At 43.2% G+C, this 140,980-nt stretch overlaps 2 protein-coding genes and 1 pseudogene across 2 annotated transcripts; 1 reads left to right on the forward strand and 2 right to left on the reverse strand.

Moving 5' to 3' along the window:
- Positions 1 to 15,215: 15,215 nt before the first annotated feature.
- On the reverse strand, positions 15,216 to 111,891 carry LOC147085076 (immunoglobulin superfamily member 1-like). The gene is made up of 7 exons (XM_085979423.1): positions 111,585 to 111,891; positions 108,640 to 108,936; positions 27,177 to 27,467; positions 24,500 to 24,513; positions 21,758 to 22,048; positions 17,320 to 17,428; positions 15,216 to 15,292 (listed from the first exon to the last, which is right to left on the reverse strand). Exons 1-7 carry the CDS (start codon positions 111,889 to 111,891, stop codon positions 15,216 to 15,218), a joined length of 1,386 nt encoding a protein of 461 aa, XP_085835549.1.
- A 2,769-nt stretch (positions 111,892 to 114,660) lies between these two features.
- Positions 114,661 to 115,204, forward strand: LOC147085077 (histone H3-like; annotated as a pseudogene).
- A 2,181-nt stretch (positions 115,205 to 117,385) lies between these two features.
- LOC147085078 (histone H2B-like) lies at positions 117,386 to 117,760 on the reverse strand. The gene has a single exon (XM_085979300.1). The coding sequence runs from the start codon at positions 117,758 to 117,760 to the stop codon at positions 117,386 to 117,388; it is 375 nt and encodes a 124-aa protein (XP_085835426.1).
- Positions 117,761 to 140,980: the final 23,220 nt, after the last annotated feature.

Genomic DNA, 140,980 nt, shown 5'->3' on the forward strand with positions numbered 1-140,980 from the left:
GAAAAGCTCAGAGGGATTAATTTCTATTCCAGTTTATGTTAATAGTATGTTGATGTTATCTGAATATATTTGCATACATATGTGCACATATTATTACATTTAATTGCCAAACACACAACAATCCTGTTTAATTTTCAGTACAACAATAAGATTACTCACTACATTATTCAAAGTGCAGATTTGTTTTAATATTAGCTTCACCGACTGTAGCCTACCTGCATCCAGTGCAGTATTTAGCAGGAAGCAATGTTTAATACCCATAGATTGTGAACAAATCACTTCACGCATATTTCATCTCTGATAATAATAGCCTGTATTATTCCAAAGACATGCAGCAAACAATTTGGTTAATCAGAAGTGTATTGTGTACTTTTCAGAGACATATTACAAATTAATGTATATATATAATAAAACAGCACAGAATGTGGTCATCGCGCCGGTGCAGTCTCTTTGAAAGAACTATTCAGTTGACCCACTCCCCTGTTCTTTCACCAGAGCCCTGTAAATGTTTCATTTTCAACTATAAAATCACTTACCTTAAATTAACTGTGAAATCTGTTTCTATTTTCCTTTCAAGCAATGAATTCCAGGTAATAATAAATAGGGTATTAAAAAAATATCTGCAACTCCCCTCTTTTTTTGCCAATTACCATAAATGTGTATCCTCTGGTCAACGATCTCTAGCCAGTGGGAACCGCTTGTCCTGATTCAACCTATCAAAACCCTTTATAATTATGATCACTTTAGGTTCTTCTCAGATAGACGATGCAGATTGTGGTATCTCTCTCTCATAAACTCTCTCTCACTATATATATATAGAGACAGAAAGAGATAGAGAGCGAGGCATTTAGACAAGCTTACATATATACAGGACAAGCATAAAATTAAACCGAAAAATGAATACATTGCTGAACATGTAATGATTGATATCCACAATACATATAAAGGCACCTTCTCTGAGTCACAGTTTTCCTTCACTAATTGATTAGAAGGGAGCTGTATTATTAATGTATCGCTTCTTGCGGCACTGATCTATCTGCAAAGAAGACAGCGAAAAAATTGAAAAAAACGACTTTTATTTATAAAAGACAGTCAAGCATGGCTTTATGTGCTCAAGACCCTCGAGTGAGACTGTGAAGCCAATACCTTCTGACTCAGAGGCGAGTGTGCTAGCAACTGAGCCACAGTTCACAGGGAAGTGAGTCAAGAAGTTACACTTCCCTCTCTACACTGCTCTGCACAAAACAGCGTGTATTAAAGGCAGCTTCCTCAACTGATGGTGTTGCTGTGAATTTGCGGCAGCAGCTTTCAGCAGAGATATCAGTTTTCACAGGAAACAGGTTAAATTGAGCAATGCCTGAATCAAGTTGGCTCGAACTGCAGGCAGTTGGTGATTCAGCCCAGGGAAGACTTTGACTAATTATTCTGTTTCTATAACTGCCGGCGCCAGGATTACTCAGTTAATTATCTTGTTTCATGCTTTATTCTCAGACCTGTACCCAAGATATACATATTGATAATTTATTCTCCGATGCGTTTCATCTTAGTCATTTGTCCTCAAATTTGCACCAACTTCCCAAACGGGTGGATTTTCCAAATGCTATTTTGGGTTGGCTGAGTGAGGAATAATGACCAGGACACCAGTGCAGCTGCCCTGCTCTTCATTGAGTCATGGTGTGGGATAACTTACATCCACCTGAAGGAGGAGGAAGGGGCCTCAGTTTAACATCTCATACTAAAGAGGGCACCTCCGACAGTGCAGCGCTCCCTCTGGCGATTTTACCATCTGCCCTAAATGTGCACCCACTGGTTGCTGATCTCTGGACAGTGAAACGGATTTTCCTATTTGCATTATCAAAATAATTTCTAATTATGAACAACTCTATTAAAACCCCTTGCCCTTCCCCGCTGCATAGAGAACATCACCCTGCTTCTCTACTATGTCCACATCATCGAAGTTCCTCATCTGTTTCCAATCTGTTAAATTTTCTCTGCACCCATTCCAAGTCTTTTACATCCTTTGTAAAATCTGATGGCCAGAACTGGACACAATGTTCCATCTGAGCCCCAAAAATGATGTGTAATGATTTAGCATCACCTCATAATTATTCATCACTACTTTATGGCTCTATTTATAAATCCCATGATACGGTATACTTTTTATCAGCCTTTACAATGGCCTGCCAACTTCAAAGATGTGTGTACGTGAACCTCCAGGTCTATCTGCTCCTGCACACCCTTTAAAATTACACCAAGCTATTTATATTGTCTCACCTCATTCTTCCTTCCAACAGGCATCACTTCCCTGCATTACATTTCAGCAGCCAGGTCTCTGCACATTTGAAATGATGCCCTTTAACCCCAAGTCCAGGTCGTTAATATATAGGAACAAGAGCAGAGGTCTCAATAAGCGACCCATGGGGAACCCCCTACATACTTCTCTCCAGTCTGAAAAACAAGCCTTCAGCACCACTCACTTCTTTCTGACCCTGAGTTGATTTTATATCCACGCTGCCACTGACTTTTAATTAATATAATTGAGAAAAGGAAAATAAGCAGCAATAAGTGGGCAATTACCATTCAATAGTTTTTAATTGAAAGTCGAGGAATAAAAGGAGGGACCTGGCTACATTAGCAACACCAGCAGCAACTACAAGCAGGTTGTATTGACGTGTTTAACGGGTAAGAATTTACATGTTTTAAGCGGAGGCAAATACAGGGCTATGGCGAAATGGCAGGATATTGGAATTTCATCAGGGTTGCTGCAGCAAACAGCCAGCAGAGAGAGTGACAGAGAGAGAGAGAGAGAGAGAGACAGAGAGAGAGACAGAGAGAGAGAGACAGAGAGAGAGACAGAGAGAGAGAGACAGAGAGAGAGACAGAGAGAGAGAGAGAAAGAGAGACAGTGAGACACAGTGAGAGAGAGGGAGGGATAGAGAGAGAGAGAGAAAGACAGAGAGAAAGGCAGCGAGACAAAGAGAGAGAGAGAGAGAGAGAGAGAGAGAGAGAGAAAGAGAGACAGTGAGACACAGTGAGAGAGAGGGCGGGATAGAGAGAGAGAGAAAGACAGAGAGAAAGGCAGCGAGACAGAGAGAGAGAAAGACAGCGAGACAGAGAGAGAGAGAGACAGACAGAGAGAGAAAGTGAGAGTGAGAAAGAGAGAGAGGGGGAGAGAGAGAAACATAGAAACATAGAAGATAGGAGCATGAGGAGGCCATTCGGCCCCTCGAGCCTACTCCGCCATTCAGTGAGATCATGGCTGATCATCCAATGTTTTGGAATGTCTTTCCCAGTGTACGGAATTAAACCAGCAGCTTCTATCTTCGTAGTTACTGAAATAAAGTCAAAAAAATCAAATAATATCCCATCCAAATCAGTTCCAACAAGTGGCCTCATTAGGAGATTGTCCAGTTGCTGCACCATCCGACCATACAACGAGATGGAGAAGGTTGGTGTACTGCTGAGGGTACTGACCGATCAAACTGGATGTCATGTTCTCATCACTGCTCTTGTTTTGTCAGCATCTGCAAAAGTAATCATCAAAACATGCTGGATTGTTGAAAAAATCCAACTGGTTTACTACTGTCTTTGGGGGAAGCAACTCTTCCCACCCACCCCAATCAAGGCTAGTCCCACAAAATAAACACGGAATCCCCATCGATAGATCACAAGAGCCTATCAGTAATGAGGCAATAATCCGATTATAGGAATGTAATTAATCACAGCCCAATTGACCAGCAAAACACGCAAATCCCATCGCTAATTCAGCTATCATATGTGAGCGGGTGTCCGCAGGGATTCAAAGTGGCAAAGAGTACAAAAGCAAGGCACCATAGAGGACTGGGTGCTAGAGGACTGCACAGTGATACCCTGGTCCGTTGGATGTGGGCTCGCTGGGCTCCATGTGAAGCATGCTGCATCCACTGTTTAAGGTCAATATTGTCCTGTGTTGTAGCGTCAATTGATTGTCACCTCATGTTCAGGTACGCGTGACGCTGCCACACCCACCATCTTCGACGCACGTTATTAAACCAGGTTTGTTGATCTGGCTGGAGGGCGTTGGAGATGTGAGAGATATGGTGGGACATGAGGCAACAGCTTGTGCTGGAATACCTCATGGTTTCCCCATTCTGAGCTGCTGGCTCTGTTCTTAACCTGTCCCATTCAAAAAGGTGACAGTGTCTCACGACAAGCTGGTGGGTGACCTCAGTGCAAAAACGGGAATTAACCTTCACGAAAAATGTGAGGTTGTAATTGTAATGTATATACCTTTAAGGGGGGAACAACATTTTACAGCTCATGTATACTGTAGTACCGGCAGTGCCCACACCTGTATATAGCACTGAGTAGTAATCTGTACAGGCAGTTCCACTGTGAGCCACGTTGATTAAACACCTGTTGTACCGTTTCTCCTGCAGTCTGTGTCTTATTATACACGGACTGTGATCACAACAGAGGATCGCCGAACCATTTGGGTCACTCTCAAGATAGCAGAAGTCCAGGTAAAGATGGAATTGGACACAGGATCAGCCCTAATAGTCATAAACCGATGGGACCACGAGTGGCTATTCTCACACATACTCTTGAGAGATACAAAAATTATTTTGAAGATGTACACGGGGCAAAAATTCTACCCCAAAGGAAAAATAAGGGTGACCGTTATATATAACGGTAAGGAAACACCAAAACTAGACCTGTATGTATTGCAAGATGGAGGACCACCATTACTGGGACGTGAATGGATCCAGAAAATACAACTGGATTGGCATTCCATACAGGCACTGACTGTGGCTGACAAAAAGGATGATGACGTCACACCTGGGCGACTGTCAAAGATCCTAACTGATGCGAAAGAAGTGTTCCAGCAAGGACTCGGAACACTAAAAGGCATGACAGAGACGATTTAAATTGAAGAAAACGCAAGCCCAAAATTTTTTAAGGCAGACCGGTACCTTATGCAATCCGCCCAGCCGTCGAAGCAGAGCTGGAGAGTCTGGAACGTTCAGGTGTACTGTCCAAGGTAGACTGGAGTGAGTGGGCTAAACCCATCGTCCCTGAGTTCAAAAAGTCGTTGAGCAGCACGCCTGGGGAACCAAGGAAAGTTCGCATCTGTGGGGACTTTAAGGTAACAGTGAACCCGGTACTTCACACCGTACAATATACACTTCCACAGATTGAAGATATTTTTGCCTCGCTATCAGGAGGGAAACGCTTCACTAGGATTGATCTGGCCCAGGCGTATCTGCAAATGGAGGTAGAAGAAGCATCAAAAAAATACCTCACAATCAACACTCATAAAGGTCTCTACCAATACAACCGGCTGGTATTCGGGGTAGCATCAGCTCTGGCTCTTTGGCAGAGGGCAATGGAAGAAGTCTTGCAAGGGATCCCAGGGACCCAGTGATATTTGACGACATCCTGGTCACGGGCGAAAATGACAGTGATCACCTTGCCAACCTGGAGCAGTTGCTCACTAGATTGCAGGAATATGGGCTCCGAGCTAACCGCCCCAAATGCGAGTTTTTTAGAAAACATATTTCGTATTGTGGCCACGTTAACGATAAAGAGGGGTTACATAATCCCCAGAGAAGATTAAGGCAGTAGTCAAGGCTCCAGCACTGGAAAATGTGTCACAACTGAGGTCGTTCCTCGGGCTGGTAAACTACTACTATAAGTTCTTGCCAAATTTGTCTACAATACTACACCCACTGAACACCCTACTGCAAACTGGGGTGCCATGGAAGTGGAGTGACGAATGTAGATGAGCTTTCCAGAAGAGCAAAACACTAATCACATCGAAAGAGGTATTGGCCCATTACAACCCGGCATTGCCAATTCGGTTGGCATGTGGTGCGTCACCCTACGGCATTGGAGCGGTGCAATCGCACAAATTCTCAGATGGCTCAAAGAGGCCAATAGCCTTTGCGTCATGATCACTAACCTCAGCCGAGTGTAACTACACCCAGATTGACGGGGAGGCCCTCAGCCTAGTGTGGGGAGTGAAAAAGTTCAATCACTATCTGCACGGGCAGAAATTCACCTTGCTGACTGATCACCAGCCTCTTGTCTCCATTTTAATCCGAAGAAGGGCGTTCTGGTTATAACTGCGCAACGACTACAAAGATGGTCACTTTTTCTAGGGGCGCAACACTATGAGCTTGAATATAAGGGCACGAAACAGCATTGAAATGCTGATGGGCTATCACCCCTGCCACTGCCTACTGTGGAGGAAGCACCAGCAGTGGATTCTGTCGAAATATTCCATTCGACTATAGTTGAATACCTACCGGTAACTAACACTTGTATCAAAAATGAAACCTGAAATGACCCGACACTGTCTCGGGTATATGATTTGACGGTGAAGGGATGGCCAGCACATGGCGACTCACTGTTGCCAGCATTCTCGACAAGGAGAGAACTGCTGTCAGTGTGCCGGGGGACCTTGATGTGTGGATCCCGAGTGGTAATTCCACCCAAGTTAAGGGATAGAGTGCTCAATGAGCTTCATGAGGGTCATCTGGGAGGGGTAAAAATGAAAAGCCTAGCCAGGGCTTATGTGTGGTGGCCGGGAATCGATAAACAAATCGAGGACCTGGCCAAGAGCTACTCAGAATGCCAGAAAGTACAAAATGCACCACCGCAGGCCCCTCTACACCCATGGGAGTGGCCCTCATCACCATGGCAACGGGTGCATATTGATTTTGCTTGTCCATTCATGGACTCAATGCTTTTAATAGCTGTGGATGCGCACTCAAAATGACCTGAGGTCATCAAAATGTCCTCCACCACCACGGAGAAAACTATTGCAGTCCTAGGGACCATTTTTGCCAGGAATGGCTTGCTAGAACAGATTTGCTCCGACAACGGACCACAATTTGCGTCCGAAGATTTCCGGAGGATCTTGAAAAGGAATGGGGTAAGGCATTACACATCCGCCCCGTATCATCCAGCCACAAATGGATTGGCTGAGAGGTTCGTACAAACCTTTAAGAAGGCAATAAAGGCTATGTACAATGACAACATTCCGCTGCAGCACAAGGTGGACAATTTCCTGTTCGCCTACCGGAATGCGACACATGCAGTCACCAACCAGGCCCCAGCCATGATGTTCTTTAACCGAAGGTTAAATCTCGCCTGGATTTGCTCAGACCAAACGTATAAAGAGATGTTGAGAGTAAGCAATTCCAGCACATCCATGAGAAGCCAACAAGGAGCTTCAATGTAAGGCAACCAGTCTTGGCCCGCGACTACAGAACAGAAAAATGGCAGCCAGGAACGATATGCACATGGCATGGCCCACTAATGTACACAGTGGACGTTGGGGAGAGCATCATGAGACGCCATGCAGACCAGATCCTAGAGTCACAGGAGCAAGTGAACCCCATGCCTCGCCCATATGTACCTGGTGATGAACCCGACGTACTGGTCGCATCTACCCCAGAAACAGTAGCATCAGAAGCTGATGAACCAACTGACGACAGGGGGCCAGAATCGCCTCCGAACCAAGAGCAAGACACTCGGGAAAGGCGCTATCCAGAAAGGATCAGGAGGCCTCCCCAAAGACTGAATATATAAATAGACTATTTTCAGCTAATGTTGCATGTTAAAAGTGTTAATTGTAATTAGTTTGATATTTAATTGTTAAATGAGTGATATGGTTCTGTTAATCTAAAAGGGGAGGAATTGTAATGTATATACCTTTAAGGGGGGAACTGCTTTTTACAGATCGTGTATACTGTTGTGCTGGCAGTGACCACACCTGTATATAGCACTGCGTAGTAATCTGTACAGGCAGTTCCACTGTGAGCCACGTTGAGTAAACACATGTTGTACCGTTTCTCCTGCAGTCTGTCTCTTATTATACATGGACACAACAGTTATCTGTGACAAAACAAACATGGACTGGTGCATCTGTGTCAGGATATTGTAGAGGACGAGGTCAAGTCACCTATTTCCTCGTGTTGCTTATCTCACTGACATCTATGTACTTCAGGACTCTGTCAGCTTGGTCGGTGACGGATGTATGAGCCACACATGCTAATGGACAATCAAGTCACCCCACCAGAGGACATTCTTTGTCCTTGCTCAACTCAGAGCTGGCATTCAACTTTGAGGAATATTGATCCAGCAGCTGATGGAAGGCGGTAGGTGGTAATCAACATGTTGTTTCATTTCTTATGTTTGACCTGATATCTTGAGACTTCATGGGGCTGTGGTCAATGTTGAGGACTCCTACGGGAACTCCCCACAACTGTATTTCACTGTGCTCCCATCTCTGGGGCTTCTGTCCTGTCGGGGGAAAGGACATAACCAAGGATGTTGAGGGAGGAATCTCGGACGTTGGCAAAAGGTGTGATTCTGTAAGAATCATTATATCAGACTGATACCTGACTATAGTTTGAGACAGCTCTCGCATCTTTGGCATCAGGTAGTGAGGAGGCCTTTGCAGGGTCAGTCTGGGCTGGGTATGCCCTTTGTAGTGTCTTGCTTTGATGCCTGTCGCAGTGGAGGGATGCGTCATGTACAGTTATTTGTTTTCCTTTCCAGCGATTTGGTACAACGGCGATGTTTGCTGCGCGGCTTCAGATTGAAGGTCAGAATCAACTATATCGATGGAGTTGCATGTAGGCCATACCGGGAATGGACAGCTAACTTCCCTTCTTAATGGACATTGGGCAAATGGTTACCCAAGTGTCTGGATAAGGGAACATACTTTGAAAGGAATTAAAATCTAAGAACTAACCTCAGTGAAAAGTTACCTAAACTTACATAGATTTAATAGCACAGAAATAGACCATTTGCTCCAAATGGTCTCTGGAAGTGCTTATGATCCACACAAAGCTGCTCCCACCCTACTTCATCTAAATCTATCAGCATATCCTACAAATCCTTTCTCTCTCATGTACTTCTCTAGCCTCCCCTTAAATGCATCCATGCTATTCGCTTCAACTACTCTATGTGGCAGTAAGTTGAAAGTCTGCAGGAAAATATCCACGTGATCTCGAAAAACAACGTGGTTCAAGAACGAACAGGTGACAAGATACATCTTGTGCTTGTCCATCACTGTAACTGTTAGCACTGCGAGCTAGACTCTGTCCATGAGCTCATTCGCTCTTTCTCATAAAGGATGACATGAATCTTGTCATTCATGTGAAAATGACTGATGTAATAATACTGGGTGGCCTGCTGGTGGCGCTGTCCAGGGAGAGTATAAATAATCGGGCATGTGCCCAGCTTGTGCAGGACATTCTTTAACAGGAACTAGTGAAAGACCCAACTAGATCTCCATGTTGAAAAACAGTTGATTAAAGCTCTGTTTAATACACAGACCAAGTGCCTAGTAGTTTTCTGACGTCAAAGGACATGTGTTCAACTTCAGCAACCATGAGTTCATCATTTAGTTCTACAAGAAGAACAGCAAGGAATTATATAGTCCCTTTCACTTTGTTAAACGTCCTAAGGTGCTTCACAGGAGCGTTATCAAACAAAAATTGACATCGAGCCACATGAGGTGATATTAGGACAGATGATCAAAATCTTGGTCAAATAGATATGTTATAAAGAGAATCTTCAAGGGGGTAAGTGTGGTAGAGAGGCGGAGAGGTTTAGGCAGGGAATTGCAGAGCATAGGGCCCAGTCAGCTGAAGGGACAGCCACCAATGGTGGAGCGATTAAAATCAGGGATGCTCCAGAGGCCAGAATTAGAGGAGCGCAAATATCTCGGGGGGTTGTGGGGCTGAAGCAGATTACAAAGATTGATATAGGCGAGGCAATTGAGGGATTCAAAAACAAGGATGAGAATTTTTAAATCGAGGTGTTGCTTAAGCGGGAGCCAATGAAAATCAGCAAGCACAGAGGTGAATGGGACTTGGTGTGAGTTAGGACACTGGCAGCCGAATGACATCAACTTTACAGAGGGTCGAACGTGGCAGGCTGGCCAGCAATTGTGTTGGAATAATCACGTCTAGAGGTAACAGAGTTTATTGCTTGTTCCTGTTATTCAGTGAGTAACAACCCCATAAATATTAACATTAAAATTCGGTGTTTGTGATGAACGTTAGAATCCGGAAGCTGTTTCTGTTATAGAGTCATAGAGTCATAGAGTTATACAGCACAGAGAGAGGCCCTTCGGCCCATCGTGTCCACGCTGGCCATCAAGCCCTGTCTATTCTAATCCCATTTTCCAGCACTTGGCCCGTAGCCTTGTATGCTATGGCATTTCAAGTGATCATCTAAATGCTTCTTGAATGTTGTGAGGGTTCCTGCCTCTACCACTGTTTCAGGCAGTGAGTTCCACATTCCAACCACCCTCTGGGTGAAAAAGTTTTTCCTCAAATCCCCGCTAAACTTCCTGCCCCTTACCTTGAAACTATGCCCCCTGGTTATTGACCACTCTACTAAGGGGAAAAGTTCATTTTTATCTACACTATCTATAACCCTCATAATTTTGTACACCTCAATCAGGTCCCCCCTCAGCCTTATCTGCTCTAAGGAAAACAACCCCAGCCTGTCCAGTCTCTCTTCATAGCTGAAGCACTCCAGCCCAGGTAACATCCTGGTGGATCTCCTCTGCACCATGTCCAATGCAATCACATCCTTCCTAAAGTGTGGCGACCAGAACTGCACACAGTATTCAAGCTGTAGCCTAACCAGAGTTCCGTACAACTTCAACATAACCTCCCTGCTCTTACATTCTATGCCTCGGGTAATGAAGGCAGGTATCCCATATCCTTTTTTAACCGCCGTATCTACCTGCCCTGCTGCCTTCAGGGATCTATGTACATGCACACCAAGGTCCCTCTGATCCTCTCTCCTTCCTAGGGTCCTACCATTCATCGTGTATTCCCTGGCCTTGTTAATCCTCGCAAAATGCATCACCTCACACTTTTCAGGGTTATATTCCATTGCCACTGTTCTGCCCATGTAACCAACTTGTCTATGTCATCCTGTAGCCTGAGGCTTCCCTCCTCGCTATTTATCACTCCACCAATTTTCATGTCATCTGTGAAGTTACTGATCATACCTCCTACATTCATATATTAATCATTAATGTACACTACAAACAACAAAGGAATAAGCACCGATCCCTGTGGTACATCACTGGACAGAAACTTCCAGTCACAAAAACAACCTTCGTCAATCACCCTCTGCCTCCTGCCACTAAGCCAATTTTCGATCCAATGTGCCAAATTGCCCTGGATCCCATGGGCTCTTATCTACTTGACCAGGCTCCCACGTGGGAGTTTGTCAAAAGCTTTACTGAAGTCCATGTAGACTACATCAACTGCACTGCCCTCATCCACACACCTACTCACCCCCTCGAAAGTTTCAATCAAATTGGTTAGATATGATTTCCCCCTGACAATGCTATGCTTGCTATTCCTGATTAATCCTTGCCTCTCCAATTGGAGACTAATTCAGTCCCTCAAAATTGTTTCCAATAATTTCCCTACCACTGATGTTAGGCTCACTGGCCTCTAATTCCATGGTTTAGCCCTACTACACTTCTTGAATAATGGTACTACATTAGCTGATCTCGAGTCCTCTGGCACCTCCCCTATGGCCAGAGAGGTACTGAACATTTGTGTCAGAGCCCCTGCAATCTCCTGCCTTGCCTCACACAGCAGCCTGGGATACATCTCGTCTGGGGCTGGGGATTTACCCACTTTTAAGCCCACTAAAGCCGCTAGCACCTCCTCCAACTCAATACGAATTTGTTCAAGTATATCACAATCCCCCTGCCTGATTTATATGCCTAAATCGTCCATCTTCATAATGAACAGAGGTGCAAAATATTCATTTAAAACCTCACCTACATCTTCTGACTCTACACACAGGCTGCCACTTTAGTCCCAAATGGGCCCTACTCTTTCCCTGGTTTAACTCTTGAACTTAATATACTTATAAAACACCTTGGAATTTTCCTTTATTTTGCCCACCAGTGTGCTTTCATGCCATCTCTTCGCTCTCCTAATTTCTTTTCAATAACCCCCCTGCACTTTCTATACTCCTCGAGGGCTTCCACTGTTTTTAGTCCTTTGTATCTGCCAAAAGCCTCCCTCTCTTTCCCAATCCATAAGTTATGCACATCTTAACTTAGAAACAATAAACCTGATACAGAATTCACTCGAAATCAAAGGTAAATTTTTGTGAAATTTTGATACATGGCATACAGCTGAGATTATATATATATGAATTCACGTTCAAATTTCCATCCATAGAAACAATTCGCAATGAATTCAATTTATTTAGCAACTGTCACGGGCCGAGGGAACGACTGATTACTGCCAATTAAAATGATTATGAAATGTGGTCACTGTAGTACCGTGGGGAAACGTGGTTGCCAATTTCCTCACAGCAAGGTCCTACAAACAGCAATGAGATAAATGAGTAGATGATCAGTTTGAGGGCTGTGTGTCAACAGATCAATGTCACCAGAACAGCCGGGGAGAAATGCCCTGCTCTTCTTTAACTAGTGCAGTGAGATCTGTTACCCCCTTGTGAGAAAGTGAACAGAACTTTGGTTCACCTCTCATCAGGAAGACAGCATCTCACAAAGGGCATCCCTCAAGTGCCAGGCTACATTATGTGCACAAGTGTGAGCCAGAGTTCTAGCAATGAGCCCAGGCTGACACCTCAGTGCAACGTTGAGGTTATCGTGGATCAGAATAATAAGCTCAGGCCAGTATCAATACAATCGTGCAAACTATTGAGTTCAACCGCTTGAAGACATATTAGTTAAACTCTGATTACAAAGTGCATAACAACATGAATTGTTCCTGGGATGAGCCAGGAATGAGAAACTGAAAGGCAGATGCAAGAAATGAAAGCAGTCAATTTAAACTTAATCCTGCAGATTTTCAGCGGTTCTCAGATTGTTGTTCACTACAAGAGAGTAGTTACGGTAGAGTTTCTCAGAAAACGCATCAATGAATTGGCAGAGATGAGGCATGTCGTAAGCACCAGTCCACCCTGATAGTCCAAGTACACTCCAATCTTCCTTGGCTTCACATTTAGCTTGAGGCTGAAGAATGTGCCCCTAATTCATTTGTATTCCTCATCCACAACAATCAGTCTGAAAGAAAGACTTGCATTTATATAGTGCCTTGCACGACCACCCGACGTCTCAATGCACTTTAAAGCCAATGAAGTACTTTGGACTATAGTCACTGTTATAAAGTTTGAAACGTGGTAGCCAATTAGCACCCAACAAGATCCCACAAACAGCAATGTGATAATGACCAGATTATTTGTTTTTTTATGATGTGAATTGAAGGATAATCATTGGCCAGGACACTGGGAAAAACTGCCCAGCTCTTCTTCGAAGTGAGAACTTGAACCCGCAACCTTCTGACTCAGAGGCGAGTGGGCTACCAACTGAGCCACACCCAACACTGTGGTGTCTGCGCCGACTGCACTGTTCCAACCTCATACACCATCCGTTCAAAGGACTTTAAGGCCATTCCCGCATTCCTGTGTGCAGTTTTTCCCAACATCACCAACAGATTTTACATTCTTGCCGTGGATCCCTCAGAATTCAGAATAAAAAGACATCAATGCCCCATCTTCGGGTGTCAGGATGTTCCTTCCGTTACTTTGCTAGTCTGACTTTGATCAGGTTCTTTGATAGTAAGAAATAACGATTCATTGTGATAAGATCCGAAGCCAAAGAGGTTGGAGCTGGGCAGATGCTGTGTCATTTGTTTCCATATTATTAACTGTACAGTTCCTGTGAATATCAGCCGTGACTCATTGCCTTCCACTAATGATCCTTTCCCATCAATTTTATTAATCTTCCCCTTCAAATATGCACTTCCGTTCAACGTTTCAGCCTATCTTGTTCCATTTGTATCAGAGATATTGCCAATTCCTGTTCAGTAGACGTTCATTCTCTTGATTCTCTTGAAGGTTTGCTTCCATTATTTCTATTAACTGCCCATCACATTTCTTGCACTATAGCAAAATACTGCAGATGCTGGAAATCCGAAATAACAACAGAAAATGCTGGAGAGAAAATAGAATCAACGTTTCGGGTCAAAACCCTTTTTCATGACTAAAGAAGCACAGGAAATGAAACAGATTAAGAGGCCAGGCTGGGAGAGAACAAAAGAGAAGTGAACAGACATTAAGAGGTATTGAAAACGAGACGAGATGGTGATAGGACTAGTGGAGACAAAAGACAGCTCTAGATTAGGTGTGAAATGCGCTGGCAGAATGGGAGACAGCTGCCATGTGGGAGAGAGAAAAATAACGAAAGGGTGGGGGGGGAAGGGCCAAAACAAAGGTGTGGATAAAAAATATAGGTAAAAATGTAATAGGGGCCGAGGTTATGATCTGAAATTGTTGAACTCGATATTGTGTCCAGAAGGCTGTAAAGAGTCTAATCAGGAGACGAGGTGCTGTTCCTCGAGTTTATGGTGAGCTTCCATGGAACAATGCAAAAGGCCGAGGACAGTGAGGTCCGAGTGGGACTGGGGCAGTGAATTAAAATGACAGGCGGCCGGAAGCTCGGGGTCACCCTTACGGACTGAACGGAGGTGTTCCGCAAAGCTGTCACCCAATCTGCGTTTGGTCTTCCCAATATAGAGGAGATCACATCGTGAGCAGCGAGTACAGTATACTAGATTGCAAGAAGTACAAGTAAATCGCTGTTTCACCTGGAAGGGGTGTTTGGGGCCCTAGACACATTTCTAGGACTCTTTCGTTAACATTTGCTCTACTTTCATTGAGAATATGACGTATTTAGACATATCCAGATGTAATTTGGGCCTGCAGTCTGCTGGACTGTTCCCTTACCTGTAAGAGTTTATGTGTCTGTTCCTGTCCTACTTCTGTTTCTTGAGCAATTGATTCCTCCTGTGTGGGAGCATCCGAGGAAGGTTTTATGTGATCCTCGCAGATCTCAATAGCCAATTAATCAGGAGGAATCACTGGGTCCTCTGGCTCAGCTCATCTCTCCCACCAAGGCGCTTCACACAGATCAATTTCTACTTCACAGAAATTGTCCTGTTCTTCCTGATTCTCCTACATGTTCTGCTAAAATAAGTGTAAAGTGTTCAGTGAGGATTTGTCGCTGTAGCCTATATATTAGAGAGGGAATAACATCAAAACAGACATAGCTGTACTTTAAAAGAAATATAGCAGCAAATTATCTGCGATGCGGGCAAGCAATCTCTTCTGCAAAGGTTTAAAAAAAACACCCTTGAAACAGAAATTCAATCCAGGGACATAATGACCATGTTCTGTCTGTTGTGGCGGTCTGGAGACAACGTTTTTTCCAATGTTTCTTTTCCTGTATAAAAAACAAACATATAATGACATTGGATTGACTTAGTAGAATTGAGGATGATTGATGCAAGTTGCATCACTAACAGTGGAACTCCTGTAACATTGCTGAGTGGGACATCTGGGGTCAGGGACACTGCCAGAACACACTCTATCAGGTTCCTGCCCACCTGTCCCTCTGGAGAAGTATAATAACAACATTTACGGGTAACACCACATTGGTTATTGTAATTAAAACATAGGAGGCCCACAACATATGCAGGAAGATATTAATAAACCTGAAGATTGGGCGTGTAATTGGCAAATAACGTTCTATATATGTACATAGAAGTGTAAGGTGGCAAGTTTAGGTAGAACGCATCAGGAGGCTACATACTCCATTGAAAATAAGTGCCTAAATGGGGCAGAGGAGCAGTGGAATCTGGGGGCACTCATATACAAATCACTAAAAGTAGCGAAGCAGGTAAATAAGCCCATAAAAACCAAATAGACCATTTTGGTTAATTTCTACAAGGATAGAATTGAAAATCAGGGAAGATCTTGAGTATTGTGTGCAGTTCTGGTCGCCTTATCTGAGGAAGGATGTTCTTGCCTTGGAGGGAATGCAGCGAAGATTCACCAGGCTGATACCTGGGATGGCGGGAATGACGTATGAGGAGAGATTGGGTCGATTGGGCTTGTACTCTCTGGAGTTTAGAAGAATGAGAAGGGATCTCATTGAAACTTACAAAATTCTAACAGGACTAGACAGACTAGATGCAGGAAGGTTGTTCCCGATGGCCGGGGAGTCCAGAACCAAGGTTCACAGTCTAAGGATAAGGGGTAAGCCATTTAGGATGGAGATGAGGAGGAATTTCTTCACCCAGAGAGTGGTGAACCTGCAGGATTCTCTACCACAGAAGTCATTTGAGGGCAATTCATTAAATATATTCAAGAAGGATTTGGATATATTTCTTAAGGCTAAAGGGATCTAGGGATATGGGGAGAAAGCAGGGACAGGGTACTGAATTTGAATGATCAGCCATGATCTCATTGAATGGCGGAGAAGGCTCGAGGGGCCGAATGGCCTACTCCTGCTCCTACCTTCTATGTTTCTATGTTAACATTGTATTGCACCATGGTTAGAGTACACTTGGAATACTGTGAACAGTTCCGGTCTCCATATTATAAAATGCATATAGATGTATGGAGAAGCTGCAAAAAATATTTACTAGAATCATACCAGAATTGAGAGGTTATACCTAGCAGGAATTATTGAGCATGCAGTGTCTCTTTTATCTGGATAAGAAAAGACTGAGGGTTGAGAAGTTTTGCTAATATTGTGTTGAACCTGGTTAGACCACACTTAGAATACTGTGAACAGTTCTGGTCTCCATATTATAAAAAGGATATAGAGGCACGGAGCAGGTAAAAATGAATTAATAGAATTATATCAGAACAGGAGTGTTTTAACTATCAGGAATGATTGAGCGGGCAGCAGTCTTTTTTCGAGAAGGGAGAACACTAGGGTTTGACCTGATAGAGGACTTTGACATTATGAAATGGGTTGATAGGTTAGCTGTAGAGAAAATGTTTGCACTTATGGATGAGACCAGAACTATGGGCATAGATATAAGATAGTCACTGATAAATCCAAAAAGCAATTCAGGAGAAACTTCTTAATCAAGAGAGTGGTTAAAATGTGGAACTCGCAAGCGCAAGTAGTTATTGAGACCAGCAGCATAATTGAATTTACAGAGACCATAGATAAATGCATTGAGGGAGTAAGGCATGGAAGGATATGCTGATGGGGTTGATGAAGAAGGGTGGGATGAGGTTCGTGCGGAGCATAAACACCGGCATGGACCTGTTGGGCGGACTGACCTGATTCAGTGCTGTAAATACTATGAAATACTACGTGACTGGATATGTGGTGTTATCTGGTAGGCTCTGTATTAGGTATAACGATGTAAGAAAGCCCTTTTCAGGTAATTCTACAGAATAACAAAACATATTAGAGAAATCTAACATTTGCAATTCTATTTAATGCCTTACCTTTGCGTGGGTTAACATTCACGAAATGCTCAACAATGAATATCACCATCACGATGACCACGAAGGCACTGAGGCAGAGTCGGACTAAGGGCACCGTGTGATATTGTTCAAAGGAAGAAGCAACGAGCATTGATAGTTCATTGTGTGCAAGTCTTAAATTAGTAATTAACGCTTCCAAATTCAACTGAAATTGAAAGTGAAGCCTCGCTTTAATATTTACACAAAGACATTGTTCACACCTGCTGGCAGTTCCTCTACTGCAACAAGAGAAATACAGTAATGACTATTCTGCCATAGCAGCGCGTTCCTATGCAGAGCTAGACAGGTAGCTAACAACTTGATACCTTCCCATAAAAATCACAAGGCTTGACTTTTCTTGTAAACTTTACTGAAAGATTCTTATTGTGAAGCTGAAATACAATACAGAAGTGGAAGAACACATTAGTATACAAGCACATAACTGATATGCATACACAAATTTAGGTACGCCTGAGCAACACAGTACATTTGGCATGTAACTCACCAAACACGTGGAAACACAGCTTACTGTGAATATGCATTTAGCAAACTGGAAGGCACTCTCTTTAAATTAGCCCTGTACATAGTGCATCAAAATACAGCTTCAAGTTAACCAGCTAGACAGAGAGCGAGCACTTCACGGCTAGCTGTGTAAGTTTGCTTACAAAGAAAAGTTACAAACTGAACATTTTCTGCAAAATATACTGTACACTAATCATCTATAAAATTCTCAAGTACTTACAGACAAATAGTGTCCAAGGCTGGAGCGTGACAACAATATAACTTCCCAGACCATGTGTGGCTGCAGGTCTGTGATATACAGTAGTTTACTTTACGGCACTTTACTGTGCTTTACTGCACTTTACTGCGCTTTACTGAGCTTTACTGCAGTTGCTAGGTACCAAATATCCACTAGGTGGTGGCACACAATGGAAATCGACCCAAATTACTCAAACCCCTGAATTAACTGGAAAACTAACATGAATTCCTAAAGAAAGGCAGCACAATGACATTATATTCAGGGTAATAATTGTAGGATTTTAACAGATTTTCCTTCAAAATGCTTAACGTGTTCCTTTAGAAATCATTTGCCAGAGTTCATGAATGGAGGGAATGCTTTTGCGACGTTCTTAAACATAGTGATTGAAGCAACTGCTGCTATTATTTGTCTGCAGTGAATCTTGTTGAATTTTACAGCTTGGTCAATGTTAATTCGGTTCGATTCAGTTCTCACGTATACATACCCGTGTTGTAACATTGCACAGGTATGTCACAGTGAGAGTACTGGGGGGCAAAGGAAGGAATTAACACGGTTAACTCGTTTTGCACTGCAGTCGAAGTCAGTTAATCCATGAATTAGATTCCCCATGGCATTGTCGGTATTGTCCACTCCTGTCAGTGGGAATGCGAGGTGTGTGAGGCCAATGGCAGATATTATTAAGTGATATGGGTGAATATATAATGCATCAGATTATCCTGATAAACTGATACATTTTGAAATGCGCTGTTCTATTTCGAAAGTCTGTTGTGCACTCAACGAATTTTTATTACTTAAGTAGAAGACATCATGTCTTATCATTTTTGGTCATGAATAACTATACTTGAGGACCGGCACTCGTTGAATTGCAAACATTTAAAGGGAGGTTGAAAAAGAGCTATCTAGCCTAATCCCACTTCCCAGCTCTTGGTCCCTAGCACTGTAGGTTACGGCACTTCAAGTGCATATCCAAGTAATTTTTAAATGTGATGAGGGTTCCTGCCTCTACCAGCCATTCAGGCAATGAGTTCCAGACCCACACTACCCTCTCGGTGAAAGAAGTTCTCCTCAACTCTCCTCTAATCCTTCTACCAATTAGTTTAATTCCATGTCCCCTGGTTATTGAACACTGACGTGGATTTTTAGAAATCACAATTAGTGGAAGCATAGCTTCATGGGTAAGAATAAGTAGTCAAGGCATTTCTGCTGAGCAACAACAGCCAGAAATAAAGAGGCTTTACATATGGCTCAGAAGTGAAGCATTGGCACCCTTCAGGAATTAAGGGATTAACAATGCAGCTTGCACACGAGACAACAGCGGAGACAGTTCAGACATGCTGACCGCAAGGTCTTGATGCTTTTGCAAGATTAGATAAAACAGGTACAGAAGTGCCAACCACAAGAAATGGAACCTAGAGTTAAGTAAAACCACACGGGGCACAGTCAAACAGAAATGCAGACATGTGGTTTTACTAATGGTCACGAAATAAAACATCAGGTTATCATGTCACAATAAATATAGGTGAAAGGTTATGTGACGCGAGATAGGGAATCAGCCAATTAGCAAATGTGCACGCAGGCTTTAGAGCCTGCCACGGTTTTTGTATGCTTAAATACCGGAGACCAAAGACAATCGGAGAGTCAGCCAGGAACGAGCTGCAGGGACTCTAAGCTGTACTCCCTGATCAGCCTATAGGTAACTCCGTGGACTGTTTGTATTGTACTGTTGAATAATTTTGTGTTTTCTGGGTTTACAATAAACTGCTTGGCTATTTTACCATTTACAGACTAGTGTGTGGATTTAATTAATTTTATTTCACCACAACAAACACTCTGCTAAGGGTATAGGTCCTTCCTATCCACTCTAGCTAGGCTCCTCAAAACGTTATACAGCTCAATTAAGTCGCCCCTGAGTCTCCTCTGTTCCAAAGGAAACAACACCAGCCTATCCAATCGTGCTGATCACTTTGACGAAAAGACCTATTGTCTCCTTCCTAAACTCGCTGTCAGGTTTAGTACCGTTATGATCATGTGACATGCCTTGTGACGTTATACAGCTTTAAAGGCGCTATATATTGGACAGGTGCTACAGATAGACCTCTTACTTTTTCTGGTGATGCCTTCGATTTTGGCAGCAAGGATGAAACCAATGGAAGGCGTCCTTGTTTGGGGATGAATGGGAACATTCATTGGCATCTGAAAATCAAACTTCTACAGGAAGTACTGAAAACCTTGGCAGCAGCAGCAACTAGGGGAGTCCGTATACAGTACCTGAGATGCCTTGGTCACTGAATGTGATGTGAGAAGTTTCATTTGGGACTGGGCAGACTAAACATTAAAAAGGGAACTTTGAGAGATGTGGCAACTGGGGTGAGTTTGCTGCGATACGGAAACGATAATGTTTGGAATCTCTTGGCAATGGCCTCGGATATTAGTTAGATGCACTGATTATGATTAGTCACAATTCATTTGTTGTTTTGTGACGAAGTTCAGTTTGATCATGCATTGTCATGGAGTCCAGATAAAGTATCATCACACACAGATCCGCACACAAGAATGTGTGGGTACCAGTAGACGAGGCTCTGAGTCCAGGTACAATACTTAGATCAAATGCACAGAGGTTACAAGTAAAGAGGTCATTCAGCACAATTTGTCACTGACTGTGTTGCCCCGTCACGTGAGCAAATAGTTAAGAATCACATTTGCACATCCCTGTTCGCAAATCCATTCATCAACTTTTCATTCATCCACCGATATAATGTAACCTTGACTGATTACTTCCTCAACCATTATCCTTGATAGTGAATTCCATATCTTCGCATCTCTCAGTTTAAAGAGGTTCTTCTTGCTGTCTTTTATTTAAAATTATACTTCTGACCCCTTCATTATTAATCATAACTATTGGGACACATGTGCATCGATTGGCCTTCATCCATGCTTTCATAATTGTATAACACTGCATCAAATCACCCCGTAATGTTCATTAGTAAATGAAGTCTCAATATTTCAAGGATTTTTTGTTGTTCATATTTGTATTTCATCATACCAGGCAATATCCTAGTGAATCTGCATTGTAGCATCTCTGAAGTATGAATGTAATTCAATTTCTGATCAATTCACTTAGAAAGAGTCCAGGAAACTGTTTGGCTGTAAAAGTTTAGGATCAGCATTCGAAGTAAATGGAGGAGTGCCTAAGTATACCTCTTTATTTTGCACATATTATTGATCTTGGGCACAGCTCGCTTGCTGCAGACAAATGGAAGATCTTCAGTTCACCCTATTAAGCCGCATTGAAGGTACACAGCCAGAAAGTCCCTGGTATGTGGGCTGTCTTCAGATAGAGATGGACAAACACAAAGTGGGTTGAAGATGAAATTGGGAGTTACCTGGAAATTCTACGCAAGTAAATAAAGAGAGTTAACTAACCCATCCAGCATTTATTTCGTGACCATTATTTGAGGATAACAGGTTTAGATTCTGCGGGCTATAAAGCAGATTAAGATTAAGACAATATATCAAAAACAGATCCCCAGTTAACTATAGCATGTAAATAAGTACATCTCAGTTCCATTTTAAAGAGATTTGGTCACCTATGTTAAATATATATGATCGAACGAGACAGACATTGAGATACAATGGTTTCGAAATGTGTTGATACCTACCTTTCACCGTAATCAGGACATCTTTACTGAATGGCGAATTCCTCGAACGTCCTGCAACCTCTGTTTGATATCGACAACTGTAATTTCCCACACAACCTTTGCTTCGGGTATTTATGTAGAAGGTCACAGTCCGCTCATCGCCACTCACATTATGAGACTCTACAGGATTTCCTTTGTGATCTTTGAACAAGAGAAACATACCCCCTCTGGAGCGAATGTCACCTTTGCAGGAAATGGCAAGATCATCCCCGTTTGGAGCTGCACCGGAATCTGGGTCCATGTAGAAAGTCGGCTCGGGGAGTTCACCTGTATCAAAAATACTGCATGAAACTGTGTGTCAAATGTCTACTCAATAACATATGAGGACTACTTTGTAAACGTGGAACAAAATCTGTCGCCTTGCTTCCAATTCATACATCGCTTTTTGTTATTAATTACAAGTAAAGGACAGGTGGAAAAGAGGATGAACCAGAATGTGCTGATTATTTATTTTATGCAACATATTTTGTTCAGTCTTTTTTTGTTGTTGCTTGCAATAATGAAAATTGGGTAGCCGCTTATTGCACATCCCTCTTCAATCTGCACAACCTGACCTTCCTTTGGCTCAAGTCCTTAATTGGGCCTCCCATTCCCATATATTCCGATATAGAAACATAGAAACATAGAAGATAGGAGCAGGAGTAGGCCATTCGGCCCTTCGAGCCTGCTCCGCCATTCAATGAGATCATGGCTGATCATCCAAATTCAGTACCCTGTCCCTGCCTTCTCCCCATATCCCTTGATCCCTTTAGCCTCAGGAAATATATCCAACTCTTTCTTGAATACATTTAATGAACTGGCCTCCACCGCCCTCTGTGGCAGAGAATTCCACAAGTTCACCACTCTCTGGGTGAAGAAATTCCTCCTCATTTCAGTCCTAAATGGCTTACCCCTTATCCTTAGACTAAATGGCTTACTCCTTATCCTTAGGCTATGACTCCTGGTTCTGGACTCACCGGCCATCAGAAACATCCTTTCTCTACCTAGTCTGTCCAGACCTGACAGAATTTTATAGGTTTCGATGAGATCCCTCTCAATCTTCTAAACTCCAGCGAGTATATGCCCAATTGACACAATCTCTCCTCGTACATCATTCCTGCCATCCTAGGTATCAGCCTGGTGAAGCTTCGCTGCCCTCCCTCCATGGCAGGAGCATCCTTTCATTTATCTGATTCTGTTGGCTTGTGGAATTTGGTTAAGTCGGCTTCTGAAAGTTTTTCATGCTTAGCTCATTCAGTACAAATCAAAGAAATGTGGTTGGTATCATTGGAGGGCGAACGAGAGAGAGAGAGAGAGTGAGAGAGAGACAGATTTCACTTAGCAACAGCCAGTGTTCAAGATTGAAGTATGGTCTTGAAATATATTCTTGCCATAATGTAAACATCCCAGCAGACATCATTGCAAATTAGACAATGAGATTTTGATATACGAGAATTGTAAACTTGTGTGAATAAAAAGCATCTGAAGGACAGTGCATTGTCTAGAAACCACTGAATGTTGATGAATGAGAAATGTGTAGGTATGAATTGGGTGAAGGACTGTGCATTGACCGGAACTACAGAATGTTGATGTAAGCGAAATATCAACTTGTGTGGGTATGAATCGGCTGAAGCAAAATGCATTGACTGGAGGCTACCAAATAAGGCCAGGCCACTTCTAGTTTGCTAAAATTGAAAAGTGCATAAGAAAAGGAAGCATTGGTGTTAAATTTTGGGAAAATGAGAGAAACCTATTTGAGTGCATGCCTATACTTGGAACTGCCGACAAAACTCTGCCTGTGTTATACTGGGAGGAATGTAAACTCCGTGCTTAGATTGTTTTTTATGTTAAAGTATAAAACATAAAGTGATATAATATCATAACATTGAAATACTTACTACTCGACTGAAATAACAGAAGACTGTTTAAAAACAACAGATTCCTGTAACGTTTTGATATTTCAGGCTCTCTATTATTTTCCCTGGTACACACAGTGCAAACACTCTCTGTAATCAGGGCATTGATATTAGCCATCCAAAAGCCTATAGGTCTCCACCTTTTCCTAATCGATACTGCCTAATAACAAAAAGCATTAAATTGCATTGAAATCAAATCAAATCAACTTTTATTGTCATTGTTAGTGCACAAGTGCAGTACAACGAAATGTAGGCTTGCGGCTCCCGAGAGTGTACATTTAGTTTAAGACATTAAACATTCAACATACATTTGTCTTGTGATACATTAACATAAGCATAACCATAATAAAGTGCATTGGCAGATGTGCAGCCTTTAGAGTTTAATTGTGGAGTTCAGTAGGATGACAGCCCTGGGAAAGAAGCTGTTCCTAAATCTGGTTGTACAGGTGCGAATGCATCTGTAGCGTCTCCCAGATGGCAGGAGGGTGAACAGACTGTGGCTGGGGTGGGTAGGGTCTTTGATGTTGGACCATGACCTCCGTAAATAGCGTTTCTGGTATATGTACTCTATGGTCGGTAGCTGGTATTCATTTTTTGGAATGCATAGTTAAATTTTAAATAGTTTATGAAGGACCAACATGCACAATGGTGCTCGCGGTATCCAGTAGAGGGCATGAATTTGCAAAGCAGCCTCTCAAAATATGATTACAATTTCCGCCCAGGTAAAAACAGCATTAAGCGTAAAACAGATATGTGGTCAACTTGGGACAACTCATTGTCATGTACAAAAAGTTGTGCAATTACTGTACGACAAGCAAAGCTTCTAGCACAGTGGTAAAGACTAACAGATTGTAAACTGGGTTACCAATTAAAAATGTGGGATCTGCATATTTATCTTGGGGCAGATGTAGCTCAAGTTAACCGAATAGTATAAGGAAGAATCACTAGGCTGAAACCTGGGATGGCAGGAATGACGTATGAGGAGAGATTGGGTCGATTGGGCTTGTACTCGCTGGAGTTTAGAAGAATGAGAGGGGATCTCATTGAAACTTATAAAATTCTGACAGGACCGGACAGACTAGAGGCAGGAAGGATGTTCCCGATGGTCGGGAAGCCCAGAACCAGGGGTCACAGTCTAAGGATAAGGTGTAGGCCATTTAGGACAGAAATGAGAAGGAATTTCTTCACCCAGAGTGTGGTGAACCTGTGGAATTCTCTATCACAGAAGGCAGTAGAGGCCAATTCATTAAATATATTCAAGATGAAGTTGGATTGATTTCTTAAGGCTAAAAGGACAAAAGGATATGGGGAGAAGGCAGGGACGGGGTACTGGAATTGGATGTTCAGCCATGATCGCATTAAATGGCGGAGCAGGCTCGAGGTGCCGAATGGCCTACTCCTGCTCCTATCTTCTATGTTTCTATGTTTCTATGGAACATTTTTGATCAATAGTTAGATAAGCATCTCATGTGAAGCCGTGAGCCAACAGCTATGCCAACAGCTGAGAGAGCCAAAGCGGGCCATTCCGGGCCCAGGATCCAGGTCTTATTAATTGCATATTATCATGCATATCCTCTTGTCATAGTGAAAGCGGAGGTAGTTGAAGCACTGGATGGGCTCAAAATTGATAAGGAGGCGGCAATAGAATGGACTGAAAGTAGATAAGTCACCAGAACCAGATGGGATGTAACTTACGATGCTGAGGGTAGTAAAGGTGGAAATTACCGAGGTATTGGCCATAATTTTCCAATCCTTGTTAGCTACGGGGGCGGTGGCAGAGGACTGGAGAATTTAAAATTCAAAATTAAGTGCAAGAAAATAACCAGCAACTACAGGCCTGTCAGTTTAACATTGGTGGTGGGGCAGCTTTTAGATCATCAGGGACAAAATTAACAGTCAGTTGGACAAGTGTGAATTAATTAAGGCAAGCCAGCATAGATTTGCTTGATTGAGTTTTTGATGAGGTAACAGGGTGGGTAGATTAGGGCAATGTGGTTGACGTGGTAAACATGGACTTCCAAAAGGCGTTTGTTAAAGTGCCACATAATGGGCTTACCAACAAAGTTGAAGCCCATGGAAGATAATGGGCAGTGGCAGCATGGACACGAAATGGCTAAGTGCCAGGAAACAGGAAGTAGAGGTGAACAGTTGTCTCTGGATGGAGGGAGGTATACAGTGATGTTCACCAGAATTTTAGTGCAAGGACAACTGCTCCTCTTGAAATATATTAATGACTAGGACTTGTGTACATGGCAACATTTCAAAATTTGCAGAGGACACAAAACGTGCAATTATAGTGAACAGTGAGGAGGATACCGATAGGCTTCAAGAGGATATAGACAGGCTGGTGGAATGGACGGACATGTGGCAGATGAAATTTAACGCAGCAAAGTGCGAACTGATACATTTTGGTGTGAATAACAAGGAGAGGTAATTTAAACTAAAGGGTACAAATCTAAAGATGGTGCAGGACAAGAGAGACCTGGGGTTATATGTGCACAAATCATTGAAGGTGGCAGGTCAGGTTGAGTAAGCATTTACAAAGGCATACGGATCCTGAGCTTTATAAATAGAGGCATAGAGGACAAAAGGAAACAAGTTTTGATGAGCCATTATAAAACACTGGTTCGACCTCAATTCGAATATTGTGTCCACATCTGGGCCCTGCACTTTAGGAAGGATGTGAAGCCCCCAGAGAGGATGCATGATAGATTTACAAGAAAGATTCCAGGGATGATGAAATTCAATTCGTGGATAGACTGGAGAAGCTAGGATTGTTCTCCTTAGAGCAGGGAACTTTGAGAGGCGATTTGATAGAGGTGTTCAAAATCACGCGGGGTCTCGACAGAGTAGATAGAGAGAAACTTTTTTCCATTGGTGGAATGCTCGAGAACCAGATTTAAGGTGATTGGCAGATGAACCAGAGGCGACTTGAGGAAAAACGTTTTTACGCCGCGAGTGGCTATGATCTGGAAAGCACTGCCTCAAAGGACAGTGGAAGCAGACTCAATCGTGGCATTCAAATTGGAATTGGATCAGTACCTGAAGGGAAAAAAAGCTTGCAGGGCTACGGGGAAAGGGCGGGGGAGCAGGAGTAGCTGAAATGCTCTTGAAGAAAGCTGGCATGGGTTCGACAGGCCGAATGACCTCTGTCTGTGCTGTAACCATTCTGCGATTCCATTGTGAAATAATATAACCTTGTAGAACAGTTATATAAAATGATGTTAACAGTGAATGTAATACACGTGTTAATAGAAACAAAATTAGTATATGAGTCATAAGTGGAGCTTTGTGGCAGAACAACCCTTTCTTGTGACGGTAACCATTAAGAAATCCGCTAACACCATTGGGTTGGGTTTGAAAACCTACAGCCAAGGGTTAATTTATCTGCAGCCCAAGTGTCCTTCGGTTCCACTGGATCATTTGACTGCTGGGCAAGCACAAATTGTTGCAATCTCATTGGGAGAATAGGTCTTGTTAACATACCTGAAATAATTAACTGAACAGGGTCGCTCGGTTCTGAAGATCTCCATTGTCCATTCTCGAATTGTACACAGTCACAGTTGTAACTGTCTTGATAGCTGTGATCTGCAAAGACATCACAAGATGTGTAACATTGTCCTTTAGGAGCAGTCACTTCAAATAATTTAATCAGACTTTGGTAATAACGGTTCCTTGTGAGAGGACACTGATAGCGACAAGTCATGGTTATTATCTCTCCGTATACAATGACTTCATATGGTGGATTCACAGAGAAGATTGGCTTCGGTAAATCATCTGAGGACAGCACAGTCTAAAGAGTTTAAACACCGAAAAACTTCAATCAATTAACATTGATATCATTGTAATAAGCTAAGTTCAACCTGCCCTTTACCAGTATACGCCCACCGCACTGAAATGGTAAAATGTCAGGAGATAGCGAGCTCTCTGTTTTCTAGATCATTGGAATTAATGTGCAATTTTTTAATTACTGTAACAGCGACATGATGTTTCAAACAACATAAAAGGAAAGTGCAACTGCATTCATTTTAGAAACTGGTAAATTAGGTGGATTTGCACCTCCCGCTATCAGCCACAGGGGCATACTGTTATGTTCATTAATAACTAGACATTCTTATTATGAACAGCTAGCTTCTAGCTAGACATTTATTCAGTATACGTTCTCTAGGTACAGCATCTGTAGAGATGCATCATGTGTACCTGTGTGCAGGCTTCCATCTTGACTACTGCCTCCTGGGTAGCCTAGTGCATCGTGGGTAGTGTAGTCTTAAACACATACAACTAAATATACAGCTCTATACAGCTCTACGGCTCCATCTGGTGTACCACTCCAGAATGACATGTCATTGATCATTACATCCCCCTTTCTTTGAGGTTAACAAAATCAAATCAATCAACTTTCAAGAAAAACGATAAAGATGATATCAGTTACACTTTTGTTAGTGCTCTATAAACATAAACATTTTCACAACAGTCAATACATTTTCAATATAGTTTTTTTTTGTACACAAAGATTAAGTCTATCAGGCTTCCTTACTACGCGTGTGGGGCTTCTCAGCACGGGTAAGCCTGATGTGTTTTCATGAGATTGTTCTGGTGGTGAATGACAAGATTCAGTTGCGGCATTGTCATCAATCTGCTCTTGGATAGTTTCTTGTGTTTTCAGGAGGGAACAGCGTTTCCTCCTGAGAATCTGTCCTTCCTCAGTTCTAACGGTGTATGACCTTGGTCGTACTTCCTCAAGAACTGTAGCTTTCCTGTTCCATGCATCTGGATCCTCAATCCTGACAACATCATCCCTTGTCAATGGTTTTAGAGTTTTGGATGACTTGTCATAGTATGATTTCTGTCTCAGCTTTAACAGTTGAAGTCTCAGTCTCAGTTCCTTACTTTGCTGTTCTTTTGCACAGCAGGGTCGCGTGGTTCACAACTTGTGACCCATTAGTAGTTCAGCAGGTGAAGAACCATAGTCTAAAGGTAAGGCTCGGTAGCTCAGCAGGGCGAGATACGGATCAGACTTGCTTTCTGTCGTTTTCTTCAGTAGCTGCTTGAGAACTTGAACACCTTTCTCTTCCTTACCATTTGACTGAGTATACAAAGGACTGGATGTGATGTGCTGAAAGTCATACTGTGCTGCAAACTGTTTCCACTCCTTGCAGTTGAAGCATGGTCCATTGTCGCTAACAGCAATCCTGGGAATTCCATGTCTGGCGAAGATGGATTTCACATGCATTATGACACTGCTTGCTGATGTGCTTGAGATCAGCACCATCTCAGGATAGTTAGAATAGTAGTCAATCACTATTAGATATTCTTAACCATTTAAATGAAAGAGGTCCATACCAACCTTTTGCCATGGTGCTGTTGGTAAGTCAGCTACTATCATTGGTTCCTTTGTTTGTTTGTTTTGGTGTTTCTGACATGTCTCACATTTGCCTATCATGTTCTCAATGTCCTTATTTATGCCAGGCCAATAAACAGTGTCTCTTGCTCTCATTTAGCATTTTTCAATTCCGAGGTGTCCCTCATGAATCCTTTTGAGCATGTCTTGACGTAGAGCCTGTGGAATGACTATTCTGTTCTGTTTTATTAAAAGTCCACTTTCGACACTCAATTCTGACCTTATGTGAAAATATTTTGGACAGGAACCTTTTGGCCAACCATGATGAATGTTCTCTATTACTGCTTGTAATACTGTATCATTTACTGTTTCTTCTGCTATTTGCTTTGATTTTGTGTCTGACATGGGCAGCGCAGCAGTGACCATACTCACATGAACATCCACATCTTCTTCAGTAGAGCTCACATGACTCATTGCGGGTGCTCGGGATAGTGCATCTGCTAATACTGTGTATTTGCCTGGTGTGTAGATCAGTTCAAAGTCATATCTTTGCAGCTTCATCATGAGTCGTTGATTCCTTGGAGACATCTCATTCAGGTTCTTTTTTATGATGTCAACCAGTGGGCTGTGGTCTCTCTCAACTGTGAAGGTGGGAAGTCCATATATGTAGCCATGAAACTTTTCTGGTCCAAATACCAAGCCTAGACATTCCTTTTCAATCAGGGCGTATTGACACTCAGAATCAGTCATAGATCTGGAGGCATAGGCAACAGGCTTCCAATCTTCACCCTCTGCTTGTAGCAAGACTGCACCTAGGCCATCCTTTGATGCATCCGTTGACACTTTGACTCTCTTTGTCGGGTCAAAGAAAGTGAGTACAGGTGTGGTTGTCAGCACAGTTTTGAGGTTCTTCCACTCTTGTTCATGTCTTTCTGTCCATGTGAACTCATTTGTTTTATGTAGCAGGTCTCGCAGACAGGTTGTCTTGGCTGACAAGTTTGGAATGAACTTTCCAATGAAGTTTATCAACCCCATGATGCATAGCACTCCTTTTTTATCAGTGGGTCAGGGCATGTTGAGTATGGCGTTTACTTTTTCCATATCTGGCTCTATTCCTTTACCAGATAGATTATCTCCTAGGAAAGTGACTTCCTGGATGCCAAACTGACACTTGGCTTTGTTGAGCTTCAGTCCATTCCAGCGTATGCTCTGTAGCACTTTCGTCAGTCTCTCATTGTGTTCTTTCAGTGTGGAGCCCCAGATGATGATGTCATCAACATAGACCCGAACTCCTTCCAGACCTTCAATTATGTGTTCCATCACTCTATGAAAGATTCCAGATGCAGATATTATCCTGAAAGGCATTCTGAGGAAACAATACCTGCCAAATGGTGTGTTGAAGGTACAGTATTTGGTGCTCTCTTCATCCAGTTTTAATTGCCAAAATCCTTGTGAGGCATCGAGCTTTGTAAAGTATCTGGCACCTGACATTTCACTGGTGATTTCTTCTCGCTTGGGAATCTGGTAGTGTTCACCTTTTATGTTTGCATTTAAGTCCTTTGGATCCATGCATATTCTTAGATCATTGTTCTTTTTCTTTACACATACCATGGAGTTAAACCAGTCTGTTGGCTCTTCGACTTTCCTGATGACACCTAGTGTGGTCATTCTGTCCAGTTCTTTCTTGAGCTGGTCACGCAGGGGTGCTGGAACTCTTTGTGGAGCATGTACCACTGGCTGAGCATCCTCCTTTAGCTGGATCTTGATATGTGAATGGTAGAACTCCAAATCCTTTGAACACATCCTGGAAATTATTTACTACAGAATCCACCAAGACATCTTGTCTGCTTATGGCACAGTTTATACAGTAGACACTCTTGATCAGTTCTAAGTCTTCACAAGCTTTGTCACCTAGTAGTGAATCAAGTCCTTCAGCCACAACAGAAAACATGAGATGATGCACTTTGTCTTTGACTGTCACTTTAAGTCTGCATACACCTAAGCTTTCTATTTTCTGTCCATTATCGTTCTTCAGTAGTACTGACTTTTTTTGTATTTTGGGCTTTTCTTTCATATTTTTAATGTCACTCATACTGATTAAGTTTGCTTTTGCCCCAGTGTCTAGTTTCAATGTAACTAATGCTACATTTATCAGCAGTGGGATCATCCATTTGTCCTCTTTTACTGCATTGACTTTATGTTCCGCATTGTTTATTCCTGAGGGCTGCACATTTTCTGTATCCTTTTCTATATTGTCACATGACACCATTCCTACAAAAAATGTCTCACTTAAATCAATGTCCTCAATCACATTAACTCGGACTTGTTGCCCTTCCTTTGTTTTTACTTTTGAAAAGCATTTTTTGGCAAAGCGATTCTTTCCATGACATTTTGTGCACATTTTTCCATATGCTGGGCATTGTTTTAACTGGTGTTTGTAACCACAGCATTTACAATTAAAAATTCCTTCCTCCGATTGCTTTTCATTTCTGTTCTGCCCATGTTGCTTCCCCTTGTAGAACACAGCACCGACAGCAGCACTTACTACAATCGCATCATTATTGATTTCACTGAAAGTCTTCGCATGCTGTCGAGCTAGCTCACTGGCTTGGCATATATTCACAGCATTTTCCAATGTTAGTTCGGTTTCTCTCAACAGACGTTCCCTGACATTTTTATCATGAATACAAAACACAATCTGGTCACGAATCATGGATGCTTTCAGCTCAGAGAAATTACATGTCTGTGCATTCAGTTTCAGATCGGTCGCAAAGCTATCAAAAGTCTCATTTTGCCACTGTGTCCTCGAACGGAACACGTATCTTTCATAGGTTTCATTCTTTTTGGGAGAACAATGTGTATCAAATTTCTTTAGCACATCGTCTAAATTTTCTCTGTTCTCCTCTGGATTAAATACAAATGTATTAAATACCTCTATCGCCTTTGTCCTGCAACCGTGAGCAGCAACTCTATTTTTCTTGCGCCTGGCTTTGTACCGAATCTGATGGCAGCAATGTAGACTTCAAATTGTTGTTTGAAAGTCCGCCAATGGTAGTCGACATTTCCTGTGAGATTAAAAAACTCTGGTGGCCTCAAATTCTCCATGTCGCTTTTCACAATTTTCAGCAGATCTTCACCAATCCTGGTACCATGTTATGTTCATTTATAACTAGACATTCTTATTATGAACAGCTTTCTTCTAGCTAGACATTTATTCAGTACACGTTCTCTAGGTACAGCATCTGTAGAGATTCGGCATGTGTACCTGCATGCAGGCTTCCATCTTGACTACTGCCTCCTGGGTAGCCTAGTGCATCATGGGTAGTGTAGTCTTAAACACATACATCTAAATATACAGCTCTATACAGCTCTACGGCTCCATCTAGTGTACCACTCCAGAATGACATGTTATTGATCATTACACATACCAGGTTGTTTTTACTGCACCCCGCTCCGCGGTGGTCTAGCAGGGCCCCAATATGCATGGCACTAGGTCCCTCCCTATTAATCAGGGAGGAGGCCTGCAAAGAGGCAGCATTATGCTCCAACACGATTGGCGCTGTTGCACGTAGCCCCCCGATCTTCAGTTATGGCGGCTCAAGAAGGAAGTGGGGCACTTCCAGTCGCTCTCCACATTCTGCTTGGGACACTACTAATGAATTTCCAGCGGAGGAGCGCTAACATTTACGGGGCACTAAAATTAGCACCGGCGACTTTGGCATCCTGAAATGGTCGCCAACCAATTGATCTACCCAATTATTGAATATCAGGTGCTGCGTATAACGGGCGGCCGATCCAATGCTGCCCATTTTGCGCCCCACCCGAGATGAATTTCTAGACAACAATAATAGTGATGGACAGTGTTAATAAATACATTTTTACAAATCGCATACAAGCTGTGATCGCCTTTCAAATAAGTGCAATTTTTATTGGAATATCAGAATTTAAGAAACAATTGCGGGAAGTTGCACAATAATTCCTGCAATAGATTAATGCGCACTGGAGCTAAACAAAATCCCAACTACCAAATATTAATTTTGGCTATCTGATGGCTAGATTAATGATTGACTATTCCTTTTAATGTAGCATACTTACATTTTAATTGCTGTCCAAACAATGCCTGGAAATGAACTGAAAGAGAAAACAATGGATCAATGAAAAGTTTTGCCCATCACTATCCTGTTGACCTGTCGCATTAACCAAAAACTCCCAGAGCTCGCATGCTATCACTTCCGAAATTGCCATCAGATTTTCTTTCCCAGATTTAGGTGTACCTTTGTAATTCAGTATATGTAAGGCACAAAATTCAAATTGATTCTAAATTATCAAACAATACCAATCTTAATTCACAGAATCACAGAATCTACATGCAGATAGAGGCCATTTCGGCCCATCGAGCCTGCACCGACACATATCCCACCCTATCCCCATAACCCCATGTATTTAATCCCCTAACACTAAGGGTCAATTTATCATAGCCAAATCAACCTAACCTGCACATCTTTGGACTGTGGGAGGAAACCGGAGCACCTGGAGAAAACCCACGCAGACACAGGGAGAATGTGCAAACTCCACACAGACAGTCGCCCGAGGCCAGATTTGAACCCGGGTCCCTGATGCTGTGAGGCAACAGTGCTAACCACTATGCCACCGTGCCCCCCTTTATATTACTACATAATTAAACAGATAGTATACACCGAGAAAAACATTTTTAAATGTCACTTTCTGTTTCGTCGTGGATATAAATGTTAATATGTTTTGTTCTGGACTATTGTAAACATTGACAGATGAACAAAAAGAATGATAGAAGGAAAGAAAGAAAGAAAGAAAGAAAGAAAGAAAGTAAGAAAGAAAGATTGTCAGGTAGATAAAGAGGTTGCTGCGTACATCGAGATAGACACCTAAGCAGAAAGACAGAAAGAAAAAAAGTAAGTGAAAGAAAGAAATAGAGAAAGAGCAAAAGAAAGAAACAAACAAAGAAAGACAGAAAAAGAAAGTGAAATACAAGAAAGAAATAAAGAACAAAAGAGATAGAAACAAAGAAAGAAAGAAGCAATGATAGAAAGAAAGAAAGACGGGGGTGGGAACCTTTCCAGGGAGACAGAGGAAAGGGAAAAAAGGATAGAAACAAAAGACAGGAATGGAAAGCAAAAGTGGCAGTCAGAGGGTTTACATCAAACATGGCCACAGTAAATAATAATTCTAAAAGGTCTAAGAGTGTTAAAAAAACAAGGCTGAAGGTTTTTTGTCTTAATGTGAGGAACATTCATAATAAGGTGGATGAATTAGCTGTGCAAACACATATAAACGGATATGTTATGATTGGGATTATGGAAGCATGGATGCAGGGTGTCCAAGGCTGGGAACACAATATCCAGGTGTATTCAATATTCAGGAAAGACAGGCAAAAAGGAAAAGGAGGTCGGGTAGTATTGCTGGTTAAAGAGGAGATTAATACAATTGTAATGAACGATATTAACTCTGATGATGTGGAATCTGTATGGGTAGAGCAGAGAAATACTAAGGGGAAGAAAATGTTAGTGGGAGTTGCATACAGGCCCCCAAACAGTAATGCTAAGTTGGGTGATGGCATTAAACAGGAAATTAGAGATGCGTGCCATAATGGGTTATCATGGGTGACTTTAATCTACATATAGATTGAGCTAATGAAATTAGTAAAAATACTGTGGAGGAGGAATTCCTGGAGTGTATACGGAATGGTTTCTTGGACCAATAAGTCGAGGAACCAACTAGAGATCAGGCCATCTTAGACTGGGTATTATGCAATGAGAAAGGATTAATTAGCAATCTTGTTGTGCGAGGCCCCTTGGGGCGGAGAGATCACAATATGATAGAATTCTTCATTAAGATGGAGAGTGAAGTATTTGACTCAGAGACTAGGGTCCAGAATTTAAATAAAGGAAACTATGATGGTATGAGGCGCGAGTTGGCTAGGGTGGATTGCGGAACATTACTTAAATGGTTGACGGTGGATAGGCAATGGCAAACATTTAAAGAGTGCATGGATTAACTACAGTATTTGTTCATCCCTATTTGGCATAAAAATAAAACAAAAATGATGACTCAACCGTGGCTAACAAGGGAAATTAGGGATAGCATAAGATCCAAGGAGAGGACATATAAATTGGCCAGAAAAATCAACACACCTGAGGATTGGGAGCAGTTTAGGATTCAACAAAGGAGGACAAAGGGTTTAATTAAGAGGGGGAACATAGAACATGAGTGTAAGCTTGCAGGGAACATAAAAACTGACTGTAAATCTATAAATATGTGAAGCGAAAAAGATTGGTGAAGTAAAGCGTATGTCCCTTGCAGTCAGAATCAGGGGAATTTATTATGGGGAACAAAGAAATGGCAGAACAATTAAATACATGCTTTGGTTCTGTCTTCACAAAGTAGGATACAAATAACCTCCCAGAGATGTCGGGGAACATAGGTTCTAATGAAAGGGAGGAACTGACTGAAATCAGAATTTGTAGGGAAATGCTGTTAGGTAAATTGATGGGATTGAAGGCCGATAAATCACAAGGACCTGATAATCTACATCCTAGGGTACTTAAGGAAATGGCCCTAGAAATAGTAGATGAATTTCTGGTCATCTTCCAAAATTCAATAGACTCTGGAACAGTTCCCATGGATTGGAGCGTAGCTAATGTTACCCCATTATTCAAAAAAGGTGGAAGACAGACCATAGGGAATTATAGACCGGTAAGCCTGACATCGGTAGTGGGCAAATGCTGCAGTCCATTATAAAAGATGTAATAGCAGAGCACTTGGAAAACAGTGACAGGATTGAACAAACTCAACATGGATTTACAAAAGGTAAATCGTGCTTGAATAATCTACTGGAATTTTTTGAAGATGTAACTGGTAGAATAGATAAGGGAGAACCAGTGGATGTGGTGTATTTGGGCTATCAAAAGCATTTTGATAAGGTCACGCATAAGAGATTAGCGTGTAAAGATAAAGCACACAGGATTGGGGGCAAGGTACTAACTTGGATAGAGAACTCGGCAGACAGGAAGCAAAGAGTTGGAATAAATGGGTCTTCTTCTGAGTAGCAGGCAGGGACTAGTGAGGTATCGCAGGGATCGGGACTAGGAACCCAGCTATTCACAAAATATATTACTGATCTAGATGAGGGAATTAGATGTAATATCTCCAAGTTTGCAGACTATACAAAGCTGGGTGAGCAGGTGTGCTATGCCGAGAGACTCCAGTATGATTTGGACAGGTTGGATGATTGGGCAGATGCATGGCAAATGTAGTATAATGTGGATAAATGTGAGGTTATCCACTTTTGTAGCAAAAACAGGAAGGCAGTTTATTATCTGAACGGAAATAGATTGGGAGAAGGGAAAGTGCAATGAAACCTGGGTGTCCTTGTGCACCAGTCGCTGAAGGTAAGCATGCAGGTGCAGCAGGCGGTTAAGAAGGCAAATGGTATGTTGGCCTTTGTACTGAGAAGGTTCGAGTACAGGAACAAGGATGTTTTGCTGCAGTTGTACAGGGCCTTGGTGAGACCACACCTTGAGTATTGTGTGCAGTTTTGGTCGCCTTACCTGAGGAAGGATGTTCTTGCCATGGAGAGAGTGCAGCGAATATTCACCAGACTGATACCTGGGATGGCAGGAATGCTATATGAGGAAAGATTGGGTCGATTCGGCTTATACTCGCTGGAGTTTAGAAGAATGAGATAAAATTCTGACAGGACTAGACAGACTAGATGCGGGAAGAATGTACCCAATGGCACGGGATTCCAGAACCAGGGATCACAGTCTAAAGATAAGGGGTAAGCCATTTAGGACAGAGATGAGGAGGAATTTATTCACCCAGAGAGTGGTGAACCTGTGGAATTCACTACCACACAAGGCAGTTGAGGCCAATTCATTAAATAAATTCAAGAAGGAGTTAGATATATTTGAACTTTTTATAGACGTAAACATCTTCGAGTAGTTAATGTTACCAGACAGTACACCCATATCCAGCGATCCCAAGAACAGCTGAGAGAGAATGCATGTTCTAATTAGATTCATGCACGCTGTGCGGATCCTCCAAAATACCAAGATATTTTGTTTTGTTAATTGCCTTCATCATTGGTTTGGAGATAACGGGTATGACATGAATGTTGCTGTAGCAACCGAGATTGCAACACAGACTGAAGTCACTAATTAGGGCACTGGGTTAACATTAGTCAAGTTGTCAAAAAAAGGAACGTGTAACATCCCTTATTCGTTATGTTGGATTGGGGTAGGGGTTTGGGAGGGCGGAGTATCCGAAAGTGGAGAGAGCAAAGGAGGCAGAACAACAGGAGGGCGCTGTCATGGATGGATAGTAAGAAAGTAAAAGGGGAGAGAAAGTGGAAAGAGAAATGAACGGCTCGGGTCCGGACTGCCAGTCAAAGAGCTCATGGGCATAGAAACAGGGGAACAACCTGTGGAATAGTGCAAAAGGTGATAAATGCACACATCGATATAGACACAGAGGAACAAATGAACAGAGAGAAAGAGAGAGAGAAAGAGAGAGAGAAAGAGAGATTGAAAGAAAGAAAGATTGAAAGCTAGATTGAAAGAAAGAAAGATTGAAAGAAAGAAAGATTGAAAGATAGATTGAAAGAAAGAAAGAAAGATTGAAAGAAAGAAAGATTGAAAGAAAGGAGGAAAGATTGAAAGAAAGGAAGAAAGATTGAAAGAAAGACTGAAAGAAGGATTGAAAGAAAGAAGGATTGAAAGAAAGAAAGATTGAAAGAAAGAGATAGAAAGAAATAAAGAATGGTAGACCGAAAGTAAGAAAGAAAGAAATAGGAAAAAGAGTGAGAAAGAACGACAGAAATATAGAAAGTTTGAAAGAAAGTAAGATTGAAAGAAAAAAGAATGGTAGAAAGAAAGTAAATAAGAAAGAAAGAGAGAGAAAGAAAGAGAGAGCGAAATAAATAAAGAAAGAAGGAAAGAAAGAAAAAAAGAGAGATAGTAAGAAAGAAAAAACAACGAGATAGTGAGGCAGATAGATAAAACAAAACACTGTGAATCCTGGAATCCTGAAATACAAACAGGAAATTCAGGAAACACTCAGCAGGTCAGGCAGTATCTGTGGAGAGTGAAACAGAGTTAACGATTCAGGTCGATAAATGTAATGAGAATTAGAAGATATTAGAGATGAAGTGTTATTAAAATAAGTGCAGGAACTGGGGACCACTCCCAGAAACCTCTTTCCCACACTTCCGCCATCAGCCCTTCCCTCCCAGAAACTATTTCCAACAACCAACCGCACCCCTGGCAGTCTACCTACTTTCTTCCACCTCATTCCCGAACCAGGGCAAGCCTCTCTACCTTGATGGATTCCCCACGATTCCCTTACGTCCCGCTGTTCTACTGTAACCATTAAAAATCCTCTGCACCCAATATGTCTTTCTAGACATGCAACATTAGCACTCCCATTTGCCTTACACCATCATCCATTTTGTCACTGAATCACTCACGTCCTCCAACCTATCACAGACTGCCTCCTTTTATTAATTTCCTTTCACCTTTATCCTGGCACTTTATATTCTTAAAAGCAGCTCAACACTAACAACTTCCAGTTCTGATGAAAGTTCGTTGAACTGAAACAATAACTCTACTCTCTCTCCACAGTTGATGCCTGACGTTTTGAGTGTGACCAGCACTTACCATTTGAAGTAAGTTCGATAGACAAAGTGTCTTTGAATTAATTATATAGCAGCCACACATACCCTGCCCTTACTTCCTTTAATCCGCTTTCAAAACTGTACGAGAAGAGTGTCCAGATCTTGAGAAACATCTGTGTGATTTATTGTTTAAGCTACCAGAGCACATCATCCAGTTTGTTACCTGTGAATTGCTCACCCACCTTTTAGCAATGACAAATACAGTTCGAGTTTGACCGACTATGCTCCTTAGAAAAAAAAAACAGCAGCGAGCAACGCCCTGTGTAGACTGTTCCTTAATTCAAACAGTTTGCGTCAGTCTCTATTTCAACTTTACATTGAAATAAAAATCTCCGAGGAGTTAAAATTACCAGAAACTAGAATCATACACAACGATCCCAAGAAGAACTGAGAGAGTATACATCTTCTAATTAGATTCGCTCACAATTTTCGATCCTCCAAAGGACCGAGAGAGTTTTCTTTCTTAATTTCCTTAGTCGTTGGTTTGGACATAACGGATATGATGTGGCTGTTGCTGTCGTAACCGAGCTTGCAACATAGATATCATGTTAATCAAGTTGTTACTAAAGGAACGAATAATCTTCTTCATCTTCATAGGCAGTCCCTCGGAACCGAGGATGACTTGCTTCCACATTAAAAATGGGTTCACAGGTGACTGATGAGTCCAATGCAGGACCTACAGTCTCTGTCACAGGTGGGGCAGATGGTGGTAGAAGGGGCAGGTGGGTGGGGTGCTTGGGTTGACGTGCGCTCCTTCCGCTGTTGGAGCTTGGCTTCTGCTTGCTCCCGACAAAGAGACTGGAGCTGTTCGTCACCTTCCCGGATGCTTCTCCTCCACTTTTGCTGTGTTCTTCGGCCAGGGATTCCCAGGTGTCGTTGGGGATGTTACAAATTTTCAAGAAGGCTTTGAGGGTGTCATTGAAGCGTTTCCTCTGCCCACCTGGGGCTCTCTTGCCGTGCCGGAGCTCCGAGTAGAGCGCTTATTTTGAAAGTCTGGTATCGGGCATGCGGACAATGTGACCCATCCATCGGAGCTGATCAAGCGTGGTCAAAGCTTCGATGCAGGGGATGTTGGCCTGAGCGAGAATACTGCCATTGGTGCGCCTATCCTGCCAAAGGATTTGCAGGATCTTGCGGAGGCAGCATTGGTGGTACCTCTCCAGTGTTTTGAGGTGCCTCCTGTACAAGGTCCATGTCTCTGAGGCGTACAGCGGGGCGGGTATCACTGCTGATTTGTAGACCATGAGCTTATTGCTGGGTTTGAGGTCCTGGTCTTGAAACACTGTCTTCCTGACCTGTCAGCACATACAATTACTACACACTAATTCTGAACATGAATTTGTCATGTTACACCAGTGTCTGTGTGTGTGTGTATATATAATATATTGAGATACGAGGAGAGATTACACAAATAAGGCATGTATTTCATAAAATTTAGAAGGTGAGGGGTTGATCTGTTCGATATTTTCAAGAAAGTAAGGGTAACAGATAAGATAGATAGAGATAAACTATTTCCGTTTGTTAGGGATTCCTGGACTAGGTGGCATAGTCTTAAAATTAGAGCCAGAACTATCAGGAGTGAAAATATGAAATTCCAAAATTATACACACAAATGATGGTCGAAGATTGAAACTCTCTCTCGCAAATGACAATTCTTGCTAGATCAATTGCTAATTTAAAATCGGAGATTGATAGCTTTCCGTTAACCAATGGAATTAATGGATATGGGTCAAAGGCGGGTTTGTGGAATTAGATCGCAGATTTACCATGATCTCAATGAATGGCAGAACAGGCTCGAGGGGCAGAATGGCCTCCTCCTTTTCCTATATATGTATATATAAGCCTGTAGCATATATTAAACAATGTATTGAAACAACCACCTACAATGACAGTGCGTTTTAGGCAATCACATATAACTTACTGGCGCCTCTCTGAAGATCTTTCACTATTAAACATCTTGTTTCAATGATGAAGGACTGAAAACCCTAATTTAAAAAAACAGAGACTGTTTTAGGATCGCAGAGAGAAGCTCAGAAGGATTAATTTCTATTCCAGATTATGTTAAATGTACGCTCGGGAGGGCGGGGCCATGTCAGTGCGTGGGGCAGCACGGAGCTCCGTGGAGCCATCGTCGGCGCTGGGCTCGGGTGCTTTGTGGCCTGCGGCCGAACAGCGGCTGCGGACCTCCTGCTGACCGGGGCGCTGGACTCGGCTGGGCCATGTCTTTGTGAGGAGGGGAGAGAGAGAGAGGGAGGAGAGGAGAGGAGGGGAGATAGAGAGAGGGTGGGGGGAGGGGAGAGAGAGAAGGGTGGGGGGAGGGGAGAGAGAGGAGGGTGTGGGGAGGAGGGTGGGGGGAGGGGAGAGAGAGGAGGGTGGGGGGAGCAGAGAGAGAGGAGGGTGGGGGGAGGGGAGAGAGAGGAGAGTGGGGGGAGGGGAGAGAGAGGAGGGTGGGGGGAGGGGAGCGAGAGAGGGTGGGGAGAGGGGGGGAGCGAGAGAGGGTGGGAGGGCAGGGAGAGGGACAGAGGGGGGCAGAGGTAGAGAGGGGAGGGGAGAGGGAGAGAGAGTAAAGCAGGGAGAGAAAGGGGGAGGGAGAGAGAGAGGGTGAGGAAGGGAGAGAGTGAAGGGGTGGGACAGGGAGGGAAAGAGTGAGGTGGTGGGAGAGCTTACCTTCTTCCTTCCTTCACAGGGGTCCATCGGGCCACCTTTCCCCCCCGTCACGCTCTCTCTTTCCCCCCCCGTCACGCGCTCTCTCTTTCCCCCCCAGTCGCTCTCTCTCTTCCCCCCCCAGTCGCTCTCTCTCTTCCCCCCCGTCGCTCTCTCTCTTCCCCCCCCAGTCGCTCTCTCCCTTCCCCCCCCGCAGTCGCTCTCTCTCTTCTCCCCGCAGTCGCTCACTCTCTTCCCTCCCAGTCGCTCTCTCTCTTCCCCATCCAGTCGCTCTCTCTCTTCCCCCCCAGTCACTCTCTCTCTTCCCCCCCAGTCGCTCTCTCTCTTCCCCCCCCCCCAGTCGCTCTCTCTCCCTCTTCCAACAACAACATGCCCTCGAAAAAGCCTCGGCACCGCCGGGCACTCCAGCTAGTATAAAATGAAACAGCACAGAATGTGGCCATCGTGCCTGTGCAGTCTCTTTGAAAGAACTATTCAGTTGACCCACTCCCCTGTTCTTTCACCAAAGCCCTGTAAATGTTTCATTTTCAACAATAAAATCACTTACCTTAAATTAACTGTGAAATCTGTTTCTATTTTCATTTCAAGCAATGAGTTTCAGGTAATAATTAATCGGGTATTAAAAAAATACCCGCAACACCCCTCTTTTTTTGCCAATTACCATAGATGTGAATCCTCAGGTCACCGATCGCTAGCCAGTGGGAACCGTTTGTCCTGATTCAACCTATCAAAACCCTTTATAATTATGATCATTTTAGGTTCTTCTCAGATACACGGTGCAGATTCTGGTATCTATTTCTCTCTTACACTCTCTCTCCCTATAGATATAGAGAAAGAAAGAGACAGAGAGAGGCATTTAGACAAGCTTACATATATACAGGACAAGCATAAAATTAGACCGAAAAATGAATACTTTGCTGAACGTGTAATGATTGATATCCAGAATACATAAGAACATAAGAACATAAGAAAGAGGAGCAGGAGTAGGCCAATCGGCCCCTCGAGCCTGCTCCACCATTCAATAAGATCATGGCTGATCTGATCCTAACCTCAAATCTTTTATCACTCTCCATCCCACCCGAACTCATGTGATCTCCCGGGAGAGGCGAAAAACCAGCTAAAAAACCCAATGGACATTTTGGGAGAAAAAATCTGGCAAATTCCTCTCCGACCCATCTAGGCGTTCGAAACTCTTCCAGGAGATCACTCTGTCCCTATATTTTCTACAGTTCTTACCTTCTGTAAAGGCGATCTCCACCCCAGACAGGAACAGGAATAAAACCATCTCCTGAAATCTAACACAGAATTAGAACACAAGAATTAGGAGCAGAACCAGGCTACACGGCCCCTGGGCCCGCTCCACTACCCACAGGGCCATGACCATTCCGAACCTAGACTCATATCTAATTTCCTGCCCGCTCCCCGTAACCCTTAATTCCCTTTACTTCCAGGAAACTATCTATTTCTGTTTAAAATTTATTTAATGATGTGGCTTCCACATGTTTCTGGGGCAGCAAATTCCACAAACCTACCACCCTCTGAGTGAAGAAGTTTCTCCTCATCTCAGTTTTGAAAGAGCAGCCCCTTATTCTAAGATTATGCCCCCTAGTTCTAGTTTCACCCATCATTGGTAACATCCTCACTGCACCCACCCGATCAAGCCCCTTCACAATCTTATATGTTTCAATAACATCGCCTCTCATTCTTCTGAACTCCAATGAGTAGAGTCCCAATCTACTCAACCTCTCCTCATATGACCACCCCCTCATCCCCGGGATTAACCGAGTGAACCTTCTTTGTACTGACTCGAGAGCAAATATGTCTTTTCTTAAGTATGGACACCAAAACTGTATGCAGTATTCCAGGTGCGGCCTCACCAATACCTTGTATAACTGCAGCAATACCTCCCTGTTTTTATATTCTGTCCCCCTAGCAATATAAGCCAACATTCCATTGGCCTTCTTGATCACTTGCTGCACCTGCATACTAACTTTTTGAGTTTCGTGCACCAGGACCCCCAGATCCCTTTGTACTACAGTCCTTTCTATTTTCTTGCCATTAAGATAATAACTTGCTCTATGATTTTTCCTGCCAAAGTGCATAACCTCACACTTTCCAGTATTGTATTCCATCTGCCAAATCTTTGCCCACTTACTTAGACTGTCTATGTCACTTTGCAGGTTTTTTATGTCCTCCTCACTCACTACTTTCCCTCCCATCTTTGTATCATCTGCAAACTTTGATATGTTACACTCGGTCCCTTCCTCCAAATCATTAATATAGATTGTAAAGTGTTGGGGACCCAGCACTGACCCCTGCGGAACACCACTATTTACTGATTGCCAGTCTGAGAATGAACCATTTATCCCAACTCTCTGCTTTCTGTTAGAGAGCCAATTCTCCACCCACGCCAGAATATTACCCCCAATCCCGTGATTTTTTATCTTGAGCAATAATCTTTGGTGTGGCACCTTGTCAAATGCCTTTTGGAAGTCTAAATACACTACATCCACTGGTTCTCCTTTATCCACCCTGTATGTTACTTCCTCAAAGAACTCAAGCAAATTTGTGAAACCATGCTGACTTTGTCCTATTAAATTATGTTTATCCAAATGTCCCGTTACTGTCTCCTTAATAATGGACTCTAACATTTTACCAACCACAGATGTTAGGCTAACAGTTCTATAGTTTCCAGCCTTCTGCCTACTACCCTTTTTAAATAAGGGTGTTACATTAGCAGTTTTCCAATCTGCCGGGACCTTTGCTGAGTCCAGGGTGTTTTGGAAAATTATTACCAATGCATCAACAATCCCTACCGGCACTTCCCTCAAGATCCTAGGATGTAAGCCATCAGGTCCAGGGGTTTTATTCGGCTTAACTCCCATTATTTTACCAAGTACCACTTCCTTAGTGATTTTAATCGTATTTAGCTCATCTCCCCCTAGAGCCCCCTGTTTGTCCAGTGTTGGGATATTCTTAGTGTCCTCTACTGTAAAGACTGATACAAAATATTTGTTCAGCTTTTTTGCCATCTCCATGTTTCCCACCATTAATTTCCCAGTCACATCCTCTAAGGGACCAACAATTACTTTAGCCACCCTTTTTCTTTTTATATAACTTTAGAAAATTTTGCTATCCGTTTTTATATTTTTTGCTCATTTACTTTCATAATCAATCTTCCCTTTCTTAATCAATCTTTTAGTTATTTTTTGCTGTCTTTTAAAGACCTCCCAATCTTCTATCCTCCCACTAGATTTGGCTACCTTATTTGCCCTGGTTTTTATTCGGATACTATCATTAATTACTATAATTAGCCACGGATGGCTATCTTTTCTTTTACACCATTTTTTCCTCAGTGGAATATATATTGTTTGGAAGTTGTAAAATAACTCCTTAAATGTACACCACTGATCATGTACCGTCTTACCCTTTAATCTATTTTCCCAGTCCACTCTAATCAATTCCGCTCTCATTCCTTCATAGTCTCCTTTATTCAAGCACAGCACGCTTGTTTGAGATCCAAACTTCTCACCCTCTACTTGAATATGGAATTCAACCATGTTATGGTCACTCAGTCCAAGGGGATCCTTTACTAGGACATTTTTAATTAATCCTGTCTCATTACACAGGACCAAATCTAAGGTTGTTTGCTCCCTGGTCGGTTCAGTTACATACTGCTCAAGAAACCCATTCCTAATACATTCAATGAACTCATCCTCAAGGCTGCTCTGCCCTATTTGATTTGTCCAGTTAAAATGATAGTTAAAATCCCCCATAATTATAGATGTTCCCTTATTACAAGCCTCAACTATTTCCTGATTAATGCTCCATCCAACAAAGTTGCAACTGTTCGGAGGCCTACAGACTACGCCCACTAGTGTTTTTTTTCCCCTTATTATTCCTTATCTCTACCCAAACGGTTTCACTATCCTGCTCCTTTGACCCAAATTCATTTCTCTGTATTCTAGTGATTCCTTCCTTTATTAACATAGCCACCCCACCTCCCCTCCCTTCCTGCCTGTCCTTCTTGATTCTTAAATAACCTGGTATGTTTAATTCCCAGTCATGGTCACCCTGCAGCCATGTTTCTGTAATGGCCACAAGATCATACCCATATGTAGTTATTTGGGCCGTTAACTCATTCATTGTGTTACGAATGCTATGTGCATTCAGATAAAGAACTTTCAAATATGTTTTGTGACACTTAGTTCCTGTTTTTTCCCCTTTTACTACTTTACCTTTTACTCCATACCTTCTGTCCCTTCCTGACACATTCTGTTTTTTAATTTCCCCACTGCTACCTAAGTCTATGACCTTCTCCGTTGTCAATTCTATTATTTGCTCTCTAGAAACCTCCCCCCCCCCACTAATTAGTTTAAAGCCCTCTCGACGGCCCTAGTTATATGATTCACCAGGACTCTAGTCCCAGCACTGGCCAAGTGGAGTCTGTCCCAATGGAGCAGCTCCCTCCTGTCCCAGTACTGGTGCCAGTGTCCCAAGAAGCAAAACCCATTTCTCCCACACCAGTCTTTGAGTCACGCATTTATCTCTATAATTTTATTTATCCTAGCCATATTCACTCGTGGCCCAGGTAATAACCCAGAGATTATTACCCTTGAGGTTCTGTTTTTGAATTTGACCCCTAGCTGCTCATACTCCTTTAACAGAACCGTCTTCCTTGTCCTATCTACGTCGTTTGTACCAACATGGACCACGACAACTAGATCCTCCCCCTCCCACTCCAAGTTTCTCTCCAGTCCAGAGGAGATGTCCTTAACCCTGGCACCGGGCAGGCAACACAGCCTTCGGGACTCTCGCTCTCGGCTGCAAAGAACTCTTTCTATCCCCCTAACGATACTAACCCCTACCAGTACAACATTTCTTTTAACTCCCCCCTCTTGAATGGCCCCCCGCTCCACGGTGCTGTGGCCAGGTTGCTCATCCTCCCCGCAGTCCCTGTTCCTATCCTCACAAGGAGTGAGTGCCTCGAACCTGTTGGACAAGTGCAAGGGCTGTGGCTCCTCCAACACTACCTCCTGGATCCCCGTACCTGCCTCACTTCTAGTCACATCATCCTGACCCTGGCCACGGACTACATCTGAATTAATTAATCTAATTGGTGTGAATACCTCGTGATACACAGAGTCCAGGTAACTCTCCCCCTCCATGATGTGTCTCAATGTTTGAAGCTCGGACTCCAGCTCTTCAACACGGAGCCGGAATTCCTCGAGCAGCCAACACTTACTGCAAATGTGATCAGCGTGAGTATCAATGGTGTCCACCAGCTCCCAAATATTGCAGCAGCAACACATCACCTGATCTCCCATTCTATGTAATTAATTAAATTTATTAATATTATTCTTAAATACCCTCTGTCCTGATTCTAGATGGTGAATATCACACCTTAGAAACGATAAACCAAAGAGATTTAAGCTTAAAAAGGGAGAATTACTTACCAACCAATCACTTACCCGCTTTCTGGTGACGTCACACTTGGATTACTTTTTACCTCTCTCCTTCCCTCCGAGTTCCAAGACTGGAGATTGGTAAACCTACCTGGGTCTCTGGAGCATTTATACAGCCGCTCAGTCCGCGATTCCCACCGATTCTTGCACTGAGGCCTTACCTGGTCTCTGGAGCCTTTATACAGCCTTTCAGCCCGCGATTCCCGCCGATTCTCGCACTGAGGCCTTACCTGGTCTCTGTAGCCTTTATACAGCCGTTCAGCCCACGATTCCCGCCGATTCTCGCACTGAGGCCTTACCTGGGTCTCGGGAGCCTTTATACAGCCGCTCAGCCCGCGATTCTCGCCGATTCTCACACTGAGGCCTTACCTGGTCTCTGGGGCCATTATACAGCCGCTCAGCCCGCGATTCCCGCCGATTCACGCACTGAGGCCTTACCTGGGTCTCGGGAGCCTTTATGCAGCTGCTCAGCCCGCGATTCCCGCCGATTTTCGCTCTGAGGCCTTACCTGGTCTCTGGAGCCTTTATACAGCCGCTCAACCCGCGATTCCCCCTGATTCTCGCACTAAGGCCTTACATAAGAACATAAGAACATAAGAAATAGGAGCAGGGGTAGGCTGATCGGCCCCCCGAGCCTGCTCCACCATTCAATAAGATCATGGCTGATCTGATCCTAACCTCAAATCTTCTATCACTCTGCATCCACCCGAACCCATGTGATCTCCAGGGAGAGGCGAAAAACCAGATAAAAATCCAATGGCCAATTTGGGAGAAAAAAATCTGGGAAATTCCTCTCCGACCCAACTAGGCGATCGAAATTCTTCCAGGAGATCACTCTGTCCCTATATTTTCTACAGTACTTACCTTCTGTAAAGGCGATCTCCACCCCAGCCAGGAACAGGAATAAAACCAGCTCCTGAAATCTAACACAGAATTAGAACACAGTAGGAGCAGAACAAGGCTACATGGCCCCTGGGCCCACTCCACTACCCGCTCCACGGTGCTGTGTCCAATTTCCTGCCCGCTCCCCGTAACCCTTAATTCCCTTTACTTCTAGGAAACTATCTATCTCTGTTATAAATTTATTTAATGATGTAGCTTCCACAGCTTTCTGGGGCAGCAAATTCCACAAACCTACCACCCTCCGAGTGAAGAAGTTTCTCCTCATCTCAGTTTTGAATGAGCAGCCCCTTATTTTAAGATTATGCCCCCTAGTTCTAGTTTCACCCATCATTGGGAACATCCTCACCGCATCCACCCGATCAAGCCCCTTCACAATCTTATATGTTTCAATAAGATCGCCTCTCATTCTTCTGAACTCCAATGAGTAGAGTCCCAATCTACTCAACCTCTCCTCATATGACGACCCCCTCATCCCCGGGATTAACCGAGTGAACCTTCTTTGTACTGACTCGATAGCAAGTATGTCTTTTCTTAAGTATGGACACCAAAACTCTATGCAGTATTCGAGGTGCGGTCTCACCAATACCTTGTACAACTGCAGCAATACCTCCCTGTTTTTATATTCCAGCCCCCTAGCAATAAAAGCCAACATTCCATTGGCCTTCTTAATCACTTGCTGCACCTGCATACTAACTTTTTGAGTTTCATGCACCAGGACCCCCAGATCCCTTTGTACTACAGTACTTTCCAGTTTCTTGCCTTTAAGATAATATCTTGCTCTATGATTTTTCCTGCCAAAGTGCATAACCTCACACTTTCCAGTATTGTATTCCATCTGCCAAATCTCTGCCCACTTACTTAGCCTGTCTATGTCCCTTTGCAGGTTTTTTATGTCCTCCTCACTCAGTACTTTCCTCCCATCTTTGTATCATCTGCAAACTGTGATATGTTACACTCGGTCCCCACCTCCAAATCGTTAATATAGATTGTAAAGAGTTGGGGACCCAGCACTGACCCCTGCGGAACACCACTAGTTACTGGTTGCCAATCTGCGAACGAACCATTTATCCCAACTCTCTGCTTTCTGTTAGAGAGCCAATACTCCACCCACGCCAGAATATTACCCCCATCCCGTGATTTTTTATCTTGAGCAATAATCTTTTGTGTGGCACCTTGTCAAATGCCTTTTGGAAGTCTAAATACACTACGTACACTGGTTCCCCTTTATCCACACTGTATGTTACTTCCTCAAAAAACTCAAGCAAATTTGTCAAACATGACTTCCCCTTCATGAAACCATGCTGAGTTTGTCCTATTAAATTATGTTTATCCAAATGTCCCGTTACTGTCTCCTTTATAATGGACTCTAACATTTTACCAACCACAGATGTTAGGCTAACAGGTCTATAGTTTCCAGCCTTCTGCCTACTACCCTTTTTAAATAAGGGTGTTACATTAGCAGTTTTCCAATCTGCCGGGACCTTTGCTGAGTCCAGTGAGTTATGGAAAATTATTACCAATGCATCAACAATCCCTACCGCTACTTCCCTCAAGACCCGAGGATGCAAGCCATCAGGTCCAGGGGATTTATGCGCTTTGAGTCCCATTATTTTACCAAGTACCACTTCCTTAGTGATTTCAATCGTATTTAGTTCCTCCCCCCCTAGAGCCCCCTGTTTGTCCAGTGTTGGGATATTCCTAGTGTCCTCTACTGTAAAGACTGATACAAAATAATTGTTCAGTGTTTTTGCCATCTCCATGTTTCCCACCATTAATTTCCCGGTCTCATCCTCTAAGGGACCAACATTTACTTTAGCCACCCTTCTTCTTTTTATATAACTACAGAAACTTTTACTGTCTGTTTTTATAGTTTTTGCTAATTTACTTTCATAATCTATCTTCCCTTTCTTAATCAATCTTTTAGTTATTTTTTGCTGTCTTTTAAAGTTTTCCCAATCTTCCATCCTCCCACTAGATTTGGCTACCTTATATGCCCTTGTTTTTAGTCGGATACTATCCTTAATTACTTTACTTAGCCACGGATGGCTATCTTTTCTTTTACACCCTTTTTTCCTTAAATGTACACCACTGATCATGTACCGTCTTAACCTTTAATCTATTTTCCCAGTCCACTCTAATTAATTCCGCTCTCATACCTTCATAGTCTCCTTTATTCAAGCTCAGCATGCTTGTTTGAGATCCAACCTTCTCACCCTCTAATTGAATATGGAACTCAACCATGTTATGGTCACTCATTCCAAGGGGATCCTTTGCTAGGACATTTTTAATCAATCCTGTCTCATTACACAGGACCAAATCTAAGGTTGCTTGCCCCCTGGTCGGTTCAGTTACCTACTGCTCAAGAAACCCATCCCTAATACACTCAATGAACTCATCCTCAAGGCTACTCTGCCCAATTTGTTTTGCCCAGTTAATATGATAATTAAATCCCCCATAATTATAGCTGTTCCCTTATTACAAGCCTCAACTATTTCCTGATTAATACTCCGTCCAACAGAGTTGCAACTATTTGGAGGCCTATAGACTACACCCACTAGTTTTTTTTCCCTTATTATTCCTTATCTCCACCCAAACTGTTTCACTATCCTGCTCCTTTGACCCAATATCATTTCTCTGTATTATAGTGATTCCTTCCTTTATTAACATAGCCACCCCACCTCCTCTCACTTCCTGCCTGTCCTTCCTGATTGTTAAATAACCTGGTATGTTTAATTCCCAGTCATGGTCACCCTGCAGCCATGTTTCTGTAATGGCCACAAGATCATACCCATATGTCATTATTTGTGCCGTTAACTCATTCATTTTGTTACGAATGCTACGTGCATTCAGATAAAGAACTTTCAAATATGTTTTGTAACACTTAGTTCCTGTTTTTTCCCTTCTTAGTACTTTACTTTTTACCACATACCTTCTGTCCCCTCCTGACACATTCTGTTTTTTAATTCCCCCACTGCTACCTAAGTCTATGACCTTCTCTGTTGTCATTTCTATTATTTGCTCTCTAGAAACCTCCCCCCCACTAATTAGTTTAAAGCCCTCTCTACAGCCCTAGTTATATGATTCGCCAGGACTCTAGTCCCAGCACTGGCCAAGTGGAGTCCGTCCCAACAGAACAGCTCCCTCCTGTCCAAGTACTGGTGCCAGTGCCCCAAGAAGCAAAACCCATTTCTCCCACACCAGTCTTTGAGACACGCATTTAACTCTTTAATTTTATTTATCCTAGCCAAATTCGCTCGTGGCTCAGGTAATAACCCAGAGATTATTACCCTTGAGGTTCTGTTTTTGAATTTGACCCCTAGCTGCTCATACTCCTTTAACAGAACCGTCTTCCTTGCCCTATCTACGTCGTTTGTACCAACATGGACCACGACAACTGGATCCTCCCCCTCCCACTCCAAGTTTCTTTCCAGCCCAGAAGAGATGTCCTTAACCCTGGCACCGGGCAGGCAACACAGCCTTCGGGACTCCCGCTCTTGACTGCGGAGAATCCTATCTATCCCGCTAATGATACTATCCCCTACCACTACAAAATGTCTTTTTACTCCCTCCACTTGAATGGCCCCCTGTACCACGGTGCTGTGGCCAGTTTCCTCATCCGCCCTGCAGTCCCCGCTCCCGCCCTCACAGGGAGTAAGAACCTCGATCCTGCTGGACAAGAACAAGGGCTGCGTCTCCTTCAACACTACATCCTGGGTCCCTGTACCTTCCTCACTCGTAGTCACACTGTCCTGTCCCTGACCACGGACTACATCTGCAGTAATTAACTTCATAGGTGTGACCATCTCCTGAAACATAGAGTCCAGGAACTTCACCCCCTCCCTGATGTGTCGCAGTGTCTGAAGCTCGGTCTCAAGCTCCATAACATGGAACTTGAGTTCCTCTAGCAGCAAACACTTGTCGCAGATGTAATCACCGTGAGCCTCAATGGGGTTCACCGGCTCCCACATCTCGCAAGAGTAACACATCACCTGCTCCATTCTATATAATTAATTAAATTTCTTATTATAAGTTATGAAGACCCTGCCCGGATATATATGATAATATCACACCACTATTCAATAGGACTTACCAACTTAAAGGTATAAAAGAGAAGAGAAGGAAGAACACCAACCAACCAGCTGATCACCAACCTCCTCCTGTGGGGCCTGTTTGGTTGACTCGTCTCGCTGCTCCGCCTCCGCAGTACTGTCTAAGCCTGGGAGTGGGGAACAAAACAGAGCAAAAAACACACCCTCACCTCCCACTTATCCGAACTCTCCCACTTAGCAAAACTCCAGCAGCACTCAATGCACAAAGCACTCCTGGTCTCTGGAGCCTTTATACAGCCGCTCAGCCCGCGATTCCTGCCGATTCTCGCACTGAGGCCTTACCTGGTCTCTGGAGCCTTTATAAAGCCGCTCAGCCCACGATTCCCGCCGATTCTCGCACTGAGGCATTACCTGGGTCTCTGGAGCCTGTATAAAGCCGCTCAGCCTGCGATTCCCGCGGGGGACATGTTGGTGTTCAGCGGGACTTGGGTGTCCTTGTGCACTAATGATTGAAAGTTAACATGCAGCTACATCAACCAATTTGGGAAGCAAATGATATGTTGGCATTTATTATAAGAGGATTTGAGTATAAGTGTGAAGACATCTTAAAGCAATTTCATTGGTACTTGTTTAGATCACATCTATTATGTACAGTTTTGCTCTGCTTACCTATGTAGGGATATACTTGTCATAAAGGAGGTGCAACAAAGGATTACCAGACTGATTCGGGAGATGGGGTGATTATCCACTGAGGAGAGATTGAGACCTATATTCACTAGATTTCAGAAGAATGAGAGGTGATCTATTTGAAACATACACATTTTTAAGGGGATTGACATGGTAGATGCAGGGAGTATGTTTCCCCTGGTTGGGGAATCTAGAATTGGGGTTACAGTCTCAGAATAAGTGGGGCACCGTTTAGGACTGAGTTGAAAAATTTCTTCACTCAGAGTGTAGTGAATCTTTGCAGTTCTGCACCCCTGAGAGTTCTGGAGGCTCAGTCGTTGAGTAACTTCAAGGTTTGGAGATGCCGGTGTTGGACTGGGTTGGACAAATGTAAGAAGTCACCACAACACCAGGTTATAGTCCAACAGTTTTATTTGAAATCACAAGCTTTCGGAGCGCTGCTCCTTCATCAGGTGAAGTGGAGAGATGCCTATAGACACAGATTATATAGTCAGAGAATAATGCCAGATGATTACACGTAATCTTTCTAACTGCCATTTATCACACCTCGGCAGAGAGATAATCACAGCAATCAAAGGTGTGAATGGTGTCCAAACAGGTCAGTCAGGAAAACATTACATCAATGATGATTGCTGTGATTATCTCTCTGCCGAGGTGTGATAAATGGCAGTTAGAAAGATTACCTGTAATCATCTGGCATTATTCTCTGACGATATAATCTGTGTCTATAGGCATCTCTCCACTTCACCTGATGAAGGAGCAGCACTCCAAAAGCTTGTGATTACAAATAAAACAGTTGGACTATAACTGGGTATATTCAAGACAGAGATCGACCGATTTTTGGATATTAAGGGAATCAATCGATATGGGGATAGTGCAGGAAAGTTGAGTTTAGGTTGAAAATCAGCTATTGAATGGCGGACCAGGTTCGAGGGTCCGAATGGCCTACTCCTGCTCCTATTTCTTATGTTGTTATGTGTTCATTTTAATTTACTTTGTGCCTCTCTTTACAAAGCCCAGCTGCCGTATGATTTTATTTATCAGCCGTATCTACTTGTCCTGTCATCGTCACAATTGACAATGTGAACTGCCAATTCTCTTTGCTACTGCACTTCCTTTAAAACAGAACCATTTAAAGTGTATTGCATCTCATAGTTCTTCGCAAATGCTTCACGTCACATTTCTCTGCATTATATTTCAGATGGCATGTGCCTGCCCATTTGAAACTATGCCCTTTATAATCGAGTCCAGGTCATTAATGTATCTCAAAAAGAGCAGCGTTCTCAATAACCGACGTTTGAGGAACACCACGAAGTACTCCCCCCAAGGCTGATAAACAAGCGTGCAGCACCACTGTGCTTATTGTCCATTAGCCAATGTTGTGTGCACGCTGCTACTGCCCTACTAATAATACAATTGATGGAACGACAATAAGCAGCCACGACTATAGAAATTACAGTCACTAAATATTAATTGAAAGTCGAGGAATAACAGGAGGGAGCCGGATGAAGTGTTAGGGCCAGCAGCAAGTGCAAGCACTGTACATTGCCAGGTGTAAAATTTTAAGTGAATAAACGTTTTAATCAGATGAAAACCCAGGGGCTGTGGGGAAGCAGCAGGATATTAGGATGTGTTCCGGCTAGCTGCAACAAACAGCCAGCAGAGACAGAATGAATTCAATGGCCCTGTTATGTGTTGCAAACTTCCACTGTAGTCCTGCTGATAAAGCCATATGCTTGAATGTCAGCTTTTACAATCACCTGTAATGCCTGTTTAACTACACTGCGTACTGTACAGAAGATAACTAAACAATTCTAAACCAGAGTTGACAGCATTGGAAGAAATCAAATAAAGTACAGTTCCCGTTACCGAGATGTAACAATAACTTACTGTCTGAACAGGTTAATACTCACCACTCACAGGTATCATGAAATGTGGAATCTGATCAGAGGAGAAATCTTTCACTATTTCTGAAGCGGCCAGTTTCTGTTGAGGTCCACTCAGAACTGATAAATTCTGCAGCCACTGCGTTCACACAGCAAGAGCCTGCTCCTTCCTTCCTGCTTTCATGTCATTGCATTAAGAGTAGGGTTAGTGCAGCAACAGGAAGTTGGAGCTTTACAGTATCTTTGAAATTTTCCTTTGCATTGCAGCCATAAGATATCTGGAAGAGTTTTTTGTTATGCATCATTAAAATATGTGGGTATTCAAAGCATGCAATTTACTCTTACTGGTAATACAGATGGATTTGTTTCACTGTCTCTACGTTCCATATATCAATCACAGGGTTGCAGTAAAGGGAGAAAACGGAAACACCATTAAAGACAATTCTCAGCAAACTACACCTACAATTCAGGAAACCTGAAAAAAACGAATGCTGTGCTACTGACAGGATTTTGTTACGATACATTTTACCCTCATTAAATGGTTTTGTTGGTACTTCCTTCTGCAGCTGTTGTGCTACCTACGCAACGGATTATGACCTCGGCATTGCTCTACTTCCAGATCGTTACTTTTTCCAGTCCTGTCCGTCTACGTTCCTCTCCTCACTCCAATTCATTGCAACACGGCGGATGATCATATTTTCTCTCTTAGCGAATAACTCTTCTATTCTCTTTCCCTTGAAACACAACGTCATGGCAACGCGATTGTACCTGAGCAAAAATCCAGTGGCGCAAACTGCTTGTAAACTCGCAATTATTGAGCACGGATAATGAAGAGTAATTGGATTATGTTGAGAATCAGCTCAGAAGGCTGTCGTAGATCTCTTCGATTGCCAAATTGTGTTTACAGTGGGAAGTAACTATTCGGCCAATGGTGCCTGTGGCAGTTCTTTGCAAGAGCTATCCAACTGTTCTCACTCACCTGCTCTTTCACCATAGCCCTGCCAAAGTTTCCTTTCCAAGGATGTATCCAATTCCTTATTGAAAATTTATATTAAATCGGTTTCCAGTACCTCCTCATTGTTTCCGTCTGTTCCAAATTTCGTGTCAGCTGCAAACGTTGAAATTTTGCCTTTATTACCAAATCCAGTCAAAGTCTATGTAAAAAAGAGCAGTGGCATTAATATCTATTCCTGGGGACAGAACAACATTCTGCCATATTGTCTAAAAAAATGAAAACTAATATTTACAATGCTGGTTGATTTGACAATGGAAGGGTTAAATATTCAAACACAATGTGCACATAAGAATGTCGAGATCTCAGTATTATAATATATCTCCTGCCTAACTGGCCTGCCACCACTTCCCTATTTGCAACATCCAATCTGATAACGGTTCTGTTCTACTTCCTGCCGTTGGAGAAGTTATCTGGTGAGTGAGATAACAGGCATGTAGTCAATCGTTCCACAGAGGACATTTTCTGGGCATTGTGACTGAACAGGTTTGAAGATACAATCGCAGACATACATCTGTTTGCCTCAAGTGAAAATAAAATTATTCAAACATTTAAATTATACACTCCCGAATTATTAATGTAATGCATTTCCTAAGATGAAGATTGAACCCATCTGCTTTTTTCTGAGGCACTGCAATTCATACCTTCAACAATTCATACCTTATCCATTGCAGTTTGAACATAGGAATGTAGGAACATAAGAACAGGAATAGGCCTTTCAGCCCCTCGAACCTAAGTACAGATACGCACCCTTGCCCCATATCCCGCAATATCTTTAGTTAGCAAAACGCTACCAATCTCAGATTTAAGATTTATAATTGACCTAGCTCCAATTGCCATTGATGGAAGAGAGTTCAAAAGTTCTCCCATCCGTTGTGTGTAGAAGTGTTTCCTAATTTCACACCTGAAATGTCTGGCTCTCATTTTTAGACTATGCCCCCTAGTCCTAGAATCCACAACAAGCGGAAATATTTTCTCTCTATCTACCCTATCTGTTTCCCTTAATATCCTGAAAATTTGGACCAGATCACCCCTTAACCTTCTAAATTCTAGGGAATACAAGCCAATTTGTTTAAGCTCTACATTGAACTTAACCCTTGAAGTCCGGGTATCATTCTGGTAAACATACGCTGCACTCCCTCCAAGGTCAACATATCATTCCTAAGATGTGCTGCCCAGAACTGCTCACAGTGCACCAGGTTTGGTCTAGCCAATGTTTTGGATAGTGGTAGCATAACTTATAAACCCTTATATATTGTCCTCCAGATATAAAGACCGACATTCCATTAGCCTTTTTGATTATTGACTCAACCTCATCATGACATTGTAATGATGGATTTGCTGTCACTTTAACATCCGTCCTGCAGACGCGGTGTGAACACTTGGTGTGTTGATTATGGTATGGAAACAGCAGCCAAGAAATTACGTGTAGTGTTGGTATTTCCGAGCCAGTTTCAGCAGCAAAAATACTCAGCAAAGCTGTGCGTTGTTATACAAATTACAATTGTTTCACTAAAGTCTTTCACCGAAGAGAATCTGCCTCCAATCCAGTATTGCCAACCACAATCAATGCCATGGGCAGTCTGGCCTCCAAGATGCAATGAGCGGGCTGTCCTGTTTTGAGAGATTGTGCAGAATGAGCCTGTACTCTCTGGAATTTAGAAGAATAAGAGGTGATCTCATGGAAATACACAAGATTCTGAAGGGATTGCCAGGGTAGATGCTGAGAGGTTGTTTCCCCCCTGGCTGGAGTGTCTAGGACTTGGAGGCATAGACTCAGGATAAGGGGTCGCCCATTTAAGACCGAGCTGAGGATGAATGTCTTCACTCAGAGGGTTGTGAATCCTTGGAGTTTTCTGCCCCAGAGTTCTGTGAATGCTGAGTCTTTGATTATATACAAGGCTGACGCAAATGGAGTCAAGGGATATGGAGCTCGGGTGGGAAAGTGAAGTTGAGGTCGATGATCAGCCATGATCTTTTTGAATAGAGGATCAGTCTCCAGGGTCCTTATGGCCAAAGCCTGCTCTTATTTCTGATGACCTTCCGTTCTTCTGTCCCATAGACAGCGGCCCATAGTTGTTTACAACGAGTCATAGATATGACTTAGCATCCCAGCATCAAGCCTGTAAAGTTCGAGTGTCATCCTCAGGATAGGCCAAACATGCTATATCCGGACAAAAATGCACGATCATTGGGTAATCAACATTGAATCCAGACTCAATAAATCTCATGGATTGAGGAATTGAGTCAAACAAGCTGAAGGAGTCTTCCTGACAATGAACATCTTTTCCTCGACAAGTGATGAATTAGTGCTCTTCCATGTTGACCAACAATTACTGGAAGCACCTACTGAGTTAAAGGCGCAGAATGTGAGGTGACGATTGTGACTAGTCTGATGGAGCGGCTTCCAGCACTACTTTGTCAGGCCCCATAGTTCTTTAGGTGTCCAGGGCACTCAGCAGGTTCTTGAGGTTACGTGAAGAGAATTGAATTGGCTTTATGCTGGCATCTGTTGAGGGCCTCAGGAGCTGTTCAAGAAACTGCATGTGCACAACACTTCTGGCTGAGCATGCTTGCGAACTCATCACCCTTGCGTTTTGCATTCACACATCATTATGTCGGATGGGGATGTTCTAATCGACTCCTCCTCCAGTTAGTTGCACAATTTTGCACCCACATTCACGACTGGATGTGTTAGGATGGCGGTCCTCTGACCTGATTTGTTGGTTCTGGAATGGCGCTGTCATGCTACTTCCGACTTTTATCTTGCATTTAGGCTTGTGTTCCAGCTTCACCCGAGAGGCACTTCATTTTCTGATTCACCTGGTGATGATCATCGCATGCACTTTGACACGCATTAAACTTAATTTGTTCATCTGACATCTTTGTGTCAGAGGAGTGAGGGTTATGCTGGTTTGTGGGCTACATATTTGTGATGGAATACAACTCTACTGCTGCTGATGTTGCACAACGACTCTTGAATGCACAATTTAGAGCTCATAGATCTGCCCTTAATCTATTCCACTTTTAATGGCGATAATGCTATACTTCACCACAGAGGGCGTCCTCAATATAAAGATAGGACCTGGTCTTTACCAGTACTGTGAGTTGATCATCCTGCCAATCCAATCATGTCAAGTGGATCTTTTCCTCTCATTCGTTCTGAGATGTGTGCATCGCTGCCAAGGCTACCATTTATTGACCATCCCTATTTGCCCTTGAGAAGGTGGTGAAATGATGTAGTCCTTGCAGTGAAGGTGCTCCCACAGTGCTGTTAGTAAGGGAGTTCCAAGATTTTATCCCAGCGACGATAAAGGAACGGCGATATATTTCTAATTCAGGATGATGTGTGACTTGGAGGGGAACTTGCAGGTCACGTTGCTCCCATGCGCCTGCAGCCCTTGTCCTTGTAGGTGGTAGATGTCGCGAGTTTAGGTGGTGCTGGAAAAGAAGCCTTGGCGAGTTGCTGCTGTGCATCTTGTAGATGGTACACACTGCAGCCACGGTGCACCGGTAGTGGAGGGACTGTAAGTTGAAGGTTGTGGATGGGCTGCCAATCAAGAGGGCTGCGTTCACATGGATTTTGTAGAGCTTCTTGAGTGTTGTTGGAGCTGCACTCATCCAGGCAAATGTTCCATCACACTCCTGACTTTTGTCTTGTACATGGTGGAAAATATTTAAGAAGTCAGGAGGTGAGACACTCGACGCTGAATACCTCGCCTCTGACTAGCTCTTGTTGCCACGGTGTTTAAGTTGCTGGTCCAGTTAAGTTTATGGTCAATGCTGACCCCCAGTATATTGATGTTGGGGGTTTCGGTGACGGCAATGCTATTGACTGTAAAGGGGTGATGATTAGAATCTTGCTTGTTGGAGATCTTTATTGCCTGGAGCTTGAGTGTCGTGAATGTTACCTGCCACTTATCAGCCCGAGCCTGATTGTCATCCAGGTCTTGTTGCATGGGGCATGGAATGCTTTATTTCCTGAGGAGTTCCGGAAGGAACTATACACTGTGCAATCATCAGCAAACATCCACACTTGTTAGCTTATGATGATGAAAGGCCATTGATGAAGCAGCTGGAGATGGTTGGGCTTAGGAGATTTCCCTGTAGAACTCATGCAGCAATATCCTGAGGCTGCGCTGATTGACATCCACAGCAACAATCATCTTCCTCTTTGCTTGGTTTGATTCAAGCCAGTGGAATGTTCCCCCCCCACCCGATTCCCATTGACTTCAGCTTTACTACGGCTCTTGATTCCATACTCGGTCAAAGGCGGCCTTGATGTCAAGGGCAGTCAATCTCGCCTCACCTCTGGAAGCCAGCTCCTTTGTCCATGTTTGGCCCAAAGCTGTAATGAGGGCTGGAGTCACGTAGTCCTGACGGAACCCACACTTGTCATCAGTGAGCAGGCTTTGGTGAGTAAGTGTTGCTTGATACAACTGTCGATGAGACCTTCCATCTATTCGAACCAGGGTTTGTCCCCTGACTTATCAGTAATGCTTGAGTGAGGGATATGCCAGGCCATGAGGTTACAGATTGTGGAGGAACACAATTCTGCTGCTCCTGATTGCCAACTACGCCACATGGATGCCCAGATTTGAGCTGATAATTCTGCGACCGGTTTACTGAATAGCTTATTTGCTCGTGTTGGTTCTCTCTCCACCTGCAGCAAGTCCGGTCTGGCATCTGTGCCCTTCAGGTCCCGGCCAGTTCGGTCAATGTTGTTATTTCCGAGCCTGTTGTAGAGCTAGACATTGCTGGTGGGGCAGGACAGAACCAAGGACGTTAGCTGAAAGTTATTATTCTATGAATATGCGTACGTCAGGCTTTTACTTGACTAGGTTCGCCCAAACTGGCCAGCAGTCCACAGATACCAGTGAGGAGGACATTGCAGGGTCTAGTGTGCGAGATAAGCCGTTGTTGTGATTTTATTCGATGTCTAGATCATAGCGTAATTATCAATTTGATGTTATTGCTTTATTCCTTTCTAGTTGTATTGATACAACTGAGTGGTTGTTTGACCAATTCAGAGGGCAGTTAGAAATCAAAAACATCGATGTGTGGCTGAAGTTATCTATAGCCCAGACCGGGTAAGGACTGTAGATTTCATATGAGGAAAGGTTTAGCAGGTTAGAAGAACGAGAGGTGATCTTATTGAAATCTATAATATTCTGAGGGGGCTCGACAGGGCAGAGGCAGGGAGGATGTTTCCCCTCGTGGGGGAATCTAGAACTAGGGGGCATTGTTTCAGTATAAAGGGTCGCCCATTTAAAACGGAGATCAGGAGGAATGTCTGCTCTCAGAGGGTCGTGAATCTTTGGAGTTCTGTACCACAAAGAGCTGTGGAGGCGGTGTCATTGAATATATTCAAGGCGGAGATAGACAGATTTTGAAAAACGTTGGAATCAAGGGTTATGGGGAGCGGGCAGCAAAGTGGAGTTCAGGCCACGATCAGATCAGCCATGATCTTATTGAATGGTGGAGCAGGCTCGAGGGGCCGAATGGCATACTCCTGCTCCTATTTATTATGTTCTTGTATGCGTATGTTTCCTTCACTAAAGCACAATAAGGTATGCTTGGATTATTGCGAATAGTTTAACTGTGTGTCAGCATCAGAGAACACACTTTCAGGTTAGTGCCAAACTAAGGATTTAACTCAGAGAGCAATATGCACGAATTGAGTTAACTCGAACCGAAAGTAATACATCTCCGGAAAGATTGAGCAGACTGGGGATCCTTTCTGTAGAAAAAGGAACGCTGAGCGTGGAAGAGATTTTTAAGAATATGAGAGAAATTGAAAGGATTCCACTTGTGGGGAAACCAAAATTGGGGACATAAATATTAGAGAATAACTGGTAAGTCAATCAGGAAATTTAGGAGCAATGTATTCAGCCAGAGTGTGTTTACAATGTGGAGCTGGCTAACACATGAAGTGTTGATGCTAATAGCATAGATGCAGTTAATAGGGAAGATAGATAAATCACGAGGGATTAGGTTTTGCTATAGGGTTAAATGAAAAGTGGTGGGAGGAGACTCACGTGATGCCTAAACATCGGCATGGACCAACTGGGCCGAAGGGCCTCTTTCTGTGCTTTTAATTCCATCTAATTCAATGTAAAAAGAGCATTAAGGAATGAAACCATGGCCGGAGACGTTCGGATTTGAACTGTGTGTTTTCCCATCCGAAACTGTAACTTTTGGCATTGGGAGATGAACTCTTTGCATGATTTCATTCACTCTTACCATTAGTCAGAGAAGGCAACCGTGTTTTCAACTAAATCAATCGTGATACAAAACCAAAATACTGCGGATGCTGGAAATCTGAAATAAAAACAGAAAATGCTGGAAATACTCAGCCGGTCAGGCAGCATCTGTGGAGAGAGAAACAGAGTTAACGTTTCAGGTCGATGACCCTTCGTCAGAACTGGCATAAGGTTGGAGATGGAAGTGTAGGGCCAGGGGGAGGGGGCAGGGGGGAGGGGAGGAAAGAACAAAAGGGAAGGTCTGTGATAGGATGGAAGGCAGGAGAGATTAAGAGACAAAAGGAAGGATGGTGCAAGGCAAAAGTAGATGACAATGGGTCAAGTTAAGAAACAAAAGATGGCTCCAGATGAAGGGTAAATGGCAATGGCAGAATGAAGGACAGCTGCCATGTGAGAGAGAGAAAAACATAAATGAAATAAAGATAGGGGCAGAGTCTATTATCTGAAATTGTTGAAAACTATGTTGAGTCCAAAAGGCTGTAAAGTGCCTAATCGAAAGATTGAGGTGCTGTTCCTCAAGCTTACGTTGAGCTTCATTGGAACAGTGCAAAAGGCGGTAAACCATGAGGTGTGAGTCGGAGTGGAGTGGAGACTTAAAGTGACAGGCGACTGAAAGCTCACGATCCCCCTTACGGACTGAATGGAGGTGTTCCATCAAAGCGCTTACCCAATCTATGTTTGATCTCCCCAAGGTAGAGGAGACTGCATCGTGAGCAGCGAATACAGTATACTAAATTGCAAGAATTGCAAGTAAATCGCTGTATCACCTGCAAGGGGTGTTTGGGGCCCTGGGCAGTGGGAAGGGACTGGTATAAGGGCATGTGTTGCATTTCCTGCGCAAGGGAATTCATTTAAGGAAGCTACAACAACAACTTGTGCATATATATATATATATATATTGCGCCTTTAACTAAGTAAAACGTCCCAAGGTGCTTCACAGGAGTGCGATAAAACAAACAAAAACTGACAGCAAGCCACATAAGAAGAAATTAGGGCAGATGATTAAAAGTTTGGTCAAAGTGGTAGGTTTTATGGAGCGTCTTAAATGAGGAAATAGAGGTAGAGAGGCGGAGCGGTTTAGGGAGGGATCTCCAGAGATTATGGCCTAGGCAATAGAAGGCACAGCCACCATGGTTGAGCGATTGTAATCAGGGATGCTCAAGAGGGCAAAGTTAGAGGAACACATAAATCTCGCGGAGCTGTCTGGCGGTAGGAGATTACAGAGATAGGGAGGGTCGAGGGCCATTGGAGGGTTTTGAAGAAAAAGATGACAATTTTGAAATCGAGGTGTTGCTTGACCGGTAGCCAATGAAGGACAGCAAGCACAGGGGTGATGGGTGAAGGGAATTTGCTGCGTGTTAGGACACGGGGCAGCCGAGGTTTCTACATTTATCTTATTGTAATACAGCAAGTTCAATGTGTTCTGTACCAGAAAGGCATCCGTCAATCAATGGAAACACTGTTGGAAGGCAGCAGGCTCTCTGATTTTGAATGCTTCTACATCTTTAGAACTGACATGCAATTTTTGATGACTGTTACAGAGGTATCAGTAACATGCAGAAAATGAACAATCCATGACCGCATGCAGAAAGACGTGAACGACATTTAGGCTTCGGGCATAAGTGGCAGGTAACATTTGCGACACTCAAGTGACAGGCAATGACTACCTACAATAAGCGAGAGTCTAACCATCTTCCCATGACACTCAACGGTATTACATGTTGGGGGGGTTACCATTGACCAGAAACTTAACAGGACCAGCCACAAAAACATTGTGGCTGCAAGAGCGTGTCAGCAGCTGGGTAGTCTGCGGCAATTGTCTCACCACCTCACTCCCCAACACCCTTACACCATCTACAAGGGAAAAGTCAGGATTGTGATTGAATACTCTCCCCTTGACTGGATGAGTGCAGCTCCAACAACACTCAAGAAGCTCGACACCGTTAAGGGAAAAGCAGCCCGCTTGATGGGCACCCCATCCACCACCTTAAACACCACTCCCTCCACCACCAGTGCACTGTGGCAGCAGTGAGTACAATCTAAAAGATGCACTGCAGCAACTCGCCAAGGCTTCTTCGGCAGCAGTTCCCAAATCCATGACCTCAAACTCCTAGAAGGACAAGGGCAGCAGGCACATGGGAACACCATCACCTCCAAGTTCCACTGCAGGTCACACATCCTGACTTGTAAATAAATCGGGCCGGTTATTCATTGTCGCTGGATCAAATCCTGGAACTCCCTCCCTAACAGCACTGTGGGAGTACCTTCACCACACGGACTGCAGCGGTTCAAGAAGGCGGCTCACCACCAACTTCTCACGGGCAACTAGGGATGGGCAATCAATCCTGGCATTATCAGCGACGGTCAAATCCAAATAATGAATAAAACACGTGAAATAAAAGCTGTTTGTACAGCAAAAGGCAGTGTTATTAAAAACAAATTTAAAATACGGGAAATGTGGTGATGACCCCTCGAGAAAAAAGAAATATTATTTGGTTATGTTAGAAATTTAAGAAACTGTTCTCTAATGTTCCATTGTGGGAACGGTAGCATAGTGTTAATGTTACTGGACTAGTAATCCAGAGGCCTGGGCTAATAAGTGGGGAACAAGAGTTCAAATGCAACTGGGGAATTGGAATTCAAATAATTAAATAGATCCAAAATAAAGAGTTAGTACCAGTAATGGTGACTATGTAACTGCCGGATTGTCATAAAATCCCATCTGTTTCATTAATGTCCTTTAGGGAAGGAAATCTGCCGTCCTTTCCTGGTCTGGTCTATATGACACTCAAGGGCAATTAGCGATGGGCAATACATTCTGAACTTGCCTTCAACACCAAAATCCCGTGAATGAATAAAGAACAATTTATGTGATAACTTAATGCGCCCTAGAGCTCTACACCTATTACGATTATCAATCAATCATGAATCAGTCACGTAATAGTGCACTCAGGCTTATATTAATAAATTGGGCATTAATTTAATGTCACATGCTCACTTTCTATCGCCTCTCCGACCAGCGGATGGAGAAGAACTAAACGGAAAAGCACAATGGAGCAATTGAAAAACTTTGCACATGAGCAGCTTAGTGATCTCCAGGCAAATACAACAATTGTCGAAGCTTGGATGTTGTCACTTCCTAACTTGATATAGAATCGTAGACACCGAATCATAGAATCATAGAATTTTAGAATGAAACAGCACCGACAGAGGCCATTCGGCCCACCGTGCCTGTGGCGGCTCTTTGAAAGAGCTATCCAATTCATCCCACTTCCTGCTCTTTCCCCATTGCCCTGCACGTTTTTTCATTTTACATGTGTACATCCAATTTTCTTTCAAGACTTAACATTCAATCTGCTAGCACGACCATTTCAAGTAGGACAGCCCAGAACAGAACATCTTGCTGCATAAAAAAATTCCTAACTCGCACTGTGGATCCTCTGCTATTTACCTTATGTGCCCGTGGTGCAGTTTCTGCTTATCATCGATGTATAGGGTGATTGTCAACGCGGCATCACATGGCCATGACTGAATTCTTGCCATCAGCACGGGAGGGATCGGAGGCAGTGTAACAGCGGGAGTCACTTTTGAACATAGCATTTTTTAAGCAGCTTAGCGTCATCAAACATCTCTAAACATGACTCTATTAATGTAATTAAAACTACATCTGACCGTCAACCAGAACACTGTGACATTGGAACAGTTATTCATCCCTCTCTGGCGCAAAAACACAAAAGCAAAAGAGCCACAACCACGGCTAACAAAATAAATGAAGGAGAGTATTAGATCGAAAGAGAAGTCATATAAAGTTGCCAGGAAAAGTAGCAAGCCTGAGGATTGGGAGCAGTTTAGAGTTCAGCTAAAAAGGGAAAAGAGATTGATTAAGAGGAGAAAAAAAGAGTATGAGAGAAAACTTGCAAGGAACATAAAATCGGATTGTAAAAACTTCTACAAGTATGTAAAAAGTAAAAGATTAGAGAAGCCAAATGGAGGTCCCTGACAGTCATAAACGGGAGTATTTATAACGGGGAACAAGGAAATGGTATGGTGATTAAACAAATACTGTGGTTCTGTCTTCATGGAAGAGGAAACAGTTAACTTTCCAGAAATGCTATCGAACCAAGGGTCTAGTGAGAAGGAGGAATTAAAGGAAATCATTAATAGTAAAAAAATAGTGCTGGAGAAATTAATGGGAATGAAAGCTGATAAATCCCCTGCGTGACTGTATTATTCCTGTTTAACTTTCCTCTACCTCTCTCAGTTTCTGTCTCCATTTGTACAACAATTTCTCGCAGTTTTCTCTTGCTCACAAACTCCTATCTTTCTCTTAATTTCTGCTGAATGTGTGCTGCTTTTTAAATTTATATACCTGTGCCTTTACTGTTTATGGTTTTCCTCCATGTAACTTTCCTCATTATATTTATCTCTTTCTATTTTCCTCCATCTCATCTTTTGCCGGTTTCTCTTTGTGCCTTCTCAGTGTATTTGCCCATTAATTTCTCCCTCTCTCCCTCTTTCTCTCTATTCTTTTTTCTCTCCTGTTTCTCTATCCATTTCAACATCTACATCTCTTACTCTTTGCTTCTTTACCTATTTTGATTGGTCTCTTGTTGTGTTTACTTTATTTAACGTGTTACCTCTGCTCTCTACGCTCTGCAATCAGTTTCACTTTCGGTTGTTCTACGTTTCATTTCTGTCTCTTTCTTCCCTTCTGAGTTCTGACCTATGTTTTTTCTCTGTTTTAGGGCTCTCACTATCTGTCATTTCCACTTTCCACCTGCCACTATATCTATGTTTATCTCTCTATGTAACTCTGTATTCTTTTCTTTGCCTTTCTCTATCTATTGATAACCTATCTCTTTATCTATCTCTGTCATTCTGTGTCCCCATTTATGTGCAGAGCTCTGACCAGGCCCACAGCAGCGACTGTGATTGGCGGGTTTGCCCATGTTGCTGTCGGTGCAGGGCGGGCCTTTACTGGAACTCCAGCTGAGCACTTTAGTGCCGCCTTTTTGTGAAACAATTCAAGTGTCGTCTTCGGAGCGAGTCCCGCCTCAATAGGTCAGATGATCAACAAAGAATAATAACAGGATCAGATTTAAGATCATTTCAGGGCTCTGGGCTGTTAATAAAAATGTAGTTTCGCCCCAGTGGGGACTGAGGGAATGAAGCATGAAATGGGAATCAGTTCTACTGCTTGAAACCCTTCCGCCCCTTCAATGATTTAACGAACTTAACTAGTAGATTGAGTGGGCATTTCACCGCGTTCTTCAGCTCCTCTCCGAATGTAGTCTGGGTCACAGCATAAATACACGTGTTGGTGCAGGAACTGAGAAGCTGCAGCATTCCTGCTGTGGCTCCTGGGATATAAAGAGGGTCAGTGAAGAAGGAAGCATAAATCTTTGCAATTCGCTGATAGAAAATAAATATAAAATCAGGGTCACCCATAACAGTATAAAACTGCCAGATATGCTGAAGAGTAAAACGATGGATTTCCTTCGGTTCTCCATCTCTGGATCCTTGTGATTACCTTCATTGCTGCTGACACTTTCATAGCTCCTTCTCTGCTTCAGTGTGATGGACTCACTGACTGTCACTGGACTTCATTGTAATATGAAATATTTTGAGGATATGCTGTATCAGTTTGCACTGTATCTGTTGGAATCAGAAGCCCTTCCATTGATCTGGAGATTATAAGAAGCAGCTGTGATGTTGGCGTTTTGTTAACTGAACAATCGTCCCATCTAACGCTGCAATTTATAATTACAGGAGAAAGGACTTCATATACTTTTAGTTCTGTCTGGTAGAGATATTCGATTCTGTTGATTCCATGTATTACAGATGAGGGGAAGAGCACAGATGAACAGGAGGAGGCGTGGATCATCTGCAGAGATATTAAATTTTTCAGAGATCTCGCCAATGGACAAACTGACACTGAGAATAGGATCAATGAGCACGAAGCATGTGAGCAGAATTTCGGCGTTGTAGGATAGGATTGAATCGGATGTGAAAAAGCTTTGGCAAAGAGAATACAGACAGTGCGGAAAGATAGAGGAGCAATAGAGAAACAGAGAGGGAGAAGGCAAGCGAGAAGGACATGTTTTAGTGAAAGTGAGATAGAGCGAGCTACTGAAACCTCGAGTAAAATTACAAGTAGATGTGACTTCAAGGTGTTATTAGGATGTGGTCAGATTTGGTGAGATGTTATTGTTGGACCCGCTCCCTGTGTTTGTGCGTCAGATCCTCTGTCTGTTTTCGTGAATGTTATTTTTCCTTACTTTATGACTTATAAGTACACATTCTTAAAAATTAATTAACATATAGGATGCATGAATTAGTAATCGTAATCTATTATTAAAAAATGAGGCAGTTATAACGGATATATTTGAATTTGAATTTGATGTAACTGAATTGCTGAGTTAATTATTTGACCACATTTTAAACCCACAAGCTGATACCAGTAAGCACAGAAATGAATGTTTGAATTTATTATTTGAGTGGTGTTACTGTGATCTATACATTAACTTCCTCTCACTCTCTGCTGTATTCTCTCCCTGTGAATCCCAGCCCCTCCTCCCCCTGCATTGAATCCTCTGTCTCCTCACCCGTTTCTTCAGTTTGTCCGCATTCCCAAACCCTCTGCTCTTGACACCCCTCCAGCTCCCCCGTGTCCTTTTCCTGGTTTCCCTCCCAATCTCACTCAATTCAATTCAATTCAAATCGCTTTATTGGCATGACAAGGTGCATCTTATGTTGCCAAAGCATCGAAAAACATTCATGGTTGAACACAAACACAGCTCTATCCATACAGTGTATAAACAGATATATCCCTGAGTGTATAAATATACATTCATATAATTTGTATACACTCTTTTCTTAGATTTACTGGTTGTCCCTCTGTTTATGGCAAGCTTTAAGATAGTGTGCCGCTAAGGTTACACAATTTCTCTCTTCCCCTAGTAGGTATGGGAGTTTTTGGTCGTCATTCAAATTTCTGAATTTCGAGCATGTTTTTGTGAATTTTGGGTAGAAATTCTCCCTTATGCCCTGATATTTTCTACAAGCTGTGAGGAAGTGCATCTCTGTCTCCACCACTCCCTGACTGCAGTGAGAGCATATCCTGTCCTCTCCTCGTAGCTGGTCTGCCTGTGTCTACCTTTTTCGATGGCCAGGCTATGTTCACTAAGTCTGCACATTGTCAAGGTTTTTCTCAGTTTGCTATCCTTTATCATGGTCAGGTAATCAGCCATTTTGTATTGTCTGTTTAGGGCCAAGTAGCAATTGAGTTTGTTTTGAGTTTTTGTTGTTTCTGCCCAATATGACAGATGTTTTTCCTTTTGCTTAGTGACGATTGTGTTGGGTCGAATTCTTTCTGTTACGCTGTCACTGTCCTGGGGCTGGTTATTGTTAGTAGTGTTAGTAGTTACTTCACTGAGTCCCAGGACTAGTTGACAGAGGGTATTCTTCTTTATGGTCCTCTCTTGGCATTTCAGGGCTTCGTAATGATAGCAGTGGGGGATGATCATTTTTAGGTGTTTCCAAAATTTGGTGGCTCTTTTTTGGATGTTGTTTATTAATGGATATTGGCCTTGTTCTGCTGTGCATGCATTGTTTATGGTTTTCCTTTGAGTCCGGAGGATACTTTTACAGAATTCTGCATGTAGGATCTCAATTGGGTGCTTGTCCCATTTTGCAAATTCTTTTTGTGTTAGCGGTCCCCAAACCTCACTGCCATAGAGTGCAATTGGTTCAATTATTGATTTAAAAATTTTGAGCAAAATGCTAATTGGGATTTCTATTTGGATTGATTTTTTAATGGTATAGAAAGCCCTTCTCGCTTTCTCTTTCAGTTCATTCACAGCCAGATGAAAATTTCCCGTAGAACTGATTTTTAAGCCCAAGTATGTATAGTTAGTGTTTTGTTCGATTTTAGTTGTTCCGAGTGTGAAATTTATTTTGCGTCCCTGATGTCTGGATCTTTGCTGGAACACAAGGACTTTGGTTCTTTGGGGTTTTATTGTCAGGGTTCATGTCTGAAAGAACGACTCCAGCAGATCCAGGTTCTGCTGTAGACCCTCCTTAGTTGGTGACAGCAGAACCAGGTCATCTGCATTGAGGAGGAATTTAACCTTGGATTCATATAGGGTGAGGCCGGGTGCTGTAGATTTTTCAAGTAGTTTTGCCAATTCATTTATGTAATTATTAAAGAGTGTTGGTGAGATGGGCGAGCCCTGCATCACACCATGCCCCTGTGGGAAGTATTTTGTTTGTTTGTCTCCAATTTAAACTGCACATTTATTGTTGCTATACATTGATTTAATTACATCATATGTTTTTCCCCCTACACCACTTTCGATAAGTTTCAGGAATAGACTGTCGTGCCAGATGGAATCGAAAGCCTTCTGGAAATCTATAAAGCAGGCAAAAATGTTGCTTTTGTTTTGATGAACATGTTTGTCAATTAGGGTCTGTAGGGTGAAGATATGATCTGATGTTCTATAGTTTGGTTGGAATCCAATTTGGCTTTTACTCAAGACATTGTGCTCCTCAAGGAAGTTTACAAGTCTTTTGTTTATGATACTACAGAATACCTTCCCCAGGTTAATGTTTACACAGATGCCTCGATAGTTATTTGGGTCAACTTTGTCCCCACTTCTGTATATGGGCGTTATGAGTCCTTTGTTCCAGATATCAGGGAAGTAACCGACACTCAGAACCAAGTTGAAGAGTTTTAGGATAGCCAGTTTCATTTTATCGTCTGTGTGTTTAATCATCTCGCTTAGTATGACTCGGTTTCCAGCTACCTTTTCCAACAGATCCAAAGCGTCAAACTCCCTGCCGTGGCTCTCGGCCTTTCCCGTTTAGTGCCAGACACTGTCGGATCCGTTAACCCGGAGCAAACACAGCAGCAGCACCTCCCCCTGTCCCGAAATCATCCCAGCCTTAAATTTCTTTAACTCTATCTGTAGCTTAAATCCGGATTTAACACTTTGGATACCCGCTCCCTGATACCTCTCCTCCTTTGACCACTGGCACTGTGCCCTCAATAACAACAGAAAATGCTGGAAAACACAGCAGGCCTTGCAACATCCGTGGAGAGAAATAAGAGTGACGTTTCGGGCCTATCCCTTTTGCAAATGGAAAGGAAATAAAAAAGATCGAATGCAGGGCTGCCATAGAACAAAAGAAGTAAAAGAAGTAAAAGAGACATTAAGAGGTGTTCAAAACCAGACGAGATGGTAATAGGACAGTGGAGACAAAAGACAGCAAGATTAAATGTGAAGTGTACTGGCAGGTTGGGAGACAGCTGCCGTGTGGGAGAGAGAGAAAAAAAAGGAAAGGGGGCGGGGTGAGATCCAAAACAAAGCGGTGGAAAAAAATATGTTAAAATGTAATAGGGGCCGAGGTTATGATCTGAAATTGTTGAACTCAATATTGAGTCCGGAAGGCTACAAAGTGCCTAATCGGAAGATGAGGTGCTGTTCCTCGAGTTTACGTTGAGCTTCCATGGAACAATGCAAGAGGCCAAGGACGGTGAGGTCTGAGTGGGAATGGAGTGGTGAATTAAAATAATAGGCGACCGGAAGCTCGGGGTCACCCTTACAGACTGATTGGAGGTGTTCCACAAAGCGTTCACCCAATCTGCGTTTGGTTTCCCCAATGTAGAGGAGACCACTGTGCTGTGACCTCACTCGGCCCATCCAGTGGATCCGCTGCTCACTTTATTCACTTTCTTTATCAAAGTTCCTTTTAATTAATGATAATTGTATTTAAATACATTTCTCTGCCCTGAAGCGTTGCTCAGGTCCATGAATCAGTTTCCACCGTTCAATGCAGCATCAAATCTGGCAATATCAGCGCAGTTCTTGTCAAACTGCTGCTTTGGCTCCAGCTCTGATCAGTAATTTCTCTGCTTCCTTTTCTCTCTCTTACATTTAACTTGGTGGCGGTTGTGATCCTGTCCCGAGGAAAGTGCGGTCCCTCCAAATGCTGGAATATGGGTTCTAAATGAATTTTTTGCATCTGTTTTCACTGTGGAGAAGGACGATGTAGACATAGAAATAGGGCGGGGGGACTGTGATATGCTCGAACATATTAACATCGAGAGGGAGGAGGTATTGGCGGTTTTAGCTGGCCTAAAAATGGATAAATCCCCAGGCCCAGATGAAATGTATCCCAGGCTGCTGTGTGAGGCAAAGGAGGAGATTGCGGGGGCCCTAACACATATATTCAGGACCTCTCTGGCCACAGGGGATGTGCCAGAGGACTGGAGAACCGCTAATGTAGTACCATTATTCAAGAAGGGTAGTAGGGAAAAATCGCGGAACTACAGGCCAGTGAGCCTAACATCAGTGGTAGGAAAATTATTGGAAAAAATCCTGAGGGACAAAATTTGTCTCCACTTGGAGAGGCAAGGATTAATCAGGGATAGTCAACATGGCTTTGTCAAGGGAAGATCATGTCTGACTAATTTGATTGAATTTTTTGAGGGGGTGACTAGGTGTGTGGATGAGGGTAACGCAGTGGATGTGGTATACATGGATTTCAGTAAGGCCTTCGATAAAGTCCCGCACAGGAGACTGGTCAAGAAGGTAAGAGCCCATGGAATCCAGGGTGCCTTGGCACATTGGATACAAAACTGGCTTAGTGGCAGAAGGCAGAGGGTGATGGTCGAAGGTTGTTTTTGTGACTGGAAGCCTGTGGCCAGTGGGGTACCAGAGGGATCGGTGCTGGGTCCCTTGCTGTTTGTGGTCTACATTAATGACTTGGATATGAATGTAAAAGGTATGATCAGTAAGTTCGCGGATGATACAAAAATTGGTAGGGTGGTAAATAGCGAGGAGGGTAGCCTCAGTCTGCAGGATGATATAGATGGGTTGGTCAGATGGGCGGAACAGTGGCAAATGGAATTTAACCTGGAAAAGTGCGAGGTGATGCACTTTGGGGGGACTAACAAGGCAAAGGAATACACAATGAATGGAAAGACCCTAGGCAAGACGGAGGGTCAGAGGGATCTAGGTGTGCAAGTACACAGATCCCTGAAGGCGGCGGAACAGGTGGATAAGGTGGTAAAAAAGGCATATGGGATACTTGCCTTCATTAGCCGAGGCATTGAATATAAGAGCAAGGAGGTTATGATGGAGCTGTATAAAACACTGGTTAGGCCACAGCTGGAATACTGTGTGCAGTTCTGGTCGCCACACTACAGGAAGGATGTGATCGTGTTAGAGAGGGTGCAGAGGAGATTCACCAGGATGTTACCAGGGCTGGAGCGCTTCAGCTATGAAGAGAGACTGGGCAGATTGGGTTTGTTTTCCTTGGAGCAGAGGAGGCTGAGGGGGGACATGATTGAGGTGTACAAAATTATGAGGGGCATAGATAGGATGGATGCCGAGGAGCTTTTTCCCTTAGTAGAGGGGTCAATAACTAGGGGGCATAGATTCAAGGTAAAGGGCGGGAGGTTTAGAGGGGATTTGAGAAATAACTTTTTCACCCAGAGGGTGGTAGGAGTCTGGAACTCACTGCCTGAAAGGGTTGTGGAGGCAGAAACCCTCACAACATTTAAGAAGCATTTGGATGTGCACTTGAAATGCCATAGCATACAAGGCTACGGGCCAAATGCTGGAAAATGGGATTAGATTAGGCAGGGCTTGATGGCCGGCGCGGACACGATGGGCCGAAGGGCCTCTATCCGTGTTGTATTACTCTATGACTCTATGACTCTAAATGTATCACTGGTGGGAATGGCAATGACCGATCTTCTGGCCGTCATCAATGATCCCATATTGAGGTGCATGTATCTGAATTATTTCCCAAATCATTCCTGAGAATTACTCCCGTGTTAAGTCTCGTTACCTTCCTGGTTTATCCAACCACGGCGGTTTCTGACTGGCTCACAGTCGCTTTCACCATTGATCGATTTGTGACCATTTGTTGTGAGAAGCTGAAAACAAAATATTGCACCGAGAAAACGGCCACTGTGGTTACCGGTACAGTGAGTGTGCTGGGCTATTTAGATCCTGTCCCCTGGTACTTTATTTATGAACCTAAGAATATACTTGATTATGTTCCCTGGGATTGTGTCAATCAACCGAGCTTCTTTCCATCCCACGCATGGGTCGCATTTGAGTTGTTGCACCTATTTTAACCCCTTGTGTCCCGTTCTTTCTGATTTTGTTGCTCAAAGCTCTGACGGTCAGAGGTATTTTAGCGGCCAGTAGAGTCCGCAGGGGACTCCGGCGTCGCAGCGATGGAGAGAATCACAAGGACCCAGAGATGGAGAACCGAAGGAAATCCATCATTTTGGTTTTCAGTATATCCGGCAGATTTATAGGTTTATGGACGCCCATTTTGTTTATTTTCTATCTCTCCATATCCAAGCCCTCTCTTCTTCCTCATCTACCTCCTTCCCATTGAAACATCCATCACCAGATATGGAATCCTCTTCTACATGTCCATTGAAGCCACCAGTTTTAACATCTCCTCTCTCGACCCCCCTTTCCTGTGTTATCCGACTACTTTTCCAACATCCTGCTTTGAATGAGCCATAACTTTCTCTAAACAAACATTGGCAAGGCAAAAGCCATCATCTTTAGTCAAATTTTACAAACTTTACAAACATTGTTCCCTAACCACCAGTACCAATCCCCACATTGGCCGTGAGCTGCCAATGACCCTCAGCATCTCTCTGATCCTAGCTTCTGCGTTATAACCATCAGTCACGCTATAACAAAGTCCACTGACTTCCGCCTCCGTAGCATCACCGCCTCCACTCTTGCCACATAGGCCCGATCTACTCAAACTCTAATCATAGGACAATCCTCCCATCTCTTGGATCAATCTAGTAAACTGTTGTTGCACTGTCTCTAAGGCAGGTATAACCTTCCTCAATTAAGGAGACCATAATTGTGCGCTGTACTCCAGGTGTGGTCTCCCCAAAGCCCTGTACAATGGTAGTAAGGCTTCCTTACTTTTGCACTCCATCCCATTGCAATAAAGACCAACAAGCTATTTGCCTTCCTAATTGTTTGCTGTACCTGCATGCTGACCTTCTAAGGTTCCTGTTCGATAACACCTATATCTCTCTGAACTTCAACATTCAATATTTTGGCACCAGTTAAAACGTATTCCCTTTTTCTATTCTTCCTACCAAAGTGAATAACCTCACATTTCCTCACATTATACTGCCCAATTGCATAACCTGTCTATATCACTTTGCAGGATCTCTGTATCTTCCACACAACTTACTTTCCCACCTAGCTTTCTATCGTCATGAAAATTGAGTACATTACATTCGGCCCCTTCATGTATATCATTAATTTAGATTGTAAATAATTGAGGCCCAAACAATAATCCTTGCGGCACCCCAATAATTATAGCCTGTCAACCGGAAAAATGACCCGGTTAACCCTGCTCTCTGTTTTCTGCCCGTTAATCAATCCTCTAACCATGCCAGTAATTTACCCCGACCTAATAAGTCTTTATCTTCCATAACATTCTTTAAAGTGGCTCCTTATCGAATGACTGTTGGATATCCAAATATAGTACATCCACTGCTTCCGCTTCATCTACCCTGCTTGCTGCATCTTCAATATACTACAATAAATTTGCTAAACACAATTTCCCTTTCAAAAAACCATGTTGAGCCTGTCTAATCATATTATGATTTTCTAAGTGCCCTGTTATCACATCCTAAATAATGTTAAGAGAAAAAGGTAAAAAAAAAGTGGTAGTTTTGATCAAATGCATATGATTGGATTAGATCTGATTAAGCCTGTAAACCGATATCGGAATTGAGTCCCTCAATTAAAACAGCAACGTTGAGTTATAGGTAATGTTAAGTGTAATTTGAACCACTATTACATGTACAATATAAGTAATGATTCTGATATACCTGGTATTAGACGTTTATGAACGTCTCCTTCATAGCTCTTATTGTTTGCATTTTCAGCACAGGCCTCTTGCCTCATCGAGCGAGCACAAGCATCTTAGTTTGCAGGTGGGTTTTTAGAGCACAACCCATGGGGAGTGAGGTTAATTCTACCTTGTCTTTGCTTTTAGGCTAGTTCTCATGATAGAAGAAAGTTGCTCGAGTGAAACTGATCAAAAATAATACGTGATACATCTCTGGATTCATAGCGCATTCATTCATTGGGTGAAAACGTGTATTGGTAACAGAATATCTGTCACAAGAGCCTTCAACTGCGTCTTGCTGGTTAAAGATATTAGGTAAAGTAAGACTTGCTGGTGAAGGAAGTGTCTCAGATCTTGTGGAAGGTCGTAAGGCAGTACATTTCAGATATTGTTTGTTGCATTGAGAGGAAAGTGGCTGCAATTGACAATCTTCCTTTTTACACAACACTCTTACGGGCCATGCTTGTCTCCAGTTTCTTTGGCTGGCCTGATATGGGCTGAACATGCCCAGGTGATTATTAATGTTGCACACGATGATTTATTGGATGGATTTAGTGTCCGCTGGAAGAATGATGCAGCATCGTGTATCATTAGAACAATTGTTCCCATCAGAAGAGAAGCTGAATTACCTGGGCATGTTCAGTCTTCGTTTATTTTAATTTTCACAGTTAATAACAGGAAAAGTTTTAACATAAGAATCACATCTGTGACGGTACATAACACAGTTTATTAAGGAGAATATATTACAGCAAGCATCGATTTGCAACTTTGCTTAAAATGTTGTACCATTATCGATTGATCCATTAAACATGTTTTGAGCTCTATTGCAATCGCCGATAAATATTGTGTGGGAAACACTTCAGCTATTTCACTTATTTAAATACTTTTGCAATTGAATGCAGTGGATATTTTACCCCATTCTTTAACTCCTCTCTGAATTTATCCTGGGTCAGCACATAAATAAATGTGTTTGTGCAGCAATTGAGAACCTGAAGCATGAATCCCACCGATTTAATGTCCTTAACATCATCATAATCAAAGACGGTAATACGGACAAACAGAAAATAAACAACCATGGTCGTCCAGAACAAAATAAAACTGCCCGATATACTGAAGAGCAAAACGATGGATTTCCTTCGGTTATCCATCTCTGGATCCTTGTGATTCTCTGCATTGCCGAGGCCCCGGAGTCCCCTGCGGACTCGACTGGACACTAAAATGTGTCTAGCGGTGAGAACATTGAGCAACAAAATCAGAACGAATGGGACACAAGGGATTAAAGTAAGATTAAAGACGTCAAACGCTGCCCACGCGGGTGAAGTAAGAAAGGTGGGTTTCCAGGCACAACCCCGGGGTACGTTCTCCATTTTATATTCAGGGTCAAATATAAAGTACCAGGGAATGTTTATTAAACATCCCAGCGCACTCACCACCCCGATAACGACAGCCGCCGTTTTCTCGGTGCAATATTTTGTTTTCAGCTTCGAACAACAAATGGCCACAAATCGATCGAAGGTGAAAACCACTGTGAACCAGACCGAGGCCGCTGTGGCTGCACAAACCAGGACTATATTGAGACAGCACACGGGGGTAATGGTCAAGAATGAAACGGGGAAATAAATTTCAACAATGCAGCTTAATATTACATCCGTACAAACAACCAGGAGATCAGCCGTTGCCATGGCCACCAGGTAGCGAGTGATACATTTGGAGAGACCGCACTTTCCTCGGGACAGGATCACAATCGCCACCAAGTTAACTGCAAGAGATACAAAGATTAGTGAGATTTGTTTCCACTCAGAGTCGCAGTAAAACCCTCATTATTCAAATTGTTTTGAGTGAACTTTCAAGTTATTATTGCACTGATTAATAGGAAATCATTCACGCACTGGTGGCTGCCATCTGCCATCTAATCTGAACTCGCATCGTTATCCAATTTCTCTCATAGCTCCCCTCATGCCCTCTACGAGCTCAACTTGTCTATGAGACCCACCTACTGCTCGCTCGATCCTATTCCAACCAAACTGCTGACCACTCAACTTCACTTCCTGGCCCCCATGTTAGCTGATATTGTTAACAGTTCTCTCTCACCACATACTGTCCCCTCCCCTTCAAATCCGCCGTCATCAGCACCTGCTCAAAAAACAACCTTGAAGCCTCTGTCCTTGCCAACTACCGCCCAATCTCCAACCTCCCATTCCTTACCCCGTCCTTGATCGTGCTGTCTCCTCCCAATCCGTGCCCATCTTTCACAGAATTCCATGTTTGAACCCTTCAAATCAGGTGTCACCCGCTGCCCCAGTACATAAACGGCCCTTAACAAAGTCACAAGTGGCATCCTATGCGACTGTGACTGTGGTAAGCTATCCCTCCTCTTCCTTCACGACCAGTCTGCATCCTTTGTCCAGACAATTCTCCTCCAATGCTTCTCCAGCGTCTGCCAGCTGCAGGGGACTGCACTCATTTGGTTCTAATCTTATCGATATAATCGGAGCCTGCAGCAGATTATCTTCCCACTCCCGCACCGTTACCTCTGGACTCCTCCTATTTATCATCTTCATGCTGCCCATCAGCGACATCATCCGAAAACACAACGTCTGAATCAAAGGCATGCCGAAGACACCCAGCTCCACCTCACCACCAGCTCACCCAACACGTCCCTTGTCCATAATTTCACACTATTTGTCATGAACTATAATTTCCTGCAACTAAATATTGGGAAGACCGCAGCCATTGTATTCGGTCCCCGCTATAACCTTCATTCCCTTGCCACCGGCTCCATTCCTCCCTTGCAACTTTCTGAGGCTGGACCAGCCTTGCCCAAACTTGGTGTTTTATTCATCCCGATATGAGCTTCCAACCAAATATCTGCTCCATCACAAAGACTGCCTGCTTCCACCTCTGTAACATCACCGACTCAGCCCCTGCCTCATCTCAACTGCTGCTGACCCCCTCATCTATGCTGCTGTGTCCTCTAGGATTGATTGCCCCAACTCTTTTCTGTCCGACCTACGCTCTTCCAACCTTCATAAACTTGAGTCGTCCAAATCTCTGCTGCCCACATCCCAACTTGCACAAAGTCCCGTTCACCCAGCACCCACTGAGCTCACTGATCTTCATTGGCTCCCGGTCTGCCAAAGCCAAAATTTTAATATTCTCATTCTTGTTTTCAAATCTCATCTGGCAATTTAATGCCATCCCCAAACTTAGCGTTACTGTTTGCAGGTCTGTATACAACTCCCACTAACGTTTTCTGTCCCTTGGTATTTCTCAGCTCTACCTATACAGATTCCATATCATCAGAGCTAATATCCTTCCTTACAATTGTGTTAATCTCCTCTTTAACCAGCAATGCTACCCCACCTCCTTTTCCTTTTTGCCTGTCTTTTCTGAATATTGAATACCACTGGATGATGATTTCCCAGCCTTGGTCACCCTGGAACCATGTTTCTGTAATCCCAATCATATCATATCCGTTAACATCTATTTGCACAGCTAATTCTTCCACCTTGTTATGAATGCTCCTTGCATTAAGACATGAAGCCTTCAGGCTTGTTTTTTTAGCACTCTTAATCCTTTTAAAATTATTATTTACTTTGGCCATGTTTAATATAAACCCTTGATTTCTCTGACTGCCACTTTTGCTTTTCTCCTTCCTGTCTTTTGCCTTTGGTGCATTCCTTGTTTCCCTTTCCTCTGTCTCCCTGCACTGGTTCCCAACCCCCTGCCCTTTTACTTTAAACCCTCCCCAACAGCAGTAGCAAATACTCCCCCAACGACATCGGTCCCGGTCCTGCCCATGTGCCAACCGTCCAGTTTGTACTGGTCCCACCTCCCCAGAAGCCATTCCAAAGTCCCAGGAATTTGAATCTCTCCCCCTTGCACCAGTCCTTTAGCCACGTATTCATCTGAAATATCCTTCTATTTCTACTTTGATTAGCACGTGGCACTGGTAGCAATCTTGAGATTACTACCTTTGAGGTCCTATTTTTTAATTTACCTCCAAACTCCCTGTATTCAACATTTTAGGACCTCATGCCAGGTTTCAACCTATATCGTTGTGACCTATATTCACCACGACAAATGGCTGCTCAACCACCCTCACCCAGAATGCCCTGCAGCCGCTCCAAGACATCCTTGACCCTTGCACCAGGGAGGCAACATACCATCCTGGAGTCTGGTTTGCGGCCGCAGAAATGCCTATCTATTCCCCTTGCAATAGAACCTTGAGATAAGGAGGAATTTCCTCACTCAGAGGGTTGTGAACCTTTGGAAATCTCTGCTGCAGTGGACTGTGAATGCTGAGACTTTGAATATATTCAAGGCTGTGACAGATAGATTTTTGGAATCTAGGGACTCAAGGAATATGGAGATCGGGCATGAAAGTAGAGTTGAGGTCGATGATCAGCCATGATTTTGTTGATTGGCGGGGCAGGCTTGAGGTCCCGTGTGGCCTACACCTGATCTTATTTCTTATGTTCTTCTGTCCTTAAATGAATATAAATTATTAGGAACTCAAAACAAAATACGAAATTAAATTAGCAACCAATATAAAAATAAATAGTTAAGTATTTTATAATCATAGGAATAGGAAAATAGGGATATAGCCACTAAGGAATGAACAAGACAAACGCTAAAATAAAGGCAGTGAAATGAGAAATATTGAAGAGTTATTTTACCGCAGTTTTTACCAGCGTCACAAACATGGTGCACGTGAAGTTAGCCAAAGAATTCAGAAAGGTAACCACGGCTTCTAAGATAGACAGGAGTGAGATTTTTAATGAACTAGACATTAATTAACTAGATGATAAACCTGGGGTCTGGAAAGACAGTTCCCCTCATACTCAAAGCTAAGGAAGAGATAGCAGAGGCACTATATATATATATTTTATTTTTATTTATTATATGTAAAACAAATTCTGTCGTCCAGTTTGCTTAAAATCGGCGAGAGGAAAGGTATTGAAATCTTTGCTCAAACATAAAATAGAAGAAACGCTAAAATCCGAAAACATAATTGTCATAAATCGCAAACTCTACAAGAAGTAACTCAGGAAGTACTACTGAACGGCCAGCTGAGTGCGTCGCCCGAGGAGTATAAATACTAGGGTGTGGGCCCAGCTTGGCCAGAGACAGTCTGGAAACAGGAAGCTAGTGGCTACTAACTCGACCTCCATGTTTTGTTACAAGTCAATTAAAGTGTGTAGTGAGTCTTTATTATGTCAATAATCAAGACTTGTCGGCATGGATTTCAAAAGGGAAGGACATCTTTGACCAACATTATAGCATTATTTGACAAACTAGCAGAGAGAGTAGTTAAGGGTAAGTTGTGAATGTAGTATACATAGACGTTCAAAGAGCTTCCACCGCCATAGTAGACTCATGACTAAGGTCCGAGCATGTAGACTCAGTGGACATGTAGCCGCATGGATAGTAAACTGGCTGCTAAATAGAAAACAGAGGGTAAATATTAAAGGTAGTTGTTCAGATTGGCGGAAGGTGGGAAGTGTTATTCCACAGGGGCCACTTTTGGTTACAATTTATAGTGGAGGTTTGGACTTGGGAATCAGAAGTATAACATCGAAATTTGCGGATTACACCAAATTATGCGGTAAAGTTAACACTGAGGAAGTCTGTGACAAAATTCAAGAAGATATTAACAGAATGGAATCAAGGAGAGTAAATGATAAATGATTTTCAATAACTATATATGTGTGAGGTGGTGAATTTTGTTAGGTGGTATAAGGAGGCCGCATGAGACTTGGAAAATAAGATTCCAAATGGGGGAGAGAAGAAAATGGATTTAGGGGGACAAATTCACAAATTATTAAAGTAGCTAAGAAGGTTAAGGAAGCCATAAAACGTGCTGTCAAAACAACGGAGTTCATTTCTAGAGAAATGGGTCGCAATAACAGAGGAGGTATGTTAAAATTGTATAGAACATTGGAGAGACCACACTTAGAGTGCAGTGCACAGTTATGATCTGCTTAGTACAACAAGTATGTAGAAGCACTGGATAAAGTGCAAAATGGGTTAGAATTTGAAACTCGTTTGCATTCAATAAGATCATTGCTGATCTGTTTTGGCCTCAACTCCACTTTCCTGCCCGCTCTCCATCACCCTTGACTCCTCTATATTTCAAAAATCAGTCTATCTCCATCTTGTATATATTCAATGACCCAGCCTCCACAGCTGTCTGAGGTACAGAATGCAAGAGCTTCCCGACCTGCTGAGAGAAGAAATTCCACCTCATCTACGTTTTAAATGGGCGACCCCTTATTCTGAAACTATGCCCCCAAGATCTGGATTCCACCCGTGGGGATATATCCTCTCTACATCTACCTAGTAAAGCCCCCTCAGAATCTTATATGTAACAATAAGATCGCCTATAATTCCTCTAAACTCCAAAAAGTATTGGTACATCCTGCTCAACCTTTTTTCATAAAACAACCACCGGGGGGATTAAGTCTGACTGGATTGCTCTAAAGACAGCTGGCATGGAGTCGACGAGCCCAATGGCCTCCTTCTGTGCCGTTATGATGCTATGATTCTATGATATATAGAGGCTGCGGCGCTTAGCATAGATGCATGTAAGGGGCAGCTAGTTAAGTACAGGAGGCAAACATGAATAGAAGGAATTGTTGTTGGAGTGAGGCAAAGAAAGGTGGGAGATGACTTTCGTGGAACATAAATTCTGGCATAGATCTGTTGGGCAGAATGGCCGGTTTCTGTGATGGAAAATTGTATGTCATTCTATTCTATGTAATGGGAACCATGCGGGGTGAAGGTACAATGGAACCTGGGCAGGGGGAAAGTGTAGTGGGGTTAGGGCAGGGGGAAGGTGCAGTGAGTCTTGGGCAGGGTGAAGGTGCAGTGGGGTTTGTTCAGGGTGAAGCTGCAGTGGGGTTTGAGCAGGGGGAAGGTGCAGTTGGGTTGGTCCGGGGGATTTTGCAGTGGTTTTTGGGCAGGGAGAAGGTGCAGTGGGTTTTGGGCAGGGTGAAGGTGCATTGGGGTTTGGGCAGGGTGAAGGTGCATTGTGGTTTGGGCAGGGTGAAGGTGCATTGAGGTTTGGGCAGGGTGAAGGAGCAGTGGTGTTTGGGCAGGGTGAAGGTGCAGTGGGGATTGGGCAGGGGGAAGGTGCAGTTGGGTTTGGGCAGGGGGAAGGTGCAGTGGGGTTTGGGCAGGGAGCAGTTGCAGTTGGGTTTGAGCAGGGGGAAGCTGCAGTGGGGTTTGGGCAGGGGGAAGGGGCAGTGTTGTTTGAGCAGGGGGAAGGTGCAATGGGTTTTGGGCAGGGGGAAGGTGCAGTGGGATTTGGGCAGGGAGCAGTTGCAGTTGGGTTTGAGCAGGGGGAAGCTGCAGTGGGGTTTGGGCAGGGGGTAGGGGCAGTGTTGTTTGAGCAGGGGGAAGGTGCAGTGGGTTTTGTGCAGGGGGAAGGTGCAGTGGGATTTGGGCAGAGAGCAGTTGCAGTTGGGTTTGAGCAGCGGAAAGGTGCTTTGGGGTTTGGGCAGGGGGAAATTTCAATGGGGGCTCAGCCTGGTGACGGTTCCATGGGAACTGTGCCTGGCGAAGGAGAAATGGGGATTGGAGGGGTAAAGCTGCAATGGGGACTTGGCAGGATGAAGATCCAATTGGAACACGTGTTTCCTCCATTTCAAAATCGAGCTTGCTGTATGATAGAGAAGTGAAAAAGAAGTAATGTGTTGTTGAAAGTTCTGAATCATTGTGATATAGTTAGAGGTGGACCCAATCAGTCATTGGATGCTGCCAGAGCTCATGAACAGCGCCCTCTGGAGGGAAGCCAGGAGCAGGTATTGGGCAGAAAGCGCATGGACCGGATACGAGGATAGGCGTGTTTTCATACATAGATGTGGAGAAAGCTTCTACATTCACATGTGGGCAGGAACTGAAGATGGTTTGGGTGGAGGCTTCCCACTGCTGTCTGTCTGATATCAATTATGTTGCTGCTGTTGACCACAGAGTCTTTACATAGCAATGTTACAAACTGTGGATAAAACACTCGATAATTCAAAGCAGAATTCCCTCCCTCCCCCCAGACTCCGGCACCAGACTGAATGAAGAGATGAGTTTAAATTAACACGGATTAATTTGAAATATGAAAGTCAATATTATGATAACGAATAACAGATACATGGACAGAACTTTCATTTGATCTGCAATTTCGAGAAATTCATTCACATGGATTATATATATATTTAACCCATAAATTATACATAATTGTCCAAAGTCAAAAAACTGAAACAATCGAAGAATTGTCCTCTAAAACTTCGACACTATTATCTATGAATTAAATGTTAAAATGTCCAAAGAATTATCTAAACAATTATCAACAGAATTATCAAAATAATTATTTATCGAATTATTCAACGAATTTCAACAGAATTCCGAACTCAGTTATGCACTCAATTATCTAGTGAAAGAACTACTGAAATATTCAAAGAATTATCCACTCAATTGTCAATCAAATTAAACACTGAAATATACAAAGAATTATCCTCTCAATTATCCATCAAATTAAACACTGAAATATACAAAGAATTATCCTCTCACTTATACATCGAATTAAACTTTGAAATATACAATGAATTATCATCTCAATTATCCATCGAATTAAACTTTGAAATCTACAAATAATTATCCTCTCAATTATCCATCGAATTAAACAATGAAATTTCGAAAAGAAATATCCACACAATTATCTATATATAATGGAACACTGAAATACCAACGAATTATCCTCACAATATCTATAAAAGTAGACATTGAAATATCCAAAGAATTACCAACACAATATTCCATCGAATTAAACACTGAATATACAAATAATTATCCACTCAATTATCTATATAATTAAACACAATTATCTACATAAATAAACACTGAAATATACAAGGAATTAAACTATCAATTATGCACCGATTTAAACACTGAAGTATCCAAATGATTATCTGTGAAATGAACTATATAATTAAACACTGAAATATCCAATGAATTATCCTCTCAATTTTACATCGAATTAAACAGTGAAATATCCAAAGAATAATCCACGCAATTATTCATCGAATTTAATGCTGAGATCTACAAAGAATTATCCTCTCAATTCTGTATAGAATTAAACACGGAAATATCTGAAGAATTATCCTCTCAATTATCTATAGAATTAAACACTGTAATATCTGAGGAATTATTCTCTCAATTCTGTATAGAATTAAACACTGAAATGTCTGAAGAATTATCCTCTCAATTATCTATAGAATTAAAAACTGAAATATCTGTAGAATTATCCTCTCAATTATCTATAGAATTAAACACTGAAATATCCAAAGAATTATCCTCTCAATTATCTATAGAATTAAACATTGATATATCCAAAGAATTATCCTAACAATATCTATAGAATTGAACACTGAAATATACAAATAATAATCTACTCAATTGTCCATCGAATTAAACACTGCAATATCCAATGAATTATCCTTACAATATCTATTACAGTAGACATTGAAATATCCAAAGAACTCCCAACACAATTTTCCAGCGAATTAAACACTGTATATCCAAATAATTATCCACTCAATTATCTATACAATTAAACACAATTATCTACAGATATAAGCACTGAAATGTACAAGGAATTATACTCTCAATTATGCACCAAATTAAACACTGAAGTATCCAAATGTTTATCTATGCAATTAATTATATAATTAAACACTGAAATATCCAAACAATTATCCTCTCAATTTTCCATCGAATTAAACAGTGAAATATCCAAAGTATAATCCACGCAGTTATTCATCGAATTTAATGCTGAAATCTACAAATAATTATCCTCTCAATTCTGTATAGAATTAAACACTGAAATACCTGAGGAATTATCCTAACAATATCTATAGAATTAGACACAGAAATATACAATTAATTATCAACTCAATTGTCCATCGAAATTAAACACTGAAATATTCATAGAATTATCCTCTTAATTATTCATTGAATTAAACTTTGCAATATCCAATGAGGTTTCAATATATTTATCTAAAGAATTAAACACTGAACTATACAAAGAGTTATTATCTCAATTATCTATAGAATTAAACACTGAAATATCCAAAGAATTATCCAGACACTTATCTATAGAATGAAACACTGAATGTTTCAAATAATTATCCTCAAAATATCTATATAATAAAACACTGAAATATCCAAAGAATTACCAACACAAGTTTCCATCGAATTTAACAATGAATAAACAAATAATTATCCACTCATTTATCTATATATAAATAAACACAATTCTCTACAGAATTAAACACTGAAATGTACAGTGAATTATACTATCAATTCTGCATCGAATTTAGCAGTGAAATATCCAAAAAATAACCATCACAATATCTATATAATAAAACACTGAAATATACAAAGAATAATCCAAACAATTATACATCGAATTTAACACTGAAATCTACAAAGAATTATCCACTCAATTATCCATCCAATTAAACACTGAAATATCCAAGGAATTATCCTCACAATATCTATATAATTAAACAATGAAATATACAAAGAATTATCCTCACAATTATCTGCAGATTAAAAACTGAAATGTCCAAAGAATTATCCATATAATTATCTAAAGAGTTAAACACTGAACAATGCAAAGAATTATTATCTCAACTATCTATAGAAATAAACACTGAAATATCCAAAGAATTATCCTCTCAATTACCTACAGGATTAAACACTGAAATATCCAAAGAATTATCCATTCAATTATCTATAGAATTAAACACTGAAATAGGCAAAGAATTGTCATCTCTATTATCCATCGAATTGAACACTGAAATATCCATAGAATTAGCCACACAAATATCAATCAAATTAAACACTGATATATCCAAAGAATTATCCACTCAATTATCTATAGAATTAAACACTGAAATATGCAAGGAATTATCATCTCTGTTATTCATCGAATTGAACACTGAAATATCCAAAGAATTAACCACACAATTATCAATCGAATTAAACACTGAAATATCCAAAGAATTATCCACTCAATTATCCGTCGAATTAAACATTGAAATATCCAAAGAATAATCCACACAATTATACATCGAATTAAACACTAGAATCTACAAAGAATTCACCTCTCAATTTGGTATAGAATTAAACACTGAAATATCCAAAGAATTATCCTCACAATTATCTACCGAATCAAACACTGACATACTCAAATTATTTTGTCCTGCATTATCCACTGATCTATCCAAATATAACTTCTTTCTGGACTCCTATTCACTTACAGGATATTATTAAAATATGATTTTCAGCAGACACATGTTTCGGTTCCCCTGCGCTTCTTGCTGCAATGACCCCACTATGATGTAACCATTGAAGGATTGGTATTTCTACAAATCTCTGACATTCAGCACCCCTTGAATGACATGTTAGTTTCGTTATAGTTTTAAGTACCAGAGAGAGACTAGAACACACAACTTCCTGAAATAAATGCTGGAGCGCTGGCAACAAAGCCAAGCCAACAAAAAAACATATTGAAACGAAGTCTACTGGGAGAACCTGTAACTTCAGGGAGAGCCATTCCAATAAGCATTGAGCTTAATGTTAAATGATTGCGTTGTGCTCAATAATATGATGCACCACTTTCTAACTGGAGAGATATCGGAGCCCACCCAGAGCCGATTCTCATCTGCAATTAATGCGGTAACTTAGGTTTCCTAATGATACACAAGAACGTGACAATACATAACATCAAACAGCTCCACTTTCAAATGCATTTCGTTTATAGTTAGAAAAATGATTTACAACATAACGCAACAACAGGAATGTAGGACAAAATTAGACTGAGCTGAATCATGAGATCAATGGACGTGGTCAAGATGCAGACATGATTGAATCTTGCTTCCAACCATAAGTAAATAAGACATCGAAATTCCATTAATATTTTCAACTTTGTCGTTTGGCCAACATTGCTGATGTGCTCACTGTGCACAGTTCAAAATAAATATCGCTGTAATAGAAAGTAAGTGATTAGTAGGACGTTCGTTCCTTGCAATACTGTAACACCCAGGAAACTCATTCAATTACATTGTTAATTATTTCAATGTGAATTTTGGAGAATGCGTCAAACCCGACATTAATTATCACTATGCAATGATTGCCATTTTACACACTTCATGTCCGGCGACACCATTTCTCATTTGATGGACTCCTTTGATCCGGAGCCCAGCTTGCAAGACAGACAGTTCAGAAAAAGCACGGTGACGTCACTAGAAACTAGAGCGTGAAAGAAGACACCACCTTAATTAAACAGGAACATTGAGGTTAAACTGACACTACAGCTTACATAACTGCAAGAGAGGAACTCAAAAAAGCAGCTGCTTTGTCAGACACGCAGCATGAGAAGCCATGTAGTTAACAGAGTTTACACGATTCGTATATTTTAATAATCTCTTACCAGGAACACCAACAGCTGCGAGAATAGGGCAGTAAATGGCTCTTATCTGTTGAAGTATCGGGGCTTCCATTTAATGTGAGAAGCGACTATTCCTGTTGTGATGGATACATCAGCCCCGGTGAAAACTGTGAAGTGAGACATTGAAAGCAGCCCTCATTTATAAAGCAGGGAAATCTCCAGCATACAGTTCTGTCCCAGGGCCACTGATATTAGTTACAGTCATTTGAACAAACAGTTTGCGTCAGCCGCTTTACTCCCAGGTTAATACTGCTATGGGAATGAACGTTTCAATGTGACACATCACACTTTGGAACTGGATAACAAAGACTTTGAAAGTTAGAAAACAATGGTTAAATGTTACAGGATTTAGGGCATGGCAGGGCGGGGGAGAACTGTGTGGGCTTTGCGGGGATCGGTGTTGGGAAAAGTATTGTTGCTAATTTCCCTCTTTAACAAAGTCTAGGAAACTCAATGTCAACTGATCAAATTTTAGATATTGTCAAATCAGAAAGGGTGCTCTAGGCAGAGAACACAGCTCAGAAACAACACGACATTTTAGGCAAAATATTCAAGTGAGAACATTAATGGGCGGTGTAATTTAATGCAGGCCCGTGTAAAATACCACACAGTTAGAGGAATTAGAATTCTAGGCATTAAAATAAAAGTGTTCTTCGAGCTGAGGATAAGTTATAAAGAGCCCTGGGAAGTTAAGTAGATTGAACAGTGAACAATCCAACAAAGGCAATAAAGCAATCAAAAATATCAATAAAATATTCATCTACAATCCCAAACAACAGAGTACAAGTCAGGGAAATCACCGTGCAACTGTGTGCGGCTCGGCTCCATCCAATGTTTAAGAAATCTGTTCACCTTTATTCACCGAAATATCGGGGAGACATTAAGTGCGGGGCACAGAGCAGGGAACGGCCAGGAGTCTGCTCCCCAAAGCCAAAGCTCTGGTTTATGAGGAAAGAGTGGAGGAAATTGGACATTTTAATCTCGAAAACAATCGACTGGGCTGATTTATTCTTTATTTGTTCATGGGATAAGGGCGTCGCTGGAAAGGCTGTATTTATTTCCCATCCCCAGCCACCATTCAAGGCTGCATGTGGCAGGACTGCAGAGCTTTGATCTGATCCGTTCTTTGTGGGATCGGTTAGCTCTGTCTATATCACGATGCTTCCGCTGTTTCTCATGCATGGATTCCAGACTTGTAGCTTCACCAGATTGGCAGCTCTTTATATCTAGGCCTGGTGAAGTTCATGGCATGCTCTTCCACGCTTCTCATTGAACAAGAGGCAGTCCGCTGGCTTGATAGTACTAGTAAAGTGAGGGATATGCCGGCCATCCCATGAGGTTACAATTGTACAGATTACATTTCTGCTGCTGCTGATGGCCCACAGCCCCTAATGGATACCCAGTTATAATGGCTAGATTTGTTCTGAATCTACCCCATTTAGCACGATGGTAGTGCCACACAACACGGAAAAGGGTGCCCTCAATGTCAAAACTGGATGTGGTCTCCACAAGGACTGTGTGGCGGTCATATCTCCACAGTACTGTCATGGACAGATGCATCTGCGACACGTGGATTGGCGTGGATGAGGTCAAGTTGTTTTCTTTTCTCTTCATGTTGATTGTATCATCACATGCGGCAAGCCTTTCCTGACTTTTATATCCTTCAGGGCTCTGATAGCTTGGTCAGTACTGGTGCTGGCGAGTCACTCTTGGTGATGGACATTGAAGTCCCCCACCCAGAGTATATTTTGTACCGTTGCAACCTCAGTCCTTCTTCGAAGTTGTGTTAAACATGAAGGAATACAGATTCATCAGCTGAGGGAGGGTGATAGGTGACAAACAGCAGGAGGTTTCCTTGCCCATCTTTGACCTGTAGCCATGTGACTTCATGGGGTCCGGTGTCAATTTTGATGACTTAGAGTTCCATTACCTCCCGACTATGCAGCAACCACTGGTGTGTCGGTCCTGCCGGTAAGACAGTACATATCCAGGGATAGTGATGGAGGATTCTGGGATGTTTGCTGAATGCTATGATGCTGTGAGTATGACTAGGTCAGGCTATTGCTTGTCTAGTCTGTGGGACAAGTCTACCAATTTTGGGCAGATTCCCCAGGTTTTAGTGAGCAGCAATTTTCAGGGTCGACTGGGCTGGGTGTAACTTTGTCGTGTCCGAATCCAATGCCTTGTTCGATGCAGAGTTGTCCATTCAGTTTTATTCTTCTTAAAGTCTGTCGTAGCGGTTTGGAACAACTGTGTGGCTTGCTAAGCCAATTCTGAGGGGAGTTAAGATTCGACAACATTGCACATGAGATATGGGCTCGTGAGGTTGGGGGTAATATAATAGCATGGATATAGCATTGGCTAACGGACAGAAACAGATAGGGATAAACGGGGCATTTTCAGGTTGGCAGGCTGTAACTAGTGGGGTGTTGCAAGGATCATTGCTGGAGCCTCAGACATTTACAATCTATATTAATGAACTAGAAGAAGGGACAGCCATTTAAGTCTGAATGAGGATGAACTTCTTCACTCAGAAGGTTGTGAATCTTTGTAATTCTCTACCCCAAAGGACTGTGAATGCTCAGTCGTTGAATATATTCAAGGCAGAGATAGATTGATTTTTGGACTTTCGGGGAATAAAGGCCTGTGGAGATCAGGTGGGAAAGTAGAGTTGAGTTCCATGATTAGCCATGATCTTATTGAATGGTGCAGCAGGCTCGAAGGGCTGTATGGCCTACATCATGCTCCCAATTCTTATATTACCTCAAACAACACCCTGCACTTCGACAGAGACCTGTATGGCTGCAGCTCGGTTTTCTTTAAGAAAACAGTCCTTTATAATAACGGCACCTGCACTGTATGTACACGTACCTTTAAAAATCTGCTGGCACTGCACTGCAAGGACATAGACCTTTAGAACAACCAGCACTGTAATGTAAGGACACAGACTTGCTCAAACCCCAGCACTGCACTGTAAGGACACTGTCGGAGCGGCTGTCTTTCAGAGGAGACGTTAAACCAAGGACCCGTCTGCTGCCAGGTGGATGTAAAATCTCATAGGACAATATTGCAAAAAAGAGCAGGGGACTTATTCCCTGGGCCCAGGCCAATATTTATCCCACATTTAAGACAACTATAACATAATATCTGGTCATTATCACATTGCTGTTTGTAGGAGCTTATTTGCAAAAATTGGCTGCTCCGTTTCTGACATTACAATCAGTGATTTCAAAAGGCTGGATTTCGTAGTGGCAGGAAAAATTAATTTTCTCTTTACTCAATTGGTCCCACAAATTGATCACAGATATTTCTTTAATTAGTTTCAATATTATCAGAGAGACAATAATTTCAATATACTAATGAAGGAAATAACAACTGAAAATGTTGGAAACACTCAGGCCACATCCGTGGAGCGAGAAACAGAATTAACTTTTCATTTCTGTGACACTTCGCCAGAACTGAATAAAGTTAGAGATATAGCAGTTTTTAAGCAGGTGCAGAGGCAGAGAAAACAGGAGGATAGGAAAGAACAAAAGGAAAGGCCTGTGATAGGGTGGAAGCCAGGAGTGGTTGAATGCTGCAAATTTGGATGGCAGAATCATCAGAAATAGGGGCAGGGGTTATTGTCTGGAATTGTTCAACTTAATGTTGAGTCCAGAAGGCTTTAAAGTGCCTTTTCGAAAGACCAGATGCGGTTCCTCGAGCTTGCATTGAGTTTCTTTAAAACAGTGTAAGATGGTCAGAATGGGAGTGGAGTGGAGAATTAAAGTGTAAAGCGACCGGAGCGCCGGTTTACCCTTGTGGACTGCACGAAGATGTTCCGCAAAGTGGTCACCCAATCTGCGTTTTGTCTATCAATGTAGAGGAGCCCGCATCGTGAGCAGCGAGTACAGTATACTAAATTGCAAGAATTACAAGTAAATTGACGTTTCAACTGGAAGAGGTGTTTGGGGCCCTAGACGGTGGGAATTAATGAGGTAAAAGAGCAGGTGTTGCATCTCCTGCTTGCACGAGACGGTCCCATGCAGAGGGGAGGGGATTTTGTGGGTGGTTGAGGAATGGACAAGGGTGTTTCCGAGGGAGCAGTCCCTATGGAATGCTGAAAGCAGAGGGGAGGGGAAGATACCTTTGGTGGTGGGATCATGCTGGAGGTGGAGGAAATGGCAGGGGATGTTCAATTGACTGTGGAGTTGTGGGGTGAAAGGTGAGGTCATGAGGAACCCTATTATGGATTCGGGAGGGAGGGGAAGTGGTGAGATCAGAAGTGCGGGAGATAGAAAGGACACAGTCCAGGGCCGTGTCAACCACACTTAAGGGGAATCCTTAACTGAGATAAAAAGGAAGACATATCAGAAGCACTTGTATAGAAGGTGGCATCGTCAGAGCAGATGTGGTGGAGAAACTGGGAGAATGGAATATAGTCCTTACAGGAAGCGGTGTGGGAGGAAGTGTCGTCCAGGTAGCTGTGGGAGTCAGTGGGCTTATAGTGGTTGCTGGTCGATAAATTTTCCCCAGAAATGGAGACAGAGAAGTCGAGGAAAGGATGGGAAGAGTCGGAAATGGACCATGTGAAGGTGAGGGAAGGGTAGAAATTGAAAGCTAAGTGAATAAAATTATCAAGTCCAGGGCGAGAACAGGAAACGGCACCAATGTAATCATCAATGTACCAGAATAATAGGTGAGGGAGGGGGCCTGAGTAGGATTGGAACAAAGAATGTTCCATAATCCCACGGAAAGGCAGGCATAGCTCAGACCCATCGGGTTCCCATATGAACAGCTTTAATTTGGAGGAAATGAGTCGAGTCAAAGGAAAAGTTGTTCAATGTGAGAACAAGTTCACCCAGGCGGAGTAGGGTGGTGATGGATGGGAACTGGTTGGACCTCTGTTCAATGAAGAAACATAGCGCCCTAAGGCAGTCCAGGTGTGGGATGGAGTTGTAGAGGGATTGTACGTAAAGTCTGATTCAAAGTGCTGCTTCAAATGTCGCTTGGCCAAATTGAGGCAATTCGACACCACGGACAGAATTCAAATCGGCTTTTCTCTTGTGTCCTGCTTTTTTTCCCATTTAGGCAGCAGTTTGTGATTCACAGAAAGTGGAAGAGAATAAATCTGCGGCTGCATTGCATTTCCTGCTGCGTGTCCACCCAGTTAAACATTGTTTTTTCTGTGGAGAAAAGAAATCAGCACAATGTACAAAGAAAGAATAGATAAATTCTTGCAGGGCTTGACAGGTCACATGTTGAGAGGCCGTTTCCTTTGGCTGTGGAGTGCAGAAATAGGGATCAAAGATTCAGAACAAGCGGCAAGCCATGTCGGATGGAGAGGAAGAGAAATTTCTTCAAAGTAATGGTTGTGAATCTTTGGAATTCTCTACCGCAGAGGCCTGTGGATGTTCAGTACATTCCTAACCAAGAAGGATTTGGACATTACCAAAAGGAAGGGATATGGGACTAGGTCGGGAAGTTTCAGTTGAGGTAGAGGATCAGCCATGATCTTATTGAATGGTGGAGCAGGCTCGAGGGCCGCATGACCAAATCCTGCTCCTTATTCTTATGTCCTCATGTACAGATCTTGGATAAAAGAGTACCAGTGGATGTAGTATATTTAGATTTCCAAAAGGCATTCGATAAAGTACCACATGAATGGCTAGTACACGAGATTAGGGCTCACAGGGTTGGAGGTTATATATGTAGCATGGATAGAGGATTGGTTGACGGGCAGTAAACAGGGAGTAGTGCTAAACGGATCTTTTTCAGGTGGGCAGGCTGTAACTAGTGGTGTTCCGCAAGGATCAGTGTTGGTGCCTCAGTGATTTACAATCTATATTAATGACCTAGATGAAGGGAATGAGTGTCATGCATCCAAGTTTGCTGATGATACAATGCTAGGTGGGACAGTAAGCTGTGAGGAGAACACAAAGAGTCTGCAAAGGGATATAGATAGACTAAGTGAGTGGGCAGTAAGGTGGCAGATGGAGTATAATGTAGGGAAATGTCAGGTTATTCACTTTGGTAAGAAGAATAGAAAAACAGATTTGTTTTAAACGTTGAGAATCTTTCAAATGTTGCTATCCAGAGAGAATTGCATGTCATCGTGCAAGAAACACAGAAAGCTAGCATGCAGGTACAGCAAGCAGTAAAGAAGTCAAATGGTATGTTGGCCTTTATTGCAAGGGGGTTGGAATATAAAAGTAGGGAAGTCTTGCTACAATTGTACAGGGCCTTGTTGAGACCACAACCAGAGTACTGTGCACAGATTTGATTTCCTTATCTAAGGAAGGATATACTTGTCTTGGAGGTGGTGCAAAGAAGGATCACTAGATTGATTCCTGGGATGAGAGGGCTGTCCTATGATGAGAGATTTAGTAGCATGCGCCTATACTCTCTGGAGTTTAGAAGAATGAGAGGTTATCTCTTTGAAATATACAAGATTCTGAAGTGGATTGACAGGGTAGATGCTGCGAGCGTGTTTCCCCTGGCTGGAGTTTCTAGAACTAGGGGCCATCATCTCAGAATAAGGGGTCGGCTATTTAAGACTGAGATGAGTCAGAATTTCGTCACTCAGAGGGTTGTGAATCTTTGGGATTCTCTGCCACAGAGGGCTGTGCATGCTGAATCATTGAGTATATTCAAGACTGAGATAGATAGATTTTTGGACTCTAGGGGAATCAAGGGGTATGCAGATCGGGCGGGAAAGTGGAGTTGAGGTCAATGATCAGCCATGATCTTATTGAATGGCGGAGCAGGCTCGAGGGGCCATATGCCCTAATCCTGCTCTTATTTCTTATGTTCTAAGAGTGTGCTGGCAGAAAGGGAATGGATGGCCGCCATACAGAAGCGAAGGACCAGGCAGGTACTGCAGGAGTCCCCTGAGTGCATCTGGCTCAATATTCAGTTCTGGATACTGGTTTGGGCGCTGTTCCTCTGGGATTGCAGCAAGAGCCAAGTCCACGGCACCATGGGTGGCTCCGCTGCCCAGGTTGGGAGGAGGAATAGCGTAAGAGCAATAGTTGTAGGGTATTTGATAATTAGGAGAATAGACAGACCTTTCTGCAGCTGCGGACGTGACTCCAGGATGATATGTTGCCTCCCTGCTGCCAGGGTCAAGGATGTCACTGAGCAGCTGCAGTGCATTCTGAGGGGGAAGGTGAAAATCCAGAGATCGTGGTCCCCATCGGTACCAACGACATAGGTAGAAAGAGAAATGAGGTCCTGCAGGCAGATTTCAGGGAGCTAGGAGAAAGATTAAAAAGCAGGACCTCAAAGGTAGCAATCTCCGGATTACCCCTGGTGCCACGTGCTAATGACTGCAGAAGCAGGAGGATAGAACATATGAATGCTTGGCTGGAGTGATGGCGCATGCAGGTGGGATCTAGAATCCTGAGGCACTGGGACCATTTCTGGGGGAGGTGGGACCTGTACAAGCCAGACTGGTTGGTTAAGAAGGCACATGGGATACGTGCATTTTTTAGCTGAAGCATAGAATAAAAGAGCAGGGAGGTTATGCTTGAATAGAATAAAACACCAGTTCGGCCACAGCTAGAATACTGCATGCAGTTCTGGTCACCACATTAGAGGAAGGATGTGGTTGCACTAGAGAGAGTGCAGAGGAGATTTACGAGGATGTTGCTTGGGCTGGGGAATTTTAGCTATGAGGAAAAATTCGATAGGCTGGGCTTGTGTTCTTTGGAACAGAGGATGCTGAGGGGAGACATAATTGATGTGTCGTACTTTATGAGGGTCCAAGATAGAGTGGATAGGAAGGACCAAGTTCCCTTAGCAGTAGTGTCAATAACCAGGGGGCATTGATTTAAAGTACTTGTTTGGAAGTTTAGAGGGGATTCGAGGAGAGTTTGTTTTCACCCAGAGGATGGTGGGGGTCTGGAAATCAGTGCCTAAAGGGTAGTGGAGGCAGAGACCCTCATCACATTTAAAAAGTACTTGGATATACACTTGATGTGCCGTAACCTACAAGGTTACAGACCAAGTGCTGGAAAGTGGGATTAGGCTGGAATAGCTCTTTGTTGGCCGGCATGGAAAAGATCGGCCGAAAGGCCTCCTTCTGTGCTGTAATTTTCTATGATTCTGTGATAATTCTATGTAGCTTTGAATGTGCCTCGGCGCAGGAACTGAAAGGCAGCAGGAAAATTAAGTAAAACTGTATCACTTTGGATGACATCATCGACAGGATTCAAAGTTATGCGGGTAAATCGCAATGGGTTGCTATTGACCATTGACTTAACCACTCGGTCATGACTAGTATGCCGTTCGCTCTGCCTCATGCAGCTTCTCAGTTGCTGCAAAGCTGGTGCCTGCAGGCTGAACACGGTGTCAGCCTTTTGTCCCATTATTTTATCTTGTAGATTTTCTCTAGTGACAGTGATTGTTTTAAGTCCCTCCCTTTTGCCACTTGATTTTCCACTAACATTGGGAGACTTTTACATCTCTCTTGAAGCCAAATACAAAATATTTGTTGAAAGTCTTTGCAATTTCCTTCTTTCCCATTATTAATTCCCCAGACTCATCCACTGTGGACCAACGTTTCCTTTCGCTACTCTCTTCTTTGTTATACACTTGTAGAAGCTCTTACTGCCTGTTTTTTATATTTCTTGCTCTTTTACTCTCATAATTTATTTTCATCCTCTTTATTTGTTTACAGTCATCCTTTGCAAGTTTCTAAATATTTCCCAATCTTCTGGCCTACCAATAATATCTGCAAAATGTCATGCCTTTTCGTTCAATTTGATACCATCTTTAACTTCCTTAGTTAGCCGTGGATTGTTCATCTTTCTCGTCGAGTCTTTCTTTCTCACTGGAATATATCTTTGTCGAGAGTTATGAAATTTCTCCTTAAAGTTCTGCCACTGCTTATCTACCGTTTTACATTTCAATCTATTTTCCCAGTCCACTTTAGCCAAATCTGTCTTCATACCATTATAATTGCCTTTATTTAAGTTTAAGACACTCGTTTCATATCCAAGGTTCTCACCCTCAAACTGAATGTGAAATTCTATCATGTTATGATCACTCTTCCCTACAGGATCCTTTACTATGAGATAATTAATTAATTATGTCTCATTACAAACTACCATATATAAAATAGCATGTTCACTGCTTGGTTCCACAACGTATTGTTCTTTAGAAACTGTCCTGAATAAACTCTATAAACTAGTCCTCAAGGCTACCTTTGGCAATTTGATTTGTCTAATCTATATGAAGATTAAAATCGCCCACGATTATTGCAGTTCCTTTCTTACAAGCCCCCATTAATTCCTGACTGATAATCTGTCCTAGAGTGTAACAAATGTTAGTGTGCCTATAGATTATTCCCAGCAGTTACTTATTTCCATTATTATTTCTTAACTCCAGCCAAACTGATTCTACATCTTGATTTCCCGTGCCAAGATCATTTCTCACTATGTACTGATCACATCCTTTACTAACAGAACAACCCCAACCTTTTCCTTTCTGGCTATCCTTATGAAATGACAAATATCACAGTATATTCAATTCCCAGCCCTGCTCACCTTACAAGCACGTCTCTGCAATGGCTAGTAGATCATAGAAACAAATAAGATAGGAGCAGGAGTAGGATAAGGGGTAAGCCATTTAGGACAGAGCTGAGGAGGAATGTCTTCACCCAGAGAGTGGTGAAGCTGTGGAATTGTCTACCACAGAAGGCAGTTGAGGCCAATTCATTAAATATATTCAAGAAGGAGTTAGATATATTTGTTAAGGCTAAAGGGATCAAGTGATATGAGGAGAAGGCAGGGACAGGGTACTGAGTTTGGATGATCCGCTATGACCTCATTGAATGGCGGAGCCACCTCGAGGGGCCGTATGGCCTATTTTAGCTCCTAATTGTATGTTCGTATGTTTGTGATTGCCTACAAATACTGATTTCTTTCAGTTCCTCCCTCTCATTAGACCCTATGTTCCCTGAAATCTCTGGGAGATTATATGTGTCCTCCTTTGTGAAGACAGAACCAAAGTATGTATTTTATTGGTCTGCCATCTCTTTGTTCCCCATTATAAATTCCACTGATACTGAATGCAAGGGACCTGCGCTTGAGTTCAACAATCGTTTTCTCTTCACATATCTATTGAAGATTTTACAGTCAGTTTTTATGTTCGCTTCAAGCTTACTCTCATACTTTATTTTCCCCCTCTTAATAAATCCCTTTGTTCTCCTTTGTTGAATCCTAAACAGCTCCCAATCCTCAGGTGCACTGCTTTTTCTGGCCACTTTTTGTGTCCTCTCCTTGCATCTTATGATATCGCTAATTTCCCTTGTTAGCCACGGTTGAGTCAACATTTTTGTTCGATTTTTTATGCCAAGCAGAGATGAACGAATTCTTTAGTTCATCCAAGCGATCTTTAAATGTTTGCCATTGCCTATCCACCATCAACCCTTTGAGTAACATTCCACAATCAATCCTACCGAGCTCGCACCTCATACCATCGTAGTTTCCTTTATTTAAGTTCAGGACCCTAGCCTGTGCGTCTAATACTTCATTCTCTATGTTAATGAAGAATTCTATCACATTATGATCGCTCCGCCCCAAGCGGTCTCGAACAACAAGATTGCTAATTAATCCTTTCTCATTACATAATACCCAGTCTAAGATGGCCTGATCTCCAGTTGGTTCCTCGACAAAATGGTCCAGGACACCATCCTGTATACACTCCAGGAATTCCTCCTACACATTATTGTTACTATTTTGGTTAGCCCAATCTATATGTAGATTAAAGTCACCCATGATATCTGCTGTGCCCTTATTGCCCGCATCTTTATTTTCCCGTTCAATGCCATCCCCAACCTCCACATGACTGTTTGGGGGTCTGTATACAGCTCCCACTAACGTTTTCTGTCCCATGGTTTTTCTCAGCTCTACCCATAGAGACTCTACATCATCAGAGCTAATATCCTTCCTTACAATTATGTTAATCTCCTCTTTACCCAGCAATGCTACCCCACCTGCTTTTCATTTTTGCCTGTCTTTCCTGAATATTGAATACCCCTGGATGTTGATTTCCCAGCCCTGGTCACTCTGGAGGCATGTTTCCGTAATCCAAATCATATCATATCCGTTTACATCTATTTACACATCTAATTAGTCCATCTTATTATGAATGCTCCTCGCATTAAGACACAAAGCCTGCAGGCTTGTTCTTTAACACTCTCAGACCTAACTTATTATTTCTATTTCTGCCGTTAATTCATCTATCTTGTTCTGAATGTTGCGTGCATTCAGATAATGAGCCTTTAGTGTTGTCTTTTTGCTATTTTCCCTACTCTGACCCTGTTTGCTGGTGCACTCTTATGTTTGTACGCTTTGCCCCTTCCTCGCACACTCTGATTCTCATTACCCCTAAGCTACCTTGCATTTTGGCCTTCTCCTTTCTATTTAACTTTCTAAGTTTCCCCTCACCTGAACCAGCACCCCCCCCCACCCCGCCCCGCTATTTAGTTTAAAGCCCTATCTACATCCCAGGTTATTCAATTCACCAGGACACTGGTCCCAGCATGGTTCAAGTGAAGCCCGTTACAATGGAAGAAGCCCCTCTTTCCCCAGTACTGGTGCTTGTTCCCCATGAATCGAAACTCATTTCTACCACACCAATCCTTGAGCCAGGCGTTCAAATCTCTGATCTGATTGACCCTATGCCAATTTGTTCGTGGATGAGGTAGTAATGCAGAGATAATTACCATCATGGTTTTGCTTTTTAATTAGGATCCAGCTCCTGAAACTCACTTAGCAGAACCTCTTTCTTAGACCTACCTATGCCATTGGTATCTACGTGGGCCATGGCAACTGGATCATTCCTCTCTCACTTCAAGTTCCTCTCCTGCCCCAACGAGATGTCCTTAAAATTGGCAATGGGCAGGCAACACAGCCTTCTATAGTCACGCTCTCGGCTGCAGAGAACAGTGTCTATTCGCCTAACTTTACTGTTCCCTTCCACTACTTCATTCGTTTTTACTCCCCCAACATGAATATCCCCCTGTACAACCATGCTGTGTTCAGTTTACTCAACCTTGCTGCAGTCCCTGCTCTCGTCCACACAGGCAGCAAGAACGTCGTACCGGTTCGACAAGTGCAAGGGCTGAGACTTCTCCAATGCTATTCACAATATATATTAAAGTTCTAGACAAGGGAACTAGATGTAATATCTCCAAATTTGCAGATGACACAAAACTGGTTGGGCGTGTGTGCTGGTAGGAGGATGCCGAGAAACTCCAGGATGATTAGACAGATTGGGTGATTTGGCAAAAGCATGGCAGATGCAATATAACGTGGATAAATGCGAGGTTATTCACTTTGGTGGCAAAAACAGGAAGGCAGATTATTATCTGAATGGCAATAGATTGGGAGAGGGGGAAGTGAAACGAGACCTGGGTGTCCTTGTGCGCCAATTGCTCAAGGTAAGCATGCAGGTGCAGCAGTTGGTTAAGAAGGCAAGTGGCATGATGGCCTTTGTAGCGAGAGGGTTTGAGTAAAGGAACAAGGATGCCTTGCTGCAGTTGTACAGGGCCTTGGTGAGACCACATCTTGAGTATTGTGTTCAGTTTTCATCGCCTTATCTGAGGAAGGATGTTCTTGCCATGGAAGAAATTCAGCGAAGATTCACCAGGCTGATACGTGTGATGGCAGGAATGATGTAAGAGGACAGATTGGATTGATTGGGCTTGTACTCGCTGGAGTTTAGAAGAATGAGAGGGGATCTCATTGAAGCTTATAAAATTCTGACAGGATGCAGGAAGGATGTTCCCGATGGTCGGGGAGTCCAGAACCAGGGGTCACAGTCTAAGGATAAGGGGTAAGCCATTTAGGACAGAAATGAGGATGAATTTCTTCACCCAGAGAGTGGTGAACTTGTGGAATTCTCTACCACAGAAGGCAGTAGAGGCCAATTCATTAAATATATTCAAGAAGGAGTTGTATATATTTCTTAAGGCTAAAGGGATCAAGGGTATGGGGAGAAAGCAGGGACAGGGCACTGAATTTGGAAGATCAGCCATGATCGCATTTAATGGCAGAGCAGGCTCGAGGGGCCAAATGGCCTACTCCTGCTGCTATCTTCTATGTTTCTATGTTTCTATGTTTACCTTCTGCATCCCTATACTTGCCTCAATCGTAGTCAGACCCTCCTGTTGTTGACCACGTACCAAATCTGAAAAATTAAAATGAAGGTTGTGACTGCCTCCTGGAACAAAGCTTCCAAGTAACCTTCTCCCTCCCTGAGGTATTGCAGTGTCAGAAGTTCGGACTCCAGCTCATCAATTCACAGCTGAATTTGTTCGAGCTGCAGACACTTACTGCAGACGTGATTGCTGTGGACCTCACTGGGGTCCACCAGCTTCCACTTGCTACAGCTGCAGCACCTCACCTGCCCTGCCAACTCTATTGTATTTTCCTTAAATAATGAAATTGACAATTTTTGAAATACTCATTTGACTATATATATTTTCTAATGCAAGCAATAAACTTGGATGAGATAATGAGGTTACCTGGTAATTCCTGTCAGCAGGGGCTGTCTCAGTGGTTTGGAATTTCTGCTATAATAACAAAAGGCTTTTGCTAATGCCCGGAGGTTAGTGGCACCGAGTCCAGTTCTATGGATTACTGCTTCTACAGAGTAGTACAGTCGGAAATTCATTAACTCATCCAAGGCTATTACTTGGATTAGAAAATATTAATAGTCAATTGAGTATATTAAAATTAGTTATATGCCTTAGGTCTTTACTGTAACTTAGCCCACAGTCATAATTAAACCTTTTTGTTTATTTTTGTTATGCATCAAGCAGAACCTTTTACTCCCCCCCCCCCACCCCCCCGGCACCTCACCAAATTCCCTCACTCAGCAAATTTCCGAGTTTATTACTCTGTAGAAGCAATAATCCATAGACCTGGACTCGGTGCTACTTACCTCCGTGCATTATTACACTAGCAGAAATTCAAACCCTCTGATTCAGCCCCTGCTGACAAGAATTACCGGGTAACCAGTTCTAGCTAGATACCGCATTAACTGTGCAACTGGCACTAGCAGGCAATTTGTTTACTGCTGTGAAATAAAGTACAAGTTAAGGTTGAAGTTAAGTTAAACGCCAAATGTTAAATGCTAAATGTAATGACATTTTAGAAAGAGATCAACACTTAACAACCCCTTCACTCACCAAATTCCCGAGTATAGTACTCTGCAGATGTAGTACTCCGTAGAACTGCAATAAGTGCAACAAAAATAAAGCCTAACTCTACTTAAAGCTGCACAACGTGCTCCTACACAACCATTACTACAGGTGTGGACCTCAGATTGTCCAGGTTCTGTGCAGTCACCGCTGGCCTGGTGGCAGGTGCGATTGTGCTTTTTCGCATATGTGTTGCCTGCAGCCCGCCCCCATCTCCATTCTCCAAACCCGTGATTGAGAGAGATGTGAAATATATACATTCTGCATATAAAGCAATTCATGTGCGTGTGTGTGTGTGTGTCTTTATGTATTCTTACAATCTATATTAATGATGGGACCGAGTGCAATATATCCAAGTTTGCTGATGATACAAATCTAGGTGGGGAAGTAAGCTGTGAGGAGAACACAAAGAGCCTCCAAAGGGATATAGAGAGTTTAAGTGAGTGGGCACAAATGTAGTAGATGGACTATAATGTGGAGAAGTGTGAGTTTATCCACTTTGGTAGCAAGAATAGAAGAGCAGATTAATTTGAATGATGATAAATTTTTAAATGTCGGTGTTCAGAGAGATTTAGTTGCCCTCGGTCAGGAAACACAGAAAGTTAGCATGCAGGCACAGCGAGCAATGCAGAAGGCAAATGGCTTGTTGTCCTTTATTGCAAGTGGGTTGGTGAATACCAGTATGGAAGTCTTACTACAATTGTACAGAGCTTTGGGGAGACCACACCTGGAGTACTGAGCACAGTTTTGGTCTCCTTATCTAAGATAGTGCATACATGCCTTAGAGGGAGTGCAGAGAAGGTTCACTAGACTGATTCCTTGGATGAGGGCTTTTTCTTATGCGAGTTTGAGTAGATTGTGCCTTTACTCTATGGAGTTAGCAAAATGAGAGGTGATCTCATTGAAACATATAAGATTCTGAGAGGGATTAACACGGTAGATGCTGACAGGTTATTTCCCCTGGCTGGAGAGTCGAAAAATAGGAGGAACAGTCTCAGGATAAGGGGTATAACACTGAGATGAAAAGGAATTTCTTCACTGAGAGGATTGTGAATCTTCGGGATTCACTACCCCAAAGGGTAGATGCTGAGTCATTGAATATATTCAAGGCTGAGATCGAGAGATGTTTGGAAGCTAGGAGAATCAAGGGATATGGAAAACTGGCGGGAAAGTGGAGTTGAGGTCGATGATCAGTCATGATCTTATTGAATGTCTGAGCAGGCTCGAATGGCTGTGTGGCCGATTTCTGCTACTAGTTGTATATTTGTGATTGTGTGGGAGTGTGTGTGCTTACGTTTATTTGTGTGTGTGTGTGTTTTTTTGAGTGAATGCGTTGTATATGTGTATGTTTATATATGTGTGTGTGGCCGTGTTTTGTCCACAGGTCTCGGTCTATGGGTATGCATTTGTGTCTGTGCATGAAGTTATGTGTAGGTGTATCTCTGTGTGTGTGTGCGTGTGTGCATGACGTTATGTGTATCTGTGTGCGTGTATATCTGTGTTTGTGTATCTGTGTGTGTGTGTGTCTGTGCATGACATTATTTGTATCTGTGTTTGTGTATCTGTGTGTGTCTGTGCATGACGTTATGCGTTTCTGTATCTGTGTGTGTGTGTGTGTATCTGTGTTTGTGTATCTGTGTGTGTGTGTCTGTGCATGACGTTATGTGTATCTGTGTGTGTGTCTCTCTGTGTTTGTGTATCTGTGTGTGTGTTTGTCTGTGCATGACGTTATTTGCATCTGTGTGTGTATCTGTGTTTGTGTATCTGTGTGTGTGTCTGTGCATGATGTTATGCGTATCTGTATCTGTGTGTTTGTGTGCATCTGTGTTTGTGTATCTGTGTGTGTGTGTGTGTGTCTGTGCATGACGTTATGTGTGTGTGTGTGTGTGTGTGTGTGTGTGTGTGTGTGTGTGTGTGGTATCTTAAATCATGATGCTTTTGCATTGGCTGACAATCTTCAGCATTCTGAGTCATGACAAAATTTGTACCAGTAATGGCATTTCAAAAATAAAGATTTATTAATCCAATACGTTAATCTCATATATTGATCACATCTATTAACCATATTTAAGAAAAACAGAATGAAATCAGTTAAGTGAACTTACAGAAGGAACACAAATTGAATGCAACTGGACAACCTGCCAATTATTGCAAAAGTAATTCTGTTAATTCCGATAGGAAGCCAGTAAAATTAACCATTAATATATTGTAATGAATTAAGCGCATTATATAAAATATGTTAAAACATCATTTGAATACAACTTCACGTTACGTGTTTTGTCTTCTGTTTGATATGAATGATAGAAGAGACTTCCATTCATATAAAAACAGTGAGGTTGCTAATGATAGTCTGAAAACACATTGTACAAAATAACGTCCCTGTTGCTATAAAGACAAATAAACGATGGCTATTCCAAAAGCGAAATCGGAAACTTGCAGTTATCATTGATATACGTTTTTCTCATGGCCGAATTCACTATGAAAAACCTACACCAGGTTAGATGTGAGAGGAGAGCGGAATCCTTTATTATTATGGGGAGTGCTTCCGATTTAGAATGATAACCGTCTAAATAAGAAAACAGTATAAAGTATCACATCGTATGTTGCATCGTGGTTTCTTTACGTTCTCAAAACGTGGCCTCTGCGTTGAAGGTAGGATTCATTTCATTTAAGTTGGCGGCAGCTGTTAACAAACTGGCATGTCCTGCGAATTTCAGAACAAAAATTGTTGTATTCCATGAGACAGGTTAGACCATGATGCTCAATTTACCGATCTCTATCATTGATTCATTTCAATGTAAGTTCTGTTAACCAATCATTACACAAGCCGGGTACACAGAAGTCTCATTGGAGTCGAGGTTCAGCTTGGACGGTCGGCCTCCTGCTACACACGCTGCTCAATATTCAATTCCATTAGTGTCAATGGAATTAAATATCAGTAGCGGGGCGTGGAATGAGCAACCATTCCAGTAACTCCCTCTTCCGCTACCACCCGGGACAGATTTCTACCCGGATAAACTTAGAATTCCACTTTTTATAAATTTAGGATTGATCTTTATCTCTCTCCCTTTCTCTTTCTTTCCTCCCTCTTTGTGATGCCGCATATGATTTCTTTGTGTTCTTTATCTGAGGAAGGATATTCTTGCCATGGAAGGAGTTCAGCGAAGTTTCACCAGGCTGATACCTGGGATGGCAGGAATGACGTATGAGGAGAGATTAGATCGATTGGGCTTGTACTCTCTGGAGTTTAGAAGAATGAGAGGGAATCTCATCGAAACTTATAAAATTCTAACAGGACGAGACAGACTAGAAGCTGGAAGGATGTTCCCGATGGTCGGGGAGTCCAGAACCAGGGGTCACAGTCTAAGGATAAGGGGTAGGCCATTTAGGACAGAAATTAGGAGGAATTTCTTCACCCAGAAAATGGTGAACCTGTGGAATCCTCTACCACAGAAGGCAGTAGAGGCCAATTCATTAAATATATCCAAGAAGGAGTTGGATATATTTCTTAAGGCTAAAGCGGTCAAGGGGTATGGGGAGAAAGCAGGGACAGGGTACTGAATTTGGATGGTCAGCCATGATTGCATTGAATGGCGGAGCAGGCTCGAGGGGCCGAATGGCCTACTCCTGCTCCTATCTTCTATGTTTCTATGTTTGGGGCTTACTAGCAAGTTAACTGGAGTCGGCCGGGAGTTTATTATTCCCCATTGTAGAAATACATATAATCATGATTTAACTCAATGTGTGTATCAAACACATGTGGTTGTGTCATTAAAGCAATGAAACACTTGGCCTGTTTAAGTTGAAGATAGTTCAATGATGATAAATTCTTTATTTTACCTTTTCTTTTCTGGTTCCTAATGGCGGTCGCTACAGCGACTGCTCCAACACCACCACCGCAATCAAACAAATATTGCGAACCATCATTTCAATCGTTGATTTGGCTGTGAAATAACAAGCAGCTGCATTAGACAGATAGGTTCGTGACTGAATTTTACCACTAACTCATTTTACATTTATTTACTTTTCGCAATGCTTGAGATCTAACAGGTCTTCGAAGATTGGTTTTGCATTAAACGGCACTTTAAATAAACTCAACCGCAGCAAATTTGAAGCCCTCGTGTTTAATGGGGATTGGCAGAATGGACTCGCTATTGGCTGAGAGGGAGGAGGCGGAGAGCAGTGGTGAATGGCTGTTTTTCAGAATGCAGGGATGTATAAATCGGTGTCCCCTGGAGTTGATATTAGGACCATTGCTCTTTCTGATATATATTAATGAACTGCACGGTGTATCGGCGGAATAATTGCCAAGTTCACAAATGACACAAAGCATAGAAATATAGTGAGCAGTGAGGAGCATAGTAGCAGACTTTAGGAGGAAAGAGAAAGAATGATGAATTGGGCAAAGCAATGGTAGATATATTTGATGCAGAGATTTGTGAAGTGATGCATTTTAGCAGGGAAAAAAATGAGGAGCTGCAGAATAGACTCAATGGAAAACATTTACACAGGGTGCGGGAACAGAGAGAACTGTCCATTCACATATACACATTTTTGATGGTCGCAGGACAAGTTGAGAAGGCTGCGAAAAATGTATCCGGGACACGTTGGTTTCAAAATAGAGGCAAAAACAAGGAAGTTATGGTAAGGCTTTATATATCACTCCTTACGCCTCAGCTAGAGTATTGTGTACTATTATGTTCACCACACTCTAGAAAGAATGTCACGGCCTTGGAGCAGGTACAGAAGAGATACACCAGAATTAGGGAATTCAGTCATGTGGAGAGACTAGAAAAGCTGGGATTGCTCTCCTTGGAGGAAAGATTAAGAAGAGATCTGTTCAAAATTATGAGTGTTTTTTATAGAGTACATAGGGAGCAATTGTTTCCACTAGCAGGAGCGTTGTTAAGCAAAAGCTGCAGATTTTAATTTATTTGTCAAAAAAAACAGAGGAAGGGTGAGGAGGTTTTTTTTTAACTCAGCGATTTATGATCTGGAATGCAATGCCTGAAAAAGTGGCATAAGCATCTTCGACAGTAACTTGCAGGGCTAAGGGGAAGGAGTAGGGGAGTTGGACTATCTGGAGAGCTCTTTCAGAGCGCTAGCACAGGCACCATGGGCCGAATAGCCTCCTTCTGGGCTGCATGACTCAACGAATATTAGCTGTGCTGAATTTTCTTCGATGTGAATATTTTTTGTCAGAAACAACCTGATTGTATTTATATTCCGTAATAGTTTTAGAAGGGCGTACAATGGTTCTTATTAATACACAAACCGCATTAAACTATTTTTGGCATTTAAAAGCGCTCAGTTTTTGTGAATTCTTCATGGTCCATCAATATTTCCTCCTCGCAAGACGAAGGGTGAAATCAGAATTCGGCTGACCGTTATACACGCAACTCATTTTACTTTCTATTTGGGATTTATTGGAACTCCTGGCACAGGTGAACAACGGGCGACATTGAATTAGCCGTTGAATGTGCAACTCTCCCGATTTTAAATTCCATCACCTTCAGTGGAAAGGGAAATCCGGTGTGATTTATAATGGGGTTCTATTTCAATACTGCACATTCTGCACCATCAGCAAACTGTAAGGTTCACCTATTAAATTCAATGTGAACTAAATTCGAGCCGGGTGTATAACAGGTGACGTATCCGCACCTGCCCTCTTTTCACCCTTGCCATTGAATCCCCTGTCTCCCAGTTGAGGCCTTGCTCAAATTGTTTACTGTCCAAGGAGCGCCCTCGTGTACTTCGTGAAATGTGACTATTATTCTTGTTCCGGTTGTTAAAAGGCCAGTGGCCAATGCTCAGTGCCTCATTGCTTGAACCCACTGAGACACTGGGTGAAGCTGCACCCATTTGTGTTGTTCATTGTTTGATAACAATATCTTCCTGGACCTTACTCTTACCTTTTCTATATCGATGGTGGAATCACATTTGGGAAGTAAGAGCGAATATTAGACGTGCTGGGACAAATTTTCAACATAATTGTTTAGGAGGTAATTTGGTGTCGCATATTGTCTGTACTTGATAGAACCCAGCAATTTACATTCAATTTCGAGCGGTTTTATAACTGGAAGCTGATGTGATTCCGCAGGTGTTCCAACCCCGCACATGTGGAACTTCACCACCTCGAATCTAGGTCAAGGGCTACATTCGATTAAACTACATTTTACCCACAGATCTCTTGGGTCTAATGCACCTTTCTTTCTTTCCATGTGTTATTTGTCTGTTTGTCGGGATGAACTGATTCATTTATATAGTGTGGCTCCAGAAATCTCACAATGTATTTACTGCCACGAGCCCTGTAGTCAATCATTACCTTTACCCACATGTCACTGTATAAATCGCTCTCACCCTTTACAGTCACCTGCACAAGTTGACTGATAGCTGATGTTAACACAGTTCCATTGACCATTGCTTTATAGCGATAGGAGTAGGCTCCTTCATCATCCTGAGTCACATTGGTGAAGGTGATGGTGACAGAATGATCCTCTGCTGACACAGTCCGGGAGGCAGAGAAATTGGCATCGCCAGCTCTCTGCAAGAAGAATATGATGCTGCGATAGACAGTCCATCTGGTGCAGGTAATAGAGACGTTTCCACCGATTTCAACATTTCCTGAATGTGTAGATATAACTGGTTTAAAAATCTCTGAAAAGAAAACGTATTGAGGGAAGTTGACTAAATTTCATATGCTGGAGGCATTGCCATCAATTCAGTGTAGAGTTGCACGAAGTACAATTGAGCAAGTTGCTGATGATATGATTGAGTCGTTAGAAGTCAATATTTTTTGGGTGAGAAATTGGACTCGGATGGTGGTGAAAACCGGACGGTGTCGGATCGGCCGCCCGCTCTATGTAGCGACTGATATTCAGTTCACTTGACAGCATATTACTCGGTGGCTGAATTGAATATTAGGCGCAGCATATCCCAGGCCACTAATGTGCTACCGTCAGTTTTACAACCACACTCCCTACCCCCTGCCCCGCCATGACCAATTCCACCACAGTCATTCTTCGCACTTCGTCTTCACGTTTGTCATTAATGTGCTAAATGTTAGATCCATTTCAGTTTCAGCGTGTTTTGGATCCTCGTAGGTAGCAGATTCATTCCTGGACAATGGGCTTGTTGTTTATTTTGCTGGCTAAGTGTATTAATTGTCGTTAAGCATTGGCAGCTGGTTATAGAACCGTCTCCAGTTACATTTCCATTGGTTTCTGTCATGGCCACACCGGGGTTCTGCCCAAGCGGTAGGTAGAATATCTATCCCAATAAGACTAATGTTTAACAAGATGGTTGTCACTATTCTTACTGCTGCGTCTTGCAGAACAGGAACACACTCTGAAATAGCACATTTAAAGTACTGGGGCTTCCACAGGGGAAGCTCTACAGATATAGAGAGACAGCCACATAATACCAGCTATGAGTAGTGTTACATGGCATGTGCCAACATTGTTGAAGGTGAGCAGAGATGTGGCAATGCAAAAGATTTAGGAGGATAATTCACCAGAGCAGGAGTCAGTTAGTCTAATGCTTTACGAATCACAACAATTGTCACGAATAGAAGTGAAAGACACTGGATATCAGCGACCAGTAACTCCACAGAGATTCTACCACCAGGTGATTCACCGGCGGTTTCAGTCCCATTCATGTTAATTGGACTGAATATCGGGCAGAGCAAATAACACGTGGCCAATAAGATTCTGCCCATTTGTTGCTTCTGCCAAAGATGAAATTCAGCTGTGTAACAGCCGCATCTCTTTCCAGTTCAGAAAGAGTATGTTTTGCCAAAGGATGCGGGATATATTATTTGTTGCACGAGTGAGGAAATCATGTCTCCTTCTAGGTGTAGGAATTGAGATTTTGTTAAGTAAAGCAAAAGGAGGAAGAGTTACCTTCTACGGTTATTAACACAGGGTTACTGAGGTGTGATAATAATTGCCTTCCGAACACTCTCATCTCGTACTTGCAGCTGTAAAATCCTGTGCGTATATCGGAAAGGTTGCTGATAACGATCGAGGCAAAATGATGAGGGGAACCAATATCTAGGGAGCTAAGTTACAAATTGTCCCGATAGAAAGTGAAGTTGTTGACATTGATCTGGTCGGAATCGGATCAGGTAATGGGAGCTGAATCTCCATTCATATATTCACCCGGCTCGTGGTATAAAGAAATACTGGCGATCATCTTTTGTCCTGGAACAGGAGATTAAAAATAATAGATTTGAAAGAATTTATATTCGTATCACAACATAAATCACAGCTTACTCATTATACATAAAGTCAATGGAGGGAAAAGCAGGCTTGCAAGTATTACAGGCGGCCAATGGACATCACCCAATTTACACCATCGCAGAAATGTAAAACTAGCTCTGTTATCATGGGCCACAATTACAGAGATATGCGCCAGAACTCTCAACTTCCCTAGGGGCATAAAACAGCGATTTCCAATCATCCTTCTGTCATACCCACCGCCCGCCCCACATTATTTTATTTTCCATTGAAGAAATTGCAAAGCAAAAGCGAGCGGGATATATAACGGGCAGCATTCCCATATTGCCCATGTTATCCAGCTGAAGTTGAGGCAGCCACACACAGGCAGCCAACATCAATAGAGACGCCAACGGCAACATTCAGATGCTTTGCTATTTATTTCGTCTAGCAATTCTTATATCACATTACTGGTTTTTAGCCTGCTGCCTTAGCTCGGGTTAATTCATTATCAATTTCTTTCCTGAAGATGTTGCTGTACTAAATCATATCGGGTGTAACACAAAACATGAGCAATGCAATCGGCCTCCCATTATACGCACCGGGGTGTGGAACAGGCAGACGAAGCGATGCCGCCCACTGTACCATTGCTGCCCAGGAGGAAGTTCTACTCCATAAAGACACAGCAGGAAAACAATTCTAGAGGTCGCTACAATTTAACGTGGTAACTCAGTAAAAGCATATTTTTGCGGTGAAATTTGTGTTTTGCGGAAGCAACAAAATGGTGGGAATTAATCGGTCGCCCCTTTTGCACACTGCCCAGTTTCCATTTCCACAGAGGGTTGAGCACACACAATAAGATTTTTACCAGTTATCAGAGCCAAGTTTTACAGGTAGATATTCAGTTCCATTGCAGTCAATCAATGTCAACATCAGGCGGGACCAAAAACGTGCAGCAGATTGGATAGGGCCCATTTGTGCACCAGCCCAAGAGCAATATCTACTTTTCTTCAACTGAAGGTGTTGCTGATCTCTGGAAGCCGTTATACAAAATTGCAATGGCATAAAATATCAGAAAGTATAACTCACTTTGGACAGTCACAGCATCACTGGGAATAGAGTTAATCCGGCATCCGGGCACTTGTTTCTCATAAAGGCATTTGTAGCATCCGTCACTATTTGTATTTACATTTATTATTGAGTTAGTAAACGATTGTTGTTCCTTGTATATTTCATTGGTTGTATTGCCAGCCGGCCACCTGAGTAACCACTGAAGCTGACCGAAAGTGTAACCATTGGCAGCATCGCAGATAATGATGAGTTCTTCTCTGACCAGATATACCGGATAACTGGGCCTTGTTGGAGGAGGTGGGGGGTCTAAAACGACAGAATTCATTGCTGATGTTACACTCAGGCTCTGAATGATGAATGGGCAAATTAACATTGCATTAACACATATGATCTGGTGCGCGTTCAGTGTCACAATGTTGCTGCTGTGTTAGAACAAATGTAAATTTCATTACATAAAGGACAGAAAATAACAGGTTTCTGTCAAAGTTTGTTTTATAATAAACGGACCAACTCAATTATAATAATATACACCAGAGAATATCACACTCTTATTTTACAAACTATCGTTGTATTCCTTGGTATTTAGATGATTAAGATGTGACTTTATTGAACTTTTCAAGATATTATGGGTAACATAGGGTCCTAAATTTAAATACAGGAAACTACGAAGATCTGAGGCTGGAGTTGGGTAGGATTGATTGGGGAATGTCACTCAAAGGGTTGACGGTGGATAGGCAATGGCAAACATTCAAAGACCGCATGGATGAACTACATAATTTATTCCTCACAGTTTGGCATGCAAATAAAACAAAAAAGGTGACTCAACCGTGGCTAACAAGGGAAATTAGTGATAGCATAAGATCCAAGGAGAGGACATATAAATTGGCCAGAAAAAGCAGTAAACCTGAGGATTGGGAGCAGTTTACGATTCAACAAAGGAGGACAAAGGGATTAATTAAGAAAGGGAAAATAGAATATGAGAGTAAGCTTGCGGTTACATAAAAACTGACTGTAAAAGCTTTTATAGATATGTGAAGTGAAAAAGATTGGTGAAGTCCAGCGTGGGTCCCTTGCAGTCAAAATCACGGGAATTTATAATGGGGAACAAAGAAATGGCAGACCAATTAAATACATATTTTGTTTCGGTCTTTACAAAGGAGGACACAAATAACCTCCCAGAGATGTCGGGGAACATACAGTCTGATGAAAGGGAGGAACTGAAAGAAATCGGTATTTGTAGGGAAATGTTGTTAGGGAAATTGATGGGATTGAAGGCCAATAAATTCCCAGTGCCTGATAATCTACCTCCTTAGGGTACTTAAGGAAGTGGCCCTAGAAATAGTTGATGCTTTGCTGATCATCTTCCAGCATTCGATGGAATCTGGAACAGTACCCATGGATTGGAGGGTAGCTAATTTTACCCCACAATTCAAAAAAGGTGGTAGAGAGAAAACAGGGAATTACAGACCGGTAAGCTTGACATCGGTAGTGGTGAAAATGCTAGAGTCCATTAGAAAAGATGTAATAGCAGAGCACTTGGAAAACAGCGACAGGATCGGACAAAGTCAACATGGATATACAAAAGGTAAATCGTGCTTGACTAATCTACTGGAATTTTTTGAGGATGTAACTGGTAAAATAGATAAGGGAGAACCAGTGGATGTGGTGTATTTGAACTTTCAAAAGGCTTTCGACAAGGTCCCGCATAAGAGATTAGCGTGTAAAGTTAAGGCACATGGGATTGGGGGCAAGGTATTGATTGGATAGAGAACTGGTTGGCAGACAGAAAGCACAGAGTTGGAATAAACGGCTCTTTTTCCGAGTGGCAGGCAGTGACTAGATGGGTTAATGCAGGGATTGTTCCTTGGGCACAAGAAATTCACAATATATTTTAATGATCTAGACAAGGGAACTAGATGTAATATCTCCAAATTTGCAGATGACACAAAGCTGGGTGGGCGTGTGTGCTGTGAGGAGGATGCCTAGACTCTCCAGGATGATTTGGACAGGTTGGGTGATTGGTCAAAAGCATGGCAGATGCAATATAACGTGGATAAATGCGAGGTTATCCACTTTGGTGGCAAAAATAGGAAGGCAGATTATTATCTGAATGGCAATAGATTGGGAGAATGGGAAGTGCAACGAGACCTGGGTGTCCTTGTGCACCAGTCGCTGAAGGTAAGCATGCAGGTGCAGCAGGCAGTTAAGCAGGCAAATGGCATGTTGGCCTTCGTAGCGAGAGGGTTTGTGTACAGGAACAAGGATGTCTTGCTGCAGTTGTACAGGGCCTTAGTGAGACCACATCTTGAGTATTGTGTGCAGTTTTGTTTGCCTTATCTGAGGAAGAATGTTCTTGCCATGGAGTGGGTGCAGCGAAGATTCACCAGACTGATACCTGGGATAGCAGGAATGAAGTATGAGGAGAGCTTGGGTCGATTGGAGTTTAGAAGAATGAGAGAGGATTTCATTGAAACTTATAAAATTCTAACAGGACTAGACAGACTAGATGCAGTAAGAATGTTCCCGATGGTGGTGGTGTCCAGAACCAGGGGTCACAGTCTAAGGGGTAAGCCATTTAGGACAGAGATGAGGAGGAATTTCTTCACCCAGAGAGTGGTGAACCTCTGGAATTCTCTACCACATAAGGCAGTGGAGGCCAATTCATTAAAAATATTCAAGAAGGAGTTGGATATATTTCTTAAGGCTAAAGGGATCAAGGGATATGGATAGAAGGCAGGGACAGGGTACTGAGTTTGAATGATCAGCCATGATCTCATTGAATGGCGGAGCAGGTTCGAGGGGCCGAATGGCCTACTGCTGCTCCTATCTTTTATGCATCTATGAAAATGCTTATTTCCTTCACTAAAATTGGCGGGCATTTTGAAATGGGCGATCAATCCCAGCTCAGCCAATCGGGGACTGAGTTTCTAGCATTTCATTGATTGGTCAGAGTTGGGTTTAAACTGCCTGGCTTTCGGTCTGCAGCCAATCAGTGCTAGGGGCGGTCCGTCACTGAGTATAACAAGGCGGACACACTGCAGATTCCGCATTGACAGTCCCTTTGTTCCAGATTTTGCTGAGATCAGTTGAGAAAATGGCCAGGACCAATGAGACAGCGCGCAAATCGACCGGACGGAAAGCTCCTCACAAATAGCTGGTGATCAAAGCGGCCCGGAAGAGCGCTCCAGCCACGGGCGGAGTGAAGAACTCCCATCGCTACAGACCTGGCACTGTGGCTCTGAGGGAGATCCGCCACTACCAGAAATCCACTGAGCTGCTGATCCGCAAACTGCCCTTCCAGCGCTTGTTGGGGAGATCGCTCAGGACTTCAAGACCGACCTGCGCTTCCAGAGCTCGGCCGTCATGGCCCTGCAGGAGGCCAGTGAGGCTTACCTGGTGGGACTCTTTGAGGACACCAATCTGTGTGCCATCCACGCTAAGCAAGTCACCATCATGATCAGAGGCATCCAGCTGGCCGGCCGCATCCACAGGGAGCGCGCCTGAACTCCCCCTGCCCGGCTCCAGACTTTAGCACCAAATGCAACAACGGGTCTTTTACGAGCCATCAAATCAGCAAAGGAAAGTGCTGCAATCTGTGCAAGGCAAATTGGTCTGCACACACCGTGCAGCTCTTGTAGTGTTACCTTAACTGGGGATTTACAAATTGGGGGCAGTGAATATCTGACGGAGCGTTTATGATCTCGGTTGAAATGTGAGTGAGCTGCCCAGTAGACTGAATGAACTCGCACAGTGTGAGTCGGAAACTTTAATTGGCAGTTCTGATTGTGAATTGATACAACTCCACATACCGGGATAGATCCGCGCGAGAGAGAGAACGAGGTGTCTGAATATTGAATCTCACCTTTAAAACCAGCTCTTAATGCGGGACAGGTGGGAACTTTAGTTACTATTTGAAATATTTTAAATTAACCAAAGCTGCAATTCTGGTTCGATCCTGTCTGCTAATTAAAAGGGGAAATGTTTGTATGGTTCCGGATGTACCTATTTCTCCCTTTGGAATTATTGTCCCAATAAGGAACAGTAAGCCCAGCAACTGCTCACTCACTTTATACTCGGTTCTTAACATCCGTTCATATTCGGCTCTCCCAACAACGTGTTTATTGATTGTCAGTCTCACGTTAGTGTCCGTGTGTTTTGTTTTACTCTGAAGCCAGTCCTTCTCTATATTGATTCACTGACCAGAATATTCTCTCACAGCATGCCCGCTGCACTGTTTGTAGATCTAGATTTCTACATGTTCCACAGTCAGTGTCCTGTTTATAACCGAAAATGGCTAAATAGTAAGCAACCCTTTCCCAGATACAGTGGGTGGCTCTGAAAAGAGCCTTTGGGTTATTAGATTGAATCCTGTCCACTTTACTTGCTCTTGGAGCTGGCAGTGCTGGTTTTCTTGGGTAGCAGCACCGCCTGGATATTAGGCAGCACCCCGCCCTGAGCGATGGTCACCTTTCCCAGCAGCTTGTTGAGCTCCTCATCGTTGCAGATGGCCAGCTGCAGGTGTCTGGGGATGATGCGGGTTTTCTTGTTGTCGCAGGCCACATTGCCGGCCAGCTCCAGGATTTCAGTGGTCAGATACTCGAGCATAGCAGCCATGTAGACCGGGGCTCCGGCACCCACACGCTCAGCGTAGTTGCCCTTTCGCAGGAGCCTGTGATAACGGCCCACAGGGAACTGCAATCCAGCCCGGGAGGAGCGAGATTTGGCCCTGGCCCGAGCTTTACCGCCGGTTTTTCCTCTTCCAGACATTTCCACATTACACTCGTTCAGAGAAAGAATGAAAATCTCCTCCCACATCTGCCCTTCTTATAGCTTCTGGAGGAATGCAGATAGCGTACTTGTGATTGGTCGCTCTATGGTCAACTGCATTGGTGTTTTCTGGTGACCAATCACAGTCTGTTTTTTCCCGCCAATGAAAAGTGTGTGGAAATAACTGCCTCAACAGTCAAACCACCAACCATTTTTTAATTTCAAAAAGGCCGCCAATATTTTCCTAAACCAGCGAATTAAGTTAATAAATTGACGATCAGCCAAAGATTTCCGGATATTTTATTATTCCTTTTGTCTTATTCCAACTCTCCCTTGCAAATTCTAGTCTGTTACAATTAGGATTAATGTTGGGTTCAAGTTCAAACTGTATCGGGCGGGCATCAATTTGCATTGATTCTGTAACGGGACACATTCCAGCTCAATCTTTGTGAGGTTTCACAGATTATCGATCGATCATTTGCACAGGTGCTGCTGCGGGAGTGAAACCAGAACTGGGAGTCCTGCTGTGAGAAGAGAAGAGGGTCAGAGGGTTCAAACTGCCCCCTTTCTGGTCTCTGTACGAACCCCCATTCTGCGTTGCAACACTGCAGGTATTCACGGGTTAACAAACGGATTGACTCCCAACTGGCTTTACAAAAAGATTGAAAAGGCCTTGACAGAGAACGAGGTGACTAAAATCCGAATCTCATCCCTAGAACAAGCTTTTAATTCATCCTGTCTGACAGCAAAGGGAAAGAGCGAGCAGGGACCGTGTTTATAATTTACTGGGCAGGAAATTCAACAGCGACTCTCAGGTCGATACGGATAATGGAACTGCTTATCTGAGAATTCTCAACTAAAGCTACAGCTGGAAATTCAAAAATTGTTCTCAAAAACATTTGATCAGCAAATAATTAGAGTAAACTGAGGAAAAACACAGCCAATTGCGTCGAAAGGAACACGCGTTTGTGTAGCTCTTTCGGAGAGGTTGTGGGAGGCTCTTAAAAGATCCGTTGTGTTTTGGGTTTGTTCTTTCAGGGCAGCATGGAGTTTTACTTGGAGCTGCTGTATTTGGTCACTGCCTTTGTCCCTTCCAACACGGCGTGCTTGGCCAGCTCCCCGGGCAGCAACAGGCGCACGGTGGTCTGGATCTCCCAGGAGCTGATGGTGTGCCCCTTGTTGTAATGGGCCAGGTGGGAAGCCTCACCCGCGATGCGCTTGAAAATATCGTTCACAAATGAGTTCATGACGCCCATGGCCTTGGAGGAGATGCTGGTGTTGGGGTGAACCTGCTTCATCACTTTGTAGATGTAGATGGAGTAACTCTCCTTCCTCGACTTTCTGCGTTTCTTGCCGCTTTTTGATGCCGCTTTCTTCACCATTTTCTTGGTGCCCTTCTTGGCGACGGATTTCTTATCGTCAACCATCGTCTCGTTCAGGATCAGGAAACAATTTAAGAGAACAATGCTCCGAGCTCGTATTATATAGGCTGTCCCACACTCCGTCCACAGAGCTATGCTAATGAGGGATGGGTGAAGGCAAGGATTGCGATTGGTTTATTGGCAACGTTGTCAATTTCCTTTGTTCTCTATCTCTCCGATTGGCTTCCTTACGCATCCAATCAGATTCTGCGTTCACCACAATCTCATAACTGGAATGCCTTCACGCATTAAAACCACTTCCATATTTATACTGTCCTCTAATCCCATTTCTATTCTGCTCCGTCAAACCTCTTCAACAACGGCCGGCGTTACGTTGAAGGTTATCTGTGGTTTTTTCCTATGCATATATACTTGTGTGTGTAAAGAATCTTAACAGCCAATGCGCGGTAGTGATTGTTGATCTAGATTTCTAAATGTTCGACAGACAGCGACTGGGATATAAACGAATGATCTCAGATCAGGACATTTCCAGGGCATCTACTGTAAAGTTTTAATATAAAACTAACTCTAGGACAGTTGCTGTTAGATCCGTGTATCTTAATGTTGTGTCCTTCAATAATCAGACAACGACTGCAGGGAACGATTCAACAGGTGTTTACTGAATGAGGGTTAGTCTAGAACCAACTATACAGATCACTACTCAGGGTTTATATACAGGTGTGGTCACTGCCGGTACTACAGTATAGAGGAGCTGTAAAAAGTAATTCTCTCCCTTAAAGGTACATACATTACCATTCCTCCGCTTTTAGATTAACAGTACCATAACACTCATTTAACAATTAAATATCAAACTAATTACAATTAACACTTTTAACATGCAACATTAGCTGAAAATAGTCTATTTTTAAATTCAGTCTTTGGGGAGGCTTCCTGATCCTTTCTGGATAGCGCCTTTCCCGAGTGTCTTGCTCTTGGGGCGGAGGCGATTCTGGCCCCCTGTCATCGGTTGGTTCATCAGCTTCCGATGCGACTGTTTCTGGGGTAGATGCAACCTGTACGTTGGGTTCATCACCAGGTACGTATGGGCGAGGCATGGGGTTGACTTGTTCCTGTGACTCTAGGATCTGGTCAGCATGGCATCTCACGATGCTCTCACCAACGTCCACTGTGTACATTAGTGGGCCCTTCCGTGTGCATATCGTTCCAGGCTGCCATTTTTCTGTTCGGTAGTCGCGGGCCAAGACTGGTTGCCCTACATTGAAGCTCCTTGTTGGCTTCTCATGGATGTGCTGGAATTGCTTACTCTCAACATCTCTTCTTACGTTTGGTCTGAGCAATTCCAGGAGAGATCTTAACCTTCGGTTGAAGTACATCATGGCTGGGGCCTGGTTGGTGACTGCATGTGTCGCATTCCGGTAGGCGAACAGGAAATTGTCCACCTTGTGCTGCAGTGGAATGTTGTCATTGTACATAGCCTTTATTCCTTCTTAAAAGTTTGTACGAACCTCTCAGCCAATCCATTTGTGGCTGGATGATACGGGGCGGATGTGTAATGCCTTACCCCATTCTTTTTCAAGAACCTCCGGAACTCTTCGGACACAAACTGTGGTCCATTGTCGGAGCAAATCTGTTCTGGCAAGCCATTCCTGGCAAAAATGGTCCGTAGGACTGCAATAGTTTTCTCCGTGTTGGTGGAGGACATCTTGATGACCTCAGGCCATTTCGAGTACGCATCCACGGCTATTAAAAACATTGAGTCCATGAATGGACCAGCAAAATCAATATGCACCCTTTGCCATGGAGTTGAGGGCCACTCCCGTGGGTGTAGAGGGGCATGTGGTGGTGCATTTTGGACCTTCTGGCATCCTGAGCAGCTCTTTATCAGGTCCTCGATTTGCTGATCGATCCCCGGCCACCACACATAAGCCCTAGCAAGGCTTTTCATTTTCACCCCTCCCAGATGACCTTCGTGAAGCTCATTGAGCACTCTCTCCCTTAACTTGGGTGGAATTACCACGAGTGATCCACACATCAAGGTCCCCTGGCATACTGACAGCTGTTCTCTTCTGGTTGAGAATGCTGGCAACAGTGAGTCGCCATGTGCTGACCATCCCTTCACCGTCAAATCATATACCTGAGGCAGTGTCGGGTCATTTCGGGTTTCCTTCTCTATACCAGCGTTAGTTACTGGCAAGCATTCAATTATAGTCGAATGAAATATTTCGACAGGATCCACTGCTGGTGCTTCCTCCGCAGTAGGCAGTGGCAGGCATGATAGCCCATCAGCATTTCCATGCTGTTTCGTGCCCTTATACTCGATTTCATATTGGTGCGCCCCTAGAAAAAGTGACCATCTTTGTAGCCATTGTGCAGTCATCACCGGAACGCCCTTCTTTGGATTAAAGATGGAGACAAGTGGTTGGTGGTCAGTCAGCAAGGTGAACTTCTGCCCGCGCAGATAGTGATTGAACTTTTTCACTCCCCACACTAGGCTGAGGGCCTCCGTGTCAATCTGGGTGTAGTTACGCTCGGCTGAGGTTAGTGATCGTGACGCAAAGGCTATTGGCCTCTGAGCCATCCAAGAATTTCTGCGACAGCACCGCTCCAATGCCGTAGGGTGATGCATCACATGCCAACCGAATTGGTAATGCCGGGTTGTAATGGGCCAATACCTCTTTCGATGTGATTAGTGTTTTGCTCTTCTGGAAAGCTCATCTACATTCGTCACTCCAATTCCATGGCACCCCAGTTTGCAGTAAGGTGTTCAGTGGGTGTAGTATTGTAGATAAATTTGGCTAGATCTTATGGCAGTAGTTTACCAGCCCGAGGAACGAACTCAGTTGTGACACATTTTCCGGTGCTGGAGCCTTGACTACTGCCTCAATATTCACTGGGGACTTATGTAACCCCTCTTTATCGATAACGTGGCCACAATACGAGATCTGTTTTATAAATACTCGCATTTGGGGTGGTTAGCTCGGAGCCGATATTCCTGCAATCTAGTGAGCACCTGCTCCAGGTTGGCAAGGTGATCACTGGCATTTTCGCCCGTGACCAGGATGTCGTCCAAATAACACTGAGTCCCTGTGATCCCTTGCAGGACTTGTTCCATTGCCCTCTGCCAAATAGCCAGAGCTGATGCTACCCCGAATACCAGCCGGTTGTATTGGTAGTGACCTTTATGGGTGTTGATTGTGAGGTATTTTTTGGTGCTTCTTCTACCTCCATTTGCAGATATGCCTGGGCCAGATCAATCTTAGTGAAGCTTTTCCCTCCAGATAGCGAGGCGAAAATATCTTCAATCCGCGGAAGTGGACATTGCACGGTGTGAAGGACCGGTTTCACTGTTACCTTAAAGTCCCCACAGATGCGAACCTTCCTTGGTTCCCCAGGCGTGCTGCTCAACGACTTTTTCATCACAGCAACGATGGGTGTAGCCCACTCGCTCCAGTCTACCTTGGACAGTACACCTGAACGTTCCAGACTCTCCAGCTCTGCTTCGGCAGCTGGGCTTAAAAAATTTTGGACTTGCGTTTTCTTAAATTATAATCATCGCTGTCATGCCTTTTAGTGTTCCGAGTCCTTGCTGGAACACTTCTTTCACATCAGTTAGGATCTTTGACAGTCACCCAGGTGTGACGTCGTCATCCTTTTTGTCAGCCACAGTCAGTGCCTGTATGGAATGCCAAACTAGCTGTATCTTCCAGATCCATTTACGTCCTAGTAGTGGTGGTCCTCCATCTGGCAATACATATAGGTCCATTTTTGGTGTTTCCTTGCTGTTATATATAACGTTCACCCTTATTTTTCCTTTGGGGTAGACTTTTTGCACCATGTACGTCTTCAAGACAATCTTCGTATCTCTCAAGGGTATATGGGTATATGTGAGAATAGCCGCTTGTAGTCCCTTCGGTTTATGACTGTTAGGGCTGATCCTCTGTCCAATTCCATTTTCACTTGGACTCCTGCTGTCTTGAGAGTGTGACTCAGATAGTTTGGTGATCCTCCATTTTGATCACATTATCTGGTTTCAGGCAACGCAGCTCCTTGCTTCCGGAGTCTGTATCATTCTCCTGTTCGTCTGAACTACTCTCCGTCACTTTATGTACCTTCTTGTATTTCTCCTGTGGAGATTTCTTGCTGCTGGTTTGCTTTCCCGACCTGCAGACTCTTGCTATGTGTCCTACTTTTCCACACAATCTGCACACTTTGTCCTTGAAACAGCAATCATTATGGTCGTGTGTTGTTCTGCTGCAGCGATAGCACTTCACTGTTCCGTATGACATTTCATATGTGCCATATTCTTGCGGTCTCCGTTGTATCTCTGCAGCGCCCTGTGCTGCTGCTTCGTGTGATACTGCAATGCTGAAAGCATTGTCCAGCGTAAGATCCTTTTCTGATAAGCCATTTCTGGGTTCCTTCACTTTGAAGCCCACACACAAACTTGTCCCTTAAAGTATCTGCTAGTCCCGTTCCAAACTGGCAGCGTTTCGATAGCTTGCGCAGTTCTGTTAAATGCTCAGCATTACTTTCATCTTTATGCTGGTTCCTTTTGTGAAACTTAAATCTTTCTGCTATCAGCAGCGGTGTGGAGTTTAAGTGGTCCTGTAGGATTGACAATGTTTTCAAAATCCTTTTCTACTGGCTTCTCTGGGGTTACTAGGTTTCATAGTAAGCCGTACGTTTTTGCACCCATTGAAATCAACAATACCAGCGCTTTCTTGTCATCTGGCACTTCATTCGCCTTGCAGTATATTTCTTTGCGTTCGACATATGTCGTCCAATCTTCGAGTTCATTGTCGAACGCTGTGATACTGGCACTCTTCGGCATTTTTGGGTGTGGGTAGACTGGCTTAAAATGGCATCTCCCGCGCTTTCCCTTCTTCCCCGCTGCAGCTTAAAATGGCGTCTCCCACACTGCTGCCAACACCACTCTCGGCAGTCCTCGTGGCAAATGGCGACGCCCTGTGGGTTTTGTGCACTGCTCCTGCGCTGCTGCCAACGCCGCTCTCTGCGGTCCTCGTGGCAATGGCAGTGCCTCGCATTTTCCTGTGTGCCTCTCTCCCTAATTGACGCTGCTCAGCCCTTGAACACCGGCTGCGCTCTGCACATTTTCCTGCACGCCTCTCTCCCCCGTTGATGCTGCTCGGCCCTTGAACACCGGCTGCGCTCTGCTCTCTCTCGCCTCTCTCCCCCATTGAGGCCGCTCGGTCCTGACCACCGGCTGCGCCCTGTGCGCTCTGCCCTCTGTGGAAGTACAGATTCTCACTTAGACACAAAATGGCTTCCTGGGCATAGAATAAATACTCAAATGGCCGACAGAATGATTCACTAATTAGTTTCAAGGGGATGAGACCATTTAGGAATGCTACATACGTACTCCTTATCTGTGACAAGCTTAACAAGGAGCCTCATTTACCAAACAAATAGCCAAGGACAGGATAAGGTAAACATCGGCCCAGAGGCTCCGTTGGTACAGTGGGAGAACAGAAGGATCCCATAATAAAGGATTAGTTAATCTTATCTCAAGGTATTTCTGTTCGTTATTCTAACGAAGCCTGGAATACCTTGTTTCAGTAATTTGCAAGGTCTGTGCCTTTGTAATCAGGTATGATTCAATACTATGTCATGTGGCATAGAAAGCCTGTTTTGTTTCTGTACTGTATAAATATGTTACAAATTCTGTATTACTTCGAAGAGGTCTGATGTAGCCTTTGACTACACAACCCTTCCCTTGCAAGCAAATAAAGCCTGTCTTTAATGATACTTTGTGTTTAAAGAGTCTTACTCGGGAATCGAGACTTCGACAGTATTACTTGGAGGTTCCACCGAGATCGCTTGCTGCCTTTCGGTAAGTCACGGACAAGGACATTGTGAATCTCTAATGACAGGTCCTGAATGGCCACAGTGATGTTTTATCACATAAAAGGATTTCTCATTAGATATTGAATTGGTGTGGTCTGTTTCTTCCGACGTGAGTACTGCGATCAAGTTAAGACTCGTGTTTCAGATTTGAGTTGAATCCTGCAACTTTTGCTTCTTTTATTGTTGACCACTGAAAGGAGGAGAATACTGACTACTCAAGTCTTTGAAAAAATAAGTATCGGGCAAAGAAGGCAAGTGGAAAGTCGACAGGGCTGAGTCCCAGACAGATAATGTACCAAGTTAAAACTGCAGTATCAAGGGTGGGTCCCTTGAGCCGGGGTTAAAGTCCCACGGCAGAAAGTATCGTTTGAGGATTGTCACTGTGTTTTAATGACCTGTATTACCAGGCTCAGGACTATTCTCCGTTGAGATACCTTCTGTGAGGGTTCAAGCCCCTCGCTTTAAAGCATAAGGATTTTATATGAATATAGAGGTTAAGAATTATCACAACCATTGTTTTCCGTTTTGTTTGTTGATTATTGACAACGTTAAGGCAGAAGACTCTCACATAAAGTATAAGTTAAGTGTTAAGGACTCAGCTTGTAGTGGCATACAACGCAAACTGAGAATTGACTATTTGTTTAGTTTAGAGTATAAGATAAATGTCTGAATATTTGGTCTGTTTGCCTGTTTGGGCGGCTGCATTACTTGTCATTTCTTTGACTGTTGTTATTACTTGTTATTTTTCATCACTTAGGGTCCTTTGGACAGTCAGTAATAGTCGTAAGGGGGTAAAGGGGCAAAACCTGCGATCTAGAAGAGAGCCTAGTTTAAAAAAAAAAAAAACTAAGATGGGAGCTGCACAGAGCAAGATCCCAGAAAAAGGAACTCCCGCTTCTTATGTCTTTACCTACTATGGTCAGATATCCATAAATGATTTACCTAAGTGGGCTAGATGGACCAAGAAAGACAGACACCCTTTCCCCATGGATGGTACATTTAATCTAGATAGAATCACGTGTCTAGAAAACTGCCTAGCAGGCAGAGACCCAAGGAGAAGGTGTGCAAAGTCCGTAAATTGGTCTGCCTTCTCAGATTGGAAAAGGGAAGCAGAAAATCGTAAGGAATGCAGCATATTAGCTAGTAAAATTGAGAACAAAAATAAGAAAATAGATCTAATGAATAAATTGATTAAACAAGAAAAGGTTATGCTAATGCCGTTAAGACAAAACCCGAAGCCTACCGCTCCTCCCTGTGAATATCCTCCCATGCCCACGACTCATTCCAGTGATGATGAGGATCAGGGATGGTTCAGAAGACCAGCCCCGCCTCCTGAATACGAAGTGCAACAACAAGGCGCATCGGGTGGTGAATCACCCGACCGCAGTTCTGTAAGTCAGGAGAATATAATCAACACTAGATAAGATAATTGAGACAACTCAGAAAAGGGATGAAGATGTTGAGGATTATATAGAAAGAATGGAAACAGTTGTGGGACAGCATTCGGGTATGACAAAAGAAAATGACCAAATCCCTTTAATTAACGCCCTTGTAAATGGCTTCAGAACAGAACATAAGGAACCGTTGACTTTAGTTTGCCTTGACTGGAGACATAAAACCATTCCTGAATTGACACAAATCTTGAAAGGAATACAGGAAAGGAATAAAGATCAAAAGAGTAAAATTTCTTTGTTAATGGAGCAGGCAGCTTCTCCAGCCCCGACCGCCCAGACTACTATTTACTACCAGGGTCAAAACAAGGGATGAGGTAGAGGGTATAACAGAGGCAGATTCAGAGGCAGGGGTAGAGGAGGTGGTGGCAGGGGCCAGTGGAACGGAGGAGGAAATACAAGCTCATGTTTTAATTGTGGTCTGATCGGCTACTGGAAAGCCAATTGCCCTTACCCAAAACCGCATAATCAAGGTTGGGAAGGTGCACCCGACAATATGAATACCCAAACCCAGGTTCACAATCGTCCGCAGGCAAATTTCACAACAGGGAACACCTGGGAAACTCGAAATACGGAAGGACAATCCGGAATGCCAGTGCAAAATTATTCAGCATGACGCAGAGACACAGCCTCCGACGTTACCCACCTCCTGCAGTTACCCTTAGTATCACTAAATTTTAGCGATGAGCCATATTTATCCATAGAAATGCAGGGCATTAGAGTCCCTTTTCTCGTTGACACAGGAGCCACAACCTCACTATTAACAAAGCAATACGCTGGAGGAACTCCGTGTACTGGAAAGAATGTCACATGTGTAGGACTTTCCGGCGTCTCACAGACTATGACGTGGTCACAACCATTAGAAATACAAGCAGACAATTTCTCTGGCCAGCATGCCTTTCTTCTATCAGATGAAGCCCCCATGAACCTTTTAGGGAGAGATTTGCTGTGCAAAATGCAGGCAACAATAATTTGTTCAGAAAAAGGACTGCAGGTGCACATCCCTACCGATAGATGTACTATGTGCCCTTTACAAGAATGCTCCCCTCCCGTCGTCTACCAGTGGACAAACAAAAACCAAGAATTAAGCCACACATTAATGATGATTGTAGGAGCACTGCAATGTGCCTCAAGAACAGTCTCAGAGTACCAGAAGGATTTGAAATTAGACAGTTGGCACATGAATCTGCATTGCACTGCCTTTTATGAAGGCACGGGAAAAGACACGACTATAAAAGACAGTTACTCAATTGGATCCCGTTGCATGCGGCCTGCCTGGATGCCTGCCAATTCTAGCTGCTGCCTATTATGCTGTACAACAAGCTCAAGGTATCACGCTCAATCACCGGGCTATTTTATTTGTGCCACATTCAGTTGAGGTGCTATTGACAAAATGTGCCACTCAACATCTGACGTCAGCCCGCAGCAGTAAATATGAGGTTGAGTTATTATCCAACTCTAATCTCCTAATTCAAAGATGTTCGGCCTTGAATCCAGCCACGCTGCTACCCACAGAAGAAGACGGAACTCCACATTGCTGTGAAATGATCACCCAATTGGTGACTAAGCCCCGAACAGATTTATCAGAAACTCCTATCTCCAATAGTGACTTAGCGTACTATGTAGATGGGTCAGCCCTTAGGGATGACAAGGGATCACCTAGGGCTGGATATGCCATATCAGATGATCACTCGATTGTCGAGGCACTCTCACTACCTCAATCCTTTTCAGCGCAACAAGCAGACCTCTTCGCTCTTACCAGAGCTTGTATATTGGCTACTGATCAAACTGTTAACATTTATACCGTTTCCAGGTATGCTTTTGGAGTTGCTCACGATTACGGACAGATCTGGATATTAAGGGGGTTTCTAACTTCCTCAGGATCAACTATTAAGAATGCTGAGCAAATCAATAATCTTTTAAAGGCTCTAGTGTGCCCCACTAAGATTTCAGTCATTAAATGTCAGGCTCATACAGGCAGTCAGGATCAGATCTCCTTGGGTAACGAGCGATCAGATAGAGCTGCTAAATCAGCCGCTCTGTCAGATACAGGGCCACAGGTCTCAGCCTTTGTATTTCATCAACAAAAATCAGATAATGACCCACCTTCTATTAATGATGTTTTAGCCTTTCAGTCACAGGCTAACCCGGACAAAATGTTAAGTTGGGCAAGGGATTTTTGCTTTAAAATGCCTGAAGGAGTATGGGTTCACCATGACGGCCGCATGTTGGCTCCAAAGTCTTTACTTCCATGGATTGCCTGATGCGTTCATGTTTTCACGCATGCGGACAAAGGGGGGATGGCAGACTATATTAATCAAACATGGTATGCACCAGGTATTTCGGCAATTGCAAAACAAATTAGTGAAAGGTGCACCATTTGCCAGGAAATGAATCCAGGCAAGACAGAGAAAGTACAGGCTTCCTCCCACCCAAATCCATCAGGCCCTTTCGTACATTTACAAATGGATTTTATTGAATTACCTCCATGTTTAGGATTTAAGTATGTGTTAGTAATTATAGATATGTTTTCAAGATGGGTCGAAGCTTTCCCATGTAAAAAGAATGATGCTGTAACAGTAGCAAAGTGCTTGTTAAAAGAAATCATACCAAGGTTTGGAATACCTATGCAGCTTTCAAGCGACAGAGGATCGCACTTCACTGGAGCGATTATAAAAGAACTATGTAAAGCTTTGCAGATTAACCAGCATTTTCACTGCAGTTATCATCCACAATCCGCAGGACTGGTGGAAAGACATAACGGAGTACTGAAGAATAACATTTCTAAACTTTGCAGTGAAACTGGACTTAAATGGGTCGAACTATTACCCTTAGCATTGGTGATAATGCGAGCAGCAACTAACAGGACAAATGGACTGTCTCCACATGAGATTGTTATGGGACGATCCCTAAGGCTGCCATTTTCAGCACCATTTACGGTGAAACAAATGGACATTCATAAAATGGACGAGGCTATGCTAAACTATTGCATCGCATTAACTAAATGTATTTCCAGCTTTCACCAACAGGTAAAGGAAGCTCAAACGAGTCCAGCAGAGGGAAAGTGCCACGACTTGAAACCTGGAGATGACGTCTACATGAAGGTTTTTAAAAGGAAGAACGGTCTGCAACCACGCTTCGAAGGACCATATCAAGTGCTTCTGACTACAAACACAGCTGTAAAAGTAAAGGAAAGATCTTCCTGGATTCACGCATCCCACTGCAAGAAGGCACCGAATAGAGACAATAGAATTTTGAAAGACTCTAACAATGAAGACCTTACTTATGTTTTGTATACTAATCGGACTACTGAGTCTAATATGCCAAGGAGATGGGGAAAGATCCCGAAAGAAACGAGAATTAAACGTGCATACTTTTTTGTACATGCCTTACGAATATGCTAGATGCAGTAAGTCAGTATGAAAACCCAAAGAACCAAGGCTGGGCTGACTGGATATTGGGAGGATGGCTGGGATCAGCAGGACAAATATTATTGCATGAACTGGTAGTAGTAATAGCCCTGATTGTATGCATTGCTCTGTTTGTCACAACAATTAAGTGTTGTTGCAATAGGTTAGGCAAGGCAGTCTTGCCTGCAATGAATATGATGATACAGAGAGAAGTAAAGTCAGTAGAGGAAAAGAATGGTCCCCTAGATGAGGAACTGAGATGATTGAATAAAATACAATTATAAGGATTAGAAGACTTAGACAAAATATATACATATATATTCCACATGCCCTCCTCTTTCTGTAAAAGATATTTTTCCACTCAAATGGGAACTGCAGGCTAGGAAAAAGAGAGAGGACTCCTTTCAACAACAAGCCAGTGATGTCGACCTTGTATATCACTTGGTCCGCACTTTGGGGGCTTACATAGAAGCACTTGTGCTTAGGAGAACCCCACAGGTTAGGTATAAACTGTGTGGGCCATGAATTAGTCCTCCTCTATAAGCTGCTGTTCCATATCCTTTTAGAAGGTGCGCAGTGGCACCCGAACTGCAGGCTAATATAAGCTGCAGGAAAATTAGAACACTGCAGGCTAACATAAGCTGCAGAACTATACAAAGACATAGACCTGAAATCAAATCAAACATAATTAAACCCCAACAAGAACACACACCCAAACACTAAGAATAAACAAAGAAGAAAGACGATCTTAGATAAGGTCAACCATCAATACAGGTATATCCCAAGGATGGTTCAAAACGGCAAAGAAGTCGGTATCCTTGGCTAAAATCTAAATTTGGTATGAGGACCAATAGGAAGAGGTTAATTTCAGTTATGTTGTCCTAGTAAGGACAAAAGGGAAGAATGTGGAAGTACAGTTTCTCACTTAGACACAAAATGGCTTCCTGGGCATAGAATAAAAACTCAAATGGCCGACAGAATGATTCACTGATCAGTTTCAAGGGGATGAGACAATTTAGGAATGCTACATACGTACTCCTTATCTGTGACAAGCTGAACAAGGAGCCTCATTTACCAAACAAATAGCCAAGGACAGGGTAAGGTAAACATCGGCCCACAGGCTCAGTTGGTACAGTGGGAGAACAGAAGGATCCCATAATAAAGGATTAGTTAATCTTATCTCAAGGTGTTTCTGTTTGTTATTCTAACAAAGCCTGGAATACCTTGTTTCAGTAATTTGCAAGGTCTGTGCCTTTGTAATCATGTATGATTCAATACTATGTCATGTGGCATAGAAAGCCTGTTTTGTTTCTGTACTGTATAAATATGTTACAAATTCTGTATTACTTCGAAGAGGTCTGATGTAGCCTTTGCCTACACAACCCTTCCCTTGCAAGCAAATAAAGCCTGTCTTTAACGATACTTTGTGTTTAAAGAGTCTTACTCGGGAGTCGAGACTTCGACACCTCTCTCCCCCGTCGATGCTGCTCGGCCTTTTTCTGTGCCGCTCGGTCGGGCTCTAGCCCGTCGCTGTCCGGGAAGGGTCTGCGCAGTACCTGATGCCAGCCCGTTTCGCTGGACCACCGTGACTGGAAAGCCAAGCCTGGCTCTCGACAGCCTCCCCTGCGATGCTCAAATCTCCGCTGGATGACTGGGCAGTTGCCCATGGTCGACACCCGTGCTTCTGGACTCGACCTTCTTCCACTGTTCTGCAGGAGCGAATCCCTGGGAGGTGATGCAGAGTTGCATGTAGTTTCGAACTTGCTCGTCGCCACTGTTAGATCCGTGTATCTTAATGTTGTGTCCTTCATTAATCAGACAACGACTGCAGGGAACGATTCAACAGGTATTTACTGAATGAGGGTTACTCTAGAACTAACTGTACAGATCATTACTCAGGGTATATATACAGGAGTGGTCACTGCCGGTACTACAGTATACAGGAGCTGTAAAAAGTAGTTCTCTCCCTTAAAGGTTCATACATTACAATTGCGATCAATTGATCGACAGTAACCAGCCCTTTCCTAGATACAGTTGCTGGCTCTGAAAAGAGCCTTTGGGTTATTAGATTAAATCTTGTCCGCTTTACTTGCTCTTGGAGCTGGCAGTGCTGGTTTTCTTGGGCAGCAGCACCACCTGGATATTAGGCAGCACCCCGCCCTGAGCGATGGGCACCTTTCCCAGCAGTTTGTTGACCTCTTCGTCGTTGCAGATGGCCAGCTGCAAGTGTCTGGGGATCACAGAAATCACAGAAACCGCACAGTGCAGATAGAGGCCATTTCGGCCCATCGAGCCTGCACCGACACATATTCCACCCGATCCCCGTAACCCCTACACCAACACATATCCCACCCTATCCTTGTAACCCCACGTGTTTAATCCCCCTAACACGAAGGGTCAATTTATCAGAGCCAATCAACCTAAACTGCACATCTTTGGACTGTGGGAGGAAACCGGAGCACCCGGAGAAAACCCACGCAAACACGGGGAGAATGTGCAAACTCCACACAGACAGTCACCCGAGGCCGGATTCGAACCCGGGTCTCTGGCGCTGTGAGGCAACAGTGCTAACCACTATGCCACCGTGCAGCCCACGGGATGATGCGGGTTTTCTTGTTGTCGCAGGCCACGTTGCCGGCCAGCTCCAGGATTTCAGTGGTCAGATACTCGAGCACAGCAGCCATGTAGACCGGGGCTCCAGCACCCACATGCTCACCGTAGTTGCCCTTTCGCAGGAGCCTGTGAACACGGCCCACAGGGAACTGCAATCCGGCCCGGGATGAGCGAGACTTGGCCCTGGCCCGAGCATTACCGCTGGTTTTTCCTCTTCCAGTTATTTCCACAATACACTCATTCAGAGAAAGAATGAAAATCTCCTCCCACATCTGCCCTTCTTATAGCTTCTGGAGGAATGCAGATAGCGTACTTGTGATTGGTCGCTCTATGGTCAACTTCATTGGTGTTTTCTGCTGACCAATCACAGTCTGTTTTTTCCCTCCAATGAGAAGTGTGTGGAAATAACTGCCTCAGCAGTGAAACTGCCAACCATTACTTAATTTCAAAAAGGCCGCCAATATTTTCCTAAACCAGCGAATTAAGTTAATAAATTCTCCATTAGCCAAAGATTTCAGGACATTTTTATTCTGCCTTCTGTCTTATTCCATCTCTCCCTTGCAAATTCCAGGCTATTATTATCAGGATTAATTCCGCGTTCAATTTGAAACTGCAACGGGCGGGATTCAATTTCCATTGACTTTGAAACAGGACAATTTCCAGCTCAATCTTTGTAAAAGTGAGGTTTCACAGATTATCGCTCGATCATTTGCACAGGCGGGAGGGAAAGCAGAACTGGGAGTCTTTCTGTGAAAAGGGATGATGGATATAGCGATCAAACTGACCCCGTTCTGTTCTCTAAAATAACTCCCATTCTGGGTTGTTACACTGCACGAAGTCTCAATTAATAAACGGATGATTCACAAATGGCATTAAAAAAATTGGAAAGGTCTTGACAGAGAACGAGGTGACTCAAATCAGAGTTTCATCCCTTAACATAGAAACATAGAAGATAGGAGCAGGAGCAGGCCATTCGGCCCCTCGAGCCTGCTCCGCCATTCAATGAGATAATGGCTGATCATCCAAATTCAGTACCCTGCCCCTGCGTTCTCCCCATATCCCTTGATCCCTTTAGACTTAAGAAATATATTCAACTCCTTCGTGAATATCTTTAATGAACTGGCCTCCACCGCCCTCTGTGGCAGAGAATTCCACAGGATCACCACTCTCTGGGTGAAGAAATTCCTCCTCATCTCAGTCCTAAATGGCTTACCCCTTATCCTTAGACTATGATCCCTAGTTCTGGACTCCCCGGCCATCGGGAACATCCTTCCTGCATCTAGTCTGTCCAGGCCTGAAAGAATTTTATAGGTTTCGATGAGATCCCCTCTCAATCATCTAAACTCCAGTGAGTATAAGCCCAATCGATGCAATCTTTCCTCATACGTCATTCCTGCCATCTCAGGTATCAGCCTGGTGAATCTTCGCTGCACTCCCTCCATGGCAAGAACATCCTTCCTCAGATAAGGCGACCAAAACTGCGCACAATACTCAAGATGTGGTCTCACCAAGGCCCTGTACAACTGCAGCAAGACATCCTTGTTCTTGTACTCGAACCCTCTTGCTACGAAGGCCAACATACCATTTGCCTTCTTAACCACCTGCTGCACCTGCATGCTTACCTTCAGCGACTGGTGCACAAGAAGCTTTTAATTCATCGGCAGGCGCTGTAAATGAACGGGACTGAGAGCAAAGGGAAAGAGCGACCACGACCGTGTTTGTAGTTCTTATCAGCCGAGCACGGAGGAAACGGCATCCGCTGGGGGAGCGGCGCTCGCATGGGCCCTTCCCATGGGTTTAAAAAGTGTGGGGGAGGCCGAGGCGAGGGTTGTATTTTAGCGCATGAACAGACTTCTTTTTATCACACTTAAACCAGCCAAAATGTGATTTGTGCAACAATCACTTTTATCATTCATTAAATGGGCCACATGGAGATGATGTTAATTCTCATCCGAATTACTGATAAACCAAGTGTGTGACCCGCAAACTGGAGTGGGAGTTCCTGAAGAGATTTACACATTCCCTCAGTTGAGATTTTATTTTCATCCACAGGGTGGTGGGATTCTGGAACTATTTTGCCTGAATGGGTGGTAGAGGTAGAAACCCTCATCGCATTTAATAAAAGTACTTGGATATGACCATAAGTGCGCGGTATCGGGCAGCGCGTGCGACTTGGATTTCCTCTATTTTTAGAGAGTTGCGTGTGTGTAAATTCTCCGGTATTTACGCATTGAAAAACCACACGTAAGTACTTAGTTTTACAGATAAGTGGTCTATTAATGCAATTGAGAATTTTTTTTTCCACAGGTTTGCTATTTTTTAAGAATTTACAGTAAGGTAAGTTTAGTTTTAGCCCCGATTTTTTATATAATTTTTTTTTCCAAATTTTAAAATGATTGTTTAAAGTAGTTTTTCAGAGTTCTTTGTGGTTCATTTAAGTAGTGCAATGTTTTTTTAAATTTTCTTTCAGGTTTAAGTAGTGTTTTGGAGCCAGGAGTTTTCATGAGTTTGACAGCTCTTACTGTCAATCTCATGAATGAACTTTTGCAACCTCCCATTGGTTGCCCTGTGCTCACGTGATCCCAGCCGGTTCATCGCACTAAGTACGCCGCTGGGTCACGCACGCACAGCGCGGCAGGACCTCAAGCGGTCCAGTGAGAGGAAATGCAATGCGGGCCAGGATTAAAATGTCAGCGCGCCGGGTAAGTGCACATCGGCAGCTTGCACGCACAGCAAGCTCCCGATCCTAATTTCAGGGCCATAGATTTAAATCAACACACACATAAATCCCAGACCAGAAATTGACAGGTACTGAAGTGCCGCTACCGACAAGGCTATGGCTGGCAGAGACGAAGGGCCGAATAGCCTCCTTCTGTGCCGTAAATGTCTACCGTTCTATGAGTAAATGCCATTCTGCCCATCATCCGTATAGTGATTTAAATCACCTCCGCACCTAAATTTGATGTTGGGATAAAATATACATCTTCACCGATCACAATCTATCTCCACTCCCAGGTCACTGCACTCTCAGTGAGGTGGTGAGTGGCTCTTAAAAGAGCTATTGTGTTGTGTTTGGTTGAAAGGGTCGAGATGTTCAGCCGCCGAATCCATATAGAGAGTGCGGCCCTGCCATTTCAGAGCGTACACCACATCCATGGCAGTGACCGTCTTGCGCTTGGCGTGCTCAATGTAGGTGACCGCATCCCTGATCACATTCTCCAGGAAAACCTTCAGCACCCCGCGGGTCTCCTCGTAGATCAGACCCGAGATCCGCTTGACACCGCCACGGCGAGCCAGGCGGCGGATGGCTGGTTTGGTGATGCCCTGGATGTTGTGATGGAGCACTTTACGGTGGCGCTTGGCTCCGCCTTTGCCCAGTCCTTTGCCTCCTTTACCTCGTCCAGTCATGATGATTCTTCACTTAAATCGTCACTGAACGAGATTCCCTCGCCTTAGAACTTTATTTATGGAGCCTGAGCGGACCTGGTTGAGAAAGGCAGACTGTACGTGAGGCGGATAAGGGGAGTTGAAAGAGAGAGAGTGGGAAGGGAGAAGACAGATTCAGAGTGAGAGTAACAAAGGGCTCTGAGTTACCAGAAACCTATCCACGTTGACGTTACAATCCTCTGTAATATCTTCACAAAAGCTATATACACATTCAGAGAAATCCTGATAATCAAGGATTCCTAGAAAAGCAATAAACGCAATATATAATTAAAAGTGAACAAATGGGGCATGCTGCACCTCAAATCGATTACAGAATCGTTACAGCACAGTAGGAGGCATTTCGGCCCATCGAGCCCGTGACAGCCCTCTGCAAGAACACTTCAGCTCGTCCCACACCCCCGCCTTTTCTCCGTAGCCCTGCATTTTTCCCCCTACAGGTACTTATAGAATTCTCTGTTGAACGCTATGATTGAGTCCATCTCCACCGCCCTCTCAGTCCGTTCATTCCAGACCCTGACCACTCGCTTCCCAGAAAAGCAACAGGCGGACAATATAATTAAAATTCTTTAAAAGAGGCACTCTGCACTTCAAATCTATTATAGATTCATTACAGCACATTGGCGGCCATTCGGCTTGTCTGAAATCAGAGTCTCATCCCAGAAACAAGCATCGAATTCTTCGGCAGGTGCTTCAAAGTGTGTCATAGAGTCTGAGTGCAAAGGGAAATAGAGACCACGGATCGTGTTTGTAGTTTACTGGACAGGAAATACAACAGAGACACTAAGGTCGATCCGGTCAGTGAAACTGCTTATCTGAGAATTCAAACCTAAATCTACAGCTGGATCTTCAAACATTCTCAAACACACTTGTTAAGGAAATAATTACAGTAAATTGAGTCTAAAGGGAAATGCGTTTGTGTAGCTCTTTCGGAGAGATGGTAGGTGGCTCTTAAGAGCCACTGTGTTTTGGGTTTGTTCTTTCAGGACAGCGTGGAGCTTTACTTGGAGCTGGTGTATTTGGTCACCGCCTTTGAAAAACAAAAAAGGTGACTCAACCGTGGCTAACAAGGGAAATTAGGGATAGCATAAGATCCAAGGATAGGACATATAAATTGGCTAGAAAAAGGAATAATCCTGAGGATTGGGAGCAGTTTAGGAGTCAACAAAGGAGGACAAAGGGATTAATTAGGAAAGGGAAAATAGAAAATGAGAGTAAACTAGCTGGGAACATAAAAGCTGACTGTAAAAGCTTTTATAGATATGTGAAGAGAAAAAGATTGGTGAAGTCAAGCGTAGGTCCCTTACAGTCAGAATCAGGGGAATTTATAATGGGAAACAAGGAAATGGCAGGCCAACTAAACACATACTTTGGTTCTGTCTTCACAAAGGAGGACACAAATAACCTCCCAGAGATGCCAGGGAACATAGGGTCTGATGAAAGGGAGGAACTGAAAGAAATCAGTATTTGTAGGGAAATGGTGTTAGGAAAATTGATGGGACTGAAGGCCGATAAATCCCCAGGGCCTGATGGTCTACACCCCAGGGTACTTAAGGCAGTGGCCCTAGAGATAGTAGATGCATTGCTGGTCATCTTCCAGAACTCGATAGACTCTGGAACGGTACCCATGGATTGGAGAGTAGCTAATTTTACCCCACTATTCAAAAAAGATGGTAGAGAAAAAGTGGGGAATTATAGACTGGTAAGCCTGACATTGGTAGTGGGGAAAATGATAAGAGTCTATTATAAAAGATGTAATAGCAGAGCACTTGGAAAGCAGTGACCGGATCGGACAAAGTCAACATGGATTTACAAAAGGTAAATCATGCTTGACTAATCTACTGGAATTTTTTGAGGATGTAACTGGTAAAATAGATAAGGGAGAACCAGTGGATGTGGTGTATTTGGACTTTCAGAAGGCTTTCGATAAGGTCCCACATAAGAGATTAGCGTGCAAAATTAAGGCACATGGGATTGGGTGCAAGGTATTGACTTGGATAGAGAACTGGTTGGCGGCCAGAAAGCAAAGAGTTGGGATAAACGGGTCATTATACGAGTGGCAGGCAGTGACTAGTGGGGTACCACAAGGATCGGTCCTTGGACCCCAGCTGTTCACAATATATATTGATGATCTGGACGAGGGAATTGATTGGATGTAATATCTCCAAATTTGCAGACGAGACAAAGCTGGGTAGGAGGGTAAGCTATGAGGAGGATGTCGTGAAACTCCAGTACGATTTGGACAGGTTGGCTGATTCGGCAGAAACATGGCAAATGCACTATAATGTGGATAAATGTGAGGTTATCCACTTTAGTAGCAAAAACAGGAAGGCAGATTATTATCTGAATGGCAATAGATTGAGAGAAGGGGAAGTGCAAAGAGACCTGGGTGTTATTGTGCACCAGTCGCTGAAAGTAAGCATGCAGGTGCAGCAGGTGGTTAAGAAGGCAAATGGTATGCTGGCCTTCGTAGCAAGAGGGTTCGAGTACAGGAACAAGGATGTCTTGCTACAGTTGTACAGGACCTTGGTGAGACCACACCTTGAGTATTGTGTGCAGTTTTGGTCAACTTACCTGAGGAAGGACGTTCTTGCCATGGAGGGAGTGCAGCGAAGATTCACCAGGCTGATACCTGGGATGGCAGGAATGACGTATGAGGAGAGATTGTGTCGATTGGGCTTATACTCACTGGAGTTTAGAAGATTGAGAGGGGATCTCATCAAAACCTATAAAATTCTGTCAGGTCTGGACAGACTAGATGCAGGAAGGATGTTTCTGATGGCCGGGGAGTCCTGAACCAGGGTTCATAGTCTAAGCATAAGGGGTAAGCCATTTAGGACTGAAATGATGAGGAATTTCTTCACCCAGAGAGTGTTGAACCCGTGGAATTCTCTGCCACAGAGGGCGGTGGAGGCCAGTTCATTAAATATATTCAAGAAAGAGTTGGATATATTTCTTGAAGCTAAAGGTATCAAGGGATATGGGGAGAAGGCAGGGACAGGGTACTGAAATTGGATGATCAGCCATGATCTCATTGAATGGCGGAGCTGGCTCGAAGGGCCGAATGGCCCACTCCTGCTCCTATCTTCTATCTTTCTTCTGACATGGCGTGCTTGGCCTGCTTCCCAGGCAGCATCAGGCGCACGGCGGTCTGGATCTCCCGGGAGCTGATGGTGTGCCGCTTGTTGTAATGGGCCAGGCGGGAAGCCTCACCCATGATGCGCCGAAAACATCGTTGACAAACGAGTTCATGATGCTCATGGCCTTGGAGGAGATGCCGGTGTCGGGGTGAACCTGCTTCATCACTTTGTAGATGTAGAAACTCTCCTTCCTCGGCTTTCTGCGCTTCTTGCCGCCCTTCGCTGCCGGTTTAGTAACGCTTTTCTTGGCGCCCTTCTTGGCAACTGGTTTCTTTTCCTCAACCATTCTCAAACACGATTTCAGAAACAAAATGACGCGAATCCGCTCCGGGCCTGTCTTAAATATGCTGCCCCCACAGCCCTATGCTAATGAGGGATGGGTGAAGGCAATGATTGTGATTGGCTGCTGAAGAGTGATGTCAATTTCCATTGTTCTGCAGCTCACTGATTGGCTTCTTTGTGTATCCAATCAGATTGAGTTTTTGTCACCAGCACGCCCCCTGCAGTCAGAATGGTCATTGCAAGAGCATCTGTCCATTCACCATTTCCCAGATCATTATCCAGTGTCCCAAACACTTCTTCCATACGAAACAGCAATTTAGATGTACTTCCTTCAACCAGTGCACTATATTCACATCTTGCGGTATGGTCTTCGCCATTTTAGTCCAGTATCTGCCAGTCTCTAGTACTGTGAGTGTGTGTATTGGAATTGTTCTGTATTATTCAGTCTCTGGTGATTTATGTAAGTGTGGGAATCATTCTGAATCTCAGTCTCTGTTACAGTATGTGAATGTGGGATCCATTCGCTTCCTGTCCGTCACTGATACCATGTGTCAGGGTGGGATTCCATCTGTTACTGTCAGACTCGGGTACTGTGTGTCAGTGTTGAGATTCATTCGGAGTCTGTCATTCTCTGGTAGTGTACGTGTGTGTGACATTAATTCTGTGTCAGTCTCTCACTGGGATGTGCGAGTCTGAGATTCATTCTGCATCTGTCATTCACGGGGATGGTGTGCAAGGCTAAGTCTAAGATGTCAGTCACTGGTACTGAGTGTGAGTGTGAGATTCATTCTGTATCTGTCAGTCACTGGTACTGAGAGTGAGTGTGCGATTCATGCTGTATCTGTCAGTCACTGGTACTGTGTGTGAGTGTGAGATTCATTCTGTATCTTTCAGTCTCTGGTACTGGGTGTGAGTGTGAGATTAATTCTGTATTTGTGCACCAGTCGCTGAAGGTAAGCATGCAGGTGCAGCAGGCGGTTAAGAAGGCAAATGGTATGTTGGCCGTCGCAGCAAGAGGGTTCGAGTACAGGAACAAGGATGTCTTGCTACAGCTGCACAGGGCCTTGGTGAGACCGCACCTTGAGTATTGTGTGCAGTTTTGGTCGACTTACCTGAGGAAGGACGTTCTTGCCATGGAAGGAGTACAGCGAAGATTCACCAGGCTGATACCTGGGATGGCAGGAATGACGTATGAGGAGAGATTGTGTCGATTGGGCTTATACTCACTGGAGTTTAGAAGATTGAGAGGGGATCTCATCGAAACCTATAAAGTTCTGTCAGGCCTGGACAGACTAGATGCAGGAAGGATGTTTATGATGGCTGGGGAATCCAGAACCAGGGGTCATAGTCTAAGGATAAGGGGTAAGCCATTTAGGACTGAAATGAGGAGGAATTTCTTCACCCAGAGAGTGGTGAACCTGTGGAATTCTCTGCCACAGAGGGCGGTGGAGGCTAGTTCATTAAATGTATCCAAGAAAGAGTTGGATATATTTCTTGAGGCTAAAGGGATCAAGGGATATGTGGAAAAGGCAGGGACAGGGTACTGAATTTGGATGATCAGCCATGATCACATTGAATGGCAGAGCAGGCTCAAAGGGCCGAATGGCCTACTCCTGCTCCTATCTTCTATGTTTCTATCTTTCTATGATTGATAATTGAGAGGATAATTATTTGGATATTTCAGTATTTCATTTGATTGATAATTGAGCAGATAATTCATTGGATATTTCAATAGTTCTTTAACTAGATAATTGAGTGCACAACTGAGTTCGGAATTCTGTTGAAATTCGTTGAATAATTCAATAAATAATTATTTTGATAATTCTGTTGATAATTGTTCAGATAATTCTTTGGATATTTTAATATTTAACTCGTAGATAATAATGTCGATGTTTTAGAGGACAATTCTTCGATTGTTTCAGTTTTTTGAGTTTTGATAATTATTGTATAATTTATGGGTTAAATATATATATAATCCAGTTGAATGAATTTCTCGAAATTGCAGATCCAGTGAAAGTTCTGTCCATGTATCTGTTGTTCGTTATCATAATATTGACTTTCATATTTCAAATTAATCTGTGTTAAATTAAACTCATGTCTTCATTCGGCCTGGTGCTGGGGTCTTGGGGGAGGGAGGGAATTCTGCTTTGAATTTTCGAGTGTTTTATCCACAGTTTGTAACATTGCTAAGTAAAGTCTCTGTGGTCAACAGCAGCAACATAATTGATATCAGACAGACAGCCGTGGGGAGCCTAAACCCAAACCATCTTCAGTTCCTGCCCACATGTGAAACTAGAAGCTTATTCCGCATCTATGTATGAAAATACGCCTATCCTCGTATCCGGTGCTTGCGCTTTCTGACCAATATCTGCTGCTGTCTTCCCTCCAGAGGGCGCTGTTCATCAGCTCTGGCGGCTTCCTATCACGGATTGGGTCCACCTCTAACTATATCACAATGATTCAGCACATTCAACAACTCATTACTTCTTTTTCACTTCTTTATCATACACTAAGCTCGATTTTGAAACGGAAGAAACAGGTGTTCGAATTGGACCTTCATCCTGCAAAGTCCCCATTGCAACTTTAACCCCTCCAATCCCCATTTCTCCTTCGTGAGGCGCAGTACCCAAGGAACCGTCACCAGGCCAAGCCCCCATTGATATTTCACCCTGCCCAAACCCCAGTGCACCTTCCCGCTGCTCAAACCCAACTGCAACTGCTCCCTGCCCAAAACCCACTGCATCTTCAACCTGCCCAAATTCCACTGCACCTTCACCCTGCCCAAACTCCACTGCACATTCCCCCTGCCCAAACCCCACTGCACATTCCCCCTGCACAAACCCCACTGCACATTCCCCCTGCCCAAACCCCACTGCACATTCCCCTTGCTCATACACATATGCACCTTCCCCTTGCTCAAACCCCATTGCACCTTCTCCCTGCCCAAAACCCACTGCACCTTCACCCTGCCCAAACCCCACTGCACCTTCACTCTGCCCAAACCCCACTGCACCATCCCCCTGCCCAAACCCCACTGCACCTTCCCACTGCCCAAACAAC

This window comes from Somniosus microcephalus, unplaced genomic scaffold (assembly GCF_052327205.1).
Source record: "Somniosus microcephalus isolate GS21.2 unplaced genomic scaffold, FLI_Smic_1.0 unresolved_chr9, whole genome shotgun sequence".
Lineage (NCBI taxonomy): Eukaryota > Metazoa > Chordata > Chondrichthyes > Squaliformes > Somniosidae > Somniosus > Somniosus microcephalus.

Bases quoted from the DNA above. Each gene is read 5' to 3' on its own strand.
- LOC147085076 (XM_085979423.1), bottom strand. From the start codon at position 111,891: ATGAATTCTGTCGTTTTAGACCCCCCACCTCCTCCAACAAGGCCCAGT. The intron at 108,937-111,584 runs GTGAGTTATACT...TTTTCTTTTCAG, and splicing joins TGATGCTGTGACTGTCCAAA to AGATTTTTAAACCAGTTATA. The intron at 17,429-21,757 runs GGTAGGTATCAA...GCTTCTTCCTTT, and splicing joins ATGTCCTGATTACGGTGAAA to GAACAATATCACACGGTGCC.
- LOC147085078 (XM_085979300.1), bottom strand. From the start codon at position 117,760: ATGGTTGACGATAAGAAATCCGTCGCCAAGAAGGGCACCAAGAAAATG.